At 46.2% G+C, this 144179-nt stretch overlaps 1 long non-coding RNA gene and 3 other non-coding genes across 4 annotated transcripts; 3 read left to right on the top strand and 1 right to left on the bottom strand.

Annotated features, from left to right (window-relative positions):
* Positions 1-14530: 14530 nt before the first annotated feature.
* On the top strand, positions 14531-14668 carry LOC114809331. Its single transcript, XR_003757118.1, has one exon. It is a non-coding gene; the product is annotated as a small nucleolar RNA SNORA7 (small nucleolar RNA).
* A 36566-nt stretch (positions 14669-51234) lies between these two features.
* LOC120639043 lies at positions 51235-113756 on the top strand. The gene is made up of 3 exons (XR_005661189.1): positions 51235-51359; positions 105289-105359; positions 113625-113756. It is a non-coding gene; the product is annotated as an uncharacterized LOC120639043 (long non-coding RNA).
* TRNAG-GCC lies at positions 90633-90702 on the bottom strand. Its single transcript has one exon. It is a non-coding gene; the product is annotated as a tRNA-Gly (tRNA).
* Positions 113757-135571: 21815 nt separating the features above from the next.
* LOC114809699 lies at positions 135572-135709 on the top strand. The gene has a single exon (XR_003757476.1). It is a non-coding gene; the product is annotated as a small nucleolar RNA SNORA7 (small nucleolar RNA).
* Positions 135710-144179: the final 8470 nt, after the last annotated feature.

The following is a 144179-nucleotide window of genomic DNA, read 5'->3' as shown; positions in this document are numbered from 1 at the left end:
CTTCGAACCCATGACCTCTGACTCCAAAGCCCATGCTCCACTGAGCCACGCTGCTTCTCTAATTATAAAGTTATAAATTATATAACTTCAGTCTATGGACTTCTGTTACGTAGAGGGATGGGACTGGTGCTATCACCCAAAATATTCAGAGTTTATGTGTTAAACTCTAGACCCAGAGAAGTTCCATCATTCAATCACATCCACTGAGCCTTTACCCTGCGCAGAGCACTACTAAGCACTTGGGAAAGTACGATACAACAATAAGCAGACACATTCCCTGCTCACATTGACCTAAGTGACTTGCCCAAGGTCACACAGCAGAAAAGTGGCAGAGCTGGGATTAGAAGCCAGGTCTTTCAGATTCCCAGGCCTTTGCTCTATCCAATAGGCCACGCTGCTCCTCTAAGGAGAAGCTGCTTCTTCTAGACTGTGAGCCCATTGTTGGGTAGGGATCGTCTCTGTTGCTGAACTGTACTTTCCAAGTGCTTAGTACAGTGTTCTACGCAAAGTAAGCGCTCAATAAATAAGATTGAATGAATGAATGGAGGATCTGACTGGGAGCCAGGAGATGCTCCATTTTTTTTAATTGTATCTGTTAAGGGTTTACTATGTGCCCGGCACTCTTCTAGGTGTTGGGGTAGATACATGATAATCGGGTTGGACACAGTCCGTGTCCCACGTGATGCTCACAGTCTTCATCCCCATTTTACAGATGAGGCAAATGAGGCCCAGAGAAATGAAGTGACTTTCCCAAGGTCAAACAGCAGACAAGTGGTAGAGCTGGGATTAGCACCCAGGTCTTCCTGATTCCCAGGCCTCCGGTTTCCTACCCAACCAGGCTTTGGGCTGGTATTTTCTGGGTAATTTCTGTCAGGTTTCGCATCGAGGGCCTGGGTTGGCATAGACTCTGGGTCCAATGCTAAGTGACAGGTTCCCTCGTTTCCTCTTTGGATTTTGGCATCACATGAGCTAGACTGAGCTCTCCCTTACGAGCTGAGTTGGGGAGATTGTTAAATGCCCTCATTTCCCTGTCAAACGGTCCTCAGAAATTCACAGCTCATTAGGACCTTCAGAGTAGTTAATAAACAAAGCTCGGCTTATTACCTAATTAAAATAGATCTCATTTCAGCACTTTATTACCCAGCATAAAGATTCTTATGCTGTGAGTTTATGTAAAAAATGGCTCGTCAGACTTCGCTTAATGACAGTTTTTACAGGGTAGATTTTTATGTAGCAAAAGGGAGGGAAATTAGAGGCAGTAAAGCCGTGAATCACTCACATGACTTGGTGTAAGTAACAGATCCCCTTCACTCAGTGCCTGGAAACAGGAGACTCAAAATGCCACATTGTCTCTCAAAGGCTGGATATTCAGATTTTTCCCTCTCCAGTTTAACCAGTTGATATTTCCATTTGGAAGACTCTAGGAACGGCAATTCGGGAATCTTTCCAGCCCTTTCCACAGCCACTTGAAAGAGCGGCTCGACACTGTGGAAAAATGTAAAGAGAATACACCTGGGAGTCTGATCATCAATCCGTCAGTCAATCAGTGGTATAAATTGAGCATCTACTGTGTGCAGAGCATTTGTACCAAGTACTGTACTAAATGCGTGGGAGAGTACAATACAACAGAGTTGGTGGACACTTTCCCTGCCCCCCACAAGCTTACAGTCTGGAGGAGGACCTGGATTCTAGCGCTCTCTCTGCCACTTGCCTGCTGTGGGAGCTTGGACAAGTCGCTTCGCTTTTCTGGCTTCAGTTTTCTTACTTGTAAAATGGGGGGTTAATATCTGTTCTCCCTTCCCTTTAGACTCTGTACTCTTAGCAGGGCCGGGACTGACCTATGTACACTGATTCTATCCAAGGGCTCAGTGCAATGCTTGGCACAAGGTATGTGTTCGACAAATACGACCATTACTATTATCATTAGCTAATTCTGCTGCAGATATCTCCGTCGCCCCAAAGTCCCTGCTCTTTTCCATCTAAGGGAAAGGGAATGTATTTTTGGATCCCACCAAGTTGTGCCCCCCCCATTTCAGGGGGGCCCCTCTCACCCATTAGGCAATGTCTTTTGGGAAGTGATTGGCCCCTTGTGTTAATGAGTTGCCTTTTGGGAGGCAAGACCAAGAGTGAATGGATTATTTCCCATCTTCTCTTTGTGCGCATCCGGTCTGTGGATAATTGCTCAACTCATCCAACACAGGCTAATGCTAGGCCACTGTTGAAATTCCTAGCCATCTATTTTCCAAAACTTCAGAACTGAGAACATCAGACCATAAGCAGCGCTCCCCAAATCAGTTTGAGGATTCTGCTTCCATCATGGGTACTTGGATGTTTGGAAGGACTGTGTATCAGTTGTCCTCTTGGAGACCCACCCTCACTGTGTTTTTTTTTTAACCACATACTGTTTTCCAAGCACAGTGCTAGGCTCCGAAGTAGATACGCTACAACTTGATTAGACAAAGACCCTGCCCCACATGGGGTTCCAGACCAAAGGCCGGGAGAGAACAAGGTATTTAATTCCCATTTACAGAAGAATAAATTGAGGCAGAGAGGGGTTACGTGACTTGCTCAAGGTCACACGGCAGGCAGCGTGGCTCAGTGGAAAGAGCACGGGCTTGGGAGTCAGAGGTCATGGGTTCGAATACCGGCTCTGCCACTTGTCAGCTGTGTGACTGTGAGCAAGTCACTTCACTTCTCTGTGCCTCAGTTACCTCATCTGTAAATGGGGATTAAGACTATGAGCCTCACGTGGGACAACCTGATTACCCTGTATCTACCCCAGCGCTTAGAACAGTGCTCTGCGCCTAGTAAGCGCTTAACAAAAACCAACATTATTATTATTATTAAGTGGTTGAGAGAGATAAGATCCCAGGCATCTTACACCAAGTCTTTGGCTCTATCCACCATCACCATCCTTTACTCCCCCTTCTCCATCCCTAACTTTCCCTCTAGTGACATAACATGGACTCTTCATGGATGGATCTATTTAGTTGCACAGCTTCCTGTAGAAATAGATTCCAGTTCTCATCTATGCTGGCTGATGAAATCTTTCCATCTGTTGGTCCATCAACCCTCAAACACCAATGGGGCTTCCCTTTCTGGTGAGTAAGATTTAGTGAAAAGTGATTCTGGGCCTATCATACCCACAACTTTCCAATTTTTCTGCCTCCACATTGAAATTCTGATTTCATCCCTCTACCCTCCTCAAGTCAAAATCGTCCTCTGGACTGTGAGCTTGTTGTGGGCAGGAATGTGTCTGTTTGTTGTTATATTGAACTTTCCCAAATGCTTTGCACAGAGTAAGTGCCCAATAAACATGATTGAATGAATATGACTATCTTTGCTCATGTCCAACTTTCCTCTGCCTAAGACACACACCACTCCTGTTTATTCATGGCTCAGATCAGTGGGGACTTGATAATACAATGATAATAATAATACAAGAATTATCCATATTGCAATTATCAATTGCAATAATAACTACATAATAATAATGACCAAAACAATAATAATCGATCAAAGATGTTTATTGAGCATTTAACTGTGTGCAGGGCACAGTACTAAGCACTTGGGAGAGTACAATACAACAAAGTTATTTTTAAGAGCTTACTCTGTGACAAGCACTGTTCTAAGTGCTGGGGAAATAACAAATTAATCAGGTTGGATACAGTCTCTGTCCCACATGGGGTTCACAGTTTAAGTGGCACTGCCGTCCCCAATTCACCTTGAGTTTAAGAAGAGGACTACTTGACCTCACTACACTTATGTTTCCAAGATTTAGCCTTGGACTATTATAGCAACCATAGGCTTTAACACTTTCTTTTCTCTTCCAAACCAGAATTCTTCTCCATCTTCTAAATTTGGAAGGAAAATCTAGTCTTGAAATACCCTAGCTTTGTGAGAGGACATAGGTCTGCGGAGTCAGAGGACTGAGTTCTAATTCCAGCTCTGCTACTTGTCTGCTGTGTGAACCTGGGCAACCTTTAACTTCTCTGTGCGGCAGTCTCCTCGTTTGTAAAACGTAACTGGAGAGATTGACACGACATATAGAAGGAAAAAAAGAAGAATAGTTAAATAGTAGAAGGTGGAAATCGGTGTATGCCAAAGCGCTCCAGGGGACTTGTTCTTCTTCACCTTTAGATTGTTAGCCCCTCGTGGGCTAAGGCCTGTGTCCAACCTGATTAAATTGAATTTTCCCCAGGTCTTGGAACAGTGCTTGATACAGTCATCATTTCTACTAAAAACAGTGTGGTCAACCCCACCTTCTCTATGAATTAGTTTCCCAACCTTCCTCCTGGAAGTCCCTCCCTTTTTAAATATCCTTGTCTTCAAAGTCTTCCTAAATAAGCTCCTCCTCCAAGAAGGCTTCCTCAATTCTTTTTTCTTCTCCCCAGATCCTATCCTCCCAATTTACACCTCAGCACCTATGAATTACCATAGCATTTATGCACTCACAGACACCTGGAGCACTTTTACATATATTGATTTACACACTCTACTATTTAACCACTATTTTGTTGTCCTATTCCTTTCTATTCTTTTTTTCCTTCTATCTGTGCATCATTTTGTGTCAATCTCTCCTCTTACGTTGTAAGCTCCTTAAGGGCAGAAATTTGGTCTCCCCAAGGGCATAGTACAGTGGTCTGCACACCATAGATTTTCAGCGTTTGGCACACAGAAGTGGTCAGTACATGCTGATGAATATCGGCTCCACCACATATTTGCTGTGTGACCTTGAGCAGTTCATTTCTCTGTGCCTCAGTTATCTGATTATCCAACCTGATTATCCAACCTGATTCTCTCGTATCTACCCCAGCGCTTAGAAGAGCGTTTGGCACATAGTAAGCGCTTAACAAATGCCACAATTATTGTTATTAACACAGTGCTCTGCACACAGTAAGCGCTTAGTAAATACCATTGATTGATTGATTATCGAACAGATGCTTCTCATGACTTCTTGGGGCACAGGAAGAGAAGCCCTGAAGCCCATTTTCAGTTTTGAGGGGAAAGCTATCAATTGTGGTATTTGTTAAATGCTTCATTCCATCATATTTATTGAGCACTTACTGTGTGCAGAGCACTGCACTGAATGCTTGGAATGTCAAGGAGTGTTCTAAGCCCTGGGGTAAGATACAAGGTAATCAGGAGGAACAGAGTCCCTGTACCACCCAGGCTCGCAGTCTTAATCTTTATTTTACAGACGAGGTACTGAGGCTCAGAGAAGTGAAGTGACTAGCCCAAGGTCACAAAGAAGACCAGTGGAGGAGCCAGGATTAGAACCCTGGTCCTTCTGATTCCCAGGCCCTTGCTCTATCCATTAGACGATGCTGCTCCATCCTACTTTTACTCCCCAGTGTCCAGAGGGCTCTCTCCAGTCTGCCTCTCTGGTGGATGGGAAATGGGCAACTTCATTCATTCAATAGTATTTATTGAGCGCTTACTATGTGCAGACAACTGTACTAAGCACTTGGACTGTACAATTCCATAACGGATAGAGACAATCCCTGCCCATTGATGGGCTCACAGTCTAATCGGGGGAGACAGACAGACAAAAACAATAGCAATAAATAGAGTCAAGGAGACGTACATCTCATTAACAAAATAAATAGGGTAATAAAAAATATATACAAATGAGCGGATGAGCACAGTGCTGGGGGGGGGGAGGGAGGGGAGAGGAGCAGAGGGAAAGGGGGGAAAGGAGGCTTAGCTGAGGCGAGGTGAAGGGGGGGTAGAGGGGGAGCAGAGGGAAAAGGGGGAGTTCAGTGTGGGAAGGCCTCTTGGAAGAGGTGAGCTCTCAGTAGGGCTTTGAAGAGGGGAAGAGAATTAGTTTGGCAGAGTGAGGAGGGAGGGCGTTCCAGGACAGCCGGAGGACGTGGCCCAGGTCGACGGCAGGATAGGTGAGAATGGGGGAAGGTGAGGAGGTGGGCAGCAGAGGAGCGGAGCGTGCGGGGTGGGCGGTAGTAAGAGAGAAGGGACTTGAGACCCGAACTAAGGACTGGCTTCTTTGATAGTTGCAATCGTTCCCCCAAGCCAACTCCTTTTCTCAGCCTTCCACCCGACTGAAATAATAGAGGAAAATCAGCGAAACCCATGATAATATGATGCTTATCAGATCAGGCACCGCCAAGTCCCCGTCTCCAGGAGGCCCGGCTATAAATCTAGCTTGGGGAAGAAACGCTAAGAGGCAAATCATTTTAGTTTCAGTCCTAGCATCCATGAGAAGCAGCGTGACCTAGTAGAAAGAACACGGGTCTGGGAACCAGAGAACCTGGGTTCTGATTCTGGCTCTGCCAATTGCTTGCTATGTGAACGGGAGTAAGTCACTTAAATTCTCTGGCCTCAGTTTCCTCAACTGTTAAATGGGGATTCGATATTTGTTCTCCCTCCTACTTTAGACAGTGAGGCCCTTGCAGGCCTACCTTCTACCTACCCCAGTGCTTAGAATGGGGTTTGGCACATAGTAAGCACTTAATGAATAGCATAAAAAAAATCATTTTCCCCATGTCAAGAAGAAGACAGTGACGTCCTCTGCCCTGACTTGGAAATGGACTATTTACTCCATTAGTGTATTTTTAATTACATTTAAAATTTTGAGCTAAAGTTTAATTATAAAGATGTGTTTTGCAGAGAAGAGAAAAGCCTCCTGCCTGTCTCGTTGCAGACGGAATGAGAAAAATGGAAGATCGGATCGATCTTTTTCTTTCAAATATCCACTCCCTACCCCCCGTGATTACATCAAACACTTTGGCTGAAACTCAAGAGCGGCTGGTAGATTTCAAACCGGTACATCTTCTTATTGGTGTCTTGGTTTCTCGCAGCCGATTGGATGCTCAAACATGCCACGGTGGTCTGTGGGCTGGGGGGCGCCGGGGATGGGGATGGGGAAATCGAAAGGGACGTAATTCCTGTTCATGTTCCTCTGATGCCTCTCCGTCTTGCTTTCCTCTTCATGCCCAACTCTCTGGAAGCAACGTAGTTGAAATTCAGCTACAGCGGTGTGCGGACTGCCAGATCTCATTTCCGAGCCCATCGGGGAGTTCATTAGTAGACGCCTTCTTCAGTTCAAAGATGACACTTGAGAGTTTTAAAACTCTCTATTTTACTAATTAGCGAGCCTACAAGGACTGTGTTAACCATCACACAAACCCTCCTCTTCCTTGATGTGGGCCTTTGCACGCACACGTTTCCAGTTCGAAGCATTCCAGTCCCAGCCGAGTTCAAGGACGAAAGAGCCACGCTTGGGCCCGTGTACAAATATTTCCCGAATCCACTTCTGCATCTCTTTTTAGGAAGTAGTATGATCGGCGTTCCCTTGGGATGTGAATTCCTCCGCAAGAGAGGATGTCCTCCTCTCAGTCTGCCCCGTCAGTCGATCAATCAGCCAGTGATATTAAGCGCTTACTGTTTGCAGACGCTGTACTCCCATTTGCTCGTATCCACCCCAGTGCTTAGGATAGTGCCTGGCACATAGTAACCGCTTAACAAATACCATTCTTCTTCTTTTTATTATTATTACTAAGCAGTTGGGACACTACAATACAATAGAGTTGGAGGGCGTGATCCTTGTCATCAGGGACCATAAAATCTACTTGGGTAGATAGACATTAAAATGCATTACAGGTAAGAAAAGCAGCAGAGTATAAGCAGATGGATGTAAGTGTCACGGGGCTGGAGGTGGGGTGAGTATCAGAGTGTTTAGGGATGACTCTCTGCTAAATGCATGTTGTTGTTGTTGTCATATGCTGTCAAGTTGTGTCCAACCCATAGCGACGTCATGGGCACAACTCTCCCAGAATGCCCCACCTCCACCTGCAATCATTTTGGTAGTGGATCCACGGAGGTTTCTTGATAAAAATACGGAAGCAGTTTACCATCGCCTCCTTCTGCGTAGGAAACTTGAGTCTCCGTCCTCGACTCTCTTCCATGCTTCTGTTGCCCGGCATGGGTGAGTCTCGACTTATGGCAGATTGCCTTCCACTTGCTAGCCATTGCCCAAGCTAGGAATGGAACGGATATGCCTCTGCTTGACTCTCCCTCCCATAGTCGGGACTGGTAGAGGACTGGAAGTTCTCCAGGTGTGACCTTGAGAGGGGGCTAAGTGTATAGGAAACTCAAAAGGAAGGAAAAAGAGGGGCATTGGATTGAGGCTGCTTCTTATTTTTTATGTTACTCGTTCATTCATTAATTCAATTGTATTTATTGAGTGCTTAATGTGTGCAGAGCACTATACTAAATGCTTAGAAGAGTTCAATACAACAATAAACAGACATTTTAAGCACTTACTCTATGCCACTGTATTAACCTCTGGGGTAGATACAAGATAAATGGGTTGGACATAGTGCCTTACTCCGTCCTACCTCACCTCATTTCTCTCCTTCTACAACCCAGCCCGCACACTTTGCTCCTCTGGTGCTAACCTTCCCTCTGTGCCTTCATCTCACCTGTCTCACCACCGACCCCTGGTCCATGTCCCGCTTCTGGCCTGGAATGCCCTCCCTCCTCTATTCTGACAAACAACCACTCTCCCTCGCTTCAAAGCCTTATTGTAGACACAATTCCTCCAAGAAGCCTTCCCAGTCTAAGTCCCACTTCTTCTCATCTCCCACTCCCTTCTGCATCCCCTGACTTGCTCCCTCTTTCCTCTCCATCCAAACTGCTACCTTGCTGGTACAAGCTCTCATAATATCCCGACTGGCTTACTGCATCGGCCTCCTCTCTGATCTCCCATCCTCCTGTCTCTCCCCCCTTCAGTCTATACTTCATTCTGCTGGCCAGATTATCTTTCTATTCATTCAATAGTATTTATTGAGCGCTATGTGCAGAGCACTGTACTAAGCGCTTGGAATGTACAATTCGGCACCAGAGATAATCCCTGCCCATTGATGGGCTTACAGTCTAATTGAATCTAATCGAGTGCTTCTACAGAAACACTCTGGGCATGTCACTCCCCTCCTAAAAAACCTCCAGTGGTTGCCTATCAACCTTCGCATGAAACAAAAACTCCTCACTCTTGGCTTCAAAGCTCTCCGTCACCTTGCCCCCTCCTACCTCAACTCCCTTCTCTCTTTCTACTGGCCACCCTGTACGCTCTGCTTCTCTGCTGTTCACCTCTTCATGGTCCCCCATTCGCGCCTGTCCCGCCGTCGACCCCTGGCCCACATCCTACCGTTGTCCCGGAACGGCCTCCCTCCTCACCTCCGCCAAACTAACTCTCTTCCCCTCTTCAAAGCCCTACTGAGAGCTCACCTCCTCCAGGAGGCCTTCCCACACTGAGCCCTCCCTTTCCCTCCACCACCCAACTCCCCCTACACCCTCCCTCTGCTCTACCCCCTTCCCCTCCCCACAGCACTTGTGTGTATTTGTATCTATTATTTATTACTCTATTTTATTAATGATGTGTATATATCTATGATTCTATTTATCTTGATGGTTATTGATGCCTGACTACTTGTTTTGCTTTGCTGTCTGTCTCCCCTTTTCAGACTATGAGCCAGTTGTTGGGCAGGGATTGTCTCTATCTGTTGCCCAATTGTACATTCCAAGCGCTTGGTACAGTGCTCTGCACACAGTAAGTGCTCGATGAATACGATTGCATAAATGAATGACCACCCCCCCCTTCCAACCCCAAAGCACTTATGTACGTATGTGTAATTTTATTTATTTCTATTGTTTTCTGTCTCCCCGACTCTAGACTGTGAGGTTGTTGTGGGCAGGGAATGTCACTGTTTATTGTTGTATTGTACTCTCCCAAGTGCTTAGTACAGTCCTCTGCACACAGTAAGCACTCTATGAATACAATTGAATGAATGAATGAATGAATGAATGAATGAATGGGCTCACAGTGCTAATCCTCATTTTCCAGATGAGGTAACTGAGGTACAGAGAAGTGAAATATATTCTTCAAGGGCTGGGAGCATGTACCTTATTGGAACTCTCCCAAGCACTCATTACAGTCCTCTGTACACAGTAGACTCCCAGTTAACTTAATCCAGCCAGGAGGCATGATTTCATTATATCTTTCGGCTTGGACATGATGGCAGAATCTAGCAGTGCAAATCTGTCTGAACACAGCACAACAAAGTGGTGAGGGAAGTCAATCAATCATCCAATCAACCAGTGGTATTTATTGAGCTTCTTTTATTTGAAGAGCACTGTACTAAGCGCTTGGGAGAGTACAATAGAATTAACAGACGTGTTCTCTGCCCATAATGAGATTACGATCTAGAAGAGGTTGGGAACGTGCAGATGGTATCCAATACAGTAAACACTAGTTGTAATATTAAGTCCGTTGTGCAGCGCACCATATTAAGCATTGGGGGGGGAGTAAAAAAATTAACAAAATTCAAAGATAGTTCCTCTTTCACAGGGGGTCACAGTCTAGGTGAGGGGAGGGCAGAGACTTAGAAAAGAGAAATAAATTAGAAATAAATTTCTCTGAGAAACAGTATGGCCTAGTGGATAGAGCATGGGCCTGGAAGTCACAGGGACCTGGGTTCTAATTCCGGATCCACCACTTTGCCTTGTGATCTTGGGCTAGTCATTCTCTGTTCTCATCTGTAAAATGGAGATTAAGACTCTAAGCCCCAAATGGGACATGGACAATATCCAACCTGTTTATCTTGTACCTACCCTAGTGCTTAGTACAGTGCCTGGAGAAGCAGCGTGGCTCAGTGGAAAGAGCATGGGCTTTGGAGTCAGGGCTCATGAGTTCGAATCCCAGCTCTGCCACTTGTCGGCTGTGTGACTGTGGGCAAGTCACTTAACTTCTCTGTGCCTCAGTTCCCTCATCTGTAAAATGGGGGTTAACACTGTGAGCCCCACGTGGGACAACCTGATTCCCCTATGTCTACCCCAGCGCTTAGAACAGTGCTCGGCACATAGTAAGCGCTTAACAAATACCAACATCATTATTATTATTAGTAGTAGTAAGGGCTTAACGAATACTTCTGAAAAAAGGACAGCTCGGAGAAGCCCTGACTGAAGGCCATGATTCTATTTTCTCCTGCCTTTGCCATGGGGACACCTGGCCAAATATCAGGCTTGCCAACTCCGTAGACCAAATTATTTCTGGAACCTAATCGATATTTCATTCTTTCTAAATATTATGCTATAAACATGTGCTGTGTATAGGCCATCCTGCTGAATACCTACTATGTGCAAAACACTGTACAGGATACCTGCTATTCTAATAATAATAAAAATAATAATGATAATAATAATAACCTTTGTGGTATTTTTATAGTGCTTACTATGTTCAAAGAACTGTTCTCATTATGAAAATATGTAGATAGGACACGTTCCTTGTCCTACATGGGGCTCACAGTCAAAGTAGGAGGGAGAACAGATTTTGAATCCTCCGTTTATAGATGAGGAAAATGAGGCCCAGAGAAGTTAAGTGATCTGCCTGAGGTCACACAGTTGGCAAGTGGTAGAGCCAAGAAAAGGATCCAGGTTGTCTGACTCCCAGGGCTGGGCTTTTTCCACCAGACTAAGGTAGACAAGAAGAGTTAAACGTCCAATTTTAAATTCACTGCTGCTTCTCTCTTCATTACATTACACAGTCAGTTCTCCTTGAAGTCTTAGAAAAGATCTCCTCATTAATACTTATGAGCATTATGGCCATGAGGTTAAAGCAAGGGCCTGGGAGACTTGAGGACCTGGGTTCTAATCCCTCCTCTGCCACTTGTCAGCTTGGGCAAGTCACTTCCCTTCTCTGTGCCTCAGTTACCTCATCTGAAAATAGGGATTAACACTGTGAGCCCATGTGACACAGAGACTGTGTCCAACCCAATTATCTTGTATCTACCCTAGAGTTTAGTACAGTTGCACATAGTAAGCGCTTAACAAATACCATAAAAAAAATCACATCACAGGGGCCTTGAACTAGTTGCCATTTTGCCACTGCCTTTTATGGGCTCTGCAAGTACCACAAAATATAGGTATATTATGGTATTTGTTTAGTGCTTACTATGTGCCAGACACTACACTAAGCGCTTGGGTGAGTACTAGATGGACAGGTTGGACACAATCCCTGTTCCACATGGTGCTCACACTCTTAATCCCCATTTTACAGATGAGGTGACTGAGATACAGAAAAGTTAAGTAACTTGCCCAAGGTCACATAGCAGACAGGTTGCAGAGCAGTGATTAAGACCCAGGTCCTTCGGATTCCTAAGCCCGTGCTCTGTCCACTAAGCCACACTGCTTCTCTGTCCTCCACTAACCAAGCTCTGGCTTCAAAAAGAAAACACTTCCCAAGAAAAAGCCCTTTCACTAGACTGTAAGCTCCTTGAGGACTCTACTTAATAATGTTGGTATTTGTTAGGCGCTTACTATGTGCAGAGCACCGTTCTAAGTGCGGGGTAGGTACAGAGTAATCAGGTTGTCCCACGTGAGGCTCACAGTCTTCATCCCCATTTTACAGATGAGGTAACTGAGGCCCAAAGAAGTGAAGTGACTTGCCCACAGTCACACAGCTGACGAGAGGCAGAGAAGGGATTTGAACCCATGACCTCTGACTCCCAAGCCCGTCTCTTTCCACTGAGCCACACTGCTTCTCTATTGCATCACATTCTCTCAAGTGTTTCATACAGGCTGTACATTCAGTAAACACACAAAAAAATCACCCCTTGATTGATGAATTCACTTAACCTCATTTGCGTGGTTCAGAATTCTCATTTGGCATATTCTTTCTTAATCCCACAAATCTTTCTGCTGCAGTTTAACCCCAGGGTCATCTGCATCAGTCAGTCAATCGTATTGAGTGCTTACTGCGTGCGGAGCACTGTATTAAGCGCTTGGGAGAGTACAATACAACAATAAACAGACACAATCCCGGCCCACAACGGCCTTACAGTCTAGATGCAGGGTGACGAACAGAGAAGCAGCGTGGCTCAGTGGAAAGAGCCCGGGCTTGAGAGCCAGAGTTCATGGGTTCGAATCCCGGCTCTGCCACTTGTCCACTGTGTGACTGTGGGCAAGTCACTTCGCTTCTCTGGGCCTCAGTTCCCTCATCTGTAAAATGGGCATTAAGACTGTGAGCCTCATGTGGGACAACCTGATTACTCTGTATCTGCCCCAGCGCTTAGAACAGTGCTCTGCACATAGTAAGCGCTTAACAAATACCAACATCATCATCATTATTATGAATAAATATATTACAGATAAGTATATAAGTTCCACGAGGCCGGGAGGGGGAAGAACAAAGGAAGCAAATCTGAGCGGCACAGAAGGAAGTGGGAGAAGAAGAAAGGCTTAGTCAGGGAAGGCCTCTTGGAGGAGATGTGTCAGTTCTAGGGAAGATTCTGTTTCACCCTCGAGCTTCAGTAGCTGCCTTTCTTCCTGGATTTGGGGAGCTAAAATTCCAAGCTTTGTAGCCCTCAATCATAGCATCTTTCTACTCTCAAAAGACACAAGGTACGGAAAGAAAATAAAATGATCAAAGCTGCATATCTTTGGAGCAGATCTTTGGGAGGCGGTCGACAACAAAAGGCCCGGCAGATCTGCTACTAGAGAAACTATGATTTACCTGGTCCGTGCCTTACGATTCTGGATCTCGCATCATGGGGAGACATAAAGGAGCTGACAGAGGTGGAGAGGAGGGCAACCAAGATGATCAAGGAAGTGGAGCGGCTGCCACAGGGAAACAAGCTGAGAAGCTCTGGATCCTTCGGCCTGGAAAGATGAGAGTAGAAAGATGCTATGATTGAGGGCTACAAAGCATAGAGTTTTTGCCCTTATTAATGGTATTTGTTAATCAGTCAGTGGTATTTATTGCGCCCCTACTAGATGCAAAGCAGTGTAATAAGCGCTTGGGAGAGTACAGTGCAATAGAATTAGCAGACACGTTCCCTGCCCAAAATGAGCATACAAGTGCTTACTATGTGCCAGGTACTCTGCTAAACTCTGGGATAGATACAAGTCCCTCAGATTGGACACAATCCCCATTCCATATGGGGCTTATAGAATAATCCCCATTTCATAGATGAGGTAACTGAGGCACAGAGAAGTTAACTGACTTGCAGAAGGACACACAGCAGACAAGTGGCAGAGCTGAGATTAGAACCCAGGTCCTTCTGACTCCCAGGTCTATACCCATTAGGTCACACTTCCGCAGCCCCTTGTCTTTCTGTTCCATCTCCTGTTACTCTCTTTCTCTTTCCCCTTCACCCCACCGTTCTTCTCACCTCTTTCTTTTTCCACCTCTTTCTGCATTTGTCTTCCACCTCTGTCTTTCCACCTCTCTCTCTCCATTTCTCTCTTTCCACCTCAGCCTCTCCACCTCTCTCTTTCTCTCTCTCTCTCCACATCTCTCTCTACCTCTCTCCACCTTTTTCTCTACCACCCTCCTCATGTCTCACTCTCTTCCTCTGCCTCTGTTTCTTCTAATGTCTTCCCCAACTCTTAGTTCAGTGCACTGCCCTCAGTACTACTATGGTCTACGATTCTGACACGCTTAATCTTTCCCTCCGGCTTTCTAATGACAATTAATAATTGTAGTATTTATTAAGCCACTCACTATGTGCTAAGCTCCCTTTCAGGATCTCAGCTGGAGAGTTTTCAGTCCTCTACCAGTCTCGGCTATGGGAGGGAGAATCGAGCAGAGGCCTGTCCAATCCATTCCTAGCTTGGCCAGTGGCTAGCGAGTGGAAGGCGATCTGCTACAAGTCCAAACTCGCCTGTGCCAGGCAGCGTGACATGGGAGAGAGTCGAGGGTGGAGACTCAATTTACTGCGCTGAAGAAGGCCGTGGTAAACCACTTCCCTATTTTTACCAAGAAAACTCTATGGAACTGCTACCAGAATGATTGCAGATGGAGATGGGGCGTTCTGGGAGAGGTGTAATCCATGGCATTCTTATGGGTCAGAGATGACTCGACAGCGTAAGACAAGACTCAGGAATACCACAGACTCAGCTTGGCTCAATGGAAAGAGCCCGGGCTTGGGAGTCAGAGGTCATGGGTTCAAATCCCGGCTCTGCCCCTTGTCAGCTGTGTGACAGTGGGCAAGTCACTTAACTTCTCTGTGCCTCAGTTACCTCATCTGTAAAATGGGGATTAACTGTGAGCCTCACGTGGAACAACCTGATTACCCTGTACCTACCCCAGCGCTTAGAACAGTGCTCTGCACACAGTAAGCGCTTAACAAATACCAACATTATTATTGTAAACTCCTTGAATGTAGGGATCGTGTCTACAATCTCTATTTTATTGGACTCTCCCACATGCTTAGTACAGTGCTCTATACTCAATAAGTGCTCAGTAAGTAGGATTGATTGACTGATTGAAATAACATGTTCGGCCTACCCCTTGGATAATAATGATAAAAATAACTGTAGTATTGTTAAGTGCTTCCTATGTGCCAGACACTGTATAATCGCCGGGTGGATACATGAAAATTCGATTGGACACCGTCCTTGTTCTATTTAAGGCTCACGGTCATAATCTCCATTTTATAGATAGCATAGGCGCAGTAAAGTGAAGTGACTTCCCAAGGTCACACGGCAGCAGACAAATAGTGGGGCCAGAATTAGAACCCAGGTCCTTCGGAATCTCAGGCCCATCTCTATCCACTAGGCCATGCTGCTTCTCACACCTGCTTCTCTTGGCTGAAGGAGGATCTTATGAGAATGTGACCTGAGCCTCTGAGTACCAAGGATGGGCTGTTCAGGGCAGTCAAGTCCTCACCTCTCTCCTCCTTCCCCAGCTCAGAATTCGGGGGACTGGAGTTGCTCTGAGCATGTTTGGGATGCAGCTGCTAATGGCAGCAGGAGGGCACCTTGGCTAGTTGGAGCAGCCCGGGAATTTTAGGTAGGATTGGTGGGAACGTTGCCCATGTTTCTGCACTTTGGAAGTCAGCTTGCCCAAGTGGAAAGCAGCCTGGAGTGAGAATCAGCAGGCCCTGGGTTTTACTATCAGTTCTGCCACTTAATAATAATAATGATGATGGTGATATTTAAGTGTTTACTATCTGCCAGCCACTGTACTAAGCGCTGGACCTCGGGCAAGTCATTTAACTTCTCTGGGCCTCGGTTTCCTCTCGGTTCTGTTCTCACTCCCCCTTAGACTGTGAACCTTGTGTAGTACTGGAATGGGTGCCTAACCTGATCATCTGGTATCTACTTTAGTGTTTAGAACCATGCCTGCACTAATCCTGGCTCCAACACGTCTGCTATTTGACTCTGGGCAACTCACTTCACTTTGTGCCTCAATGACCCCATCTGTAAAATGGGGATTGAGACTGTGAGCCCCACGTGGAACAAAGACGGCGTCCAACCTGATTTGCTTATATCCGCCCCAGAGCTTAGTATAGTGTTTGAAAGATAGTAAGTGCTTAACAGATACTACAATTATTATTATTATAATAAGTACTTAATAGATGCCATCATGGTCTCTCTTGGTCCCCAGTGGCTCCCGCTGCCATTTTAATAGTGCTGAAAGGCCCTTCGAGGCTGAAACAGGGAAAGAAAGAACAGGGTTGGGTGGTGAGTTGTTCCAGTAAGTTGTGTTGAGACACAACGAGGTGAGCAGTGTGTTTTAACTTTGTTAGATCTGCAGACCCATGTGGGTCAAGCACTGGATCTTATTGAGAAGCAGCGTGGTTTAGAGGATAGAGCCCAGGCCTGGGAGACAGAAGGTCATGGGTTCTAATCCCGGCTCCACCAGATGTCCGTTACGTGACTTTAGGCAAGTCACTTCACTTCTCTGGGCCTCAGTTCCCTCATCTGAAAAATGGGGATTAAGAGTGTGTGCCCTAGGTAGGTCAGGGACTGTGTCCAACCTAACTTGTATCTACGCTAACATTTAGTACAATGCTTGGCATGCAGTAAGTGCTTAACAAGTACCGTCATTTTTATGATTATTATTATTATCTGATTACCATGTATCTGCCACAGTGCATAGCACAATCAATTGCAGCATGGCCTAGTGGATAAAATATAGACCTGGGAGTCAGAAGGACCCGTGTTCTAATCCTGGCTCCATCACTTGCCTCCTATTTGACCTTGGACAAGACACTTTACTTGCCTGAGTCTCAGTTTCCTTGTCTGTTAAATGGAAATTAGGACTGTGAGCCCTGAGGGGGACAGAGACTGTGTCCAACCCGATTATCTTATATCTAGCTCAGTGCTTAGAACAGTGCCTTGCACATAGTCAGTGCTTAGCAAATACCATTAAAAAAAATCAATCATATTTATTCAGTGCTTACTGTTTGCAGAGCACCATACTAAGCGCTTGGAAAAGTACAATACAGCAATGAAAAGTGACATTCCCCGCCCACATCGAGCTCACACTCTAGAGACGTGTTCCCCAGACACGACAAGCTTAGAGACTAGAGGGGAGTTTACAATCTAGAAGGCAATGTTATGCGCATCCCGCTAGACCGTAAGCTCATTGTGGGCAGGGAATGTCTCTGCTTATTGTTGTATTGTACTCTCCCAAGTGCTCAGTATAGTGCTGTGCACACAGTAAACCCACAATAAAACCATAAGTATTATTATTACGAATGCTGTGTAATCCACGTATCTTGTCCTCCTCTAGAGCCCACCGAGCTCCAATTAAACCCTTTCAATTTTACCTCATCCTGAACCAGGAGACCTGTGTTTTATGCCTCAAGCATTTCTCCAGCAAGAAAATCCTAGCTTTTCTGAAGCTGAAGAGGCCCCATCAGACATACAATCTTTCCTGCAGCAGGACATCTTAGGCCCCATGGGCTAGTCCTGTTTTTTTTTATTGTATGCATTAAGCCTTTACTATATTCCAGGCTTTGCACTATGCACTAGGGTAGATATAAGCTAATCAGGTCAGACATAGTCCATGTCCCGCAAAGGGCTCACAGTCTTTATCCCCATTTTACAGATGAAGGAACTGAGGCACAGAGAAGTAAAGTGACGTACCCAAGGTCACACAACAGATAAGTGGCAGAGTGGGGGATTAGAACACAGGTCCTTCTGACTCCCAGGCCCGTGCTCTATCCCCTAAGCTACCCTGCTTCTGTCTACAAAGTCCCCCATGTGGTTGTGAGCAGGATTCGAGCAGTGGGGGGCATGCTTCGCTGTCACGACGGCCCCTATGACTTTGATTTATTTCTTCCCCTGTGGTGGCTCAGTGGAAAAAGCACAGGTATGAGCTGAAGGAGACTTGAGTCTTCATTCATTTATTCAATCCTATTTATTGAGCACTTACTGTGTGCAGAGCACTGTATTAAGCTCTTGGAAAGTGCAATTCAGCAATAAAGAGAGATCATCCCTGCCCACGATGGGCTTACAGTCTAGAAGAGGGGAGACGGACAGCAAAACAAGTAAACAGGCACTGATAGCATCAGTATAAATAAATAGAATTATAGATTTATACACATCAAATCAAGTAGACAGGTATTCATATAAATAAATGGAATTATAGATATGATCATATATACACAAGTGCTATGGGGTGGGGAGGGGGAATAGAGTGAAGAGAATGAGTTGGGGTGTTGGGGAATAGAGGGAGAGCTGAGAAAAAGTGGGCGGGGGTTCGTCCCATCCTGCTGTGTGAGGCCTCAGTTCACTCCTCAAAACGGGCACGATAAAACCCACCTCACCTGACCTCACCTGGATGCTGTGAGGCTAAAATGAGATGAGGCTTCGGAACAGTAAGAGCGCCAACCAAGCAGAGATGTTATTTTTAAGGTATCATTGGCCGTCTAGAGCTTTCCCTTCTTTCAAAGCACCTGCTGCTCCATTCTGGCAGCGAAAGACGTTTAGTGGATTTCCTGTCAGTCCCCTCCTTTCTTCGGATGCCGTGATTTTGTTGATTCCTTTTGGCACTTACTTCAGAGCTGCCGGGAGATCCCAGGTGAAAGATTCCGCGTAGAAGAGAGGGCCCGTCGGAGGGTCCCGCAAGCTGTTCGCGAGGGCCCAGCGCCGATGACATCTGCACCGGGGGGCAGATTCAGCAGCGTCGGAACAGATGGACGGGTGTTGGACCTGCCAGAGTCGCACATATGGTCCTTGACTCTAAACGTGGGGACCGGAAGGGGAGGGAGGGAGAGGAGGGGAGGGCGCTGAGCCAGCAACGTGCAAACCCCTCTCACTGCATATCGTCTTCTCACTCAGGTGGCATCGTTAAATCCAGGGCTCCACTGAGTTTGTTTCATTTATTCGGTGGCTAAACACATCGGAGGACTGTTTGGTCTTCATGTAGCACGTGGAAGCAAACCCCTTTGCATTTATGGATCCCCGAATCCTGAAGCGAGCCTGAAATGGTAATAATAATAATGATGATGATAACTCTGGTGTTTGTTAAGCGCTTACTCTGTGCCAGGCACTGTACTATGTGATGGGGGGGTTACAAGCAGGTCGGATTGGAAAGAGTCCCTGTCCCACCTGGGCTCACCGTCTTAATTCCCATTTGGCAGATGAGGTAATTGAGACACAGAGAAGTTAAGTGACTTGCCCAAGGTCATACAGTAGACAAGTGGAGCAGCAGAGAAGCAATGCGGCCTAGTGGATTGAGCTCTAAGTGGGACAGGGACAGCGTCCAACCCGATTAGATTATATCTACTCCAGCCCTAAGTACAGTGCCTGGCATATAGTAAGCGCTAAACTGATACAACAATTATTATTATTATTGTTATTATTATTAAGTGGAAGAGCTGATATTAGAACCCAGGTCCTTCTGACTTCCAGGCCGGTGCTGCTTCCCGTGACCTAATGGGTGTTTCCGAGAGCCTGGAGAGGGTTGACTGAGAAGACTGGGAAAGTCAAAAAATTTTGGCCTTACACAGAGAGGAATTGTCTCTAGGAAGTGTCCCAGGGCCCGGTGTTGGGTGTTCTTGGGAGAATAAAGACTTTAGCCTGACTGGCAAAAATGAAATAATTTTAAGGGAGTTGATTATTTTCTTCAGGAAAGTATTCATCTGGGAGTATCAGCAGGATTCAGTTGGTTTGACTTTATCCAAGGGAGAACATGTTGGTGCTGGGTCCCTGGGGGGATCTCTTTTTTTGTGGTATTTGTTGAGCACTTATTATGTGCTAGGCACTGTTCTACGTGCTGAGGTAGATGCTAGGTTGGACACAGTCCCTGTCCCACATGGGGCTCACTCTTCATCCCCATTTTACAGATGAGGTAATTGAGGCACAATGAAGTGAAGTGACTTGCCCAAGATCCCACAGCAGACAGGTGGCAGAGCCAGGACTCGAACCCAGGTCCTTCCGACGACCAGGCCTGTGTTCTATCCACTAGGCCATGCTGCTTCTTTCTCGGGGTGACGTCAAGTTGAGGTGAGGAGGGCAGAGTTAGGGGTGTTGAATGGAGGGTGTTGGATGGAGGTGGGGGGGCACTTCAGAAGGGTAACCAGCACACTGTTACTCCAAGCGTCCTGTGGACTCCGTTAGGCTCAGAATTCTGGGCCAGGTGAATTGTGGGACCGACCCGAAAATGTCATCGCTTACGGTCCTCTGCAGTGCTATCCTTTAGCAATCGGGGGAGTAAAGTTTTCTTTACAAAAATTAGCTTTACCCACCATAGAACCTGTTCTGCTAAAGAATGCTAACATCTATTTAATGGCAAGCGCTGCGGAAACCACAGAACCAACCCTCGAAAGCCCAGAAGATGTATTTTTGGGGTAGTTCCTTAGTAAATGAAGCCATAAGATGCCGCAACAGTATCCATTTCTGCCAATCACTGGTGGAAGAATGGCACATTTAGCATTTGGACTATAAAAGAAATGGACACAGACTATAAAGCTGGGAGATAGAGGAGCACAGAGATTCTGTATGGCAGGCAAAGTAATACCATCTTTACCAACAGATTTGTCTGAGTCTAAAGCTCTTTACCAGTAAGATATTTGACATATTTGCAGTCGAAAGAGCATTCCTTTACAGTTTGCAAGTTGTGAGTCCATAAACTGCTAATTTGGAATCTATATGTTGCCCCCCTCCAAAAAAAAAGCATCTATTATTATTACCACCTCTCTCTGCTCCTGGGATTTCAACAATTATCACTCCCACCTTTCATCCTCCTCTTTCCACCTCCCAATATGCATCTGTCAGTGATGCACTGATAGACAAGGAGGTAGGCAATAGAATCACAGACGGCACACGACCTTTGGGAGACTGTTGGACAGAATGAGACAGTGACATGACATGAGGCTTCAGACCAAACCTGAGGTGGTGTACGTTTGTGGGGCCTGGCAAGCTGGGCAGTCCCAGAGACATTAATCATTCCTGGGCAGTTTCATCACCATTACCTGCCTGCTGAACTCAACATTAAGTACTTAAGACAGCTTTGCTGGATGGGACTGGTGTGGGGGGAGGGATATTAATTAATGAATTAATTAATTCAATCTATTTATTGAGCACTTACTGTGTGCAGAGCACTGTACTAAGTGCTTGGAAAGTACAATATAGCAATAAAGAGAGACAATCCATGCCCACAATGGGCTCACAGTCTACAGTGGGGGAGGCAGACAACAATTCTAGTAAACAGGCATCAATATAAATAAATAGAATTATAGATATATACATATATACATAAGTGTTGGGGGGGGGAGGGGGAGACCAAAGGGAGCAAGTGAGGGTGACGTAGAATGGAGTGGGAGATGAAAAAGTGGGGCTTAGTCTGGGAAGGCCTCTTGGAGGAGGAGCACCTTCAGTAGGGCTTTAAAGGGGGGAAAGAGTGATTGTCTGGCAGATTTGAGGGGGGAGAGTCCAGGCCAGAGGTAGGACGTGGGCCAGGGGTCGGCGGCGAGACAGGCGAGATGGAGGCACAGTGAGAAGATTAGCACCAGAGGAGCAGAGTTTGCAGGTTGGGATGTAAAAGGGGAGAAGGGAGGTGAGGTAGGAGGGGGCAAGGGGATGGACAGCTTTAAAGCCAATGGTGAGGAGTTTTCGTTTGATAAGGAGGTGGATAGGCAACAACTGGGGGTTTTTGAAGAGGTGGGTGGCATGCCCTGAACGTTTTTGTAGAAAGATAATCCAGGCAGCGCAGTGAAGTATGGACCGGAGTGGAGAGTGGCAGAGGGTTGGGAGGTCAAAAAGGAGGCTGATGCAGTAATTTAGGAGGGTTAGAATGACTGACTGTAGTTCTTATCATTATCTTGATCATTATTAATAATGCCTGTGCCCCCCTCTAGATTGCAAGCTGCTTGTGGAAAGGGAATACGTCTGCCAACGAAGTTGTATTTCACTCTCCCAAGCCAATAGAACAGTGCTCTGCACACAAGCACTCAAAAAATATGATCAAATGATTGAATGGACTCTTCCAAGAACTTAGTAAAATACTCTGCCCACAGTAAGTGCTCAATATATAATATCAATGGATTGATTTGCTGTTTATTGGCATGTGAAAACCCAGCCACTTATATTACTGAAAAGAAGAAAAAAAATCAAAACTTTTCCTGAATTAAGGCCATTTTGCAACATATATAAATGAACACTTAGACCCTCCACAGAGGGCCCAGAATCGCAGAAGTCATGAATTTTAAGCAGGATTCTCTTTAAGATCGTCAGCCCCAGGATTCTGCCTGGGGCGGACTACATCTTGCTATTTTCTTGACCTCCAGCTTAGACCTGCCTCTCCGTCCTTTTTTCGAGCCCTCCCTCCCTCTCCTCCTCCTTCTCCTCCTCTTCTCCTGCTCCCCGTTTAGCACCTTCAATAAATGTCAGGCTTGGAAAGGCCTCCCCACCCCTGCCCCCAACCCTCAAAACCCAGCCAAGCTTCGGAAAAGGTCAACTTTCCTCAACCTGCTTTCTCCCCTTCCCCTATAATTCATCTCCCAGAAGCAGTGTCTTATGACAGCAAATGTTTCTCTTTCTCAGGAGGGAAAAACATGGACCATTCTTCCTTTAAAAATCTATCAGATTTCCAGAGAGCCTGTCTTATTCCCACCCCCCAGCCAGTAGATAGCCCGTGACATTTTAAATATCATCACGCATATTCTCAGGGAGATCGGGCTTCACGGGACGGCTCTCAGAAGGCAGACACCACCAGTTAGCAGTGGGCCCGGACCTTGCTTGCATACCAACGACGCAATTATGATGGGAATTGTTTGAGATGAAAATCTCCCCGTTTCGGGGCGCAATTGAGCGAGGAGCTCTTTAATTTGAAAAGTCTCACGTCATTTATTTGAGAGAGAGGTTTGTGCTGAAACAGAGACGGATGCACACAGTTTTATGGTATCCGTCACCGGAGGACGGAGGTAGCGAATCCGCTTTGGAAAAGACACTCCCGAGGCGATGATCTGAAGGCTGGGAGATCGATGGACTGCTGGGGAGTTTGGTAGTTGGGAGAAGCTCGAGGATGAAATTGGCGGCCTAGCCGGGTAGGTGTGATGTTGGTCTTGCCTCACGCAGAGGACGGAGGCTAAACTTATATGTGTCCATTCGTTCACTTAATATTTATTGAGCGCTTACTGCGTGTGGCTCTCCGGTGAACCGACACCTGATCATGGCAGGAGAGTTTGCGTACGCTGATGAAGCTTAGAGCTCTGCCATATAGGGCTGCTCATAAGCCGAAGCTTCAGACAAAATCGATTCACCTGTGCCGGGCAGCAGCAGCATGGGAAGGAGTCAAAGGCGGGTAATCAAGCGATCAATATGGTGATCAAAGAAAACAGCAGAGACTCAAGTTCTTGCTGCGTGGAAGAAGGCAATGGTAAATCACTTATGAATCTTTACCGAGAAAACTCTATGGATACACATCCCAGAACGACTTTATGACAGAAGATGAAATGTTTTGATGAGGGTGTGTCCATGGAGTCGCTATGGGTAGGAAACGACTCGATGGCATTTGAAGAACTATGGGCGGAGCACTGTACCAAGAGCTTGGGAGAGTACAGTATAAAAATAGACATATTCCCTGCCCACAACAATCTTACAGTCTTGGGGATGGTCCACAGGAGGAATTACTTTCATCCTCAGTGAGGAATTGGGGATTTGTTCCCACCTTCCCTTTCTCTAATTCGAGATAATAATATTGGTATTTGTTAAGCGCTTACTATGTGCAGAGCACTGTTCTAAGCGCTGGGGTAGATATGGGGTAATCAGGTTGTCCCACGTGGGGCTCACAGTCTTCATCCCCATTTTACAGATGAGGTAACTGAGGCACCGAGAAGTGAAGTGACTTGCCGACAGTCACACAGCGGACAAGTGGCAGAGTCGGGATTCAAACCCGTGACCTCTGACTCCCAAGCCCGTGCTCTTTCCGTTGAGCCACGCTGCTTCTCAGTATAATAATACTGTTGGTATTTGTTAAGCACTTACTATATGCCAAACACTATTCTAAGCATTGGGGTAGATACAAGGTGATCAGGTTGTCCCCCCGTAGGGCTCACAGTCTTTATCCCCATTTTACAGAGACACCCTGGCTTTAATATTATTATTATTAGTACTATTAGTATTACTAACAATAATAATAATACCTTCTCTCCCTACCTCAGGGAGAGAAATGAACTAATTAGGGCTGAAATGAACTAATTCATGTGAGATCACTTTAACAAATCAAGCCCTATTAAAATTTTAGAGAAGCAATGTGGCCTTGTGGATAGTGTACAGGCCTGATAGCAAGACTTGGGTTTTCATCCTGGCTCCGCCACTTATCTGCTTTGAAACCTTGGGCAAGTCACTCAGCTTCTCTATGCCTCAGTTAACATTAGTAAAACTGGGGATTTAAGACTGTGGGACATGTGGGACTGTGTCCAATCTGACTTGTTTGTATCCACTCGAGCGCTTTGTACAGTGGTTAGAATATAATAATAATGTCGGTATTTGTTAAGCGCTTACTATGTGCAGAGCACTGTTCTAAGCGCTGGGGTAGATACGGGGTCATCAGCTTGTCCCACGTGAGGCTCACGGTCTTCATCCCCATTTTCCAGATGAGGTAACTGAGGCACAGAGAAGTGAAGTGACTTGCCCACAGTCACACAGCTGCCAAGTGGCAGAGCTGGAATTTGAACCCATGACCTCTGACTCCCAAGCCTGGGCTCTTTCCACTGAGCCATGCTGCTTCTCTAATATGTAAGCGCTTAACAAATATCACAGTTATTATTACTATTATAAATGCTTACTGTGTACTGAGCATCGTGCTTAGCACTGGGGTAGATAACGTGATAATTAGATTGGGCGTAGTCCTTGTCCTGTAAGGGGCTCACAGTCTAAGTAGGAGAGGGAACTACCGATAAGTAGGAGAGGTAACCCTAATGTGGGAGAGGGACTGTGTCCAAACCGACGATCTTGTATTTATCTCAGGGGGACGCTATTTGGCACATAGTAAGAGCTTAAAAGACGCAATAATCATTAATAGTATTTATCATCGCCATTATTAGAGTTGGCACAGCAAACTTACAAATTAGAGGGGCAAGTCAGACATTTTTTGTTTAATGGTATTTGGTAAGGGCTTACGACGTGCCGGCAGATACAGGCTACAAGATAATCAGGTTGGACACGGTCCATCTTCCACATGGGGCTCATATTCTTAATTCCCATCAGGTTGGACACGGTCCATCTTCCACATGGGGCTCATACTCTTAATTCCCATTTTGGAGATGAGGAAACTGAGGCCCACAGAAGATAAATGACTTGCCCAAGGTCACGCAGCAGTGACCTTCGATTAATATTCATCTATTCAATTTTATTGTTATCGCTAGATTATATTAAAACAGGAATATAACTGAATCGTTTTCAGAGCACTGCTCTAAGTGCTTGAGAGAGTACAATGCAGCGGAATTGGTTGGCCGTTTTCCCTGCCCATAACAAGCTTACAGTCTAGGTGTGCTTGCAGTAGCTTCTGTCTTCCTCTCCAGAGAAATTGGGATTTCTGTGAGAATTAATTAAAAAAAAAATCACTGGACTCAGTGACTAGATCTAGCAATCAGCATCCTCTCACTCTTCTGGGTTGGTGGAGGGGGAGGGGAACAGATGGGAATAGAAACAATTAGCAGTATGGAAAAAAGAACTGTCACTACATTGCTAATACTAGCTAATTCATTCTCCACCTTTCCGATTAGCTACCGTCCCTCAGCAATCTTAGACTCTTCCCTGGTTACTGATTGCTTATTGATTGATTTACCCACCTGTATTCATTAATTTTATTCAGCCCCCCTTCCCCCTTTAGTTATGGTCTATTCTTCAATCCATGCTTAATGACCCCTTTGTGTGACTTCTTGAGGGCAGGGTTTATGTATAATAATAATAATATTTGAGGGATTTGTTAGGCCAGTTGCTGTGTTAGTTGCTGGGGTAAATAAAGTACAATCAGATCAGACACAGTCCCTATCCCACATAGGTCTCCCAATCTAAGGGGAAGAGGAAACAGATATTTAATGTCCATTTTACTGAGAAGAAATTTAAGGTATAGAGGGGTGGAGTGACTCGCCCAGGGTTACGCAGCAGGCAGGTGGTGGAGGTGGGATTAGAAACTGGGCATTCCGATTCTCAGTCCAGTGTTCTTTCTACCAGTCCTCCCTATTTTACAACTCTTTTTACTACCTCTGTCGGTCCCCAAGAGCCTATCCTTCCCTCATTGTGAAGGAAATGGACTTGCAGGTAGACCAGCGTATCGTACCTCTAAGCACCCTGGGTCTTTTAGTGATTGAATCCTGGGCTTGGTCGTCCTAGGTCTTCGCCTAGAAAGTCTTGCTCATGATCTAAAGTACTGTTATTTCTTCAGATTCTCTAACGGTGCGAGCATGACGAGCCATCCGCTGTCCTCTAGGCTGTCTTTTAGACTCTAAGCTCAATGTGGACAGAGAATGTGTCTGTTTATTGCAGTATTGTACTCTCCCAAGAGCTTAGTACAGTGATCTGCACACAGTAAGCGCTCAATAAATACGACCGACTGACTGACTAAGATCATCGCGGGCAGGGAGCTGTTCTAGTGTACTCTCCCAAGCGTTTAGTACAGTGCTCTGCACACAGTAAGCACTCATTCATTCGTTCATTCAATTGTATTTATTGAGCGCTTACTATGTGCAGAGCACTGTACTAAGCGCTCGGAATGAACAAGTCGGCAACAGATAGAGACGGTCCCTGCCGTTCGACGGGCTTACGGTCTGATCGGGGGAGACGGACAGACGAGAACGATGGCGATAAATAGAGTCGAGGGGAAGAACGTCTCGTAAAAACCGATGGCGACTAAATAGAATCGAGGCGATGTACATTTCATTAACAAAATAAATAGGGTGACGGAAATATATACAGTCGAGCGGACGAGTACGGTGCTGAGGGGATGGGAGGGGAGAGGGGGAGGAGCAGAGGGAAAAGGGGAAAAAGAGGGTTTAGCTGCGGAGAGGTGAAGGGGGGTGGCAGAGGGAGTAGAGGGAGAAGAGGAGCTCAGTCTGGGAAGGCCTCTCGGAGGAGGTGAGTTTTAAGTAGGGTTTTGAAGAGGGGAAGAGAATCAGTTTGGGGGAGGTGAGGAGGGAGGGCGTTCCGGGACCGCGGGAGGACGTGGCCCGGGGGTCGACGGCGGGATCAATCAATACATGCTATTGATTGATTGAATGGTGGAAAGTTAGGGTCGTAGAGAGGGTGTGTCTCGAAGAGAGTGACCAGCACGTGACTCTCCCAAGTATCCGGATGCCAGTGTTGAAGGCAGACACCTGGCCTGGGTTCACGAGTTATTGATCGATTGACCCGATAGAATTTCTTCTCAACTAGAGTTCATTTTCCATTGTTCTACTTCACGCTTTCTCCTTCGTGAGCAACCCCGCGATGTCTTGCAAAGCCCGATTTCCCAGGCCTCCCTCCAACATTTGCATTCGTTTGCATTCCATTAGAGATAAATATAGACTCACCTCCGAGCTGAGCCCCCAAGAATGATCAGGGCAAAGCCTCGCTCTCAGTTTCTTTCATGACCTTCCATCGCCCATCGCAGAGAAGCAGCGTGGCCCGGTGGAAAGAGCACGGGTCTGGGAGTCGGAGGACCTGGGTCCTTATCCCTGCTCTGCCACTTGTCTGCAGTGTGACTTTGGGCAAAGTCACTTGACTTCTCTGTGCCTCAGTTCCCTCATCTGCAAAACGGAGATTCGATACGTGTTCTCCCTCTTACTTAGACCGTGAGCCCCATGTGGGACCTGATTATCTTGTACCTGCCCCAGCTTTTAGAATAGTGTTTGATGTATCACAAGCGTTTAGTAATATTAGTAATAGTAATATTGCTATTTTTATTATTGTTATTACCTTGCTTCCTGACCTGCAGGCTTGGGGAGCCAAGAACCAATCACTTTTTGGAGAGTCTGAGTATCCCCCGAATTCCTCAGTACTTGGGTGGGGGTGATTCCAACTATAGAGAAGCAGTATGGCATAGTGGATAGAGCACAGGCTTGGGGATCAGAAGGTCATGGGTTCTAATTCTGACTTCACCACTTGTCACCTGTGTGACCTTGGGCAAGTCACTTTTCTTTATATGTAAAATGGGGATTGAGACTGGGAGCCTCCCCGTGGGACAGAGACTGCGTCCAACCTGATTTGCCTGTATCTGCCGCAATACTTAGTACGGTGCCTGGTACATAGTAAGTGCTTAACAAGTACCACAGTTATTATTATTATTATTTGCCAACATAGTGTATTTTTCCCTTTGGCCCCTGTTGGTGTGGGATTTTTTTAAAAAATGGTACCTGTTAAGCGCTTACTATGTACTAGGTACTTTTCAAAGTGCTGGGGTAGATATGAGATCAACAAGTTGGACACAGTGCATATTTCACATGGGTCTCATAGTCTTAATCCCCATTTTGTTGATGAAGGAACTGGGACAGAGAAGTTAATAATACCGATAATAATAATAACCGTACTTGTTAAGCATTTACTATGTGCCAAGCACGGTTCTAAGCACTGGAGTAGATACAAGTTAATCAGGTTGGATACAGTCCCCATCCCACAGTGGGCTCACACTCTTAATCCCCATTTTTTACAGATGAGGTAACTGAGGCATAGAGAAAATGAAGCGATCTGCCCAAGGTCACACAGCAGACAAGTAGTGGAGCTGAGATTAGAACCCATGACCTTCTGACTCCCAGGCTCTTGCTCTATCCACTACACCATGATTTGCCCAAGATCACACGGCAGACAAGTGGCAGAGCTGGGATTATCAATCAGTCATTTTTATTGAACACTTAATGTGTGCAGAGCACTGTACTAAACGATTAAAACCCAAGTCCTCTGACTCCCGGGCCCTTGCTGTCTCCACTATTTCTTACTGCTTTCTGACTCGGAGGAAGACCACCTGAATCTATTTCCCATCTGGATCTCCAGGAGATCAATCCCCCCTAATGAGTTCTATCTTGTTTTTGGATTCCTCTGATATCCCGTCGAAACTTTGACATTTACAGTCCCGGGCTGCCATTCCTTTGGCATTTTCCTCTGACATTTCCTCCTAGTTGGGCTCAGCATCTGCTCCAACACACTGTCGGCTGTAGACACCCCCTGCCCCACTCAGAATCCACGCCTGAGAGAAGTGCGGCTCAGAGCCTTTGACACTGGTGGCTTTGCACTCCTTGTTTGATGGGGAGAGGGGTTATCGCTGTATCAGTCTGCTTGCGTTCATTCTCTATCCGGAAGCTCTGCGGTCTCGCCTCAGTACAGCTGCTCCGGGTGGGAACAGGTGAGGAGAATGAGGGACCGCGGGATACCCAAACAGCTGCTCTGTGGAGAATTGAGATTGAGAAACCGAAAGTAAGGGGGATAGGGGAAGCGTTTTTTTTCCAGGACATGGTAAAACAAAGTCTCATGATAAAGCAATGTCACCTCCCAGCTAAGGAATGAGAGACAAAGAAGGCAAAAGGGAAAAAGAGTACCAGTCTCTGTGAACAACTAACATAGTAATGTAACATGAGAAGCAGCATCTATTTATTTGCTATTGTCTTAATGAGATGTTCATTCCCTTGAGTCTATTTATTGCTACTGTTCTCGTCTGTCCGTCTCCCCCGATTAGACCGTAAGCCCGTCTTAGGGCAGGGACCTTCTCTATCTGTTACCGATTTGTACATTCCAAGTGCTTAGTACAGTGGTCTGCACATAGTAAGTGCTCAATAAATACTACTGAATGAATGAATAGTGGAAAGAACACAGGCCCCGGAATCAGAGGGTCCGGTTCTAATTCCGGCTCTGCCACTTGTCTGCTGTTTGCCCTTGGACTAGTCGCTTTACTTCTCTGTGCCTCAAATTCGTCATCTAAAAAGGGGATTCACTGCCTATTCTCCCTTTTCCTTTGATTATGAGCCCCAAGTGGAACAGGGACTGTGTCTGACCCGTTTAACCTGAATCTACCCCAGCACTTAGAACAGTGATTGACTCATAAGTGAGGGCGAAACAAATATCATAATAACAATAACAACACAAAGAACAGATTTTTAGCTTGCACAGTGGGGCTTTTTTGTCTCACATTGGTCTTTTCAGCCACACAAACACACTCATAGGTGAACTTCACCGACAGTGGTGTCTTCTTCAGATATGGAGGACAACTCTGTGTGTGTGTGTGTGTGTGTTTTGATTTATGTCTGCTTATCTCAGTTGAAGGCAGGGATTGCTTTTTTAACTTCTTTTGCATGCTCCTCAAGAGCTTGGTACAACGTCCTAGCCTCAGTGGAGGTGCTCTGACCATGACCCAGAGGTGGGAGAGGCCTGGAGCCCACTGGTTTGATGGATTTCCACCAGAATCCACTCCTCTCATTGTTGGTGACTGTATGCACCTGTCTTGGAGCTGCTGACCACCTGGTCTTTCCAACAGGAAACTCTTCCCTGGGAAAGGGGTTCTCAACTTCGACATTACCAAATGCTCCGTCCACTGTGCTGACCTCTGGGAAGGGGCACCATCTGGCTGAGGCTTTGCTGAAGGTTTTGACCTGTGCCAAGTCTCTGTTTACGCAGCTGAGGGGCACTCGGTGTGTTGAATAGAACTCCTCGATCAGAGACGGCTGGGCCGGGGCCAGGCGTGACTTGCCCTCTTCCAGTGCGCTACGGATCCTCAGAGTAAACTTCAGGCCGCGGGGCATGTGCATCCCGAACTTGATTAGACTGTGCGCCCGTCAAAGGGCAGGGACTGTCTCTATCTGTTGCCGATTTGTACCTTCCAAGTGCTTAGTACAGTGCTCTGCACATGGTCAGCGCTCAATAAATACTATTGAATGAATGAATGAATGAACTTGATCCGTAGCAGCAAGGACCCTGTTTGAGACTCCAGGTTCAAGACAACTCTCCCAAGTCAGTCAGTCGTATTTATTGAGCACTAACTGTGTGCAGAGCACTGTACTGAGCGCTTGGGAGAGTATACTCTAACAGTATAGCAGACACAGTCCTCTCCCACAGTGAGCTTACAGTCGAGAGGGGGAGACAGACGTTAATATAAATAAAATAAATTCAGATATGTGCATGAGTGTTGTGGGGCTGGGAGGGGGGATGAATAAAGGGAGCAGGTCAAGGTGATACAGAAAGGAGTTGAAGAAAAGGAAAAGAGGACTCAGTCAGGGAAGGCCTCTCAGAGTATTTGAACTCTGGGGTCAGAGTGGTTGCAGAAGTCTCTGTTCCAGTGTGCTCTCCCAAGTGTTTATGACAGTGCTCTGCACACAGTAAGCTTTCAATAAATATCATTGGTGGATTGATTGATTTCTCTCTGGTCATTTCTGTGGGCACCAGATGGAGTGGCTGTTAGGGTACTCCGCAGCCAGGCGTTTCGATGTCCTGCGGGAAAATCGAACCTGGCTTTTTTACGATGAGTTTAAGCTGAAATATTTTTCGGCCGTGCAGGGCTGAAGACATCGCTGAGCTCGCAGTAGACAACCTGATTTCTCTCCCTCTCAGGGAGTGACAATACGAATCCCCATTAGGAGCAGTGATACAATGCAGGGGACTTTTATAATAGAGAGGAGGAAAAGAGATTCTGCCCTAATGTTAGTAAATCTATCACTCGTTTTGCCCTCAGGAAAAGGACTGTGACTGTAGGATGAATGCAGGCATGACTCTGCCCCATGCTGAAACATTACCCGGAGGATTTTGAGATTTGGTAACCGGAGAACCGTTTCTCCGTGTTTGGGGACAGAATGGAAATGTTTTTAAGAACTGAACTTTTTTTTTATGCTACTTGCCGAGCCCTACTATGTGCCAGGCACTTTACGAAGCACTGGGTTAGAAGCAGTGTGGTTTGATGGAAAGAGCACGGGCTTGGGAGTTAGAGGTCGTGGGTTCTAATCCCGCCTCTGCCACTTCGTTCAATAGTATTTATTTAGCGCTTACTGTGTGCAGAGCACTATACTAAGCGCTTGGAATGTACAATTCGGCAAGAGATAGAGACAATCCCTGCCCATTGATGGGCTCACAGTCCACACTTGTCAGCTGTGTGACTTTGGGCAAGTCACTTAATTTCTCTGTACCTCATTTACCTCATATGTAAAATGGGGATGAAGCTTTGAGCCCCATGTGGGACAACCTGATTACCTTGTATCTGCCCCAACACTTAGAACAGGGCTTGGCACATAGTAAGCACTTAACAAATACCATCATTATTAGTGTTATTATTATGTAAGGTTGCAGTCCCTGTTCTGCATGGGGCTCACAGTCTTAATCTCCATTTGACAGATGAGGTAACTGAGGTCCAGAGAAGTGAAGTGATTTGCCCAAGGTTACACGGTCCACAGGTGGTGGAGCCGGAATTAGAACCCAGGTCCTTCCCACTCCGAGGCCCGTGCCATATCCGCTAGGGTCACACTGCTTCCCTGTTGGATCCCGCCCGTTTCTGAGTGGCACAAACACGAGTGAATGGGATCCGAGCAGTCCACGGGGTAGCGGCGATATCTCTGGCAATGAATTACCTGGCCAAAAAGAGGACGCAGTTCTGCACCTGTGTGTTTTTCATTCATTCATTCAATAATATTTATTGAGCGCTTACTATGTGCAGAGCACTGTACTAAGCGCTTGGAATGGACAAATCGGTAACAGATAGAGACGGTCCCTGCCCTTTGACGGGCTCACGGTCTAATCGGGGGAGACGGACAGACAAGAACGATGGCAGTAAATAGAATCGAGGGGAAGAACATCTCATTAAAACAATAGCAAATAAATAGAATCAAGGTGATGCACATCTCTCTAATCTTGTAGTTGTATTCTGCCGTCAAATCAGGCAGCCGGTTGCTGGGGACGGTGACAGAGGGTTTAGTGAAGTGACACTTTTGAGGGGAGCAGCTGTCAATCAATTACAGTCCCTGGCCAATACGAAGATAATATGGGTAAACATTTCTCTGATTCTGTTGTCCCCCTCTAGGAACACAACGTACCAGTTGCCATGCGAACCTTCCTGAATCGGGACAGAATCCTCAATGGGGAGGAGGCTCGCTGTGCTCCCCGTTGACTTCAAGATTCTCATCTTTTTGGACCGGCTTCTCATGAGCCTCATCAACTGGGCTGAATCACAGTACGTCTTTGGATCGAAATGTCGTGATCTTGGTAGCATGGCAGGTTCAGGAGAACTGCTGGAGCAGCACCAAGTCCTCAAAGCACACAAAAGCTCTGTCTCTATTAGTAGCCCTGGGCCATACTAATGTTGGTATCTGTTAAGCGCTTACTATGTGCAGAGCACCGTTCTAAGCGCTGGGGGAGATACAGGGGAATCAGGTTGTCCCACGTGAGGCTCACTGTCTTCATCCCCATTTTACAGATGAGGTCACAGAGGCACAGAGAGGTGAAGTGACTTGCCCACAGTCACACAGCTGACAAGTGGCAGAGCCGGAATTCGAACCCATGGCCTCTGACTCCCAAGCCCGGGCTCTTTCCATTGTGCCACGCTGCCTCTCTTATGACAGGAGCTAAGCAAATCTGCCTGCCCCAAGAAGCTCAGCATGGCCTAATTTGATAGATCACGGGCCTGGGAGTCAGATGGACCTGGATTCTAGTCCTGGACCCACCATCTTTCTGCCATGTGACCTTGAGGAGGTCATTTAACTTCTCTGTGTCTCAGTTACCTCATCTGTAAAATGAGGGCTAAGACTGTGAGCCACTCTTCGCCCAAACTGGCAGTCAGTAGTTTAACGACCCAGTGAAACGCAGTCTCAAATAGTGAGGTGTGAAGAAGAGAAGCAGCTTGGCCTAGTGGATAAAGCGTGGACTTGGGAATCCGAAGGATCTAGGTTCCAATCCCGGCTCTGCTAATTGCCTGCTGTGTGGCTTTGGGTAAGTCATTTAACTTCTCTGCGCCTCAGCTACCTCACCTGTAAAGTGAGGATTAAGACTGTGAGCTCCATGTGGGATGTGGACGGTATCCAACCTGATTAGCTTATATCTACCTCAGCACTTAGTAGAGTGTCCGACACATAGTAAGTGCCAGAAGCACTTATTAGAAGCAGTGTGGCCTGATGGATAGAGCACGGGCGTGGGAGTCAGAAAGACCTGGGTTCTAATCCCAGCTAGGCCACTTGTCTGCTGCGTGACCTCGGGCAAGTCACCTAACTTCTCTGTGCCTCAGTTCCTTCATCTGGAAAATGGGGAAAAAGACTGTGAGCCCCATGTGGAACCCGGACTGGGTCCACTCTGATTATCTTGGATCTACCCTAGTGCTTAATACGGAGAAGCAGCATGGCTCAGTGGAAAGAGTACGGGATTGGGAGTCAGAGGTCATGGGTTCGAATCCTGGCTCTGCCCCTTGTCAGCTGTGTGACTGTGGACAAGTCACTTCACTTCTCTGGGCCTCAGTTCCCTCATCTGGAAAATGGGGATGAAGATTGTGAGCCTCACGTGGGACAACCTGATGACCCTGGATCTCCCCCAGTGCTTAGAACAGTGCTCTGCACATAGTAAGCGCTTAACAAATACCAACATTATCATTATTATTATTACAGTGCCCAGAACGTAATAAGAGCTTAACAAATGCCATTTAAAAAGTTCTTAAATATCATTTTTTTAAAAAGGAAAGAGAATGGTCTCATTAATAATTGCTTGTTAAGCATTTGCTATATGCCAAGGACCCTGCTTAACGCTAGGGTAGCTCCATGATAATCTGGTCAAACCCAATTCTCTTCCCAGATGGGACTCCCTATCTAAGTGGTTGGAGAACAGTCATTTAATTCCCCTTTTACAGAGGAGGAAACAGTAGCACAGAATTGCTGAAGCTTTGCAAACTTCAGGAGACAGAGAAAACTAGTTTAAACAGCAACAAATAAACCCATCAGTGCACGAAGGAAATATTTTTCCATGTGCACAGTGTGGAATGGGCTTTTCATCATGCATTGGTCCATGGATAACATCACATCCTCAAAACCGTCATCTTTAAAGTGTGCATACAGATCATTGTTCAGAGATGATGCTCCCGATGGTGAGAGCCTACCTGTCAAAAGGTCGTGGATTCTAATCCCGGCTCTTCCATTTGTCTGCTGGGTGGCCTTGGGCAAGTCACTTCACTTCTCTGGGCCTCAGTCACCTCATCTGTAAAATGGGGATTGAGACTGTGCAGGACAGGGACCGTGCCCAACCTGATTTGCTTGTATCCACCTCAGCACTTAGTACAGTGCCTGGCACAGAGTTAGTGCTTAACAAATGCCACAATTATTATCATCATCATTAGAACCCTGCACCGAACACTTATCGTGTGCTGAGCCCTGTACTGAGCACCTACTCTGTGCAGAGCCCTGCACTGAATGCTTAAACTGACTAGAATCCTGTTCTGGGTGCTTACTGTGTGCAGAGCTCTGTACTGAGCACCTATTGTGTGTAGAGCATTATGCTGTTTGCAAACTAAGGCTAGAGTTCTGTACTAAGTACTTGGGAAAAGAAAAAGCATAAGATGTGATCTGTGCCTTTCAGGAACTAGTATTTTAAGGAGGAAAACATTCAGACATATATAAATTGATGGATCTGTAATAGTTAAAAGAGTGTGACAGTAGGCAAAAATAATAAATCCGGGTGGAAAAATGAAAAACAAAGAAGCAAAACGGTAAATGCCGCAGAACACAGAATTGGTTGGTCTGAGGGTGGGAGCAGGAAGAGGCTTGATCGATTGCTTATATTTTAATTATGGAGGTAGACAAGCATCCTCTCTCCATCCCTTCCTCCCTCCCACCCCGCCTTCCCTCACAGGTACTGCAACAATCAATTGATCAATCATATTTTTTGAGTAATTACTGTGTGCAGAGCACTCTACTAAGCACTTGGAAGAGTACAATATAATAAAGTTGGTAGGCACGTTCCCTGCCCACAAAGAGTTCACAGTCTAGAGGGGAAGACAGACATTAATATAAATAAACCAATTACAGTTATGTACGTGGCTCAGTGGAAAGAACATGGGCTTGGGAGTCAGAGGTCATGGGTTCTAATCCTGGCTCCGCCACTTGTCAGCTGTGTGGCCTTGGGCAAGTCACTTAACTTCTCTGTGCCTCAGTTCCCTCATCTGTAAAATGGGGTTGAAATCTGTGAGCCCTACGTGGGACAACCTGATTACCTTGTATCTACCCCAGTGCTTAGAACAGTGCTCGGCACATAGCGCTTAACAAATACCAACATTATTAACATTATTCCATAAGAGCTGTGGGGCTGAGGGAGGGGTAGAGAAAAGGGAGCAAACCCAAATGCAAGGCTGACACAGAAGGGTGTGGGAGGAGATGAAATGGGCGTTTAGTACTGGTGGGATCTGGGGGGGGGGGTCAGTGGAGACAGACAAATGGGGATCCAGCTTCTTTACCTCCCTTCCTCACTGTGGGAACTCACTCCAAACACCTGCGGATAGGCTTTGTGGAAATGAATTAGAATTCTCCAGATCACTTGGGGGTGAACCAGAGGGCCTGTGGCCTGCCAGAGGGGGCTGTTTGAGCCCAAAAGAAATGATGAGGTGTTTGGGCCCAAAAGGAATGATGAGGATGACTGTGGTACTTAAGTGCTTACTAAGTATCAAGCACTGTTCTAAGTGCTGGGGTAGATGCAAGGTAATCTGGTTGGACAGAATCCCTGACCCAGATGGAGCTCACCGTCTAAATAGGAGAGAGGATTTAATCCCCATTTTACAGATGAGAAAACTGAGGCCCAGAGAAGTAGAGTGATATGCCCTAGGTCACCCAACAGATATGTGGCAGAGCTAGAATTAGAACTCAGATCATCTGACTCTCAGGCCCCTGCTCTTTCCTCTAGGCCCACTGCTTCTCTTGGAGAGACTGAAGGGATGTGAAATGGAAAAGTATGAGGTGCCTTCATTCATTCAATCATATTTATTGAGTGTTTATCATGTGCAAAGGACTGTACTAAGTGCATGGGAGAGAACGATATAACAATAAACAGACCCATTCCCTCCCTACAGCAGGCTTACAGTCTAGAGGGAGAGAGAGACATTAAAAGAAGTAAATAATCTATAGAAATGCACAAAAGTGCTATGGGAGTGGGAGAGGGGATGAATGAAGGGACCAAGTCAGGGCGATGCAGAAGGGAATGGGAGAAGAGGAGTGGGAGAAGAAGAAAAGAGGGCTAAGTAAGGGAAGCCCTCTTGGAGGAAATTTAAGGCTTTATAGTTGGGGAGCTGAGTTGGAATTTTGAGAAACCTTCTAGAGGAGGTATCCTGAAGGATCTTACCCCACTGACACTGTATTTCATGGTGGTTGTGGGGCAGTCAAGACCTTACCCCAGTACCAGGACGATGAGGAGCAAGATGGCCCCAGAGTGTGTCCTCTACTGCCTGAGATGGCGGGGAGAGAGAGGGGACCTCACTCTGTGCCCTCCAGTAGTCAGTGACTTAGATCTAACTCCCCTAAAACCAGATCGTCTCACAAAGGCCCCCGGTACATTGGTCCACCCGTTACCACAATAATCCAAGCACTTATCCTACCCCACCTTGATTCAGCCTCCTTGTTGATCTCCCTGCCTCCTGTCTCTCCCCACTCCAGGCCATATTTCATCCCGCCGCCCGGGTCATTTTTCTACAGAAATGTTCAGTCCATGTTTTTCGCATTCCTCAAGAACCTCCAGTCGTTGCCAATCCACGTCCACGTCAGACAGAAACTCCTCACCCCTCCTACCTCAACTTCCTGCTCTCCTACTACAAGTCAGGCCACACACTTCGCTTGTCTAATGCCAACCTATTCACTGTACCTTGATCACGTCTATCTCGCCACTGATCTCTCACCCATATCCTCCCTCTGGCCTGGAACACCTCCTTCTTCACTTCTGAGGGACAATAATTCTCCCCCCCTTCAAAGTCTTATTGAAGGCACATCTCCTCCGTCTTCCCTAACTAAGCCCTCGTTTCTTTATCTCCCGCTCCCTTCTGCTGGATTTGCTCCCTTTATTCACCCCTCCCTCGGCCCAAAAGCACTTTTGTACATATCCATAATTTATTTATATTTATTTATATATTTGTTTATATATTTATTTATATATTTATATTGAATTTATTTATTTATATCTCCCCTTCTAGACTGCATGCTTGATGTGGGCAGGAAGCATGTCTACCAACATTGTTATAGTGTTATATTGTACTCTTCCAAGCACTTAGCACAGCGCTCTACAGACAGCGCTTAATAAATACGATTGATGGATTGTGCTACTGTCAGAGTCTTGGTCTGAATGTGCCAAAAGAACAGCATTTCTTATGCTCTTAGGTGTCATTAAAGGCTAATAACTTGGATTTCACAATACTGATAGCGTTTTATTCTTCTATCATTCCCGCTCTTCCTATTTGCAGATGAAGAAACTGAGGCCTGGAGAGGCGTGAAAACTTTCTTCAGCAGGTGGGGCTGGGACTAGAACCCACTTTTCTGGCTCCTACACTCATACTTATTTTTTCTTTCAATGGTATTCATTAAGCATTTACTATGCTTTATTTGTTTTAAATGGTATTTGTTAAGCACTTACTATATTCCGGGCACCGAACTCAGCAGTGAGGTATATACAAGCTAAGGGTTGGACACAGTTCATGTCCCACGTGGGGCTCATAGTCTTAATCCCCATTTTCCAGGTGAGGTAACAGAGGCCCAGAGAAATGAAGTGATTTGCAGACAGTGGAGGAGCTGGAATTAGAACCCAGGTCCTTCTGACTTGCAGGCCCATGCTTTACCCATTAGATCACACTGCTTCCCTACTGGATGTGGCTTCCCCCTGTCCTAATGGCCCTCCGATCCCCTTTGAAGAAGTTCAGCCACAGCTCTCCTCTCCTGAGTAGAGTGGATGGGCAATCTGTAGCCCGAAACGTGAGGGACGCGATCTGGTCGGCCGCCCATTTGAGGCCAACCTGGTACCAGCAGCCAGGTGTCCTGGCAACGTGCCCTGCTTCTTCCCACCCCAGACTTTCTGTTAGCTTCAAACTGACCAAGCCTAAACCTCTCTGGTGAAACTCAATGAGCCCTGACCTATAGCAGAGGGAACGATCTCTGGCCCTATCGACGACCTTTGACCCGACCAGAATTTTTCATCCTGAACAAAGAGGAGCATCCAGATTTTCTTCCTATAATACTTCTGGATCAGCAAAGGACATTTTCACTAAACCATCTCGGCCCAATCTTTATTTTGTCATAACATACAAAAAGTCCCTTCACAGATCTCTACAGAACAATTGTCAAGGGAAACGTCGTTATGTGGAAACCCAGCCTGACAGCGAGGTGCTCAAGTCCCATTAAGGCGCCTTCATGATGGAACATATTTTAAAGGACCCGTCAGGTTTATCCACCCAGAGACGAAATAAATGAAAGATTCGGTGTTTTACCAGGGCAGAAGTGCCGGGTGTGTGTAATACATCTGTCTTTTGAGGAATTTCAGAAGTCATTTTTGTCTATTGATTTCATATCTCCCTTGCGCATTCCTCCAAATTAGTCTCTAACTGAGGTCCTGTTGATTGCCAAATTAAAATCCAGAAAGAAAGAGAAATAAATTTGTACACTGTTTACCCAGCAATCCATTCAACAGCGGACTGTAAGACATTATGACTTTAAGTAATGCGGCAGGATGCGGGTAACAAAGAATTTCGAGCAGGCTCTGGGGAAACTCATAATCATAAAGTCATCCTTCGACAAGGGTAATAAAAACACAGTTACAGTAAACAGACTCAGTCCTCGGGAATGTTGGATAAATCACCGCGAGAAGGATGGAAAGAGCAAAATGCAGTCACCGTGTGAAGAGGATGCGGAGAAATTATCTAACGATGAGGTCATAGAAATGTCACAGTCCCAGAATCAGTGCTCATAATCGCTTCTTTCACAAACTTTGTTTTCCCTCCAAGGGCAAAGAAGCTTGGCAAAAGTCAAAGGAAGCAGCATGGCCTAGTGGATAAAGCATGGGCCTGGGAACTGGAGGATCTGGTTCGATCTCTGACTCCCCCACACTGCCACGTGTCTTTGGACAAGTCAACTAACTTCTCTGGGCCTCAGTTTCCTCAACGGTAAAATGGGGTTTCAATGCCTGTTCTCCTGCTAATGCTTTTAAAGGGCAGAAGTCATGAGTCTTGCATTTCAGATCGTAGCGATGGCGTTTGTTCAGTGCTTTGTGTGTGTCAAGAGAAGCAACGTGGCTTAGTGGAAAGACCACGGGCTTGGGAATCGGAGGTGATGGGTTCTAATCCCACCTCTGTCACTTATCAGCTATGTGACTTTGGGCAAGTCCCTTAACTTCTCTGTTCCTCAGGTACCTCATCTGCAAGCAGCGTTGCTCAGTGGAAAGAGCACGGGCTTGGGAGTCAGAGATCACGGGCTCGAATCCGAGCTGTCATCTGTGTGACTTTGGGCAATTCTCTTAACCTCTCTGTCCCTCAGTTACCTCATCTGTAAAATGGGGATTAAGACTGTGAGCCCCACGTGGGACAACCTGATTACCTTGTATCCCCCTAGTGCTTAGAGCAGTGCTTGGCACTTACTAAGCGCTTAAAAAATACTATCATTATTATTACTATTATTAAAATGGGGATTAAGACTGAGCCCCAACTGGGACAATCTGATTAGATTGTATCTACCCCAGCGCTTAGAACAGAGCTTGGCAGATAGTGAGCGCTTAACAAATACCATCATTTTTATTATTATTATTATTATTATTAATAAGCACTGTTCAGAGTGCTGAGGTAGATACAAGTTAATCAGGTTGGACACAGTCCCTGTCCCACATGGGGCTCACAGTCAAAAGAGGAAGGGGAACAGGTATTCAATCTTCTTTTTTAAAATGAGAAAACTGAGGCACAAAGAAGTTAGACTTGACCTAAGTTATACGGCAGGTAAGTGGCATACCTGGATGAGAACCCAGGTCCTCCGATTCCCGGGACCAAACTCTTTCCACTGAGCTACGATTTCCAGAAAATGCAGCAAAATTCTCTCTACAAGTTGTCTCTCTAGTGCTGATTATAAAATGTCTAGCACAGTGTTGACTAGATGGCATTAGGGAGATTCCTAAAGTGAGTTACTGAACAGTGGCAATCTAAGACGGAGTTATCTCAAGAGGAGAAAGTTTTTTTCACTCATACTACAAAGGGTTTTAGATCCTTTGCAACAAGCTGGAAAATCAATCTCAGCATGTGGAATATTAACCCAATAAAATGCGAGGCTTCATTTTCCAAGCCGGTCCCAAAAGTTGAGAAATTAACCAGAGGTGTAAAAGACCTTGACTGTGATTTCATAACCATCAGTGTGAGCTGATAAGATTTGAGCAGAAGATGGGAAATGGAGTTGACATGTTAGGAAGAGGAGTTGAGGGATGCTGATTTAATAATACGGAACAGCCGACAGGTTTGAGCCACCTCTCTAATTGTCAACGTTTGGTGGAGGGATAGAAGGCATAATGATCTCTTTGCAAGAAAGGTGGTCTATAAATAAGAAGAAAGTATTGCTATATTGTCTGATTATTCAACTGGGGGGAAATGGAATCACCTCAACTTCCTTGCAAGAGAAGCACATTTTAGACTTTTTCCTCTTTAAGTGCAAAACCCAAAAACTTCATGGAGAATTTGAACAGTGGAACGGAATTCATTCTGTCATTGTAAGTTTGATTCCCTCCTCAGCTGTTTGACGAGACTGTGGAAGGGGGATTCCACTATTCCTGCTGACATTCAAACTTTCCAGACCAATTTGATCGGCGGTTATCATATCTAGGAGTCCAGGACACAGTCTGGGTCCTGTAGTTTGCTTATTGTTATATTGTACTCTCCCAAGTGCTTAGTAAAGTGCTTTGCACACAGTAAGCTCTCAATAAATACTATTGAATGAATGAAGGAGAGTGGCAAGTCTTAATAATTATGGTATTTGTTAAGTACTTACTATATGCCAAGCACTGTTCTAAACGCTGGAATTCGGATGGAGGGTTGTGTCCAACCTGATTCCATTGCATCTACCCCAGTGCTTAGTATAGCACTTGGTACATAGTAAGCTCTTTACAAATAACACCAGAATGATCCAGAATATTTTGAAGGCCTGCGAATGCTATGTAATTATAAGTTAAAAATAAATAAATTGTGGTATTTGTTAAGTGCTTACTATTTGCAAAGCACTGCTCTAAGTGCTGGGGGATTCAAGGTGATCAGGTTGTCCCACGTGGGGCTCCCAGTTTTAATCCCCATTTGACGGATGAGGTAACTGAGGCACAGAGAAGTTAAGTGACTCGCCCAAGGTCACACAGCTGACAAGCGGCGGAGCCGGGATTAGAACCCGTGACCTCTGACTCCCAAGCCTGAGGCTCCTTTCTCTAAAACCAGATCAGAGGCTAAGATGGAAACAGGCTTGAGCACATCCAGTGTGAACTAAGATGCACAAAAGGATGAGGTGTTCCTGTCCTGAAGTCAGTCAGTCAATCGTATTTATTGAGCACTTACCGTGTGCGGAGTACTGTACTGAGCACTTGGGAAGGTACAGTATCACAATAAACAGACACATTTCTGGCCCACAGTGACCTTACAGTCTAAAGCGGGAAGACAGAAGTTAATGGAAGTAAATAAATTACAGATATGTGCGTAAGTTTAACGGGGCTGGGACGGGGGATGCATAAAAGGCCAAGTCAGGGTGACGCAGAAGTGAGTGGGAGAAGAGGAAAGGAGGGCTTAGTCAGGGAAGGCCTCTGGGAGGAGACGGGCCTTCAGTAAGGTTTTGAAGGTGGAGAGAGTAATTGTCGGTAGAATATGAGGAGGGAAGTCTTTGTAGTCCATTTCTTGAGGAATAAATCGATTGATCGATCATTAAGCCCTGACTCTATGCAAAGCACACTGCTAAGTGCTTAGGAGAGTTACCTGAGAAGCAATGATACAGACCCTGCCCTAGAGGAGTTTGAAACTTAATGGAGCAGACAGGCAGATTGCAAAAATATATTCATAAATTATAATTCTAAATCATATAGTGTGAACAGGGGGAAGAACAAAGAAACAACTGACAATAGCTAGAGTATGGACGGATAGAAAAGCTGAATAAATAACAATATATTTATGGATTGTACATTCCAAGCACTTAGTACAGTGCCCTGCACACTGTAAGCGCTCAATAGATACGATTGAATTGAATGAATGAATGAATTTAACACTAACTTAGGCCGGAATCCGCTTTTCCTTTCTTCTAGCTGTAATTCATTTTAGAGTCTTTCTCCCAACACCCGCCTCTCAGGACTGCACCTGGAGAGTTTCCAGTCCTCTACCAGTCTCAGCTATGGGAGGGAGAGTCAAGCAGAGGCCTCTCCGTTCCATTCCTGGCTTGGCCGGTGGCTAGCTAGCGGGAGGCCACCTGCTACAAGTCAAAACTCACCCGTGCTGGGCAGCGGCGGCACGGGAGAGAGTCGAGGGCGGAGGCTCAGGTTTATGGAGAAGTGGCATGGCGTAGTGCATAAACTCAGGGCCTGGGAGTCAGAAGGTCATGGATTCTAGTCCGGGATCCCCTACATGTCTGCTGTGTGACTTTGTGCAAGTCACTTAACTTCTCTATGCCTCAGTTACCTCATCTGTAAAATGGGATTGAGACTGTAAACCCTACATGCTCCAGGGACTCTATCCAACCTGATTGGCTTGTATCCACCCCAGCGCTTAGTACAGTACCTGGCACATAGTAAGTGCTTAACTACAAATGCCATTGTTATTATTCTTACCGCGGGGAAGGAGCCGTCGGTAAACCACTTCCTTATTTTTACCAAGCGAACTCTCTGGATCCACTACCAGAACGATTGCGGATGAAAGCAGCGTGGCTCAGTGGAAAGAGCCCGGCCTTGGGAGTCAGAGGTCATGGGTTCGAATCCCTGCTCTGCCACTTGTCAGCTGTGTGACTTTGGGCAAGTCACTTAACTTCTCGGTGCCTCAGTTGCCTCAGCTGTAAAATGGGGATTAAGACTGTGAGCCTCACGTGGGGCAACCTGATTACCCTGTATCTCCCCCAGCGCTTAGAACGGCGCTCTGCACATAGTAAGCGCTTAACAAATACCAACATTATTATTATTATTATTATTATTATTATTAGATGTGGGGCGTTCTGGGAGAGATGTGTCCATGGAGTCGCTATGGATCGGAGACGACTCGACAGCTTAAGACAAGCCCCTGCATTAGAGAGTAAGTGTCTTGAGGGCAGGAACCCATGTTAATGAACAGGGGTGACCTCTAAGAAGAGGTGAGGAGGATTGGTAGAGAGGAAAGGACCTGCCAGATGCCCCAGATCCAATATTGACCCTCAGGTGAGCTGAGATGTGTCTCTCAGCACACTGGAAGCTTCTAAACTGAATTGAAGCGCTGAAGGACTCTCCATCCACGGTGGAGAAATGGGGTATCGTTCTCCAGGACCCTTGGGGTTAACGACAAGAAGTGGCTTAGTGGATAGAGCATGGGCCTGGGAGTCAGAAGAACCTGGTCTAACCCAGGCACCATCCCTCACCTGCTGTGTGACCCTGGGCAAGTCACTCTACGTTTCCGTGACTCATTTTCCTCATCCGCAAAAGGGGGAGTAATACTGTGAGCCCCACGTGGGACATGGATTGTGTCCAACTCGACTGATTTGTATCTACCTCAGGGTGTAATACACTGCCTAGCATGTTAAGTGCTGAACAAACAAACAAAAAGTCAAGGAACAGTGCTGCCTAGAAGCAGCATGGCATAGTGGATAGGCCAGAGGCCTGAGAGTCAGAAGGTCGTGGGTTCTAATCCCAGTTCTGCCACTTGTCTGCAGTGTGACCTTAGGTAAGTCACTTCACTTCTCTGGGCCTCAATTACCAGTACTATTATTATTATTGTTATTGTTATCATCATTATTATCAGAAATAGTATGGGCCTGGGAGTCAGAAGATCTGGTTTCTAAACCCAGCTTTGCCAGTTATCTACTTTGTGTGACCATGGGATAGGCACTTCTCTGTGCCTCTTTTTTCTCATCTGTAAAATGGGGATTCAATGTCTGTTTTCCCCCCTGTTAAACTGTGAACCCAAGGTGTGACAAGGACTGTGTCCAATCTGATTAATTTGTATCTATGCCAGTGCTTGGAAAGTGGTGGAGACATTGGAAAGGCTCATCATAAAGATAATAATTATAAAATTGTGATTACTATTACTATTACTACTAATAATACTCCAGTCTTAGCCTTTATGTCTAATGTCCCTATCAACCTTATCTTGTCATGGCACTCTTCCCTTGGTAGCATTTGCGTTGCTGAATTTGTGGGAGGGGTGTCATTTGGATTTCAGCATGCTCTCATTTTCCTGGCTAATTTCCCATAATAGCCTATGCCGTACCTCGTAAATTGTTTCTTCCATAATCCCCCGGGACGGCTGAACGCAAATTCAGTTTTATACCCTGGCGGACATATTAACAATAAATTAGGCAGCCTGTTGGCGTACTTTGGAAGATTTTTGGTTTCTGTAATTTTATCCTCTCCCTTTCTGCCCACGCTGGGTTGCTGTGGGTCAGTGATACAAATAGGTAAAGCTTCACCTCGCTTTCTGGGAATGATAAACACCCTGGGAAGTCTTATTGAAGGCCCATCTCCTCCAAGAAGCCTTCCCTGACTAAACCCTCATTTCCTCTTCTCCCACTCCCTCTGCATTGCTCTTACTTTCTCCTTCGTTCAACCTCCCGGTCATCCCCACGGCACGTATACATATATCTGGCTATATCTGTAATTTATTTATTTACTTATATTAATGTCTATCTCCCCCTCTAGACTGTGAGCAAACTGTGGGCAGGGAAAGTATCTGTTTGTTGTTATATTTTACTCCTCCAAGTGCTTAGAACTAATACTTTGTAAACAGTGAGCACTCAAAAATTCTGATTTGAATGAATGAATGAATGCTATTGCCATTACTACTAAAGCTACAACTACTAGTAAAAATATTGGGATTTATTAATTGATTAATCAATCAGTCCTAATTACTGAATGTTTACTGTGTAAACACTGTACCAACTGCTTTAGAGAGTACAATATAACAGAGTTAATAATACAAATACTAATAATAATTATGGTATTTGTTAAGCAATTACTATTCCCAGGCACTGTACTCAGCACTGGGGTGGATGCAAGCAAATCGGGTTGGACACAGTCCCTGTCCCATGTGGGGCTCATGGTCTTCATCCCCATATTACAGATGAGGGAACTGAGGCATGGAGAAGTGAAGTGACTTACCAAAGGTCACACACCAAAGTGGCAGTCAGGATTAGATCTCAACACATTCCCTACCCATAAGGATCTTACATTCTAGAGGAGTATAGAGATGATGATGAGGATGAGGATGATGATGATGGTATTTGTTTAGTGCTTACTATGTGTCGAGAACTGTTCTAAGCACTGGGGTAGATAAAAGCTAATCGGGTTGGACCGAGTCCCTGTCCCACATGGGGCACACAGTGTTAATCTCCATTTTACAGATGAGGGAATTGAGGCACAGAGAAGTTAAGTGACCTGCCCAAGGTCACACAGACAGGATTAGAACCCAGGTCCTTCTGACACCCAGGCCCATGATCTTTCCACTAGACCATGCTGCTTATAGTCTCGAGGATTATCAATTTCTTACCCTGAAAGAGGCACTGGGATAGGTACGAGATAATCAATTTGGGCACGGACCCTGTTACACATAGGGATCACATTTTCAGGAGGGATAGAGAAGGTTCTTCATTTTACAGATGAGGAAATTGAGGCATAGAGAAGTTGAATGATCCGAGCAAAGTCATTCAGCAACCCAGTGGTAGAGCCGGGATTAAAACCCCAGTCTCCCAAGAAGCTGTACGGCCCCGCGGAAAGAGCCCTGGCCTGGGAATCGAAGGACCTGCCTTCTAATTTACACTCCGCCCAGCTTGTCTGCTGTGTGACCTTGGGTAAGTCACTTAATTTCTCTTTGCCTCAGTTACCTCATCTGAAAAGTGGGGATTAAGACTGTGAGCCCCACGTGGGACAGGGACTGCGTTCAAACCTGATAATCCCGTGTCTGCCCCAGTGCTGAGTACGGTGCCTGGCACAGAGTAAGCACTTAACGAATAACTTTGACTCCCAGCCTTGTACTTTTATCCCTAGTTCATACCGGCTTACTACCATTATTACTATTATTACTAATAGTTTACTGCTAATACTATCGCTACTGATATTACGACTGCCACCACCAAAAATAGCCATCCTTCTAGCCCACTCAATCTCAAAATCCAACATGGTCCATGGTGACTTTCCCAGACAGTGTTAATGACGTGTCTTCGGACCGCAAAGGCAGACCTGAATTCGGCCTCACTTTATATGTATCTTTTATTGGTCTGATGACCCGTGGCGTGTCTGTGACGGGGGTAAACCACTAACCACTGAATTTCAGCCTGGGAAAGGGACTCCAGAGAGAAGCTGAGGTCATCCTTGGTTGCTCTGTCAGGAAATTCCCCCTTTCCTGCCTCTCTCTCTTTTTTGTTAATGGCATTTCATTCATTCAATAGTATTTACTGAGCGCTTACTATATACAGAGCACTGAATTAAGTGCTTGGAATGTACAATTCGGCAACAGATAGAGACAGTCCCTGCCCAGTGATGGGCTTAAAGTCTAATCGGGGGAAACAGACGGACAGAAACAATAGTAATAAATAGAATCAAGGGGATGTATGCCTCTCTAACAAAATAAATAGGGTAATAAATAATATATACAAATGAGCACAGTGCAGAGGGGAGGGGAAGGGGGGAGGGGGAGAAGCAGAGGGAAAGGGGGCTCAGCTGAGGGGAGGTGAAGGGAGAAGGGGGACGAGCAGAGGGTGGAGGGGGAGTAGAGGAAATAGGGGGTAGCTCAGTCTGGGAAGGCCTCTTGGAGGAGTTGAGCTCTCAGTAGGGCATTTGTTAAGCTCTTACTATGAGCCAGACCCTGTACTAAGCACTGGGGTAGATATAAGATAATTAGGTTGGACACGGTCCCTGTCCCACCTGGGACCCACAGTCTCAATCCCCATTTTACAGATGAGGGAACTGAGGAGCGGAGAAGTAAAATGAATTGCCCAAGGTCACACAGCAGACAAGTCCTCTCACTCCTAGGCCTATGCTCTTTCTACTGGCCCTGCTGCTGCAATTTGGCAAATACAGTTGGCCTGAGAGCCACGGGAACAAGCTTATTAAGAAGCAGCATGGCACAGTGGAGAGAACACAGGCCTGAGCGTCAGAAAGTCGTGGGTTGTAATCCCAGCTCTGCTTTGTGACCTTGTGCAAGTCACTTCACTTCTCTCTGCCTCAGTTACCTCATCTGTAAAATGGGGATTGAAACTGGGAGCCCCACGTGGGAGAGGGACTTTGTCCGATCCAATTTGCCTGTATCCATCCCAGAGCTTTCTACAGTGTGTGGCACATAGTAAGCACTTAACAAATACCATGATTATTATTATAATTATTAATAAAATCTTCAAAGGTTGAAAAAGTGAATGAGAAAATCAGAGTGGGGTTCTGGGACTGGAAGAGGAGAGGATTAATTGCAGTGGGAGTGGAAAGAGGAAAAAGAGATGCTAAGGGGAGAAGAGGGGAGGGTATGACCAGGGAATGGCATGCTTTCCTCGCTGGCAGTTGACTTTCCAAATCAAATACATTTCCACAAAAAAGTTCCTGATGGTAGGAAAAAGTTGCCAAAGTATTTTTCCAGCTACTGGGTAAAACCAAGAGATGGGTGTTACGTTCACACTCAAAATGAACCTTTTGTTGACTCTATAGACTGAAATAGGATTATTTCATACTAACCGCATTATGCTTTTGGAAATTTCCTCTGGGCATACACAATTCTTAAATAAAAAATTGAGAGCTTTAGTCTCTGTAGTTCCTAAAGCACCTAGTACAGTTCATTGCAGATTTGGCAGCCGGCATGGTGATCTGCTTCAAGTAGGTGTGCAGCGAAATGCTCTGCATACGGAACAGCACTCTGCACCCCGGAGGTTTCCAATGCAGTACTTCATACAGAGCAGTCTCCAGTACGTTATGCACATACCATGGCCAAGTGGATAGAGCACGGGTCTGGGAGTCAGAAAGTCATGGTTTCTAATCCCGGCTCCATCACTAGTCTGCTGTGTGACCTTGGAAAAGTCACTTAACTTCTCTGGGCCTCAGTTCCCTCCTGTGTAAAATGGGGATTAAGACTGTGAGCCCGATGTGGGACAGGGACTGTGTCCAACCTAATTATCTTGTATTTTCCTCAGAGCTTAGAACAGTGGTTGGCATCTAGTAAGTTCTTAACAAATACCGTAATTGTTATTATTATTATTAACTGCTCAGGATAGTGTTTTGCACAGATGAGGCACCCAAAAAAAGTATCTTTGGGAGATGTTAATTCCTTTGCCAGGGCAGACTCCACATCCTGTAATCTCCTTGCCCAGGGCCAAATTTCCTGCTTTCTCCTCTGTACCCACTTCCTATTCTCAAGCCCCATCCTGGCCCTGGCCATGTCCCTTTACCTATTTGTGCTGACCTTTAATTGAAACCACTCGAGAAGGGTCTGAGTCTGTTTAGTTTCAGCCAACCCCACATATCTGGAGAAGCAGCATGGCTCAGTGGAAAGCGCACGGGCTTTGGAGTCAGAGGTCATGGGTTCGAATCCCAGCTCTGCCACTTGTCAGCTGTGTGACTGTGGGCGAGTCACTTCACTTCTCTGTGCCTCAGTTACCTCATCTGTAAAATGGGGATTAAGACTGTGAGCCCCATGTGGGACAACCTGATTCCCCTGTGTCTACCCCAGTGCTCAGAACAGTGCTCGGCACATAGTAAGCGCTTAACAAATACCAACATTATTATTATTATTATATCTGCACGGCTTTAATCAGTAGTTTTGTCAGTGTCTTGCTTTAATCTTTGAACTATGGAGAATAGCAGCATGGCCTAGTGGATAAAGCACAAGTCTAAGAATCAGAAGGACCTGGGTTCTAATCCCAGCTCTGCCACTTGTCTGCTGTGTGACCTTGGGCAACTTCATTCATTCAGTTCATTCAATTGTATTTATTGAGTGCTTACTGTGTGCAGAGCACTGCACTAAGCACCTGGGAGAGAACAATACAACAGAACTGGTAGACACGGTCCCTGCCCGCAATGAGCTTTTTCTGTGCCTCACTTCCTTCACATGTCGAATGGGGATTACTACTGCGAGTCCCAAGTGGGACATGGACTATGTCAAACCTGACTAGTTTGTATCTACCCCAGCGCTTAGTACGGTCCCTGGAACAAAGTAAGTGCTTAACAAATATCGTAAAATGACAAAACCAAAAAGTGAAAAACTGTGTGATGCTTAATTCTTGACTGATCTCTTCCAGGGAGAACCTGCCAGTTCTCCATGTCCAAGAGGCATCAGCTGAATGACAGGAGGGTGTTTCACCCATCTGGGTTTTCCAAGTCGATCCTAGCTTGACTTTTTTATGGTACTTGTTAAATGCTCACTTTGTTAACGATAAAAATAATAATAATGAAAATATTTGATAAGGGCTTACTATGTGTCAGGCACTGTTCTAAGCACCGGGATAGATACAAGGTAATCAGATGGGACATAATGCTGTCCTACTTGGGGGCTCACAGTCTTAATCCCTATTTTACAGGTGAGGGAACTGAGGCCCAGAGAAGTGAATTGATTTGCCCAAGGTCACACAGCAGACAAGTGGCAGTCAGAATTAGAACCTAGGTCCTTCTGACTCCCAAGCCCAAGCTCTATCCACAAGTCCATGCTGCTTCACTTTGTTTAAAGCACTGTACAAAGTGATGGATTAGATCGAAGTTAATCAGGTGGGACATAGTCCCTATCCCGTATGGGGCTTTCAGTCTAAGTAGGAGAAAGTAGGATTTAATCTCCATTTTACAGATGAGGAAATTGAAATTAAGTGATTGGCCAACATCCCATGGCAGCCCACACCAGGTGAGTTGTTCTGGAAATTAAGAAGATCCACTTAGTGGCCAAAGCTGAGCAGGAAAGATTCTGGAGCCTTCCACCTAAGGGGCTCTTTTTGGGCAGCTGAAGTGTTTCCCTGCAGTTTGATCTGGATTTCAGGGAAAGCAGATGAAGAGAGGGATTGGAAGCAAACCATTCTTAAGAGGCTGTGAGTATCCCCTTTACTTGCTTCTGATGTTGGGCTTCTTCTGGGGCTATAGTCAGAACATGACCACATCATCTTTGGTCCAAGAGATCTGGTGGAGTCTTTAGAGTGGCTTCCCCTTGCACCTTGCTGTTCAAGATGTTCGTTTTCTGTTCTAGATACTGGTTTTCCCCCTCTTAGTTCCTATTATCTCCTCTTTGGTTGGGGAGAGGGTTCTGTCTTATGTTCGTATAGTGACTTCAGTTGCAGAGCTTTGAGTTTTTTTGGCATGATCAAAGGTTGGTTGTAATGGGGGAGGGAGAGTTGATTTTTACCCTTCCTTTTCCTCCCCTCCACAGAAAAGGAGAAGCAGTGAGGCCTGATAATAATAATAATGATGTTGGTATTTGTTAAGCACTTACTATGTGCAGAGCACTGTTCTAAGCGCTGCGGTAGATACAGGGTCATCAGGTTGTCTCATGTGAGGCTCACAGTTCATCCCCATTTTACAGATGAGGTAACTGAGGCACAGAGAAGTGAAGTGACGTGCCCACAGTCACAGTGTCTAGAAGAGGGGCCTGGGAGTTAGTAGGACCTGGGTTCTAATACTGGCTCTACCTCTTGTATGCTCTGGGACCTTGGGCAGATCACTTAACTTTTCTGTTCTTCATTTACCTTATCAGGACACTGAGGTTTAAGAGTGTGAGACCTGTGTAGGACAGGGATTTTGTCCAACCTGATTAGTTTGTATCTCTCTGAATGCAGTGCCTGGCAGATAGTGCTTAACAAATAACAAGAAAAAGGAAAAAAAATCAACTGAGTCGAGAGGCTTCTCCCAGTTCCTCCCATCACACAGAAAATTGGTATCGGTGGTTTCCAGGCACTTCAGCTGCCTCCCTTTTATCCTTCCCCTCTGTCCTCCCACTACATCCCAGCTCCCACCCCATCTACTACTTTATTTCTGGAACCCCTCCTCCTGCCCCATATGCCCACTCCTTGTCCCTGACCGATTGTAGCTCACCCTCTTTGCTCTACCACACCAAGCAGCATGACCTAGTACATGGGTCTGGGAGTCAGAAGGATCTGGGTTCTAATCCTGACTCCTCCACTTATCTGCTGGGTGACCTTGGGCAAGTTACTTCACTTCTCTGTGCCTCTTAGCTCATCTGTCAAGTAGAGATTAAGAACGTGAGCCCCGTGTGGGATAGGGATTGTGTTAAACCCAACTGGCTTGTAATAATGATGATGGTATTTGTTAAGCGCTTACTCTGTGCCAAGCACTGTTCTAAGAGCTGGGATAGATATAAGGTAATGAGGTTGTCCCACATGGGGCTCACATTCTTAATCCCCATTTTACAGATGAGGTAACTGAGGCACAGAAAAGTGAAGTGGTTTGCCCAAGGTCACACAGCTGACAAGTGGCGGAGCTGAGATTAGAACCCACAACCTCTGACTCCCAAGCCTGGGCTCTTTCCACCAAGCCACACTTTGGGATAGGGACTATGTCCAACCTGATTAACCTTTATCTAACCCATCGCTTAGTACAGTGCTTTAAACAAAGTGAAGCAGCATGGCCTTATGGATAGAGCATGGGCTTGGGAGTCAGAAGGACCTGGGTTCTAATCCTGATCCACCACTTGTCTGCTGTGACCTTGGGCAAATCATTTCACTTCTATGTGCCTCAGTTACCTCATCTGGGGTGAATATAAACAAATTGGGTTGGACGCAGTCCCTGTCTCACATAGGACATAGTGTTAATCCCCATTTTACACGAGATAACTGAGCCACAGAGTAGTGAAGTGACTTGTCCGTGGTCGCACAGCAGACAAGTTGCAGAGCCGGGATTAGAACGCAGGTCCTTCTGACTCCCAAGACTGTGCTCTATCCACTAGGCCACACTGCTTCTCTCCTCATTGGAGGCAGCGGGAAGACGCAGCTAGAGCCATGGCGGACAAACATCAGGGTCGTGGCCCCTCCCGCTAAATCACTGTAGCACCTAGGGATGTTACTCCAGTCGACAGGCCATTCTCCAGGACCCGTTTTCTCAGATTTGTCTGCAAGAGGGTAACTTGTCGATCTTGCAAGGGGTGGACACCTGCTTTTGGTAAATGGAAGCGTCTGGCTAATTTACGAGGAAGTGTTAGGGGGCGAGGGGGGATTGGGGTAGCAAGGGGTAGGCCCTCCTACACCAGTCGTGGTACAGAGCCGTTGCTATGAAAAGGAAGATTTCCTGGAGGAGTATCCAGAGGACTCCGGGATTTCGAGTTAGCCAGAATCTCAGGAATTGAAGTCTTGACAGAACACTCAGGATGCCTAAGTAGAATCTAAATGGCTTGGGATTATACAACTCTCTAGGCATGGGGATTTGCATCCCCGTACTGGCAAGTGACATTAACAAGCCAAACTTTTCCTGCCCTCCTTTAAGCTGGGCCTCTCTCAGTGGACGTGAGACATCTCCAACTTTCCCCATTTGCTGACATTTTCTGTTGGATCTGAAATCTGCTCAAGGGGAACCTTTCAATTTAACAGCTTGCTTTAGCAGATAAAATACTATCCCCTGATTCTTGGCCATAAAATACCTCCGGTGGAAGACATCATGAAAACTGACACAGGGGAGTACACTGGTCTTTAATTTTTCCCAGTGGCCTACGCAAGAATTTTTTTTACAATTGCCCAGAAAGACATCTTCAAGCCAATTTATCTCTGGCTCTCATGTTATGAGGATGGGAGAGAAGAGAGGAAAAAAAGAACAATTCAGTCTTAAGGATATCAAGGCCATCCTGGGGCAGTTGCTTGGCCCAACCATCTAGGACTTTGTCTCTATTGCACCAAGAGTGATTATGAACCACCTCTTCTCATCGTTAACACCAGCCAGCCAATACCTCTAACTCTCCCTTTTCTATCCCCGACTTTCCTTCCAGCGACATAATGTGGTCCTCTGTTCCGTAGATCTAACTGACCCGCTCTTGAACCTGTTCATGTTTTCCACTTCACAGCTTCTGTGGGACTATATCTCCTTCTCCATCGTCTGAGAGTTTCCATCTTTTTATCTGAAGCTACCACCTCAAAACTTCAATGGCTGCCCTCTTTAGAAAACCGTAGTCGTAAATCGAAGATAGATGAAAATGGATCTCTTAATTTCTTCACGATCGTTATGAAATATTGACAGAAATATTCAGTTTTTTTATGTATCACATCTGGGTAAATTACAATTGTTTTGGCAACTAATAAAAAACACAATAGCAACATTCTGAAATCGCTTCTTAACCTATTTTCAAAAAAGCACTTTCAAAGTTCTAATCTCATCTCTGCCCTTTGCTGGATGACCTTGGGCAAGTTACTTAACTTCTCTGTCCCTCAGATACCTCATCCTTAAAATGGTGATTTAGACCATGAGCCCCATGTGACACAGAGACTGTGTTCAACCTGATTAGCTTGTTTCTTACACAGCACTTATTATAGTGCCTGGCACATAAGTGCTTAACAAATACCATTAAAAAAAATAAGTTTTAAAGAAACTTCTTCAGAGAGTTGCTTTCTCCTAGCAAAACTTAGTTGTGTCTTTGCCCCTTAAAAACGGTCATTTCGAAATAATGATGTGTTCTTTCTACGAACATCATAAAGGCAACGTAGGATGAGGAGTTTGACCAGTACATTTAATTCATTCTTTGACTCAGTAGCACATTACTGGATGTGAGCTTTGGACAGAGTGATGAGTTGGATTCCTGGAGACTTAGAAATAAAAGTTATGATCCTGCCTTTGAGGAGATGATAGCTTTCTGGACGATGGTTGATGGAGAAGCACAGGGTGAGCCCAAGTGGTTAAACGAACCGATAGAAATAAATAGATCCGGCTCTGAAAATATCGAGATGGCTGAGTGGATACCACGACTTGTGGGGGAAATTAATCAGTTTACCACCGGTTCGAGGAGGAGCTCTACCTCCCCAAAGCCCCTATCTTGTGACGGTCGTGCCATCACCCTGAGACGCTTGCTCAGTGCTATCAATCCATTGGTGGTATTTACTGAGTGCTTACTGTGTGAAGAGTGCTGTTCTAAGCACTTTGGAGAGTACAATAAGACAAAGTTGGTGGACACGATCCCTGCAATCCAGGAATGACGACTCCCTTTTAAACTCAGTCAGTTGACTTATTGAGCATCTATTTTGGGCAGACCACTGAATTAAGCACTTGGGGGAGAACAATAGAGTACAATAGACCTGGTCTCTGCCCTCCTGGAGTTCATTCAATAGTATTTATTGAGCTCTTCCTATGTGCAGAGCACTGTACTTAGCGCTTGGAATGAATAGAATGAATGGAGGCAGTCAATTAAATTGGAGTTGCCAATTTAATGGGGAAGACAGACACTAATATAAATTGTACCTAGTCAGAAATGGTAGAGCACATAAATTAGCGGCCTCTCTGACTCTAGACTGTAAGTCTGTTGCGGGCAGGGAATGTGACTGCTTATTGCTCTATTCTCCCAAGTGTTTAGTACAGTGCTCTGCAAACTTGAAACGCTCACTAAATGACAATGAATTTATAGCGTGCTTACTATGTGCAGAGCACTATACTAATACTTGGGAGAGTACAGTACAATGTAGTTAGCAGACACATTCCCTACCCACAGAGAGCTTACAGTCCATATGTAAGTGGCATGGAGTTTGAGTACGGAAGTGACCAGGTGATGTCAAAGTGCTGATCTGGCTGCCCGATCCTTGATTTGCTGTTATTCTTTGTATCTAATGTCCAGAAGAGAATTAGACTGCAGGCAACTTTGGTGAAAGAAATGTGTGTTTAGTTGCTGCTGTTTTTCCTCAAATTACAACTAAATTACAATTAAGTTCGTTGTGGGCAGGGAACGTGTCTATCGACTCTTCCAAGCACTTAGTACAGTGCTCTGAACACGGTAAATGCTCAATAAATACCAGTGATAGATGGAATTACACTCTCTACCACCTTTCCTTTCTTTCATCCTCTTGCTAGCCCCCCGCTATCCTTCTAAGTGATGTGGAATGAACAGTTTTTCTCCAGTGCTGCCTGGAGTGCTTCAAATGCTAGGGGGTAGTAAAGACCCCTCAGGGGTCTTTTTCTCTGATCCTCCTACTCCCTCCCTCCTGCTCTACTCCCCTCCCCACCCCCCAACACTTGTGTATATATGTACATATTTATTATTCTGTTTTATTACTATGTATATATCTAAAATTCTATTTATCTGATGCTATTGATGCCCGTCTACTTGTTTTGTTGTCTGTCTCTCCCCTCCTAGACTCTGAGCCCATTGTGGAGTAGGGATTGTCTCTATCTGTTGCCGAATTGTACTTTCCAAGTGCTTAGTACAGTGCTCTGCACACAGTAAGCGCTCAATAAATACGACTGAATGAATGAATGCAACCCCAAGCCTGAGGAACTGAATCAAAATTAAGACGATCGTTCCCTGGAAGTGAATGCAGAGTCCTCCGGCCCATCTGTGTTTGGTAATCTGGGACTCTAAAGTGCAAATTCTTTAGTTTCTTTTATAGTCAATAAATAAATGGTATTTGAGTGCTTACTGAGTGCAAAGGCCCATATTAAGCGCTTGGGAGTGTATAAAAGAGTTGGTAGACACATTGCCTGCCCGTAGTGAGTTTACCGCCTAGAAGAGGAGACGGACATTAATTTAAATGAATAAATTACAGATATATACATAAGTGTTTAGGGGCTGGGGAGGGGGTGAATTAAGGGAGACAATCAAGGTGACATGGAGTGAGAGAAGAGGAAATGAGACCTTAGTTAAGAAAGGTTTGAGTGATACAGGAGTAAGGAATCCTGATTTATCCTTGGATCCCATGAAACAGGCTAATGCCAGGGGTTGTTAATAAAGAGGGAATATTTTTTGATTTCTGGCTTGCTGTACCTTTTCATCAGTTAAGCAGAACTGGAGGCAAATCTCTCTTTAGCAGGTATCCGGGTCTTCGGAGACCTTTCACAAGCTGAGTTCTCTAGTGGCCTCCTTGAAGTTGCTTGTATAAGCCCATTGTTTGATTGGATTCCTTCAGCCTCGGACCTTGGAGACCAGAATGCTTTTCCCTTTGGTTTACCCACCTCTCTTGTCAGACCTGTCGGTTTCTAATTCATGCGCCCTCCGAGAGAGGTGAGGATATGCACCCTGTTGACTTGGCTCATCGCTGACAGAACGGATGTGCTTTCCCCTTAGACTGTCTTCCGAGAACACACATTAAAATCTCTGGGCCGGGCAGTAGAGTTCTTTATACTCGATACATCGTCCCCTCGAAACAACACCAATTTTACTAAGCCTCTAGGCTTTGGATTTTTTTTTGTTGTTGTTTTGTTTGTTGGTTTCTAATCAAGTCCAAACAAGAATCCACCGATGTCGGCTAGTTTACTTGGCCTTTCACTTTCTATTTTAACACGCTCAGAAGCAAAGGCTGTGGAAGGGAGCTGTGTTGTAGGTCCCTGGACACAAGTTAGATGGATTATTCTGTGGAGTAGAAAACAGAATCAAAAAAGGCCAATGCAATTTCAGAGAGACTGACAGACTGTTGAGACAAGTCAGACCCTAACACGTTGAAGGTCTTCACTTACGAGATTTAGATTTTTTGAGGGAAGGAGTCATATCTATCATAACTCTATTGTAGTTACCCAAGCCCTTAATAGAGTGCTCTATTTATTGTCTTGTCTTATGCTGTCAGGCCATTTTCAACCCATAGTGACTCCATGGACACATTTGTTCATTCAATTGTATTTATTGAGCACTTACTGTGTGCAGAGCACTGTACTTTGTGCTTGGGGGAGTATAATACAACAATAAAGAGAGAGAATCCCTGTCCACAATGGGCTAACAGTCTAGTGGAGGGAGACAGACTTGTAAACAAGTTAGATTTATAGATATATACATATATGCTATAAGTTCTGTGGACCTGGGAAAGGCAGGGACGAGCCAAGGGAGAGAGTTGAGGTAACATGGAAGGGAGGGGGAGCTGAGGAAGAGGGGGTTTAGTCTGGGAAAACCTCTTGGAAGAGGGGCACCTTCAGTAGGACTTTGAAGAGGGGGCGAAAAGTAATCACTTTTGGCGGATTTGCGGGAGAAAAGTAATCACTTTTGGCAGATTTGCTTTTGTTTTGTGTGATCGGTGGATTTGAGTTTGGAGGACATTCCAGGCCAGAGGTAGGATGTGAGCCAGAGGTAAGCAGCAAGACAGGAGAGATGGAGACAGTGAAAAGGTTTGCACCAGAGGAGTGGAGTATGCAGGCTGGGATGCAGGAGAGAAGGGAGGTAAGGTAAGAAGGGGCAAGGTGATGGAGACCTATGAAGCTAATACGGGAGCTTTCGTTTGATACCGAGGCTGATAGGCAACCACTGGAGATTTTTGAGGAGTGAGGTGACATGCCCTGACTGTTTCTATAGAAAGGTAATCTGGGCAGCGGAGTGAAGTATGGACTGAAGTGGGGAGGGACAGGGGGTTGGGAGGTCAGAAAGGAGGCTGATGCAGTAATCCAGTCGGGTTTAGGATGAGTGATTGTACCTATGTGATAGCGGTTTGGATGGAGAGGAAAGGGCAGGTCTTGGCGATGTTGTGAAGGTGAGACCGACGGGTTTTGATGATGGATTGGATGTGTGGGGTGAATAAGAGAACGGAGTCAAGGATGACACCAAGGTTGCGGGCTTGTGAGACGAGAAGGATGGTTGTGCCTTCCCCAGTGATGGGAAAGTCAGAGAGGGGTCAGGGTTTGGGAGGGAAGATAAGAAGCTCTGTCTTGGAAATGTTGAGTTTGAGATGGTGGGAGGACATCCAAGTAGCTATGTCCTGAAGGCAGGAGGAGATGTGAGCCTGGAGGGAGGGAGAGAGAACAGGGGATTAGACTCCCCGATTAGACTGTGCGCCCGTCAAAGGGCAGGGACTGTCTCTATCTGTTACTGATTTGTACATTCCAAGTGCTCAGTACAGTGGTCTGCACATAGTAAGCGCTCAATAAATACTATTGAATGAATAAATGAATGGGAGGAGATGGAGATTTGGGGAGGAGATATAGATTTGAAATGGAATGGATGGGCCTTTGCTTGACTCTCCCTCCAGGGGCTGAGACTGGTAGAGTACTGGAACCTCTCCAGGTGCAACCCTAAGAGGGGATTCTATCTAAAGTAGGTACTAAATAAGCAAAATTGATTGAAGGCCGATGTAGTGTTCTACCTCCTCTGTGGCTAAAAGAAGCCATGTGACCTAGTGGAAAGTAATAATAAAGATGGTATTTGTTAAGCGCTTACTATATGCAAGGCGCTGTACTAAGCGCTCAGGTAGATACAAGCTCTCTGAGTTGGTTACAGTCCTAGTTCCACATGGAGCTCACAGTCTTCATCCCTATTTTACAGATCAGGGAACTGAGACACAGAGAAGTGCGGTGGCTTCCCCAAGGTCACACAGCAGTCAAGTGGAGGAGCTAGGATTAGAACCCAGGTCCCTTCTGACTCCCAGGCCTGTGCTCTATCTACTAGGCCATACACTGACCTAGGAGTCACCGGTCTAGGTTCTAATCCTGGCTCTGCCACTTACCTGTTGGGGGACTTTGGGCATATCACTTAAGTTCTCTGTGCCTCAGTTTCTTCATCTGTAAAATGGGGATAAAATACTTGTTCTCCCTCCTATTTAGACTGTGATCCCCATGTGGGACAGGGACTGTATCCAGCCCGATTATCTTTTACGTTACCCAGTGTTTAGCAAGATGTTTAGCACATAATAAGTGCTTCAGAAATACCATTATTATTATTTTTAGAACTAGGCCTACCACAGAAGAGACATCCAATTGATCATGTTTATTGAGCACTTACTGTATGCAGAGCACTGTACTAAATGCTTGGGTGAGTACAGTATCACAGAGTTGGGAGACATGTTCCCTGCCCACAGTGAGGCCCTAGGGTGATCACTACAGTGCTCTGCACACAGTAAGCACTCAATAAGTACGTATGAATGAATAATGATACTTATGAATGCCAGGCCGTCCTTCGCTGATCCAGAAAAAGTAGAAATTCATTGCTTTACACTGGGTATGTGCAGCATAATGCAGTTGGTACCACAGTAGCACTATACAGAGCCTTTGCGGAAAGCTGTAGACGCTGAAGGAAATCTCCCGAGAGTCCCTGTGACCTATGACCTTGGTCCACAGCTGTCTCAGTCCACACCGGGGTCCTGGTGAACGCAGAAGCCATTTGTAATAATTGTGGTAATAATAATGATGGTATTCATTAAACATTTACTATGTGTCAGACACCGTTCTAAAGGCTGGGGTAGATACAAGGAAATCAGGTTGTACACAGCTCCTGTCCCACATGGGGCTCACAGTCTTAAACCCCATTTTACATATGGGGTAACTGAGGCCCAGAGAAGTGAAGCGACTCGCCCAAGGTCACAGCAGACAAGTGGCAGAGCCGGGATTAGAACCCATGAACTTCCGACTCCCCGGCCGATGCCTTATCCGCTACGCCATGCTGCTTCTCTGATATTTAACGCTCACTATGTGCCGGGCACTGTATTAAGCGCTGGGGTAGATTCAGTGTAGGTAGGTCAGTCCCTGCACCAATTGTTAGCACAATGCATTGCACCAAGTAGGAGCTCAAGAAGTAATAATAAAAGATTAATAATAAAATAATTGTGGTACTTGGTTAGGCACTGTGTGCCAGGCACTCTACTGAGCACTGGGGTGGATACAAGCAAATTAGGAGGGTCAGCGTCCCTTGTCCCACTTGGGGTTCACAGTCTCAATCCCCATTTTACAGACGAGATAACTGAGGTCCAGAGAAGTGAAGTAGCTTTCCAAAAGTCATAGAGCAGACGAGTGGCAGGGCAGTGATTAGAACCCAGGTCCTTCTGACTCCCGTCCTGTGCTCTATCCACTGGTCATGCTGCTTCTGAGCTACAGGTCTCAGTAGCAGAAGCGAAGGATGAGGGAGCAGGGGGCTTAAAAGACTTTTATCATACAGAAAGGATCCAAGTGCTCTATCAGGACCAAAGTAGCTGAAAATCAGGTTATCGGGAGAAAATCGCACCAGCGTCCACACGACCAGCTCCTGGGGCAGTTTCCACATTGCCATCGCCAAACCACATTCACATCAGCTCACCGGCACAGTGGTCCTGGAGCGTGGTCAGCTCCCCGGCGTTGAGCCGAGACTCGCCGCGACGCCACTCTGCTGAGCTGAACGTGAGAAGGACGGTTGGCGGCAGGATATCCAAACAGTTCCTGAAAGCAGGAGTTCACAAGCTCTTAGGGCAGAAGAAATGATTCCAAGACCCAGTATATCACAGTTTCAAAAAATGATAATAATGTTGGTGTTTGTTAAGCACTTACTATGTGCAGAGCACTGTTCTAAGCGCTGGGGGAGATCCAGGGTCATCAGGTGGTCCCACGTGAGGCTCACAGTCTTAATCCCCATTTTACAGATGAGGGAACTGAAGCACAGAGAAGTGAAGTGACTTCCCCACAGTCACTCAGCTGACAAGTGGCCGAGTTGGGATTCGAACCTGTGACCTCTTTGCCACTGAGCCACGCTGCTTCTCTAGCCACGATCCAAAAATGAGACCTGTGGCGTACTGGCTGGCAGTAGTGTAGAGTTGACAAACATCTGGATGCTAAGAGGTGGGTTCAAAAACCAAGACGGGTCCACTGGTTTTCACAAGCAACTACTAAGTGTACTAAGCGTTGGGGGAGTGGGGTTTAGAGGTGGGGGGGGGGGTGGGAGGAGAACAACAGCAGCAAAGCACACTAAAGGATGAACTCATTACAGCTACAAAAACTCCTTGAGGGCAGGCACTCTGACTACTATCTCACTGTATTCTCTTGGAAAGGTTTAGTACAGTGCTTTGTACCCGGTAAGCACTCATTCACCCATTCAACCAATCGTACTTAGAATAATGTTGGTATTTAAGCGCTTACTACGTGCAGAGCACTGCTCTAAGCGCTGGGGTGGATACAGGGTAATCGGGTTGTCCCACGCGGGGCTCACAGTCTTCATCCCCATTTTCCAGGTGAGGTAACCGAGGCCCAGAGAAGTGAAGTGACTTGCCCACAGTCACACAGCTGACAACCCCAGGCTCTTTCCACTGAGCCACGCTGCTTCCCGCACTTATTGAGTGCGTACTGTGTACAAAGCACTGTACTAAGTGGTTGATCTATACAGGCACACGGTGAAGAAGGGGGCAGGGGTGGGTGGGAGATTGTCTCGTGTTGATTTTTGTCAACTATTTCTAATATTTATGGATATGAGAAGCAGAGTGGCTTAGTGGGTAGAGCACGGGCCTGGGAGTCAGAAGGACAAGGGTTCTAATCCCGGCTCTGCCACGTGTCTGCTGCGGGGCCTGGGCGAGTCACTTTACTTCTCTGGGCCTCAATTACCTCACCTGTAAAATGGGGATGAAGAGTGTGAGCCCCATGTGGGACAGGAACTGGGTCCAACCAATCTACCTCAGTGCTTGGCACATAGTAAGTGCTTAACGAATACCATAATCATTTATTAAGTGCTTGGCACATAGCACTTAAGTACCATCATCATCATCATTATTATTATAAACGCCACTGGAAGATTTAGTTTATACAATCATCTTTAAAATGGGAACCAGTTGGATATTATCTGTCTAATGTTTTACACAATATTATAGACACTATAGAGTATGTCTATTGTACTCTCCCAAATGCGTGGTACAGTGCTCTGCACACAGTAAGTGCCCAATAAATTTGATTTTAATTGATTACTATATAGAGCCAAATAATGACCATTAATGTTGCTCACATTGAATCCTGGTTATCTCTGATTATGGGGACTGGGGAGGCTTGTATTCCTTTGGCCCTGATAGAGTCCACCAAGGGACTCACTGTGGGCAGGAATGTTTCTGTTACATTACGTATCGTACCTTCCCAAGTGCTCAGGACGGGGCTTTGCACACAGTGCTTGATAAATATGATTGAATGAATGAACTCCTCATATGGCAGCTGGATGTTTCACAGCCTAAAATTCCTTTCTTGCCAAGCTTGTCTGGCCAAATCCAGTGATGGTGACACTCTCATTACTCATTTTTCTATCAGCACAAAGCTACTACATTGATAGGTCAAAGAGAAGGCAGTACTTTGCTCCCAGCTGGTGGTTTCATGACCCTGCTTTGGGAGTTTGGCTCCTCGAGCACTGTGATCTTCTCAGAGATGACCTAGTTTCCCTGGCAAAGTTTTTACGGTCCGTCATTATCCATTCAGTCATTCATTGTCATCTTTATTGAGCATTTATTGTGCGGAGAGCACTGTATTAAGCACTTGGGAAGTACAAGTCAGCTGCAAATAGAGGCAACCCCTGCCCACCACGGGCTCACAGTCCAGAAGGGGGAAGGTAGACATCAAAACAAGTAAAAAGGCATCAGTAGCATCGATTATAAGTAGGATTATAGATATATACACCATTAATAAAAATAAATGGAATTATAATTATTAATATGTACATATATAAACAGGTGCTGAGGGGGAGGGGGTAGGTACACTTTGTAGCCGCTCTTCAGGTTCAATCATTCTAAGATGGAGAGTTTCCTCGACCTCTGAACCTTAGTGCTGGAAAGGTTGGGGGGTGGAGGATTGCTCTCCGATCTACCTCACGTTGGAAATGAAATACCTCAGTGTGAATGGGCGACATGGTCTCGGGCAATGTTGACTGTTTTAGAGAGTGCCAGAAAGTTGTCATTTGTGACATCTTCCGCTAACACACAAAATGACAACGGGCAAGTCAATTATATACTCGTAGATCACTTCCACATTAGGAGAGAACTCTGAGTTCAGGAGGTCAGATTAACCCACATTTCTAATTCAGACACTGATGGCAATTGTAATGAAGCCTAATTAACACGGCTACAGGATCAGGAAGCCTTGCCAGTGACGGTGAGTGGGGTTTGTTTTATACTCCAAAAATCTGAGGAGTCTTCGTGATTGTCCACTCTATATCCATTTTTTTTAAATAGTATTTGTTAAGTGCTTCCATGTGCCAGGCACTAGGATAGATACAGATAACCATGATGGACAGAGTCCATGTCTCATATGGAGCTCACAGTCTTAATCCCCATTTTACAATTAAGGTAACTGAGGCACAGAGTAGTTAAACGACTTTCCCAAGGTCTCCCACCATACCATGATAATAATTTTGATATTTAAGTGTTATATGCCAAGCACTGTACTAAGCACTGGGGTAGATACAAGATCATCAGGCCCTATGCTGGGGCTCCAGTACGAGGGACAACAGATATTGAATCCCCATTTTGTGGATGAGGGAACTGAAGCACAGAGAAGCTAAGTGACTTGCCTAGGGCCACCCAGCAAGTTAGAGAGCAGGGATTAGAACCCAGATCCTCTGGTTTCCAGGCCCATGCTCTTTTCATTAGGCCACCCTGCTTCCATTCCTGTGGTCCCAGGCCTCACCGGGCTCCGCCTCAACTGGAGCGAAACTGAAGAAAGTGGATCCGCTCCCTCCGATGAATCGCAGAGTGGGGAGACTGGGCTTGCTGCACCTGCTTACACACTTCAGGTATTAAATCTGAATCTGTTACCCCACTGAGCTCCACGATAAGTAGTGACTCTGGAGCTGCTCACACAGGGCATCATCAAGGGAGACCATTAGTAAAAGCTCAACTTGTCCCCCCTAGTTTTCTTCCCTTCAAGTCACTTCACTTCTCTGTGCCTCAGTTACCTCAACTATAAATGGGGATTAAGATTGTGAGCCCCATTTGGGAGAGGGACTGTGTCCAACCTGAATACTTTGTATCTACCCCAGCACTTAAAACAGAGGGCTTAACACTTAGTAAACTCTTAACAAAAAACGTTAGTGTTATTACTTTTACTGGGGGGTCTTGGTTTGCAGCTGGCAGGTTCTTTCCTCTGAATCACAGATCTGGAGATTAACTGGGCAAATGGTAACTGTTTGCCAGGGGCTGTCTCCCATTCCGGTTTAAATTGTAAGCTGACACACTGAAATACCTCCAAGAAAATGAATTTGGGTTGCAGGGGGCCAGAGGTTACCTGTTAACTGGCCAGACCCCTTATATCAGCTGCTCAGAGTTTCAAAGGAAACTCAGCCAAGCCAGATCATCTTGAAAGATGGGGAGGGAGGGATTAAAACTGGGCCATGTGTTATGAGGCCTTAAGGGCAGTAGTGATAACAGTATTTAATAAGCACCTCACGTACGCAACATACTGTACAAAGTGCTGGGCCAAAAAAGCATGGGTGAGAGTCAGATATAGTCCTTGACACTGGGGTCTCTGAAATGGGGTGGGAGGAGGGCTCCCAATCTAAGAGAAAAGAGGTGCCAGAAGACCAGTGACAAAAGGGAAATTTGAAAACCCAAAATATGAGATGGGAACGATGAGAAATACAAAAAGAACAGTAGATTGTTAGACCTTAGACTGTAAATTCATTACGGGTAGGGAACGTGTCCGCTAATTCTATTGTAATGTACTCCCCCCAAGCAAATTGGAAAGTGCTCTGCACAGAGTAAGTCCCCAATGTCATTGATTGATAGAGTGCTGTCCCTCGATCGGCAGAGTTTCGGGCTTCCCGAGGCTCGGCCCGATGCTCAAGAAGTAAAATTGTAACAGGAGAAACACTGTCAGATCTTAATCGTGTCTACCAACTCCGTTGTATCTTCCCAAGTGCTTGGTATAGAGCTCTGCACATAGTAAATGCACGTTAAATACTACTGACTTTATTCAACGACACAGTGGTGGAATATGTAAACAAAGTGTCTAAAGATTAGTGGAAAAAGCCCGGGATGGAACCAGGAGAGCTGGTTTCTGATAGGTGCAGGAAAGAGCATAGAGCTGGGAGTTGAGAGATCCTCAGTCCTAATCGTAGCTCTGCCACTTGTCTGTTGTGTGACCTTGGGCAAGTCTCACAATTTCTCTGTGCCTCAGTTACCTCATTTATCCCTCTCTAGTCCGTGAGCTCACTGTGGGTAGGGAATGTGTTTATCTGTTATATTGTACCAAGTGCTTAGAGCAGTGCCTTACACACAGTAAACACTCAATAAATATTGAATGAATGAATGGGATTCAAGACCTGTCCTCCCTCCTATGTAGATTGTGAATCCTTGTGTTGGGACAAGAGCTGGGTCCGACATGATTATCTTGTATCTTCCCCAGCTCTTCGAGCAGTCTTTAACAAATACCACACTTATGATGATGATGATGATGATGATGATTAATCCCTGCTAAGCCATTATACGTCCGCATGACTGGACAAGTCAGCCACTCTGTGCTGCAGTTTTACCTCATCTGTCAAATGGGGATAAAACACCTTCTCGTCCTCTCAGACTGTGAGAATGGATTCTTTCTGATTATCTTATATCTACCCCAAGTGATTAATAAATACAGTAATTATTATTACTATGTACTGTTAATCTTGCTGAGTGTCTTCAAAAACTATCTGGCCTGCAAAATTAATATTGGTTCTTATTCCCACCTGTGTGATCTCTCTTAGTGCTTAGTACAATGCTCTTGTTTGTTTAGTTTATGGTTAAGTGATTACTACGTGTTGAATGCCGTTCCAAGCTCTAGAGGAAGAACAACTTGATCGGGCTGACACAGTCCCTGTCCCACATGGAGCTCACAGTCTAACTAGGAGGGGGACCGGATAATCATCATTTTATGGTTGAGGAAACTGAGGCTCAGAGAAGTAAAGTGACTTGCCCAAGGTCATGCAGCAAGCAACTGGCAGAGCCAGGATTAGGATCCAAGTCTTCCTACTCCCAGGCCCGTGCTCTTTCCACTAGGCCTGCTTCTCTGCACTCTTTATAAATACTATTACTGCTTCTAATACGACCAACGCTGACATGTTCCACCTGCCCCAGCCTCCTTCCTGCAAAAATTAATGGCCAAGTGGGCAGATTGGATCACTGGAGGGGAAAGTTGGGATGGAGAGAGGAAGGTTAAAGCATGCTGGTCGTCACTAACCAAGGTGGGTAACCAGGGACAACCATCTTGAGGTCCTTCCAAGTGTTTATCGGAGACAGAGTTGTAAAAAGGATGCAATTTAAGACTGGCCCGGCAGTGACTTTGCAGGTTGTCTTAAATTCTTATGTTCATCCACTGCTTCTCGCATGAAATTCCCACTATTTCTAGGCTGAAAGATCCTGTTAGATATCCTTCTGGCTTCTCATATGCCCAGGCACCCATTATAACTAAGTCAGATGAGAAGAGGAAGGAGAAGCAGAGGGCTTTCCGTACATGTCAATTATTATTATTTTCAGATCCTATATCCTTAACATGGTGCTTCCTCTTATGAACTTCCCTTTTGGGTAGACATTCGTGAGAGACTTTCGATCATAAGAAATCCAATTTGGGGGGGGGATTTTGGTGCAGTAACATTCTCAGTAATAGCTCGTAAAGTGTCGGTCACATAACTGGGAACCAACGCAAGCAGAAAGAAGTTCAGCACCTATTAGGTAGAATAGGTCAAGGAACTGACTATTATTATAACATTTCTCCTGGGACCATGATTTACTCTTTTTTTCCAAGTGTTTGCTAAAGGGCTTCCTCGTGGATCTTGTGGGAATGGAATTTCAGGCCTAATGTTATGTTTCGATGGATGCTGAATTGGGGCAAGGCTACATATTCTTGGGGGAGTGTTTTTATGGAGTAAAATGAGATTGTTTATATTAAATCAGAAAGCTGCTGGATTTGGACCTTTCTAACTCAAATTGCAACCGATGCTTTTATCTTCACTAATCAGGCATTTCAAGAGGAAAAATAACCCCTCAAAACACCCACCTGGTGATCCAGGAAAATATGGGATTGGGGACCTTAATCATCTAAAAATTCAAAATGAAGACTCAACACTGTTGAAACAGTACCATCATTATAGTACTGTGTTGTATCTCAAGTGCTCAGTACAGTGCTCGGCACACAGTGAGTACCCAATAAATGCCACTGATCGATTGAGCACAGTGAAAACCGTATGGATACACAGAAAATTCTATGGATAAACATACCAGAATTAAGCACTTAATACAGTGCTCCGCACACAGTAAGTGCTCAATACAGAAGAGGCATGGTTTAGTGGAAAGAGCACGGTCTTGGGAGTCAGAGGTTACGGGTTCTAATCCCGACTCTGCCACTTGTCAGCTGTGTGACCTGAGGCAAGTCACAACTTCTCTGGGCCTCAGTTACCTCATCTGTAAAATGGGGATTAAGACTGTGAGCCCCACATGGGACAACCTGATTACCTTGTATCTACCCCAGCGCTTAGAACAGTGTTTGGTACATAGTAAGCGCTTATCAAATACCATCATTAGCATTAGTATTAGTATTAATAAATACAATCGAATGATTCTGTGGTAGAAGGTGGGACGTTCTATAGAGCATGTGTCTATGAGTCGCTATTGAATGGAAATGACTCCATGGCATTTGAAGATGATGGAAAATGCCAATTGCCTTCTATATACTTGGCAGTGTGCTGAACTTAAAATCAAATGTGCTTTAAGCAAGTATTTAAGCATTTTGATTATTTCTCCCTCAGTTAAGTTGGAGTAGAAGGACCATTTCAGGCTCCTAGCTCCTTTCTTCTCTGTAGTTCGGGGGAAATGTTGAAGATGAGTGCTTTTCTGTCCTGAGAGGTTTAAATGATCTGGTCTAACTCCTCTGAGACTCTCCGCACAGATCTTAAGGGAGAGCTTGACAAGTTAGTTTTCTTTAAAAGGGAACATTTCTGGGAATGATGGAAGCTCCTTCCCTCTCCAACACTTTTATGTTCAAATTCGATAAGCAAGAATGCTTTCAAACCTGCAAACCATCGCCCAGTGAACATGGGGGCCTCTGATGTCTAAGCTCCCGTCCGGAAAGGTCAAGAAAACGTTCCCCGTGTGGATTTTTATCATCTCTCAAGGGGCCGTGTAACTTCAAACCCACATCGGATCTCAAATGGCTTTACAAGTTCATCAAATACGAGCATTTCAAAACGGGCCCATTAAGGCCCGTTATTGCGGTAATAGATCAAGGGATTGTCTGCCATTAGTTGATCACTAAGATTAATATCTCCATACGCCCTTTGCAGAAAACCCATCAAAGTTCCTTCGCTTTGGGAGCGGGGGATCATTAATATCACTATTCATATTGCTTTTTCCCTCTCTCTTCTGCTCCGGGGGGTTTTAACAAAGGGGATTCTCACTCGGGTTGAGGTTTTATAGGGGTGGGGAAAAGGAAAGAGTCACTTAATTACTTCTTCACACGGCTGGCTATTGAAAGCAACTGGCTTTTAAGCAACTTGGGATATCCATTAAATCTAGGCAGGTTTGCTCATGCTCAAGGTTGGTCTCATCCTGAACCCTGGCCCTATTCTGGTCTGAGTGCGAGGGTGATGCTGGGGTCCCTTTTTCTTAGCTACAAAGACAAGAATGTTTGAGTATATGTTTGAATCCATTTGGGAAATGCCTTGATTCCTAGTATTAATCTCATCTCGCCTAGTAGCACCCTGGTGCTAAATGTGGCCATCCCATAGCAGGTTTTAGACCACCTGACCGAGAGGGATCGGCCCATTGGGCGATCCAGTCTAAGACTCTACTTCTGACAGGCGCACCAGGATGCTTGGAGCAATTGTTTGATGACTGCCCTCCACCCCCGTCCTGGATTTTTAAAATGCTATTTAAGACCTTATTATGTGCCAGGTACTGTACTAAACACCGGGGTACCCACAAGCTAATCATGTTGGATGTAGTCCAAGTCCCACATAGTGCTCTCAATCTTAATCGCCATTGCAGATGAGGGAACTGAGGCGCAGACAAGTGAAGTAGCTTTCCCAAGGTCACCTCGCAGATGAGGGGTGTAACTGGGATTGGAACTCAGATAATAACGGTATTTGTTAAGCGCTTACTATGTGCCAAGCACTTTTCTAAGCACTGGGGGAGATACAAGATAATCAGTTTGTCCCACATGGGGCTCACAGTCTTAATTCCCATTTTACCGATGAGGTAACTGAGGCGTAAAGAGGTTAAGTGACTGGTCCAGAGATCTTTCTGACTCCCAGGCTCTTTCCATTAGGCCATGGTGGATCTGCTTTGGAATAGCCCTAGAGCTGTGACAAAGAAATCCACAGTGCAGCGTTCCAGAAAGAAATTAGCCACTCCCTGAAAGGGACATATATTTACCGGCTGCTCTGGTAACTTCCTCTTGGCTGGCCTTGGGCTGAACTATAGGTGGTATGACAGGCTCTGCCTGGGGAGATGGTATGAAAATATCTTGCCCATGGAACATAGCTGGCCCTCAGAGGCTGAAGAGGCGGAGGAAGAATTGATCAATCAGTGGTATTTATTGAGTGCCGAGCACTGTACTAAGTACTTAGGAGAGTACAATACAATAGAGTTGGCAGGCACAATTCCTTCCCTCGAGGAACTTAAAAACGGCAGAGGAAACGTGCTTCCAACTCTTAAAGTGTTCTCTCCCAAATTCTTAGTACAATTCTCTGCATGCCGTAAGCACTCAATAAATATGATTGATTGGAAAGCGACTAACAGGGAGCCTGTCCCGGCACTGGAATTTCAGAGGCTCCATTCAAAGCAGGAAAGCGTGGCTCAGTGGAAAGAGCCTGGGCTTCGGAGTCAGGGGTCATGGGTTCGACTCCCGGCTCTGCCACTTGTCAGCTGTGTGACTGTGGGCGAGTCACTTGACTTCTCTGTGCCTCAGTGACCTCATCTGTAAAATGGGGATTAACTGTGAGCCTCATGTGGGGCATCCTGATTACTCTGTATCTCCCTCAGCGCTTAGAACAGTGCTCTGCACATAGTAAGCACTTAACAAATACCAACATTATTATTATTATTATTATTGAACCAGTGTGGAAGAGACAGGTTACAAACTTGAGTGAGTTGTGAAGGGATTTGGACAGATCTGCATTGTTTGAATGGTCCATCACTAGCAATGAGGCTGGGTAAGTCAATTCATTTTTCTGGACCTCAGATACCTCATCTGTAAAATGAGGATTAAATCCTGTTCCCTCCTTCTTAGACTGTGAGGCCCCATGTTGGCCAGGGACTGTGTCCAACCTGATTACCTAGTAGCTACCCCAGATCTTTGAGCAGTGCACGAATCATAGTAGATGCTGAATAAATGCCATTACATCATCCGGAAATAGTCCAGTGTCCTTTTATTTGATTTGAGCTTCACTTGGTCTTCTCTCTAATACTTTCTCCAAATGACATTCAGGGGAGTCTGGCTGTCATTATTCAATTTTCCTCTCCCTCCCTTCTCCCCCAAGGCCCACAGTTGTGTGTTACAAAATGGCCCTGAAGACCAGGGACCAGAGTCCTGCATTCAGAGCGTTCAAGTCCCATTCTGAAGCTTCTTTTCGTCATCCTATCTGCTCACTAAACCTTAGATGACAAGAAATTTACTTACTCTATTTCTAAAGTTCTTCTTCTGAACTCAACCTTTATCTTTAGAAGTCAGGAGTGCAGCTGGGCAAATTCTCCAGAGTGGGACTATTTTTCCTTTGGTGGAGCAGTAGGTGACCAGTCAAACAACCAGTGGTATTTATTGAACTCTCATGTGCAGAGTACTATATTAAGCACTTGGGAGAGTATAATGAAACAGAATTAGCAGATAACGTTCCCTGTCAGTAATGAGCTTTTAGTCTAGAAGACTACCCTAACTCTGCTCATTGTCTGCATCATAGGTGAAAGTATATTATCCATAAGTGTCATTAGTTCAGATCAGTGGAAATTCATTAAATCGAATGTAGGAGCAAATCAATCATTTTATTATTAGTATATTATGTTCTTACTCTTTATCGAGCACTGTTTTAAGTACTGGGCACTGTTCATTCAATTGTATTGAGCACTTACTGTGTGGAGAGCACTCTACTACATGCTTGGAAGAGTACAGTATAACAATAAGCAGTCACATTTGCTGCCCACAGTGAGCTTAGAGTCTGTACGGGGGAGACAGAAATTAATATAAAGAAATTACGGACGTATAAGCAAGCGCTGTGGGGCTGGGAGGGGGGATGGACAAGGAGAGCAAGTCAGAGTGATGCAGGAGGGAGTGGGAGAAGAGAAAAGGGGGTGCTCAGTTAGGGCAGGCCTCTTGGAGGAGATAGATGTGCCTTCAGTAAGACTTTGAATCGGGGGAGGGTAATTGTCAGCTGGATTTGAGGAGGGAGAGCTTTCCAGGCCACAGGGAAAGCTGTGGGTGAGGGGTCAGTGGGGAGATAGATGAGATCGAGGCACGGCGAGTAAGTTAGCATTAGAGGAGTGAAGTGGGCGGGTTGGGTAGTAGTAGGAGAGCAGTAATAAATCAATTAATCAACAGTAGGCCCTGAAAACTTATCCCTGTAAGACTGCTTCAGAAGTTAGTCAATCAATGAATTCATCCTATTTAGCTCTTACTGTGTGCAGAGCACTGTCCTAATGCTTGGGAGCACAATATAACAGAGAGGTTAGGCCCATTCTCTGCCCCCAGTGAGCTGACAGTCTAGAAGATAAGTTTACAGAACATGGTCCCTTGTCTGTAAAGAGCTTGCAATCTAATTGAGGAGACAGGCAGACAGAAATTACTGATAAATAGTGGGAGCAGGAAAAAGCGAGCCAGATTTTGATTTCCCAAAGATTTAATAGGAGACTTATCTGAACTAGCCTCAGTGCCGAAAGCTGATGTTTGGGCATCCGCTGGAATTGCATGTCTTAATTATGTCTGTAATTAATCTTACTCAGCCAGGCCCTCCAGAAAACAAATATTTAGCTAGTGTTTGTTGTTGTTTGCTGGGCAGCTGTACCATTTCTGGAAGGAAGAAAGCTTTCAGAAAGGCTAGACACTCGATACATGACCGCTCATTTTGCTGGGAACATAATTTTCCTCTCACATCAGGGGAGTTCCTCCTTGCCTCCCCCACCAAACTGTAAGCTCCTTGTGGACAAGGAATCGTGTCTACCCACTCTGCTGTATTATACTTTCCCTAGAGCACAGACTTGGGAGTCAGAGGTCATGGGTTCTGATCCTTGCTCCGCCACTTGTCAGCTATGTGACTTTGGGTGAGTCACTTAACTTCTCTATGCCTCAGTTACCTCATCTGTAAAATGGGGATTAAGACTGTGAGCCCCACGCGGGACAGCCTGATTACCTTGTATCTACCCCAGCTCTTAGAACAGTGCTTGGCACACAGTAAGAGCTCAATATTATTGTTACTGCTTAGTATGTTGCTCTGCACACAGTAAGCGTCCAATACTTACCATTGCTTGCTTGCTTGACTGCTTTCAGTTCCTCGCTATTTCTGATCTAGTCTTTTCAATTCCTTTTAGTCTGAGCTATCGTTCTAGTTGGATCAAGCCACATGGTGAAGTGGTCTCTCAAGTTGCAGTCTAAGAATCACTCAGGGTAGAAGTCAGCAAGTGTTGGAGGGTGTGAGCCGAGTATAACAGATGGTTCCTCTCTCCTCCATTTTTGTGTGATGACGGGGAAGAAGGATGGATTGAAGCACTGGAGGTGTTTCCCGCTTTCCTTTTCCTTTTTCCAAAAGCAAATTGCTGATATGGCAAGGTACAGGGCAGTTTGGATTCCAGGTTGAATAAAACCAGTTTGTCCTGTTGCATTTGACTCTGAAACTCCTCCACACTAGTCTCCCAAAGAGATGCTTAACCTTCAGAGATCAATTGAACAATTACATTAATCGGGCCCTTACGTGCAAGACATTGTACTAAGCGCTTGGGAGAGTACAACAGATTTAGACACTTTCCCTGCCCATAACAAGTTTACAGTCTAGAGGGGGAGACGGACAGTAATATGAATAAATTTATAATATATAATTTCAAGATATGAACATAGATGTTGTGGGTTTGAGGGTCACAGATTCAAGTATATAGAAGACTCAGAAGGTAGAGGAAACCTGGGAGAGGAAGACTTAACCGGGAAAGACCTTCTGGAGAAGATGTCATCTTAACGACGCTTTGAAGGAGGAGGAAAGTGGTGGTCTCACATATATGGAGGGGGAGGGAATTCCAGTCTAGGGGGAGGATGTGGGGAAGGAGTCAGCAGCAAGATAGACGAGATTGTGTCACAGAGAGTACGCTGGCGCTAGAGGAGTGGAGTGTGAGGGCTGGGCCGTAGTAGATTAAGGTAGGATGGGGTAAGGTGATCGAGTGCTTAAAGCTTAAAGTAAATGGTAAGAAGTTTCTGCTAGATATGGAAATGGATGGATGGCCATTGGAGGTTATTAAACATCTCCTGAGAAGCTTGTAAGACTTAAATTTGGGAGGGAAACCGAAATCTATGTTAATATATTATTTTCATAGTAGTCAGCACTTACTGTGTGCTAAGTACTATGCTGAGCCCTAGGATAGATACAAGACAAGCGGACAGGACATAGGCCCTGTTTCACATGGGGCCCACAGTCTGAGAACAAGGGAGAGCAGAGATCTTAACCTAATTTTACACATGAGAAAAATGAGGTACAGAATGGTTAATTGACTTGGGAAGGGAATATGTCTGTTTACGGTTATATCGTACTCTCCCAAGTGATCAGTTATAGTGCTTTGCACACAGTAAGTGCTCAATAAATATGATTGGATGAATGAATGAATGAATGACTTGCCCAGGGTCACATAGCAAACAAGCAGCCCAGTTGATAGTAGAACTCAAGTTTCCTGTTACTAGCCCCTTGCTCTTTGCACTAGACCTTAAAGCAGTGAACTGCAAAATGAAGCTGGAGGGAAAGCTGTCCAGATGCGCTCTCTCTCTCTCTTGTCATCTTTTTCCTTGACTCTATTCTTCCCCCTGACTCTATTTACTCTATTGCCATTGTTCTTGTCTGTCCATCTCCCCCGATTAGACCGTAAGCCCGTCAAACGGCAGGGACTGTCAATATCTGTTGCCGACTTGCTCATCCCAAGCGCTTAGTACAGTGCTCTGCACATAGTAAGCGCTCAATAAATACTATTGAATGAATCTTTTTCCTCTCTCTCTTCTCCAGGATCACAGATAGAAAAGCCACGTGGTAGGGATTTTTTTGACTGAATATCTATTTCTCATTCATTCAGTAGTATTTATTGAGCGCTTACTATGTGCAGAGCACTGTATTATGTGCTTGGAATGTACAATTCGGCAACAGAGACAATCCCTGCCCAGTGATGGGCTCACAGTCTAATGGTGGGGGCGGGGGGGGGATAGTTTGTTAATTCTCCTTTCCCCAATCAGGTGGCTGGGTGAATGATGTAGACGGTAGCATCCAGCACCCTTTGGTCTTCAACACTGTACAGTCTGTTTGGGGATGCTCAAAGTGAATACAGAGATATTTTGCTCTGTGGTACTAGATTGCACACTTATCCAAACTAGCCATCTTATAGCATGTACTATAAGACGTATATGTTAGGGAAGCAGCATGGCTCAGTGGAAAGACCCCGGGCTTTGGAGTCAGAGGTCACGGGTTCGAATCCCGGCTCTGCCACTTGTCAGCTGTGTGACTGTGGGCGAGTCACTTTGCATCTCTGTGCCTCAGTTACCTCATCTGTAAAATGGGGATTAACTGTGAGCCTCATGTGGGACAATCTGATTACCCTGTATCTACCCCAGCGCTTAGAACAGTGCTCTGCACATAGTAAGCGCTTAACAAATACCAACATTATTATGTACTGTGGGTATGAGGGTTGGGTGAGAGTGTTATATGTTATATATGTTATATGTCACTGAAAAATGTAAGTATATTATACTTGTAAGTATATAAATATGGCTTACTATATGCCAGACACTGTACTAAATGCTGGGATGAAACGAGCAAATTGGGGTGGAGACAGTCCCTGTCCTACTTGGGGCTCCCAGTCTCAGTCCCCATTTTGCAGATGAGGTAACTGAGGCCCAGGGAAGTGACTTGCCCAGAATCACGCAGCAGCCAAGTGGCGGAGCCAGGAATAGAAACCAGGTCCTCCATCTCCCAGGGCTGTACTCTTTCCACTAGGCCATTGCTGCTGCACTTTACCTCATCTGTAAAGTGGGGATTAAAAGTGTAAGCTCCATGTGGGACAGGGACTGTATCCAACCTAGTTTTCTTTCATTCTTTCGATCTTATTTACTGAGTGCTTACTGTGTGCAGAGCACTGTACTAAGTGCTTGCGGGAGTACAATGCAAAAATAAATAGGCACATTCTCTTCCCACGATGAGGTTATAGTCTAGAGGGCGGGGAGACAGACATTAATATGAATATATAAACTACGGATATGTACATGGGTGCTGTGAGGTTGGGAGGGGTGAAGAACAAAGGGAGCAAGTCAGGGAGATGCAGAAGGGAGTGGGAGAGGAGGAAAGGGACACTTAGGGAAGGCCTCTTGGAGGAGATGTGCCTTCAGTAAGGCTTTGAAGGCGGGGTTGGGAGAGTAATTGATGGATTTGAGAAAGGACAGCATTCCAGGTCAGTGTCAGGATGTGGGTGAGTGGTCAGCAGTAAGAAGGTTAGTATTAGAACAATAATAATAATAATAATGTTGGCGTTTGTTAAGCGCTTACTATGTGCAGAGCACTGTTCTAAGCGCTGGGGGAGAGACAGGGTAATCGGGTTGTCCCACGTGAGGCTCACAGTTAATCCCCATTTTACAGATGAGGGAACTGAGGCACAGAGAAGTGAAGTGACTTGCCCACAGTCACACAGCTGACGAGTGAGAGTGAAGTGTGTGGGCCGGGTTGGAGTAGGAGAGCAGTGGGGTGAGGTAGGGGGCAAGGTGATTAAGTGCTTCTAAGCCAATGGCGAGGAGTTTGGACTTGGATGGGAAACAACTGGAGATCAAATCTTGATATACTGTGGGAAAAATGAGAAAGTCATGGAGGGGGCAGGAGGAGTGAGGGGCTGGAGAGGAACTGGGGAGATTTTAGGCAAACCCCGCTTGATGGTTTTAATCTTATCAAATGTAGGGTCAGGTCATTGGGAAAAGACATAGAGGGTGGGGAGACAGGGAGTTTAAGGAGGGAGTTAAATGTCTGAAACAGCTGCAAAAGGCAGTGGGATGGGAGTCAGTAAGGATGGAAAAGTACCGTTGGCAGAGGAGATGTCAGAATTGAAGCAGGTAGGAATGAATTTGAGGTGATCAAGGTCATCAAGGTGTCTGGATTCCTGCCAGTAGTGCTCCACAGCTCATGCACAGGAGCGCAGGAAGCATTCTGTGGAGGTGAGCCAGGGTGGTGGGTTAGTGGTACAAGATCAGCAGAGGACAGGGGAGCAAGGGAGCTGAGGTCAGTGGAGAGGGTGGTGTTGAGGATAGAGATTTGTGTCAAGAGAAAGGGTATGGAGAACAAATGGGGCACGATGAATTTAGAGAATTAGAGAGGGTCAAAAGATCCGAGGTGTCTGTGGGAGAACAGGACAGATTCGTGGGAAGGCCGTGTGTGGCTGAGAAGCTGGGGAGGAAAATGTGATCGGGTAGAAGAATTGAACTGGGGACAGTAGTGACTGTACAATGACTGGAGATGACGAGATTCCAGCACCAGAAAACTGGTTGGCAACAAAGCCCTCATTCATGGTGTCTGGATTAACGGGATTGTGAGACGGTCAGCAGGGACTGTCTATTGTTGTATCGTACTCTCCCACGTTCTTAGTACAGTGCTGTGCACACAGCCCCCAGTAAATATGGTTGACTATTTAAACAGTTCTTTCTTCTGGGATTTAGAAAGGCTATCACTTCCCTGGGGATCGACCCACAAACCTCTCTACTAGGCAGAGATGCCAACCTGACCTCAGCTTGTCTGGGAAATGCTCCTTTGGGGAGAGATTGGGGCCCCATTGCTCTTCCTCTGGTGTCACCAGATGGCATGCTGGACTGGGCCAGACCCACAGGGAAAATTGCTTCCCCCTCTCAGACTCCAAATCATATCTCCAAAGCTCTCAATCTCTTATCAATTGGGAGCTGTGACTGGCTAGGAGCTGGACAAATATCCATCCCTGTATTGCCTGTTGTAAAAAGCAAATACAAAGAGAAACTCCTCCCCATTGGCTTTAAAGCAGTCAGTCACCTTGTCCCCTTCTACTTCACCTCACTACTCTACTACTATAACCCAGCCCACACACTTTGTTCCTCTAATGCTAACCTTCTCGCTGTACCTTATTGTCATCTATCTTGCTTCCGACTTCTTGCCCTCATCCTACCTCTGGCCTGGAACGCCTTCCCTCCTCATATCTGACTGATAATTATTCCACCCTCCCCCCCCCCCCCAACCCGCTTCACAGGCTTATTGAAGGCACATCTCCTCCAAGAGGGCTTCCCTGACTAAGCCATCTTTTCTTTTTCTTCAATTCCCTTCTGCACTGCCCTAATTTGCTCCATTTATTCATCCCTGCTCCCAGCCCCACAGCACTAATGTACATATCTTTAATTTATTCATTTATATTAATGTTCGCCTCCCCGTCTAGACTGTGAGCTCACTGTGATAAGGGGATATGTCTGTTATATTGTACTCTCCCAAATGCTTAATACAGTGCTCTGCACAAGTAATCACTCAATAAATACGATTGACAAGGAAAGAGGGAGAAAGAATACCCAACAGGAATCCAAGTAGTGGATGTTTTTGCCTTCAGTGATAAAATATGCTGGGCTCTTTGCCTTCCCGGTGTTTCTTTAAGCCTATTTTATTTAGAATGATCCTTTTTTTCCATCTGGTAGAGTTTCCCCATAAAAAATAATGATGGAAAAGTATTGTTGGGCAGAGGAGACGTCAGAATTGAAGCAGGTGAGGATGTATTTGAGATGGATTTCTGCCAGCAGAGCTCCACACTCATGCATAGGAGTGGAGGAAGCGTTCTTTGGAGGTAATCCAGTTTGTGGATTAGTATTTCGAGATCACTGGAGGGCAGTGCTGAGGGTGGTGTTTTGTGGGTCAAGAGAAATTATTATTATTACTATCTTTATTGTATTAAGTACTCACCATGTGTCAAGCACTGTTTTAAGCACTGGGGTAGACTCTAGTTGATCGGGTTTGACGAAAGCCCTGTCCCACATGGGGCTCACAGACTAAATCCCTCTTTTTCACGGGTAATCTCTAGGGTAGGTAGCTTATTGTTTTCTATAATAATAATTCTGGTATTTGTTAAACTCTATGTGGCAGGCACTGTGCTAAGCTCTGGGGTGGATACAAGCAACTTAGGTTGGACACAATCCCTGTCCAACATGGGGCTCTCAGTCTCAATCCTCATTTTACAGATGAGGTAATTGAGACCCAGAGAAGTGAAATGACTTGCCCAAGGTCCCAGAGCAGACAATCGGAGGAGCCAGGATTAGAACACATCACCTTCCGACTCCGGGGCCCAAGCTCTTTGCACTAAGCCATGCTGCTTTTTAAAAATGATCTCGTGGCCTGAACCCTCTTACCCAGAAATAAGGAGGTCGGTATGCAAATTTTAGAGAAATATTCATTCATCCAATTGTATTTGAGTGTTTACAGCACTGTAATAAACAATTGGAAAGTACAATTCAGCAACAGAGAGAGACAATCCCTGCCGCAACGGGCTCACGGTTTAGAAGGGGGGAGACAGCAAAACAAGTAAACAGGCATCAATATAAATTGAAATATAGAGATATACACATCAAAACAAGTAAGCAGGCATTAATTTAAATAAATAGAATTATAGCTATGTGTATATATATATATACACAAGTGCTGTGGGGCGGGGAGGGAGGGTGCGTCTCTGGGCCAAAAGGATGTTGAATTGATTCAGCCAGTAGGAAGCAACAACCTGCCCACCCGCAAAAATAACCTCTGTTACAGGGGAGATCTTTGCACTCTAAAGTCAGTGTCCATGGGGTGGAGTAATTGATCTAGAAAGTGAATTCTCATCAACCTACTTCAATACAACCAATTCCGTTCCAAAAGTGACCATGAGCTAAAGTCTCCACTGGACTTTGAATCTCTCAGAAACCCCTACAGCGGTAGCGTTGACCGTTAAAGACCCGAACCTGTTAGAAAGCAAACCAAGATCGGGGATGGATTTAGGGGGTAGAAAATTAAATGTTCGGGACTTAACCCCAGATGAATTTCACTGGAGAGGCCACCTGGCCTAGTGGAGAGACCCTAGACCTGGTTCTAATCCCGGCTCTGCCCCCTTCTTGCTGGATTATCATGGGTGAATTCATTCAATAGTATTTATTGAGCACTTACTAGGTGCAGAGCACTGTACTAAGCGCTTGGAATGTACAATTCGAATCACATAAATGCTCTGTGTCTCAGTTTCCTCCTCCATAAAATGGGGATAAGCTACCTGGTTTTCCTCTCTCTTGGACTGTGAGCCCCATGTGGAACAGGGACTGTGTCTGATCGGATTGTCTCGTAACTACACCGCTACTCAGAATAGTAAAAGCTTAAAAAAATACCAGAAAAAATGTCTGTTTTTCTCCATGTCCCACCCTTGGAAGCCAGGTGAGTGACTTGACTGGCCCAGACAGGGGAGATAGGCTGCCTCCCCAGTCAGGAAACCAGTCCCGGGAAAAGAAATTCTGGCCAAGCGCTAGGTTCCTCGGGAAGCTGAAACGGGCATGAAAAATGCTTTGGTACGAAAAGCTCATTAATATTTGATTACGGTTTCTAACCCGGCCCATTAGCACCGTCATAATGCTCGCCATGATAAGCAACACCGCGGTTCACTACTGAGAGGACTCTGGGTCTCATTATTTCCGAGAACAGTGATGAATCACTCATATTCATTTGGCGGGCGTCTAGCCTTAGGCCAATTAGCCCTCTCCAAATAGCAGAAACATTTATCCTTCAAAACAGAGCATGACTGGGGCCTGGCAGTCCTTGCTATTAGTCCCAAAGCCACAGGCGGTTTTGCAAATCATTCCTTGGTCAGGGCCTGGGGGTGGGAGGAGACTTATGGTATAGTGGATAGAGCACGGGCCCGGGACTCAGAAGGTCGTGGGTTCCACTCCCGCCTCCTCCACTTTTCTGCTGTTGACCTTCGGCAAGTCACCTCACTTCTCTGGGCCTCGGTCACCTCATCTGTAAAATGGGGGTTGAGACTGTGAGCCCCATAGAGGAAAGAGGCTATGTCTCATCCAATTTGTTTATATCCACTCCAGAGCTTAGTGCAGAGCTTGGTACAAAGTAAACACTTAACAATTACTACAGTTGTTATTATTATTAGGGATTTGTGGCAAATAACGATAGTCATGACTGTGGTATTTGTAAAGCGCTTACTACGTGCCAAGCGCTGTACTAAGCAGTGGGGTTGGATACATCGTAATCAGGGCAGGCACAGTCCCTGTCCCGCATCGGACTCACAGTTTAAGTGGGAGGTAGAATAGGTATTTCATCCCCGTTTTACAGGTGGAAAAAACTGAGGCCCAGAGAAATGGCGTGTCTTGCCCAAAGTCACACAGCAATTGATCAGTTTGTTGTCTGTCTCCCCCGTCTAGACTGTGAGCCTGTTGTTGGGCAGGGATCGTCTCTATCTGTTGCCGACTTGTACATTCGAAACGCTTAGTACAGTGTTCTGCACATAGTAAGCGTTCAAGAAATACGATTGAATGAATCAGTGGTTATTGTGTGCGGAGCTTGGGAGAGTACAATAGAACAGAGCTGATAGACACCTTCCCCTGCCCACAAAAAGCTTACAGCCTAGAGGGGGAGAGCAAGTGGCAGAGCTGGGATTAGAACCCAGGTCCTCTGACTCCTTTGCCCGTGTTTCTTTTTTTTTCCATTAGGTCACCCTTCTTCGCAAAGGAGGTTAGCTCTAGAGTAGCCAAGAAACAAAATGTAGTGGAACAGGAAAAGGTAGAAGGCGGCAGATAGATGAGAGGGAGTTGTACGGTGGAGAGCCTCATTGGGGAAATGAGGGAGCTAGAGAGGCTCCTTTATCCCCAGATGTGGTGATTTTTTTGTATTCCCCTACCTGATATCGAGAAGCAGCCTGGCTCAGTGGAAAGAGCCCGGGCTTGGGAGTCAGAGGTCATGGGTTCGAATCCCGGCTCTGCCACTTGTCAGCTGTGTGACTGTGGGCAAGTCACTTAGCTTCTCTGTGCCTCTGTTACCTCATCTGTAAAATGGGGATTAACTGTGGGCCTCACATGGGACAACCTGATTACCCTGTATCTGTCGCAGCACTTAGAACAGTGCTCTGCACATAGTAAGCGCTTAACAAATACCAACTTTATTATTATTATTACCTACCTGCCCTGTTAGAAAATCCATCTGGCTTGCAAAAGGCCCATTCTCTGGATTCACAGAGGTGAGTCCTGCCTGGGGGACTGAGCGGTTTTAGAAAACAGCCTGTGTTAGAGCTGAACTTTACTGTGTTACTCTTCTACTCCATATAATAATTTTAATAATAATTATGATATCCATTAAGCGCTTACTTTGTGCCGGGGCGCTGGGGTGGATACAGACAAGTCGGGTTGGACACAGTCCCTGCTCCCTGTGGGGCTCACGGTCTCAGTCCCTATTTTACAGATGAGGGAACTGAGGCACAGAGAAGTGAAGTGACTGGCCTCTGGCTAACTCTGCTGTGGGCCAGAGGTGGTGACTGAATCAATGTTCTTATGCCTTTCCCCAAAGCTCAGTATTGGAGAAATGTACAGACTACAGGAATTGGAGTGGAGTATGCACTGGAAAAAATTTCTGGCTTATAAAAATGTGGAACAAGAGTTGGGTGTCATCAGTGTACACAACCTAATAATTAAACACAAGGCCATCTCCAACCTACTGATCATATTGTTCAGCCAATTTATATTAATGTCTGTTTTCCTCTCTTGACTGTAAGCTCAGGGTGGGCAGGGAGCGTGTCTGTGATATTGTTGCATTGTACTCTCTCAAGCAGTTAGTACAGTGCTCTGCACACAGTAAGTGCTCAAAAAATACAATTGACTGACTCCACTGAGAATGTCCTTTTATTTATTCTGAATCGAGCCTCTCCCTCCCAGAAGCAGCATGGCATAGTGGATAGAGCACAGGCTTGGGGGTCAGAAGGTCGTGGGTTCTCATCCCGGCTCTGCCACTTATCTGCTGCGTGACCTTGGGCAAGTCGCTTTGCTTCTCTGTGCCTCAGTTACCTCATCTGTTAAATGGAGATAGAGAATGTGAGCGCCCCGGGGACAGGGACTGTGTTCAACCGGATCTGAGCCCATTGTGGGCAGGGATTGTCTCTCTTTGTTGCTGAATTGTATTTTCCAAGTGCTTAGTATAGTGCTCTACCCACATTAAGTGCTCAATAAATACGACTGAATGACAGATGCTTGTATCCACCCCAGAGCTTAGTCCAGTGCCCGGCACACATTAAGCTCTAACAAATACCACAGTTATCATCATTGTCATTTAAACTCCTCCTTCAAACCCCTCTCCCCACCCGCTGAAGGTCTCACCCTGTCTGCCATCCCCTCAGGCACCTCGGCTTTCGTGGAGTTGCCTGTTCGTTATTTGTAATTGATTTCTCCACCTGGTTTATTATTCCTATCGACTCGTACTTTTAACTACAGCATATATGCCAATTTATATTGGCTTGTCTCTTCCAGGAGTCTGTGAACTCGGTCTGTGTCCCAGTAGGTGTACGTTGGCATGGATATGAGGCTACCAGTGGCCCCCAACTCAAACCACTGGCCCTGGGGGCAGGCTCTCAATCCCCAAGTTCATGTCACTGTATCAAGATGTTGATCCGTCTGTTATCATGGGAAAGTGCATCATCATGTCCTTAAGGGTATGATTCGCACCTCATATCTGGTGGGTTCCTCAAGGACCTCATGTAGTGTTACAATAATAATAAAAGTAATAATACATGGTATTTGTTAAATACTTACTATGTGCCAGGCACTTTACTAAGTGCTGGGATAAATAAAAGCTCTCTAGGGGTGTTAAAGCCCACTGCTCTACAGTATCACTGTTGGTGAACAGCAAACACGGATTTCACCAGTCAAGAGGTGAACAGATTACTTTATTACCACATAATGAATCCTGTTTTTCCTTTAATTGTAAATTTAAGATGGGGATTCACCAATAGTGTTTGCATTTTAGCATCTGTTCTTTTCCCCTAGTCCTTTCTCTACTTTTGAGTGAAGGTTGTGAATAATTAAGCTGAGTTTTGAAAATTAGGGCAGCAGCATAGCAGAGGGAGGGAGTCTAGGGAACACAAATGCAGGCATGCTAATGGGACAGATTTTTCAGAGCTTGATGTGGATAAAGAATGATGGAATCAATCAATTGGTAGTATTTATTGAGTGCTTCCTGTGTAGAAGAATAAAGGAACGTAGTTTTCATAATATGGATATTAATTTCTTGGATAGTGAAACTTATGTAGTACACTGTAGCTCTGCCAAGGAATGCTGCTTCAGATCAAGCAGATCTTGTGGCAATCCTGTTATCAGAAGATCATTATAATTGCAAAGGGAATCAATAGCTGCTATTTAAAATTTGTTTTCTAGAAAATGACCTGAAGTGGTTGCAAGTTGGTGAGGGGGTAATGACTACTGGTAGGTGTCAGATAAAATGGAAGAGAAAATGTGAAAAACAAATAGTTCACTTTAAGTTTTATTGGGTTACAGCTTATTTTGAGCTTTATAAGACTTTTTTCATCTTCCCCCACCTCCTTGAATGTCACCCAGTGTGATAAGTCATGTAGGATTTCACATTTTAACTATCATCTTCTGAGCCTATTTTCCATGGAAACAATGACTGACACAACCCCATTTTTTGACAACTTGTGGGGTGGGGAGAGAGTCTGCAGGAACACAACTACAGTGTTGTTGGAGAAATAACTTTTCAGGAATCCCAAGAGGATGCTTTTGGGTTCATAGTTTCTTCTGGGGTGGAACTCCAACTGCTCTAGAAGTTTAGAAATTTAAATGAGGAGACTGGCCATGGTGAGAGAGAAGAATTCCAGGACCGAAAATCAGAAAATCATTTGCCAAAATCCTCAGGGCAGAAAGATCCCATTTAGTCCCTATATTTCATGTTTGAATCAAGGACCCTTGAATTCTCTCATCCTTTTCCTGTCCTCTTCCGGCTGGTTTGTCCACGAATACCTGTTCCCGGGAAAACCTATTACAAAGTGAAGAGGAATGCAAAGAAGAGTTTTAGATTGCTGTTCAGATTTCTCTCTGCCTTTGCTTGAGCCAGGGTCTGGTGCTGAATTTTCAAGGTAGCTTGGATTCAGCTATGAATGAGTACCTAGTATGTACAGAGCACTGTACTGGGTGCCTACTGGGTAAGGAGCATTGTATCATATACATTACCGTGTGTAGAGCAAGGTACTGGGAGTCTACTGTAAACCCCCCAAGGAGAAAAACTTTGGCTTTAAAATCTGGAGCCCGGGGTGTTAGATGGGATCCTACCTGCTGGGGCTATGTCATGATTGGTAAAATTTTCTAACTGAAGATAATTCATAACAATTGTGGTATTTGTGAAACATGTACTGTGTGCCAAGCTGTTCTAAGCACTGGGGTGGATACAAGTAAATCAGATTGGACTCAGTCCCTCTCCCACATGGGGCTCACAGAGTCAATCCTCATTTTACAGATAAAGTAACGGAGGCAAAGAGAAGTTGACTTGCCCGACGACGTACAGCAGACAAGTAAAAGAGCCGGGATTAGAATCCATGACCGTCTGACTCCCAGGCTTCTGCTCTATTCAGTAAGCCATGCGGTCACAGACTGTCTCCGTCCCAAACAGGGCTCACAGTCTAAGTAGGATAGAACAGGTATTGAATCCCCATTTTATGAATGAGGTAACTGAGGCATAGAGAAGTGAGGAGACTTGCCCTAGGTCACCCAGAAGACTCATGGCAGAGCTGGGATTAGAACCCATGACCTTCTAACTCCCGAACCCGTGCTCTTTCCACTGAGCCACACTGCACCCATAGCATCAGCGAACTGGAGGGTCGCGGTGAGAATCTGGAAAAATAATTGGCTCATGTGGGCTGCGAAATCCACAGTGGCTACCAAGACAATGGTCTGCTGGATCATGGTGCTTCAGCCCGTACTAGCAGTATGTTACAATCACTTCCTCATCCAAAGGTTTGCATTAAACAAGCTTTGGTGCTCTTAGCCTTGAGCTATAGCCCTGTCTGTCTACTCTCTTGATACTCTCTGTCCTCAAGAGAGAATATGACTTGTGGAAAGGAGAGGATGAGGATGATACCGAGCTAGTCTCTCTCACTGTAATCATTCCTTTTTAAAAAAAAAAAAATGGAACCTGTTATAATAATAATGTTGGTATTCGTTAAGCGCCTACTATGTACAGAGCACTGTTCTAAGCGCTGGGGTAGATACAGGGTCATCAGGTTGTCCCACGTGAGGCTCACAGTTAATCCCCATTTTACAGATGAGGAAACTGAGACCCAGAGAAGTGAAGTGACTTGCCCACAGTCACACAGCTGACCAATGGCACAGTCAAGATTCAAACCCATGACCTCTGACTCCCAAGCCCGGGCTCTTTCCACTGAGCCACGTACTTAATATGTGCCAGATGCTGCACTAAGTGTTGATAATTAGATTAGACACAGTCCCTGTCCCACTTGGGGTTCACAGTCTAAGTTTAATCTCCATTTTACAGATGAGGTAACTGAGACCAGAGAAGTTAAGTAACTTGCTCAGGGTCATACAGTAGACCGGTGGTGGAGCAGAGATTAGAACCCGGGGCCTCTGACTCCCAAGCCCACGCACGTTCTTCTAGACCTTAATAACGCTGTGCAGATTGTCACCCTGAAGTCTAAGGACTGAGGTTCAACCATCATTTCTGATGGGAGAATCTACCTCTGAGGGCAGAACACTGTAATGATTGCCTACTCTCTTCAGAACGCTATACTGGACACCTTCGGGTGACAGAGCATTGTATTGGGTACTTACTGTGCTGAACTGGATATTTGGGAAGCAGATAGAAGTAGTAGAAGATATATTCCTTGTCTATGAGAAGCTCACAGTCCAGTCAATAAGTCCATCAGTGCTATTTTTTGAGAACTTACTATGCACTATAGAGAGTACAATAACCGGTAGACATGTTCTCTGCCCACAGTGAGCTTAAAATTTAATGTGTTTGAACCCACAGTAATCTTCTCCAAAACCTAATGATAATTGTGGAATATTTTAGGCACTTACTATTTGTCCAGCACTGTGCTAAGTGCTGGACTGGATACAAGATAATTAGGTCCCACGTGAAGCTCACAGGGTAAGTAGAGGAATAATGTTGGTATTTGTTAAGCGCTTACTAGGTGCCGAGCACTGTTCTAAGCGCTGGGGGAGAAACAGGGTAATCAGGTTGTCCCACGTGGGGCTCACACACTTTTAATCCCCATTTTACAGATGAGGGAACTGAGGCACAGATGTTAAGTGACGTGCCCACAGTCACGCAGCTGACAAGTGGCAGAGCCGGGAGTCGACTCATGACCTCTGACTCCGAAGCCCAGGCTCTTTCCACTGAGCCATGCTGCTTCTCAAGAACAAGTAATGAATCCCCATTTTGCAGATGAGGTAACTGAGGTCCAGAGAAGATGTGACTTGCCCAAGGTCAGACAGCGAGTAAGTGGCACGCTTGTAAAACTAGCATACATGGCCTGATAGTGCCGGCTCTTGACGTTTTTCTTGAAGCGATGGAGAAGCATCTTAGCTGATTCAGATGGGCAATTCTCTCATTTATCATAAAATATATTTTTCTAATTATCCCACTTTCTTTTCCCCACCCTTCCTGGCCTATTAGAAGATGATCTTTCTTAACCTGCTGCTAAGTCTTTCCTTGAAATATCATTATTCACTGTAAAAACATTAACATCTCCCCCCCTTTTGCTTCCTCATCCCTGACCACGTTGACTGATCGGCTGTAGATTAAGAAACTATATTTAATCAGTTCGTTTGCATTTCATTTCCGGTAGGTTGAAGGAGACAGATGCTTAAATAAACGACTTCTTAAGATGGTTGCTTAAGTGGTTTCCTCTCTTCTCCTTCCCCCCCAGCTTTCCTGCTGTGGCAACAAGTATCTTATTAAATTACGGTTTAAAGTGGATGCTTAAAGTGGCTTTTTTTTTTTTTTTTTGGCCTCTTGAGCTACAAAGCTGGTAAAGAGTTAGTGACACGTTAAGGCGGTTGCTATATTTAGTGATCGTATTTTGTTCTTTTCATTGATGCCGAAGATGCGGGGTGGAGATCGAAGCCGTGACTGGGGTAGAAAATGCTTGGCGTGGCTCGATCCTTGATCCTGCTCCTCCGTCCCAGTAGATTGGAGGGCCCAGCTGTCACTGCTTTCATTAGGGTGAAAACTGTTTCTGCATTTAATTTTCCCTAAGCAATAGCTCTGGGATTGGTGGGGGAGGTGGGCAGGGTCACCATCTGTCTCAGGTGGTCACTAGGAAGAAGAAAGCAAGTGTACCCCTTCCTTTTTCACCCATTGGCTTCTTGATTTGTTTAGCGGTATTTACTGAGTGCCGACCTTGAGTGGGGACATGTATTGGTTGCCTATTTGCGTGAGAGGCAATGTATGCTGGAGAGTTTGCATGTGCCAGGAAAATACTGGAAAGGAAAATGTGAAGTTATAGCCCACCCTTTTTTCTATCTGTAATATCTATCTATAATATCTACAATATCTATAATATCTACAAGTCTATCACAGTAATCATTCATTCAATCGTATTTATCGAGCACTTACTGTGTGCAAAGCACCGAATTAAGCGCTTAACGCCACAGGTTTCCATCTGTGATCTCCTTGCTACATAATCCATATATAGAGAAGCTACATAGAGAAGCAGTGTGGCTCAGTGGAAAGAGCCCGGGCTTGGGAGTCAGAAGTCGTGGGTTCTAATCCCGGCTCTGGCCCTTGTCAGCTGTGGGACTTGGGGCAAGTCACTTAACTTCTCTGTGCTCAATTACCTCAACTGTAAAATGGGGATTACGAATGTGAGCCCCACGAGGGACACCCCGATTACCTTGTATCTCCCCCAGCGCTTAGAACAGTGCTTGGCACATAGTAAGGGCTTAACAAATGCCATCATCATTATTATAATCCGGGGCTTTTTACTAAGACTCGGTAACAGACGTCTACAGTAATAACAATAGTAATAATAATAATAGTACTTAGCAGTGGAAATAGATACGAGATAATCAGGTTGGACCCTATCCCTGTCCCACATGGGACTCACAGTCTAGAAGAGAGAAAGAACGAGGGATTGAATCCCCATTTCATAGATGGGGATGCTGAGGCACAGTGATGTTAACTGACTTGCTGACATAACACAGCAGTTATAGTGTTGGTATTTGTTAAGCGCTTACTCTGTGCAGAGCACTGTTCTAAGCGCTGGGGTAGATACGGGGTGATCAGGTTGTCCCCCGTGAGGCTCACGGGCTTCATCCCCATTTTACAGATGAGGTAACTGAGGCCCCGAGAAGTGAAGTGACTGGCCCAGAGTCACCCAGCTGCCAAGCGGCAGAGCCGGGATTCGAGCCCATGACCTCTGACTCCCAAGCCGGGGCTTTTTCCACTGAGCCACGCTGCTTCTCTAAGTTATGTGCCAAGTGATTCACAGCTCTGCCTCAGGAGGGGTGGGATTCATGATATTATGTTGAGGAATCTCGACCAGTGAGACAGCAGGATAACCATCACACACCGGGCAGGGAGCGTGTCTTGTTTATTATTGTATTGTACTCTCCCCAGCGCTTAGTACAGTGCTCTGTACAGAGTAAGGGTTCAGTAAATACAACTGACTGGCGAGTGCTTTTGTCGAAGGCAGAGAGCTCCAGTCTAGTGCTGTGCAGCCTGTAGAAACTCAGTAGAGTGCTTGGCAAACAGTGGACACCCAGAACTCTACTTTCCAGAAAGGTTCTCAGTATAGAACTCCCACTACAATGCTATGCAAGTGCTTGGGACAGTATAATAGAGGAAAAACATATAATAATAAGGAATAATTATGGTATTTAAGTGCTTACTGTGTGCCAGGTACTGTACTAAGCGTTGGGGTGGGGTACAAGCAGATTTGGTTGGACACAGTCCCTGTCCCACCTGGGGCTCACAGTCTCAATCCCCATTTTACAGATGAGGTCACTGAGGCCCACAGAAGTGAAGTAACCTGCCCAAGGTCACCCAGCAGACAGGTATATTATTATTATTTGTGGTAGTTGTTAAGCGCTTACTATGTGCAAAGCACTGTTCTAAGCGCTGGGGGATACAAGGTGATCAGGTTGTCCCACGTGGGGCTCACCGTTTTTTAATCCCCATTTGACAGATGAGGGAACTGAGGTACAGGGAAGTTAAGTGGCTTGCCCGAGGTCACACAGCTGACTAGCGGCGGAGCCGGGATTAGAACCCGTGACCTCTGACTCCCAAGCCCGCTCTCTTTCCGCTGAGCCACGCCGCTTAAAGGCTTCGATGCATTGGCCGGGAATCGAACCCAGGCCTCCCGCGTGGCAGGCGAGAGTCCTACCACTGAACCACCGACCTTCTGACTCCCGGGCCCGTGCTCTATCTCTTACGCCATGTGGCTTCTCATGATACCTGCCCTTGTGAAACTCACATTTTGATGGGAGTGATTTTTTTTTTTCTAATGGTATTTAAGCAGTTTGTTAGCCAGCTGTTGTACTAAGCACTGGAGTAGGTACAAGCCAATCTGGTCAGACACAGTCCGTATCCCACATGGGGCTCACCGTCTTAATCCCCTCTTTTAAGATGAGGTAACTGAGACCCAGAGAAGCGACTCACCCAAGGTCACCTAGCAAGCAAAGACAGAGGTTGGATTAGAACCCAGGTCCTTCCGATTCTCAGGTCCCTTCTCTGTCCACAGGAAGTGCTCGATAAACACGCTTGAGAAATCAGGCTTCCAGGCTCCCTGCCACCCTTCTTCTCGCCCATCTGCCCTCTCCCCTCGCTACTTTCCTGCCTATACTCTGCACTCCTTCGGAGCTCCCCTTGCTGAACTTTATGCTCTCTGTGTCCCACTTGATTGGCTTATAATAATGGTCCTTGAGCACTTACTGTGTGCCCAGTACTGTACTGAGTGCTCGGGTGGATACAAGCAAATAGGGTTAGACGTAGTCCCTGTCCCTGGTAGGGTTCACAGTCTCAATCCCCATTTTACAGATGAGGTAACGGAGGCACGGAGAGCGAAGGGACTTGCGTGGCTCGGTGGAAAGAGCCCGGGCTTGGGAGTCGGAGGTCGTGGGTTCGATCCCCGGCCCTGCCACGGGTCAGCTGCGTGACTGTGGGCAAGTCACTTCACTTTTCTGGGCCTCAGTTACCTCATCTGTAAAATGGGGATTAACTGTGAGCCCCACGTGGGACAACCTGATTACCCTGTATCCACCCCAGCGCTTAGAACGGTGCTCGGCACATAGTAAACGCTTAACAGATAGCAACGTTATTATTATTGCCCAAGGTCTCACAGGAGGCAAGTGGCAAAGCTGGGATTAGAACCCATGACCATCTGACTCCCAGCTCCAAGCCCTATCCACTACGCCGTGCTGCTTCTGGGCTTGCATCTACCTCAGCATGGGTTCGAATCCCGGCTCTGCCACTTGTCAGCTGTGTGACTGCGGGCGAGTCACTTGACTTCTCTGGGCCTCAGGTACCTCATCTGTAAAATGGGGATTAACTGTGAGCCTCACGTGGGACCACCTGATGACCCTGTATCTACCCCAGCGCTTAGAACAGTGCTCGGCGCATAGTAAGCGCTTAACAAATACCAACATTATTGTTATTAGTAGTAAGTACTTAACAGATGCCATTAAAAAAATCAGAGTTGGCAGACAAGTTCCCTGCTCTCTCAGAACCTCCAGTCTAGAGCACTCAGTAGACACTCAATACAGTGTTTTAGGCAATACTGTGTTCAGTCCATTCTGATGATGATGGTGGTGGATGAATGATGATGTTGATATTTGTTAAGCGCCTACTGTGTGCAGAGCATTGTTCTAAGCGCTGGGATAGATACAGGGTAATCAGGTTGTCCCACGTGAGGCTCACAGTCTTCATCCCCATTTTGCAGATGAGGTCACTGAGGCCCAGTGAAGTGACTCGCCCGCAGTCACACAGCTGACAAGTGGCAGAGCTGGGTTACGAACCCATGACCTCTGACTCCCAAGCCCGGGCTCTTTGCACTGAGCCACGCTGCTTCTCTAATGAAATGGATGAAAGGTCTAAGCGTATTTAATGGTTTCAAGTCTCACCATTCATTCATTCAATAGTATTTATTGAGCGCTTACTATGTGCAGAGCACTGTACTAAGCGCTTGGGATGAACAAGTCGGCAACAGATAGAGACGGTCCCTGCCGTTTGACGGGCTTACAGTCTAATCGGGGGAGACGGACAGACGAGAACAATGGCACTAAACAGCGTCAAGGGGAAGAACATCTCGTAAAAACCGATGGCAACTAAATAGAATCGAGGCGATGTACAATTCATTAACAAAATAAATAGGGTAACGAAAATATATACAGTTGAGCGGACGGGTACGGTGCCGTGGGGATGGGAAGGGAGAGGTGGAGGAGCAGAGGGAAAAGGGGAAAATGAGGCTTTAGCTGCGGAGAGGTAAAGGGGGGATGGCAGAGGGAGTAGAGGGGGAAGAGGAGCTCAGTCTGGGAAGGCCTCTTGGAGGAGGTGATTTTTAAGTAAGGTTTCGAAGAGGGAAAGAGAATCAGTTTGGCGGAGGTGAGGAGGGAGGGCGTTCCGGGACCGCGGGAGGACGTGACCCGGGGGTCGACGGCGGGATGGGCGAGACCGAGGGACGGCGAGGAGGTGGGCGGCGGAGGAGCGGAGCGTGCGGGGTGGGCGGTAGAAAGAGAGAAGGGAGGAGAGGTAGGAAGGGGCAAGGTGATGGAGAGCCTCGAAGCCTAGAGTGAGGAGTTTTTGTTTGGAGCGGAAGTCGATAGGCAACCACTGGAGTTGTTTAAGAAGGGGAGTGACATGCCCAGATCGTTTCTGCGGGAAGATGAGCCGGGCAGCGGAGTGAAGAATAGACCGGAGCGGGGCGAGAGAGGAGGAAGGGAGGTCAGAGAGAAGGCCGACACAGTAGTCTAGCCGGGATATAACGAGAGCCCGTAATAGTAAGGTAGCCGTTTGGGTGGAGAGGAAAGGGCGGATCTTGGCGATATCGTAGAGGTGAAACCGGCAGGTCTCGGTAACGGATAGGATGTGTGGGGTGAACGAGAGGGACGAGTCAAGGATGACACCGAGATCGCGGGCCTGAGAGACGGGAAGGATGGTCGTGCCATCCACGGTGACGGAGAAGTCTGGGAGCGGACCGGGCTTGGGAGGGAAGATGAGGAGCTCAGTCTCGCTCATGTTGAGTTTTAGGTGGCGGGCCGACATCCAGGTGGAGACGTCCCGGAGGCGGGAGGAGATGCGAGCCCGAAGGGAGGGGGAGAGGACAGGGGCGGAGATGTAGATCTGCGTGTCATCTGCGTAGAGATGGTAGTCGAAGCCGTGAGAGCGGATGAGTTCACCGAGGGAGTGAGTGTAAATGGAGAACGGAAGAGGGCCGAGAACTGACCCTTGAGGAACTCCAACAGTTAAAGGATGGGGGGGGGAGGAGGCTCCAGCGTAGGAGACCGAGAATGATCGGCCAGAGAGGTAAGAGGAGAACCGGGAGAGGACAGAGTCCGTGAAGCCAAGGTGAGATAAGGTATGGAGGAGGAGGGGATGGTCGACGGTGTCAAAGGCAGCAGAGAGGTCAAGGAGGATCAGAATGGAGTAGGAGCCATTGGATTTGGCAAGAAGGAGGTCACGGGTGACCTTAGAGAGAGCAGTCTCGGTAGAGTGGAGGGGACGGAAGCCAGATCGGAGGGGGTCTAGGAGAGAATGGGAGTTAAGGAATTCTAGGCATCGATTGTAGACGACTCGTTCTAGGATTTTGGAAAGGAAGGGTAGTAGGGAGATAGGACGATAACTGGAGGGGGAAGTGGGGTCGAGAGCGGGTTTTTTTAGGATGGGGGAGCCGTGGGCGTGTTTGAAGGCAGAGGGGAAGGAGCCCTTGGAGATTGAGTGGTTAAAAATAGAAGTTAAGGAAGGGAGGAGGGCAGGGGCGATGGTTTTAAGAAGGTGAGAGGGAATGGGGTCCGAGGCGCAGGTGGAGGGGGTGGCACTTGCGAGGAGGGAGGAGATCTCCTCTGAGGATACTGCAGGGAAGGATGGGAAAGTAGGGGAGGGGGTTGTTGGGGGGGAGGGGAGAGGGGAGGGATTGATCACCAATCAAAATGCTAAACATCCCAGAATCGGAATCCCTTGATTTCCACCGTGTCCTGATTCCTCGGGATTGTGACCGTCTGTCTCCACCCACCAGTGTTACCGCGACCTTCTCCCCCCCCCCCCCGCCCCCCCCCCCGGCAGGTACTTTGTCCTGTTCCTCAGTAGGTGAACAGGAGACCTGGAGGTGTTCGGAGGTGAACAGGAGGTCTCAGTGGCCACAGAAAAGAGGAAAAAAGGAAAAAAAATGTGGCAAATTGGATCGGGGCAGGAGAAGGGGCAAAGTAATCTCAAGCGGTGAATTAGGTCAGAGTGGGGAAGCATGGCCTAGTGGAAAGAGCACGGGCCTGGGTTCCAATCCCAGCTCTGCCACTTACCTGCCGTGTGACCCTGGGCAAGTCACTTTGCTTCTCTGTGCCTCTGTTCCCTCATCAGCATAATGGGGACTCGATCCCGATGTCCCTCCGGCTTAGAACGTGAGCCCCATGCGGGACCTGATTATCTTGTCTCTGACGCAGTGCTTAGTGCAGTGCTTGACACATAGTCAACGCTTAGCAAATATCACTGTTGTTATTATTACTTTTACTATTACCGTGGGAAGGATAGCCAGCTTGTGAGCGTGCCTTTGTGTGTGAAGGTATGTCGGTGCATCGGTGTAGGTCTGCGTGCATTTCAGGGTTGTATACGTGCCCGTGTGTGTATATTTGGATGGGTGGGTGTGAAGGAAGTACCAATTATGGAGGGAAAGGAAAATGAGAGCTGTTGGGTTTGGGGAGAAAGACGACTCTGTAGTTAGCGCCGAGAGTGACGGCGCTTGAAGGCCTCTGCTATCTGTTCGGTTGTTCACTCACCCCCTTCGGTAAGGACTGGAATGATCTTAATTCACTGTATTGAATGGTAATTAATGTAATTCAAAATAGAAAAATATCACTTCAGGACTATTTATTCAATAAAATGTGTTCCCATAGAAACGGCTGAAAAAAAGATTTAATTAATTCAGGCTTTCCTTGCCAACAAGGAATCGGTGTGGCAGTTTGTGTTTAATATCTTGATATCTCTATTCCAGCAAAGCTTTGGGAAAATCAATAAGTAATGAAGTGCGTGGTATTTCCTTTTTTCCTGACACATCTGTTACGAGGAGGAGGAAATCGGCAGGCCAGCGGGTGCTCGGGCCGTGGCCCCGATTGGATGGAATGAGTGCCTGTGGGGAAGTTAGAGTCCAGGGCAGAGAGTGACTGTTGGGAAGATCAGGGAGACTAAGGAGGCTGGGAAACAGCACAGTTTCTCTGGAACTTCCTCCACCACTCATGCTTTATTAATAGTAGTAATGATAAAAATAGTGGTATTTAAGTGCTTATGTGCCAGGCTCTGTACTAAGCACTGGGATGGATTCGAACAAATCAGGTAGGACGCAGTCACTGTCCCACGTGGGCCTGCCAGCCTCAATCCCCCTTTTCCAGATGAGATAACTGAGGCTGAGAAAAGTGAAGTGATTTACCCCAAGGTCACACAGCAGATAGGTGGCAGAGCTGGGATCAGAACCCATGACCTTCTGATTCCCAGGCCCATGCTCTATCCACTAGGTCATTCTGCCCCTCTCTAAATTGTCATTTTCAAAGAACAGTCCATGAGCCACCAAACCTGGCTAATGACCATTCCAACTTACAAGCTTGTTCTCTAGACTATAAGCTCTCTGTGGTCAGGGAATGCTTAACTCTCCCAAACGCTTAGTACAGCGCTTTGCACATAGTACTCAATACAACTGATTGAGTGCTAATTCTGTCGAATTCTCCCAAGCGCTCAGTACAGTGCTCCGTACATAGTAAGCGATCCGTTAATACGATTGAGTGGCAAAGATGCCGCAGGCAGCGTTCACCAATCCGGATGATCACCTGGGAGGGAACCCCATAGTTGTGCTTGGCTACAAGAAGAAGATGAGGAAAGGGAGAGAGACCAAAAGGCAGGTTTGGGATAGGTGAGGAGTGTCTCAGCTAAAATTCTTTGCTTTTTCCTCCCTTTTAGACAACTACCCATAACATGTGTGCACAACAAGATCTATGGTAATTTAAAGTTATTTATCGTTCGATGGGACTCACCGAGTGCTTGCTATGTGCAGAGCACCGTACTAAACAGATAATAATAATGTTGGCATTTGTTAAGCGCTTACTATGTGCCAAGCCCTGTTCTAAGCGCTGGGATAGAATCAGGGTAATCAGGTTGTCCCACTTGGGGTGCACAGACTTAATCCTCGGTTTCCAGATGAGGTAACTGAGGCACCGAGAAGTCAAGTGACTTGCCCAGAGTCACACAGCTGACAGGTGGCAGGGCCGGGATTGGAACCCATGACCTCTGACTCCTAAGCCCGGGCTCTTTCCACTGAGCCACGACAGTACGACAGAATTAGCCGACGTGTTCCCTCCCCGTAACGAGCTTATTTATCTATCCGATCCTACCATTCTCCTGAAGTCAACTACTGTAGCATTATTCTTATTCCTCTGTGACCTAGTGGAAAGAGCACTGGCCTCAGAGGCACAGAATCTGGCTTCTAGGTCAGCCTCTGAAACTTGCCGCTGTGGGACCTCGGAGAATTCGCTTCATTGCTCTCTGCTTCAGTTTTCTCATCTGCAAATTGAGGATTTAATACTTTTTTTCCTCTCTCTCTCCTTTAGTCTTTGAGACCTATGTGAGGGAGGGACTGTATTCAACCTGATTATCTCGTTATCCACTCCAGCGTTTAGCACAGTGTTTGGCACACAGTAAGCATTTAACAAATAACATTATTGCTACTGTTCATGTGTTGTGCTTTCTCGGCCTTCCTCGTTGGATTGCAAGCTCTTTGAAGGCAGAGACTGTATTGTCTATTTTTGAAGTACTGCGTTTTGTATACAGGTAACCGATCAATCAGTGGTATTTATTGAGCACCTACTGTGTGCAGTACTCTGCGCGGCGCTCTGCTCACTATAGACACAATTAATACCATTGATTGGGGTCTTACTAATAAGCAAACTTTTGGTTTGTTGGTGTTCCGAGGGTGGGACTTGAGAGGGCATTTTTTTTCTTGTTTTCTAGGATATTACATATTATAGGGCTTGAGAAGAACAGCAGATGCTCTTTGAATTTATAACTGTCAATTTAATCCACCTTGTTTTCCCCAGTAGACTGAAAGCTTCTTAAAGACAGAAACTAGTTTTTTGCTTCTTTTGTATATTCAGATGCCTTAGGTTGGAAAAATAATACCGGTTTCTCAATATCACTTCCCTAGAAGTTGACTTAGAAAAACTGTTCAAATCTTCCTACGTTAATCCAAATGCATTGGTCCTAAAATGAAAGGCTCAGAGCGTCCCCTGGCTTGCACTATCAATCACTCGATCAAATGTTTAAGCACTTAACTATTAATAGAGCACTGTCTCGGGTGATTGGGAGAGAATGAACGAATAAGGGACACAGTTGCTGTCCTCAAGAATCTTGCATTCAACGAGGGAAAGACCCAATTCATTTGAAACTATTTGGAAGAGAAAAAAGCAATGCTAAGGCAGCTGTTACTGGAACTACGGAAGGTAAAATAAATAAGCGTGAGTTAGTACTTTGAGAGTGTGTGTAAATACTAAAGGTAAGAGAGAAACATTAAGTGGTAAATGCTTGTGGGCAGGAAACGTAATAAACAATGATAATAACTGCAGTATTTATAAAGGACTTACTACGTGTCAGACAGTACTAAATGCTGAGGTAGATACAAGATATTCGGGTCCCACATTCCAAGTAGGAGACGGAACAAGTAGGGACTCCCCACTTTGAATATGAGGAAACTGAGGCACAAAGTAGTGACTTGTCTACTGTGTGACCTCTGACAAGTGGCAGACCCGGAATTAGAACCCAGGTCCTCGGATTCCCAGACTCCGGCTCGTTCCACTAGGACACGTGGCTTCTCTCTCCAGCCTTCAGTACAGTGCTCTGTACCCAGTAAGCATTCAGTAAATACCATTGATTAATTGACTGGTAACCGAACAGTAGTATTTGCGGAGCACTTACTGTGTGCAGAGCACAGTACCAAGCACTTGGACACTGTACTAAATGGAAAAGATGGCTTTCGGTTGGTTAACACTGGTAAGTGGAGCTGGAGCTTAACATCCAGAGAAATCAGAACGTTGGAAATTGAGCAACTCTTTTGCTGGGGTGTTTAGAGTTTTGACTGGCGCAACTCGAAATCATTAAGAGCCAGGAATGCCACCTGCTTAGATTCATTCATTCATTAACTCATATTTATTGAGCACTTATTGTGTGCAGAGCACTGTGCTATGTGCTTGGAAAGTACAATTCAGCAACAAATGGAGACAATCCCTGCCCACAACAAGCTCCCAGTTTAGAAGTGGGGGAAGGGGGGGATGGGACAGGCATAAAAACAAATCCCATTCCTACCACTTGTCTGCTGCTGTGCGATCTTGGATAAGTTACTTCATTTCTCTGGGCCTCAGTTACCTAATCTGTAAAATGGGCATTAAGACTGTGAGCCCCATGTGGGACAGGGACTGTCAGACATCCATCTCATCCTGGATTCTGCCATCATTATCCTTGGCCTCTTCATCCTCTTCCTCTTTATCCTTGCCTTCCTCCTCCTCCTCCTCCTCCTCCTTCATCAATAGAATTGACCGAGCGCTGTATTTGCTGACTACCAAACACTGTATTGAGAGCCTACAGAGTTCTCAAGACTGGAAGCTTCTTGTGAGAGGTATCTGTGAGGAAAAGCTGGAGAGAACTGTGTAGTGAAACTAAGATTGGTAGAGATATACCTTCTAGACTTTAAGCTCGTTGCGGCCAGGGAATGTGCCCACAACACATTTTCCAAGCATTTAGCACAGTGCTCGGCACACAGTAAGTGCTCAATAAATATGATTTAATAAGTCTCATTGATTGATTTAGGAGGAGGGAGTGTCAGCAAAAGTTGAGGGTAGCCGGTTGGCTAAGAAGGAGCTTATTAGACTGAAATAAAGCTGTTTCTCTAAAAGCATGAAGCCAGCTTTTTGTGCAAAATATTTAAGAACAGAAGACCCCAAGTAAAGTGATGGCTGGGTCAGCTCCATGCTCCATCCAATCCATCGATCAGTTGTATTTATTGAGCGCTTATGGTGTGCAGAGCACTAAGTAACAGTCCAGGATGGTCTCTGACAGCAGCGTTAGGAAACTCTGAGGAACCGTGTGCTGGTCATCCTCCTGGACACCCCCCCCTCAGGGTTAGAAATGGACCATCAGGCCCGCAAGAAAGGATCCAGCCAACTGGTGCACGTTTGAGTGGAGTGAGCGATCCCCGGGTGGCTAGCGGACAAGGCCACGCCTGCGTCGGGGTGAACGGCTCCCTCTGTGAGTCCCGACAGATTGAGCCGGACAGTCTCCGAAACCACCAGTATCATCCATGGAGTTAACATAGCTTGATCCCTGGAAGATGACGCACCTCTTTCAAGAAAGCGAGGCTTTTCCCTGATCTTTCCTCTCTTCGGTTCCACGGCCAAACAATGTGGGTGCTGTTGAAGAACTAAATGTACCTGCTTCAAGTGTTTAATGCGGGTTTCTCACGCCAGCCTCCTGCTTGTAGCATTATTCAGCACGAGCTCCTTTCATTGTTAGTTTAGACTTTAAAAGCTTTTCATGATATTGCACTCAAATAGCATTCTTTATTATGAAGGAAACCGCGACAACTTTGTTCTTATTTTCTCCCTCTGTGAATTTCCGAGACTCCAAGACCTCACCGATCTCTTACTACAACCCAGCCTGCACACTCCACTCCTCTAGAGCTAGCTAACTCACTGTGCCTCAGTCTCATTCATTTATTCATTCATTCAATAGTATTTATTGAGTGCTTACTATGTGCAGAGCACTGTACTAAGCGCTTGGAGTGTACAATTTGGCAACAGAGACGATCCCTGCCCATCGGTGGGCTTACAGTCTGGTCTATCTTTCCACTGGTCCCGTTCCCACATCCTTCCCCTAGCCTGGAACTCCCTCCCCCTCCACATACCCATCCACTAATCTCCCCACCTTTATGAAGTGACTTGCTTAAGGCCGCGCAGCAGACAACTGGCAGAGCCAGCATTAGAACCCATGATCTTCTGACTCCCAGACCCGTGCTCTATCTGCTACGCGGTGTTCCTTCAATAACAGTAAACAGACAGTTGAGGATTTGAGAGCACAGAGAAGTTTAAAGTGACTTGCCCAAGGTCACATAAAGTTCTCTGTGATCAGTGACACCAAAGGCGGAAGAAAGAAACCACGATGGCATCTCCTTTAGCTGGTGGAAGTTGCCCCAAGGCATTCGTTACCAGAGGAAGGACTCAGGAGTGGAAAAGATGAAAATCTGCAGGGACTCCAGTTCCCTCCCCAGGCTACGGTGTTTGATCCCCCTTGACCTTCCAGATATAGACAGTGGTCCCTTTCGGTCCATCTTACATGCACCATCTTACCTCTTGATTTTGAACCTGCCTCCCTTATTGAACCTTATAGACAGTAAGCTCGTCGTGGACAGCAAGTTACATTGTGGACAACGTTTATATTGTACTCTCCCAAGCGATCAGCGCAGTGCTTTGCACTCAGTAAGTGCTCAATGAATACCACTGATTGTTTGATTGCCCCCCCTGCCCCGACATGGCACTGAGGGATTTGGTAAGCAACAATCCTCTCTTGCCCTGTCCTCACACTTCTATCTTGCTGAAGTGAATATCTTCTCAGTCCGTCCTCACAAACAGGACAGGAAAACTGATCCACAATTATATTTACGGGCAGCCTTTGCAGAGAGTTACTGAGAAGGGAAAATCCCCTTCGTTGTGCTCTGTCTACCTGTGATTTCAAGAATCTCCTGTGGACATGAATATTTTGGGGAAGCGGAAGGAGGTGAAGTTGCTATTAGAATGGATAAAGCAAGGGTCTGGGAGTAAGAAAGTCTTGGGTTCTAATCTTGGCTCTGCCACTTATTTGCTGTGTGGTCTTGGGCACTTTACTTCTCTGTGCCTCAGTTACCTCATCTGTAAAATGGGGACTAAGACTGTTAGCCCTTTGTGGGACAGGGACTGTGTCCAACCTGATTCGCTTGTATCTACCCCATTGCTCAGTATATGCCTGGCACATAGTAAGTGCTTAACAAATACCATAATTATTGTTATTATTTACTATGTGTCAAGGCCTGTTATAAACACTGGGGCAGGTATGAGTTATTCAGATCAGACACTGTCCCTGTCCCACAGCGGGATCACCATCGGAGATAGATCCTGATGAAGCTATTTTCATAGTCTCATGATGGCAGGCCATCGGATTGAAATTCTGGGGCAGAATTTCTGAGGAATGGGGGAATTCCAGGTGCCACCATGAGTGGATGGGATTAATGGCGAGGCAGAGTCGTTCTTAATCATTCATTCATTCATTGAGATTTATTGAACGCTGTGTGCAAAGCACTGTATTAAGCGCTTTGAAGAGTACAATACAACAGCAGACTCATTCCCTGCCCACAGTGAGTTCACAGTGCCCATCATCCTCTAGGAACAGTCGACTTCCCCCTGGTCCGATCACCAGGCAGACATGAGCAGCCCAAGTCTGGATTCCCCATTCAGGTGATTCCCGGATGGAAAAATTCAGAACAGAATAAACCTCACCTTCCCTCTGAGAATGACACGACTGCCGCTCAATCCAGCAGGCCCCCAAAGAAGAGAGACAGCATATGAGGAAAGGCGTCAGTAGAGCTGATTGGAGCGCGGTCCAGTGTTCCGCTCATGCTAATGATAATGGCGAGAGGTGAAAAGGAACTTCCAGAGAGAAGAAGAGCATGTTCAATTTCCGATGTTCATTCATTCAATAGTATTTATTGAGCGTTTACTATGTGCAGAGCACTGTACTAAGCGCTTGGAATGTACAAATCGGCAACAGATAGAGACAGTCCCTGCCCACTGACGGGCTCACAGTCTAATCGGGGGAGACGGACAGACAAGAACAATAGCAATAAATAGAATCAAGGGAATGTAGACACAGTGCTCTCTGCTTTTACTAAATGAATTATGTTTCCGGCCAGATCTTGCATTAGGTTTTTTGAAATCAAGCCCGGATGATGAAATGTATCAATCGGGAGGTATTTTATTTACTCTTCAATTTTTTTTTTTTATGTCTCATCTTGGGAGAGTCAGTCTGCTTCAGCCCCCTGACTTCGCTCTATAAGTCACTGGTGGTTCAGAGATGTCTCTGCTTCTCTGAGAGCAGCCTGGATTGGCAGACAGTGAGTATCTGTTGGAATTATGTTAGTCAGTGGGATTTATTGCGTGCTTACTGGGTGACGAGTGCTTTACTAAGTGCTTGGGAAAGTACAACAGAGTTTAATCAATTGTATTTATTAAGCACTTTGTGCAGAAAACTGTACTGAAGTACATGGGAAGGTACGATACAGAAGAGTTAAATCAATCGATCATATTTACTGAGTGTTTACTGTCTGCAGAGCGGTGTACGAAATGCATGGGAAAGTACAAGAGAATTCAGTCCATCCTATTTATTAAGGGCTTACTGTGTGCAGCAAATTCATTCAATTGTATTTATTGAACACTTACTGTGTGCAGAGCGCTGTACTAAGCTCTTGGAAAGTACAGTTCAGAAACAAATGGAGGAAATCCCTTCCCAACAATGGGCGCTCAGTCTAGAAGTACTAAGTACTTGGACAGTACTTTACAACAGAGTTGATCAAGCAGTCATACCGTGTGCAGAACACCGTATTAAACGCTTGGGAGAGGACAATCCAACAGAGTTGATAGACATGGTCCCGGCCCGCACTGTGCTTACAGTCTAGAGGGTTGTGTCATCTCCGCTGTCCTGATAGCATCAGAACAGAATCTACCAGGTCTCTGGAGATTTCTGCCTCTGAGTGGAAATGAAGAGGAGAGCTTGAGATGTCCAGGTCCTCAACAGATGCATTGCTCGATCAGTGATATTTATTGAGGTCCTATTGTGCAGAGCACTGTACTAAGCACTTGGGAGAGGACAATGCAAGAGTTGGTGGACATATTTCCTGCCCATAATGAGCTTGAAGTCTAAAGGCTCAAGTTGACAATGGTAATGAATCTCCTCACCTCAAATAATAAAAAAATGTGGTATTTTAGTGCTTACTTTGTGCCAGACACGGTACTAAGTACTGGGGTGGATACAAGACGGTAAGCCTGGTGTGGGCAGGGATTGTCTCTCTCTGTTGCTGAATTGTACTTCAGTAAGCACTCAGTACGACTGAATGAAAGGAAATGATCCCTGTCGTGCATGGGGCTCACAGCCTTAATCCTCATTTTGCAGATGAGGTAACTGAGGCACAGAGAAGTGCCTGTCCCTGTCCAAATATGGGGGCAGGGAAGATAGTGCCTTAAAATAATGATGGCATTTGTTAAGCGCTGTCCCTGGAAATGCACTTTTCCTCCACCAGCCTTCATGCCTCATTGTTGGACAAACTCATTGTAGTTCATTCATTCAATAGTATTTATCGAGCGCTTACTATGTGCAGAGCACTGTACTAAGCGCTTGGAATGGACAAGTAGGCAACAGATAGAGACGGTCCCTGCCGTTTGACGGGCTTACGGTCTAATCGGGGGAGACGGACAAGAACAATAGCAATAAATAGAGTCAAGGGGAAGAACATCTCGTAAAGACAATGGCAACTAAATAGAATCAAGGCGATGTACATTTCATTAACAAAATAAATAAGGTAATGTAGTTGTAGTTGTAGTTGATGATTGTGGTATTTGTTAAGCGCTTACCATATGCACTGTGGGGTAGACACGAGGTAATCAGGTTGGACACACTCCCTGCCCTACATGGGGCTCACAGTCTAATCCCCATTTTACAGATTAGATAACTGAAGCCCAGGGAAGTGACTTGCTCGGGATCGCAGAGCATATATGTAGCGGAGCTGGGATTAGAACCCAGGTCCTCTGATTTACAGGCCGACGTCTTTCCCACTAGGCCACGCTGTTTCTCCCACTAGGTCACGCTGACTCTTTAATTCTTGCCTATTTGTTCATTCAGAGACAGCAAGGATGTTGTAGGTTCTCATGACTAGAAGTGCGCAAGGCCGGAGAGGTTGTGACTTTGAAAACTCCAGAATTCTTCTTCTTGCCTCATCCCAGTCACTCAGAATTTCACTATCGGCTTTCACTGGGAGCAGAGCTGCTTCTGTTTTAATAATAATAACAATAGCTAAGGTATTTGTAAAGCGCTTTCTATGTGCCGAGTAATGGTCTAAATGCCGGGATAGGAACAAGGTAATCAAATCGGACACAGTCCCTATCGCACATGGGGATCACAGTCCTAATCCCCCTTTTACGGCTGAAGGAACTGAGGCACAGAGGAGTTAAGTGACTTGTCCAAGGTCACACAGCAGACACGTGGCCAAGCTGGGAGTAGAACCCACATCCTCTGATTTCCATGCCCGTGCTCTTGCCACTAGGTCATTCTGCCGTTTTCACTAAGGCTAGAGCTGAGAAGGGAAGTTTGACTTTGGACAGGCCTTCTGTCCCTGAGACGTGACCTTGAAAGTGTTTGACATCCGAAGATATCAGCCGTAACTTTTTTTTTTTTAAATCAGTCAGGCAGCCCCATCTTCCCACAGGTTCCGCTTGGCTTTGAATTTCCAAATCAAAATATTTTTAAGAGTATTTTTTTTTTCCTCTGACCGGAATCCTGCAACCTTCAAAAGTACAAATATTGTCAAAAAGAGAAGAACAAAAAAGTGGTTCATTCTGCTCTTCTCCACTCTTCTAAACCAACAAAAACAAGCTCTGGAACTTCCACAGAGAATTGTTCTGACTGCTCTTTTTTATGCAAATAAAAGTCGCTGACATTCTCTGCAGATCCAGGAGTGGTGCCGAAGGGACTGTCTGGGGCTCTCTTCTTCGATTAGAGAGAGAAGACGGAAAAATAGGTAAGTAACGTCAGGAGACCCGGAAACCATCCAGCCCCATCCAACCGGGTGGATCAATCAATCATTGATTCATTCATTCAAATATATTTATTGAGTGCTTACTGTGTTTAGAGCACTGTATAAAGTGCTTGGGAGAGTGCAATATAACAATAAACAGACGTTACTGCCCACACCGAGTTTATAGATCAATCAACCATATTATTGAGCGCTTTCTGTGTGCAAAGCACTGTACTAACCTCTTGGGTGAGTACAATACACCCACATAAGAGTTGGTAGCCACAATCTCTGCCCATAGTAATAATGTCGGTATTTGTTAAGTGCTTACCCTGTGCAGAGCACTGTTCTAAGCGCTGGGGTGGATACAGGGTAATCAGATTGTCCTACGTGAGGCTCTCAGTCTTCATCCCCATTTTACAGATGAGGCAACTGAGGCACAGAGAAGTTAAGTGACTTGGCCACAGTCACACAGCTGACAAGTAGCAGAGCCGGGGTTCGAACCCACGACCTCCCAAGTGCGGCTCTTTCCGCTGAGCCACGCTGCTTCGTAATGAGCTTGCGGTCTAGAGGGGGAGACAGACGTTCATAAAATTGAATAAATTATGGATATATGCATAAATGCTGTGGGGCTGCGGGAGGGGTAAATAAAGGGAGCAAATCATGGTGACATAGAAGGGAGTGGGAGAAGAGGAAATGAGGGCTTATTCAGGGAAGGCCTCTTGGACAAAACTCTATCCTTACTGAAGGCACGTCTCCTCCATGTCCCCTTGTTCCTACCTATGGAAGCCCTTGGAAAATGGACTGGGGCCCATTCATTCGATCGTATTTATCGAGCGCTTACTATGTGCAGAGCACTGGACTGAGCGCTAGGCCCAGGTTGCTACCCCACAGTTCTCTGTCACCTCTAGAGGATGCTGTGTCCCGCTGAAAGAAACAAACATCACTTTTATGAATTCCATTCTTCTGCCCTCGCTGGGCCGTATCCACCTATTGAACTCGGCTGAGAGAGCCAGTAGATTGTGAGCTCCCTCCGGTCAGAGAACGTTTCTGCCAACTCTGTTGTACTGTGCTCTCCCAACCACTTAGTTCAGTGTTCTGCCCGCTAACCACTCAATAAGTGGTTGATTGAAAGCCTCCTGATGAATCGGTGTGTGCAGAGCACTGAACTAAACGATTGACCAGGACGAATCCTATGTACCGGGGGCCCCCCGGACCGCCCGGCTCACGTTAGACATAGGAAAGTACAAGGAGATTGTAAGTTAAAGCTCTAGACTGTAAGCTTATTGTGGGCCGGGTATGCGTATGTTGCTATACTGCACTCTTCCAAGTGCTTAGTACAGTGTTCTGCACATATTAAGGGCTCAAGAAATACAGTTGAATGAATAAATCAGTGGGATGGTGCTAACTGCCCTGAGTGACCTCCAGCCGCACTTGGTTCCCCAGAGGTGGGACTCTTCCCACCCTTGATGAATAGGTTTCGGCATGGGACGGTAAACTGAGGAAATCCACAGTTGATTTCCTTTCTCCCTTCAGCTGCCTGGGCCCTTGCTGATTCCCTGATGATTTTCTCTGTAAGAAGGTGGGGAAATTTCACAGTTAGGATTGGGGGATTTCTGCTCCCAGAATGTATTGTCTCGCCCAAGCCACACATACAAGGTGTGTCACTGACCTCAGAAGCAGGAGACTCTGCATCTTTGAGATGAATGGTAGCTGGAGCATTACTCCTGAGATGACCATGTTTGTCTGTTTTTCCTTCTCAACTGTAATCCCGTTGTGGGCAGGGAATACATTTGTTATACTCAAGCTTTTAGTACAGTGCTCTGCACACAGTAAATCCTCGATGAATACGATTGTTTAGCTTTCATTACCAAAGGAGCCCTTGGATCCCATCACGTGGTTGAAGGGGAGCTGGCCCACCTGGAGACTCTGTGGGATCATCTTGGGGCAAGGTGCACGTTGACTCGGCCTAGTTCTCGTTTTCCCCTGGGATGGATGAAGTGGGGCAGGGAAGGGAGCAACTGGACATGGCTCTAGGGGATGAACTGTCCTGCACTTGAGAAGCAGCATGGTGTGGTGGCTAGAGCCCGGGCCTGGGAGTCAGAAGGTCATGGGTTCCAATCCCGGCTCCACCACTTGTCTGCTGTGTGACCTTGGGCAAGTCACTTCATTTCTCTGGGCCTCAGTTACCTCATCTGTTAAATGGGGATTGTGACTGTGAGTCCCACGTGGGACAGGGACTGTGTCCAACTGGATGTGCTTGTATTCATCCCAGTGCTTGGTATAGTGTCTGGCACATAATAAGCCCTTCACAGATAATAATAATGTTGGTATTTGTTAAGCGCTTACTATGTGCCAAGCACTGTTCTAAGCGCTGGGGTAGATACAGGGTAATCAGGTTGTCCTACGTGAGGCTCACGGTCTTCATCCCCATTTTACAGATGAGGTAACTGAGGCCCAGAGAAGTGAAGTGACTTGCCCACAGTCACATAGCTGACCAGTGGCAGAAGCAGGATTCGAAACCATGACCTCTGACTCCCAAGCCCGGGCTCCTCTTTCCACCGGGCCACGCTGCTTCTTCATCATCCTGGTGTTCCCTGCCTCCCTCTCACCCCTCCACTCCTCACTTCTGCACCCTCAGACTTTCCTGTTAATCACAATTTATTTATCCTACTGGGATGATTGTTTATACAGTCATTTAGGCATTCAGTGATTTCTGCAATTTATTTATCGCTATTAATATCTGCTTCCCCCTCTAGACTGTAAACTCTTTGTGGACAAGGATCATGTCTACTAATGCTACTGTATTCTCCTACGACCGTAGCACAGGGTTCGGCATAGAGTAGGTTCTAAACAAATGCCGTCGATTAACTGACTGACTGATTCTACTCAACTACAGTAATCTTGATCTATCCACGGATTCAGCGGGAAAGATACCATCATAACTAAATATTATAGTGCTCATATGTCCAGCATTAGTGGACATAGTGGAATAATTGTTGTATTTTATAAATGCTTTGTGCTAAGAACTGGGGTAAATGCATGATAATCAGGTCATACCCAGTCCCTGTCCCCTGTCCCTCATGGGGCTTACAGTCTAAGTAGGAAGAAGAACAAGTTTTGAATCTCCATTTCACAGATCAAGAAACCGAGGCCCAGAAAAGTTAAGTGACTTGCCAAGATCAATCAGCAGGCAATAGGCAAAGGTGGGATTAGAACCTCTCTCTCCCCCAAGTCTGTGCTCTTTCCACGAGGCCACACTCTACATCTTTGCTACGCATAGCTATTTGACCCTAACGAATACCGTTTGTTTTCACAACACAAAAAGCCACATAGTTCTGAATGGTATACTACAGCGGAGCTAGGGAGCATAGCAGCATCATTCTACTAACTCCAAGGCCTTTGAAAGTTTCCTCTATGACCTTGCTGGCGTCATATGGACTTGTCTTGATTCAGAGCGGTGGGAGCTTGGGACTACGGGTTGGCCATCAGTTTACTAGGGGAATGTGTGGGCCGAACAGTTGAGCAACCGCACAACCATTTCCGTCTTTTATGAGATCTAGTTGCATCCACTTGTAGATGGTGTTATGCATGGTCAGGAGTTAGTCTTTCCCTAATCGCTATCTCCCCGTGCGGGGTACTTGTCCGATTATTGCATCGCGGTGTCTGTCCGCGGTAGAAAACAGGCACGTTAGTGGGTTGAGCCCACAGCACGCTCAAGTAAATTGGTTAATAGAGGTTATCGAAATGCTTTTTGATGACAGTCATTTTAGGCTGAGGCGACAGAAGGAAAGAACAGAGTTGCAGTGATTTGCTTCTCGATGATTTCACGGGTCGGTCCTTCATGGCCCAACTAGTCTCCATTAGAGGAGCGGCAGCTGAAATTCGAAAAGGCAAACGAACCCCACCGTAAAATAATTGTCGCTATTGCTCTGGCTCGCTGTTCAATGAGTCGGTGGTATCGACTGAGTGTTTACTGTGTGCACTGTACCTCGATCTCGTCTATCTCGCTGCTGACCTCTAGCCCACGTCCTGCCTCTGGCCTGGAACGCTCTCCCTCTTCGTACCCAGGAGACAATTACTCTCCTTCAAAGCTTTATTGAATTCACATCTCCAAGGAGGCCTTCCCTGACCGAGCTCTTACTTCTTTTCCCGCTCTCTTCTGCATCACCCTGATTTGACCCCTTTATTCATCCCTCCTTCAACCTCACAGCAGTTATGTACCTATCCTTAATTCATTTATTTATATAACTATCTCTCTCCCCTTCCAGACTGTGAGTTTGTTGTGGAAAGGGAACGTGTCTTCCAACTCTGTTATATCGTATTCTCCCAATCGGTTAGTACAGTGCTCTGCGCACAGTAAGTGCTCAATAAATACAATCGATCGTCATGCAGGACGCTGTACTGAGTGCTTCATCAGCACTCCAGTTTTCGAAAGGTCCCTGACGCCCTGTAGGTGAAATACAGAGTCACTTGTCTTGCCCCGGAGTCATTTGGAACCCAAGTTAGCAAAATGACTGGAAACCCTCTACAGGGTTGAGTTGGTCAGATGTTTGCCAGAAACTGGAACACGATGGAATCGGTCCCCTGAGACTTCTCGATGCGGGCAGGGAATGCGTACTCTCCCGAGCATTCAGTACGGTCCTCTGCACACAGTATGTGCTCAAGGAATACCACTGTCTGACTGACTGACTGACTGACTCCTGCTCTGTAGTTGAGCAGTTAGGAGAGTGAGGGTTCATTCCTCTTCTTCCTTCCCACCCGGTCTCCCCACCACTGTTGACTGTGCCCCAGTGCCTCATAGACCAAACTGAATCTTTAAAATGCCAAACGGCTAGTTTCTTACAAAATGATAAAATTGGAGGCAACCTTCCCTAAAATAAATGACTGTCTCTGTCCCTTGACATTTGTCAGCACCTCATTCCGGGAATCTGCCTTTGGGAGTTAACGGAAGATGGAAGAGTTTTGCCGCTTTTCTGTTAATGGAATAAAAGGCCCGTCAGTTATGTCTTTGATAAATCTATCCCCGTTCGGCTATCTCTCTAGACATCTCAATCTTCAGGGCATTGGGTCTTGAAATGGAATCAGGTGTCTGTGGATTCAGCAAACATCTGTGGGTTGGGGGAGGGAGATAGACTTTTCACGGCCCCTCAGTAGCGCTGGGGGTGAGCGTGGCCGGATTATGACAAATCCCGGCCTCTCCTCCGGCTTCCTGTCAGAGATACAATAGGCAGCGATTGATGGGAATCACCGGGCCAAGGGCCTCAAAGTGATAGTATCTAGTTTCTGACACTATCTCAGATTTCTGGGGATTTTTGTTGAGAAATGGGTATCCTTTGAGGAAAGGGCTGTTGTGACTGTGGTCTCTGTGTCCTTTTAGCCTGTCTGCGGATTGTAGATGAAAAGCTTCCTCTTTCCCCGTGTTTTTAATGTGCTTTGGACGTCGTCTAGAGCAGGGGTTAGAAATGTCAGGAAGGAGGAAACTCTTGGATCATATGTGAATCTTCTTGTTCCCCACAAGGAAATGGGCCTGTTTATTAATAATAATAATAATAATAATAATGTTGTTCTTTAAGTGCTTACTATGTGCCGAGCACTGTTCTAAGCGAGACAGGGTAATCAGGCTGTCCCATGTGGGGCTCAGTCTTAATCCCCATTTTACAGATGAGGTAACTGAGGCACTGAGAAGTGAAGTGAGTTGCCCAAAGTCACACAGCTGACAAGTGCCGGGGCTGGGATTAGAACCCACGACCTCTGACTCCAAAGCCTGTGCTCTTTCCACTAAGCCAAGCTGTTTCGTATGCTCCCAAGCACTTAGTACAGTGCTCCGCACATAGTAAGGGCTCAATAAATATGAATGAGTGAATAAATATGATTGAAGGAACAAATGAGAATGAGTTCCTGAGCATCGATGTCCACCTTGTGGGGGTGAGTACTACTATGAGTTGGGAACCGTGAGGGCATCGCGGTAGTTTCACCCCTACTATTTTGCGGGGAGGAAGTAACAGGCCCGCCCCGGCCCTCTGAGTCAGAATGGGGCTGAGGTGGACCAAGATGGTGGCTCCACTTCTTGTTCTCTTCCGGTAGGGGCCGGTGGGGTGCCCGCTGTTCTCACTGGACTTGAGGGCAGGCTTGGAGAAGTGCTTACCCCGACTGATCGCCCCATGTCCCTGCTATTGACATAGTGCTGAGGTGGATGGGCCAATTTGGGCAGGAGAAGGGACAACTGACCGCCCACAGGTGCTGGGGCAAGGGGACAAGAGCATCCCTCAGGCCGGGCCCCTTGGACATTGGAGAGGGAGATTCATCCACTACAAGGGTCAGGTGTGGAACAGCTAAGTCATGACAATGGCAGCAGGAGGAAGAGAAGGGCAGAAAGTGAGGCATCTCCCTTAGCAGGCTCGGGTTTTAATAATAATAATAATGATATTTGTTAAGTGCTTATTACATGGCCAACACTGTACTAAGCACAGGGTGGATGCAAGTGAATCAAGGTGGATGCAGTCCCTAACCCAGTTGGAGCTCACAGTCTCAATCCCCATTTTACAGATGAGTTAACTGAAGCCCAGAGAAGTGAAGTGACTTGCTCAAGGTCCCATAGTAGACAAGTGGTGGAGCCGGGTTTAGAACCCATGACCTTCTGACTCTCAAGCCCATGTTCTGTCCATTAGTACATGCTGCTTTAAACTTATAGCGTCCAATCTCCCCCCTTTCCCGGAAGAAAAGAACCTGGGACAAGCGTATCTGTCTCTCTTCTCTCTCTTTCCCCTCCCTTTCTCTCTTTTTGTCTTTCCTCTTCTCCTTGCCCCTCCTCCTCTCCCTCCTTTTTCTCTCCTAATGCTTTTTCTATCGCTGTCATATTACAAAGAGACAGTGGGCAGACAGTATTGCCTTTAAATTCTTCTTTATTTTATAATTTCACCTCCACAATCAAGGAGACTTTGTTAATGTATTTCAAATTGTATTATTGTCCTCCTCCTAGCAAGAACTACCTTCTAAATTTCATTTAGTTAGGCCCTTCTGCACAGAACAGTTGCCAACTGCTGTCCTAGAGCATCATGAGTCTTCTGTTAAGTAGAAGAAGCGGTGTTGCCCAGTGTACAGAGCACGGGCCTGAGAGTCAGAAGGACCTGGGTTCTAATCCCAGCTCTGCCACTTGTCTGCTGTATGATCTTAGGCAAATCACTTCAACTCTCGGAGCCTCATTTATCTCATCTGCAAAATGGGGATCCAATACCTCGTTTCCCTCCACCTTAGACTGTGAGCTCCATGTAGGTCAGGGACCACGTCTGATATGATTAACTTGTATCTACTGCAGTGCTTGGCACATAGAAAAAGCTTAATAAGTACCAACGATAGTTATTATTAGACATAGTCTCCCAAGCACCCAGTGAAGTCTAGCGTTCTGCACTCAGAAAGCAACAATACAGGTCTCCACACATAGGTGCTTAATTAATAGAGTTGATGATGATTTTAATAATGGGCCCCAGAGAGTAAGAGGAAGGATTTTTGTACTCTGACCTGTTCGGTGGGATTTTTAAGTATTTTATAACACACGGTTTTCCTAGGTATGGCTTAAGTCTGTGGGGAAGGCACAGGGCTGCCTAGAGGAAAAGGACAGAAGAAGAGAGAGAGAAAGAGAAGAGAAAAAGTGAAAAGAAAAAGAGAGAGGAAAGAAAAAGAGAGAGAAAAGAAAGAGAGGAAAAAAAAGTGTGTGCTTGTGTGTAAAAATACAGAGGTTACTCCATCTTACCTAGCCAGGTTTTATAGCAAAACAGGTATCATCAAATCCCTGACGATTTGACTTCAGGTGGGCATGGAGTATCAGTTGATGACACCAAAGTATCTACTTTAAATGTAAACGGCAAGAAGAGTCATCAATTTTAAATTATGGAGATATAATGCTTTGCTTGTCAAACTAAAACAATACGGATTGCTTGTCAGAGGCTCTGGGTAGCTTCCCTGACTTACAGCTTAGGAAAAAAAAAAACAAGCCACAAAACCAGGAAGATTATCTATTGCCACCATGCACGGCTATTTTACAGACATATCAAAGCTTAATGGAACAAATTAAGTCATAATGCACGGTTAACAAAACAGATAAAAACCAGAATTTCCTCTAAGTGTAATGTAGATTCTTTAATTAGATTGTAATTATTTTGTGCACCTGCCTTTGATTTAGAACCAAACTCAAACTGGCAGACCATGTGATTTCATTTTCAAATGGGTTAAGTAATAGATTGTTTTTCTCTCCTAAATCCTTCTTCAAAGGTTTCGTGGATCTGTGAACACGGAGATCCGCAGATCCTGCCGCGATACGAGGAGCAGATACTTCAGTGGGGTAGAAAATAAGCAGACCAAAGATGACGGAAAGACCGGGACTTGTACTCGGGGATCACACCCAGTAAACTGTGACCCAAAAGCACTTCTCTCCTTTGTTTTTTATGGTATTTGTTAAGCACTTACTATGCGCCAGGCATTGTACTAAACCCTGGGAGAGATCCAAGCTAATCAGGTTGGACACAGTCCCTGCCCAAATGGGGCTCACCGTCTTAACCCCCCATTTACAGATGACATAACTGAGGCACAGAGAAATGAATGCCTGAGGTTACATAGACGAGTGGGGGAGCCAGGATTAGAACCCAGGTCTTCTGACTCCCGCCGTGCTCTATCCCCTAGGCCATGCTGCTTCTCTATTAAAGCTAGGAATGACGTTAGGCCTTCCTGAATACTCACCCTTCCCAGCCTTCCTGAATACTCACCCTTCCCAGAGGCCTTCCCGAACTCACTTTCAGCACCCTAGGTTATGTTATCACAACCACCAACTTTAGCACTTGTATTTATTTTTATTATAATGGTGCTTGTTAAGTGCTTACCATCTGTCAAGAACGCTTCTAAGTGCTGAGGTGGACACAGTCCCTAACCCACGTGGGACTCACAGGAAGACTGGGTATTGAATCTCAATTTTACAGTTGAGGAAACTGATACACAGAGAAGTAAAGCAAAGGCCTCATAGCAACCAATTGGCAGAGCTGGGGTTAGAACCCAGGTCCTTTGATTCCTGGGCTTGTGCTCATTCTATTTATCTGTGAATTGAGGTATTTTCCCCATTTCCTCTTTCTCCCGTATTCTTGCTAAAAACAGTTCTAATTGTGGGCCCTTTTGTTCACACTATACGTATGCATTTCGTGTCCACTGGTCACCATTGTATCATTAGCTTCTCGAGGGCAGAAACTGGTTTTTTTTTTTGCTTGTGGTGAACTTATTCCAGTGCTCAGTTCAGTGCTCTGGACACAGAGGTTCAGTTTAGCCCTCTGTACACATTTCAGTAATGTGACGAGGTGAGAGGAGTTCATTAGAGAAGGCTGGTTTGGGGAGGAGGGAAGGGGGGATTTTATAAGAACAGTGAATGTGGGCAGAGCTTTTTCTATCAAATGAAGGGGAAGAAGCTATTCCAGGGAGTAAGAATAGTAGCCGAGCTGTTATTTCGCTGTGGACAGAGATCGTATTTACCAGCCCTTGTCATATTGTACTCACCCAACCGCTTAGTCCAGTGGAAAGAGCACGGGCTTGGGAGCCAGAGGTCATGGGTTCAAATGCCGGCGCTGCCACCTGTCAGCTGTGTGACTGTGGGCAAGTCACTTAACTTCTCTGTGCCTCAGTTGCCTCATCTGTAGAATGGGGATTAAGACTGTGAGCCTCATGTGGGACATCCTGATTACCTTGTATCTACCCCAGCGCTTAGAACAGTGCTTGGCACATAGTAAGCGCTTAAATACCAACATTATTATTATTATTACAGTGCTCTGCACACAGTAAGTCCTCAGTGAATATGATTGATAGATTGAGGGCGGGAATGGAGGTGGGAGTTTGGAAAGTGAGGAAGGGAAGCTTGTTGCGGTCAGGGAACGTGTCTACCAACTCTGTTGAATCGTCCTCTCCCAAGTGCTTAGTTCAGTGCTCCGAACACAGTAAGTGCTCAATAAATAACAGTGATGATGCTAAAAAGAGAAATAAAGAGGATGAGCTGGGGAGAGGCGGGTAAAGAGAGAAGGTCCAAAGGATGGGGAGGCTTGCTGGAGTGTCTCATAGTCGACAGAGTCAATCACATCATCTTGGACAGTGGACAGCTATATATACTTTCAGATAACTGACCGAATGAAGTGTCACCACCTCAGCAGTTTCTTGAGGGAAAAAGCCATTTCCTGAGGGCATTCGCTTGTAAATGAAGAGAAATCGAGGAGGCATCTCGATACCTGTCCTCCAAGGGGCGTGGAAGATAAGAGAGCGGCTTGAATTCCAGGCAGATGAAATCCATCCACTTGGTCCACTTCAGACTTTCCTCTAGCAAACATTACCTCCTGGGGAAGGGCTCTGGGGCAAGGACAACAAAAAAACATAAAGAATATTTCAGTGTTTCATCACAGTTCACAGGCGTCAAGTGCTCATTTATTCACAAAAGAGTAAAGCCCACCTTTGATGCCGACACGTCTTTCTCTCCCTTGTAGCTGGAGAACCAGATCAACCTACCCAGCACTCGGTGGACACTGCTGCTTATTGCGCTCTCGGGATTTCAGAACCATTTTCACATCTCATTTCCTGAACAGATGAAAAGGAAAATTAATTTAGGAGCAAAACAACGTAAAAGGAGGCAAGTTTCGCCTTTATTTCTTATTCTAAAAGTCAGTCTTAAGGAAAGCAAAACAAATCCCCTGCCAGATAAAGCTTTACCATTTTAATATCGTTCATTATTTTAATATCATTCATCCATTCATTCATTGTGTGCTTGGGAGAATACCGTACAACAATAGACAGACACATTCCCTGCCCACAGTGAGCTTACAATTTAGAGCGGGGGAGACAGACATGAATAGAAATAAATTACAGATCTGTACATAAGTGCTGAGGGGCTGGCAGAGGAGAAGAAGAAAGGGAGTAAGTCAGGGTGATTCAGAAGGGAGTGGGAGAAGAGGAAAGGAGGGGCCTTAATCAGGGAAGGCCTCCTGGAGGAAATGTGCCTTTGGTAAGGCTTTGAAAAGGTGGAGATTAATTGAAGCATCAATCCCCAGTCATCCAAAAACCAGGCCAGAAGCAATAGATTCTTTTCCTGAAATTGTGAATTTCTGAGAGCATCTAATCTGTAATTATAACTACACTTGAACTTCATATAATTATATTTTAGCTACTTCCTATATTATGATTGAGCTACCTCCTTATGAGCCCTTCGTACACAACCCGTAAATAACTTCTGATGGTCTGTTTCCGCTTTGTGAGCTCCATGAAGGCAGAGATCGTGAGCCTTGCTTTGCTGGTACTCTCCCAAGAGCTCTGTGAAATGCTTCGTACTCAATAGGAATTCAGTGAATGCCATTGATTGATCGCTATAAGGAAGTTAACGCGGCAAACCCATGATGGGGTTTGTAATTTGTAATTTCTTTATAAAGTGCATTTTTATAATACAGCCCCCTGCCCCCAGTAGAAGACTGCCCCACTGCCCCAAATCCTGATGTGAAAAGGACAGAAATCAGACAAACGAGAGGAAATTTTTGTAATTGGAGGCATAGGTGCCACATTTATGGAGAGGATTAGCCCATGGATTTTTGAGCTGGACCATGATGTAATTGTTCCAGGTCTCTTCAAATTATTCCAATTGGACCGAAAAGGCACAAAAGCACAGAAACAAAAGACACAAAAAGCAGCATGGCCTAATGGAGAGCGCACGGGCCTGGGAGTCAGACTTGGCTTCTAATTCTGGCTCTGTCACTTGTCTGCTGCGTGACCTTAGGCAAATCATTTCACTTCTCTGTGCCTCAGTTATCTCATCTGTAAAATAGAGATTAAGACTGTGAGCCCCATGTCGGACAGAGACTGTGTCCCAACTGATTTGCTTAAATCCACCCCAGTGCTTAGTAAGTGCTTGTTGTATAGTGAACCCTTAACAAGTATCACAATTATTATCACAACATGGTGACTCTGGCCTGTTAGCCCATTAATGTCTGCCTCCTCCTGGTCTCACCCCTCCTTAAAATACCTGCTCCACTTCCATCCCCTCCATTTTGATGTCCTCAGCTTCTACTTTTAACACCAGCCTCGCGTCACCTCGGCTCATGTCATCCAGTCTGTGGGCTCAGGGCAGCAGCTGTGATTTCAGGGACTGTTCATTCATTTGATCGTATTTATTGAGCGCTTACTGTGTGCAGAACGCTGAACTGAGCACTTGGGAGAGTACAATGTAACAATCAACAGACACATTCTCTGCCCACACCAAGCTTGCCGTTTAGAGGGTAGGTTACTGGGATGGGTACGTAGAGGCTCTGGCGAAAGCAGGAGGTGATGGTCCCTTTGGAAAAATACTCCAGGTTCTGCACACTTTGGCCTTTTGTGTAACTTTTCTTGTGAAATAGGGTGGCCACTAATGCCACTCTTGTACACTGGGGCATGCATGTGACATCATGTGTGCTACAATAATAAGAATTGTGATATATAAGTGCTTTCTGTGTTCCAGACACTGTACTAAGTGCTGGGGTACATACAAGTAAATCGGGTTGAACACAGTCCCTGCCAAACATGGGGCTCACAATCTTAATCCCCATTTTATAGATGAGGTAACTGCGGCACAGAGAAGTGAAATGACTTGCCCGCACTCACATCGATTAGACCGTGAGCCCGTCACTGGGCAGGGATTGTCTCTATCTGTTATCGAATTGTACATTCCAAGTGCTTAATACGGTGCTCTGCACATAGTAAGCGCTCAATAAATATTATTGAATGAATGAATGAATGGCAAGCAAGTGGAGGAGTAGGGATTAGAACCCATGACCTTCTGATTCCCAGGCCCCTGTTCTATCCACTACGCCATGGTGCTATGATGGGCACACAAAGCAGAGTGATCAGGAAAAGCAGTGTGGCCTAATAGATATTGGACAGGTGTGTGAGTCAGGAGGATCTGTGTCCTGATCCCTGCTCCGCCACATGCCTTCTGTGTGACCTTGGACAGGTCATTTCACTTTTCTGTGCCTCTGTTCCCTTATCTGTAAAGTGGGGATTGAAACTGTGAGCCCCATGTGGGACAGGGACCGTGTCCAAACCAATTTCCTTGTATCTACCCCAGTGCTTAGTTTGGTACCTAGCTCTTAGTAAGTGCTTAACGAAGACCATGATTATTATGTAGCCGCCATTTTGTGGAGGTATGTGGGTTTTCTGGTATGTAGAGGATTTGTCTGGACAGCCACTGCATTCTTCTCCCAGGCCAATGGGAGGACTGGCACCACATTCAATCTGATTCACTTGCATCTACCCCAGCGCTTGGTCCAAAGCTTGGCATATAATAAGTGCTAAACAAATACTGCATTGATAACTATTATTATGGGAAGCAGCATGACGTAGTGGGTAGAGCACAGGCTCGGGAGTCAGAAGGACATGGGTTCTAATGCCGGCTCCAGCACTTGTCTTCTGTGTGACTTTGGGTAAGTCACTTCACTTCTCTATACCTCAGTTCCCTCATCTGTAAAATGGGGATTGAGACTGGAGCCCTCCGTGGGACGGGAAGGTGTCCAACCCGATTTGCTTGTCTCCACTCCAGGGCTTAGTACAGTGCCCGGCACATAGTAAGTGCTTAACAAATACCAAAATTACTAATAACAATTATATTTTTAGAGAGGTTTGGTGCCAGAAGTAACAAAAAGAGCTCCAAACATGTAAAAAAAAGGTACACTTCCCTATTGGAACCAGACAGGGGGCAGACCAGCTGGGAACTGGACAACTAGGCATGCTCCAATCAATCATTCGATCAGTGGTATTTATTGAGCACTTACTGTGTGCAGAGCACTGTATCAAGAACTTGGGGAGTACAATAGACCAGAGCTGGTACACGTGAGCTCTGTCACAGTGAGCTCCAGAGAAGACATTGCTCCGAGAATAGCATGCGAGTCCCACCAATGGGGAACCGGTGACGTGGTTCACCTGGATCCTATTTTCCTTTTCTGAAAGTGACTAATTTTGGTCTCCCGTTCCCCGGAGCGAACCGAGGGTTCACCCTCAGAGAACGGCAGGCGTTCATTCAGTCTCCCTGGGCCTGACAAGTGTCTGAAGGGGACAGAGCCTGTGTGGATCACTATAGCAGCAGTGGCATCAGGTGGGGGTGAGCGAGTCACCATGGGGAAAGGGCAGGGAGGGTTTCTTTGGACCATAAATTCTGTCTGGGATCCAGTGTGGGTCATGGGCAGTTGTGCTTCTCCCTGGACAGGTTGTCGGAACAAGCAGGCCCGTGATGCTGGACTTGTGCTTTCCTCTCCCGAGCGTCAGGGTGGAAGATCTTGGCTGTAGTGCTGCCATGTTGATAAAAGCCTGATGGAGATGTTCCCACTGATGGGATTCTCCAGTGACACTGAGGTTCTTTACTTACGTTAGATCATCCCCTGGCCTTCCAGGCAGCCATCGCCCGGCCCTAGAACCCATTTCTGGCTCCAGGTTTGTAGGGGAGACAAAACGTTCTTCAGTTATATCTCTATGAGGAGCAGCAAGCACAGGCCCGGGTGACCGAAAGATCTGAGTTTTAATTCCAGCTCTGCCATTTGTCTGATGGGTGACCTTGGACAAGTCACTCTGCTTCTCTGTGCCTCGGTTACCTCACCTATCCACTGGGGATTAAGACTGTGAGCCCCAAGTGGGACATGGACTATGTATCTACCCCCAGAGCTTAGTAGAGTGCCTGGCACTGTGCTATTTAGCAAATACCACAGTTATGATTATTATTACTATTTCACATTTGGTTCTTTCTCATCACCATCAGACCTGAGCAAATCCATTGCCTGCCTTCCCTTCTAGACTGTAAGCTCATAATGGGCATGACATGTTTCTGTTATATTGTTGTGTTGTACTCTCCCAAGAGCTTATAACTGCTCTGCACACAGTAAGCGTTCAGTAAATACTATCCATCGACCGTTGGATTACTACTGGGTGCGGAGGTCTGTCCTCAAGGTCTTCCATTTTGAAGAGTGTTGTACTAAGAGTCTTCTGCGTGCAGAAGCGCTATACCCGATGCTTTCCATGGGTAGGGGGATAGTACTGAGCGCCTTCTTTGTACAAGGCTCCTTCCATGTAGGGGAGTGCTGTAGCACTCATTCAGTTGTATTTATTGAGCACTTCTTGTGTGAAGAGCACTGTACTAAGCGCTTGCTAGAACACAGCACAACAATAAACAGACATGTTCCCTGCCCACAACGAGCTTACAGTCTGGGGGTGGCGGAGGCAGAGAGACGTTAATACAAGTAAAGAAATTACAGATATGTACTTAAGTACTGTGGGGCTGGGTGGGGAGAAGGAAAGAGGGCGGAGGTCAGGGTGATGCAGAATGGAGTGGGAGATGAGGAAAAGTGGGGCTTATTCTGGGAAGGCCTCTTGGAGGAGATGTGCCTTCAATAAGGCTTTGAAATGGGGGAGAGTAACTGTCTGTTGGGTTTGAGGAGGAAGGACTTTCCAGGCAAAAGGCAGAATGTGGGTGAGGGACTGGCGATGAGAGAGGTGAGATCTAGCTGGAGTGAGAAGGTTAGCACTAGAGGAGTGAAGTGTGTGGGGTGGTTTGTAGTAGGAGAGTCACGAGGTGAGGTAGGTGGGGGCAAGGTGATGGACTGCTTTAAAGTTAATGGGGAGAATTTTTTGTTTGATGCACGGGTGAAAGGGCAAGCACTGGAGTTTTTTGAGGGATAGGGTGATATATCCTGAGCATTTCTATAGAAAAATGACCTGGTGAGCAGAGTGAATTGGAGTAGGGAGAGGCAGGAGGCTGAGAGGTCAGCAAGGAGGCTGAGGTAATAATCTAGGCAGGGTAGGATGAGTAATTGTATTAACGTGGTAGCAGTTTGAATGGAGAGGAAGGGATGGATTTTAGCAATTTTATGAAGGTGAGACCGACAGGATTTAATAATAATAATAATGTTGGCATTTGTTAAGCGCTTACTGTGTGCAGAGCACTGTTCTAAGCGCTGGGGTAGAGACAGGGTAATCAGGTTGTCCCACGTGAGGCTCGCAGTCTTCATCCCCATTTCACAGATGAGGAAACTGAGGCACAGAGAAGTGAAGTGACTTGCCCACAGTCGAACAGCTGACGAGTGGCGGAGCGGAGATTCGAACCCATGACCTCTGACTCCCAAGCCCGTGTTCTTTCCACCGAGCCACGGATTTAGCGATGGATTGACTATTTGGGTGGAATGAGAGAGAGGAGTCAAGGATGAGGCTAAGGTTACAGGCTCGTGAGACAGGAAGGATAGCGATGCCGTCTACAGTGATGGGAAAGTGAGGGGGAGGACAGGGTTTGGGTGGGAAGATGAGGAGTTCTGTTTTGGACATGTTAGGCCCGAGGTGAAAGGAGGACGTCCAAGCGGGGACGTCTTGAAGGCAACGGAAAATGCGAGACTGCGGAGAGGGAGGGGGATCAGGGCTGGAAATGGAGATTTGAGTATCATCCCCATAGAGGGGGTAGTTGAAGCCATGGGAGCGAATGACTTCTCCAAGGGAGTTGGTGTAGGTGGAGAATAGAAGGGCATCCGGAACTGAACCTTGAGGGATACCAGGTACCTTCCATGTACAGCCACACTTTACTAGGTACCTTCCATACGCAGGTGTGCTGAACTGAGCACCTTGGAAAGTCAATCATTGGCATTACTGAAACCTTCCTGGGTGCAGGACCCTGTACGAAACTCTCGCGAGAGTACATTAGTTTAGAGTCGGTAGATACGATTCTTGCCCACATTAAGCATACGGGCCAGAGGGGGAGTCAGACGGTAAAATAATCCCGGCTCCGCCACTGATCAGCTGTGTGACTTTGGGCAAATCACTTAACTTCTCTGTGCCTCAGTTCCCTCATCTGTAAAATGGGGATTAAGACTGGGAGCCTCACGTGGGACAACCTGATTTCCCTGTATCTCCCCCAGCGCTTAGAACAGTGCTCTGCACATAGTAAGTGCTTAACAAATACCAACATTATTATTAGTAGTAGTAAAATATAGTACTCATAGCCTCCTTTGGCATTTAGGATCGTATCACACATATCCCACCTCTGCCTCTTGTCAGCTGTGTGACTGTGGGCAAGTCACTTTGCTTCTCTGTGCCTCAGTTACCTCATCTGTAAAATGGGGATTAAGACTGTGAGCCTCATGTGGGACAACCTGATTGCCCTGTATACTCCCGCGCTCAGAACAGTGCTCTGCACATAGTAAGCGCTTAACAAATACCAACATTATTATTAAAATGAATTGTGGATGGCTACGTATACAAGTGCGGTAAAAGATGCAATTTCCATCCTTGGAAGGGCACGGTCGATGAGAAGACGGTAGTCGTAAATTGTCTGATACACTATATTTAACAGGGAATGACTACACATTTGATAGACAGAAGTGAATAAATAACTAAAACGGATTTAAACGCACAAGTGTTGAGGCTGATGTCATGTGAGATAATTTGCCACGTTGTGAGTAAATTTGGTAGAATCAGACTGAATCCTTTTGAAACGAGTCTTCACTGCATCAAGTTCAAGTATATTTAGAATTGTATTAATTCCCCAAATCGCCAAACATTTTCCATCTGGTTACATTTCAGCACAGTAAAGAGCTCAGAAAACTCGCAGGTTCTCGGTGTATTTTAATGGTAGTAGAAGAAATAGTGTTAAGTGCTTATTCTGTGCAGAGCACTGTACTAAACACTAGAGGAGAGTATACAGGTGAGAATTAGACAGTGTCTGGATGTATAAATAGAAGTGCTGTAACCGAATTGCAGGCCGTGGCACTTTCCATGACAAATTTAGCCAGTTAACTCATAAATCACTTCATTTTATCTTAGAAATTATTTTTCTCTATTCACCTGGATATAATCCCCTCAAGAACCAGACTATTTTCATTTGTGGATATTCTATTGTCTGATCTCTCTGCGGGGGTGGTCTTTAAAAACGGGTCTGGAGCCGTAATAGCGTTTCGTGCAACCATGAAACACGTTCCTCCTCCAGAGAGTGCTGTCAGAATAACCGGACCCGGTGTTTTGTCAAGTTCTTGGAGTCCCCAGAGCCTGAACTTCATACAACCGGAATGAAGTCGGATTGAAGACTGGAAGTGAACCCTGGTCTCTGGGCTATCCGGGGCGGCCCGAGTCTCTGGGGGCCGATTCCGTTCCGTCTTGAGTTTCTGGGGCCGAGCCTTCCGGCTAGGAAACACGGGACCACTGGCTGACCAGCCAACCATCTGCCTGTTTTGCAACAAGCTTACTCAAATTTCTCTCTCCACGTGGCACTGGTTGGGGCTGAGGTCACCTTGCAGAATAGAACCGGTTTCGTGACGAACTTGATTGTCTCTAGCCAGATTCATTTGAGAGGTGGGGGGATGGCATCTTCCTTGGGGAGGAGAGGCTGAATTCGGTCAGGCCAAATGGGAGGGTTGTTAGTTCTCACTAGCCCTAGGAAGCATTGACCACCCCCAGGACGATCCAGAGTAGTCGATTTAAGATCCACCAGTCGTATTTATTCAGTGTTTACTCTGTGCAGAGCACTGTACCGAGTGTTTGGTAGAGTACGATATAACAGAGTCGGTAGACATGTTCCCTGCCCACCTTGAGCTCAACAAATGCCGTAGATGATGAAAAAATGGGCTTTGGGTGCAAGGGGGTAAGTGATGTTCTTTCCAAAGCATTCACTTTCATAGATACCTCCCCAAACCCTACTGCCCTCTCAGGTTGGCATCTGGAGAATTTCCAGTACTCTACCAGTCTCAGCTATGGGACGGAAAGTCAAGCAGAGGCATTTTTTTAGCTTGGGCAGTGGCTAGTGAGTGGAAGACAATTTGCTACAAGTCAAAACTCACCTGCTCTGGGCAGCAGCAGTTTGGGAGAGAGCCGAGGGTGGAGTCTCAAATTTACTGCACGAGAGAAGGCAATGGTAAACCACTTCCCTATTTTTACAAACACAACTCTACGGAAGCATTACCGGAACGACTGCAGATGGAGAGTGGGGTGTGTGAGAGACATGGGTCCGTGGAGTTGCTATGGGTCGGAAATGACTCAACGGCATAAGACAAGACGAACCTTGCTATATCATCTACTATCAGAGAAGCAGCGGGGCCTGGTGGAGAGAACCCAGGCCTGGGAGTTGGGAAACCTTAGTTCTAATCTCAGCTCTGCCACTTGCCTGATGGATGACCTTGGGTAAGTCACTTAAGTGTTCTGTGACTCACTTTCCTCATCTGTAGAATGGGGATTAAATACCCGTTCTTCCTCCCCCTTAGACTGTAAGCCCCATGTGGGGCAGGGTGCTGACAGTGTTTAGTACATAATAAGCACTTGACAGATGCCATCATCATCAGTAAGTGAAGAGCACTGTGCTGAGCACTGGTGATGGACAGAACAGACCGCTTCCTCCATGAGGAGTACCGTCCCAGGTGTTTGGGAACACACAATGAAAGACCCAGTCCCTGCCCTTGAGGAACTTCCACTCTAATAATAATAAATAATGTTGGTATTTGTTAAGCGCTTACTACGTGCAGAGCACTGTTCCAAGCACTGGGGTAGATACAGGGTCATCAGGTTGTCCCACGTGAGACTCACGGTCTTCGCCCCCATTTTACGGATGAGGTAACGGAGGCACAGAGAAGTGAAGTGACTTGCCCACAGTCGCGCAGCTAAGTGGCGGAGCTGGGATTCGAACCCATGACCTCTGACTCCCAAGCCCGGGATCTTTCCACTGAGCCACACTGCTTCTCTTGACCGGTGGACTGCTTATAAAGACAGGTGGACATCCATTGTAGATAATACAGTGAGAATGAAAGTCAAAACATAGATGGAGCCGCTACCTTGGCGGTTAGACATCTCTCCACCTCTTTCCAATCGGGTGACTTTTCTCTCCAAACCATTCTGGAGTGTGCCCTTTAACTCCTTTATTGTATTGGCTGCCTGCAAGGCTGAAAATAGATTGCTTTTAAAATACGGTCCTTAAATTCCTTTCTTCTTTCCCCTTCCCACACCTGAGGAATGCGTCTGAGGGCCATTTTTCATCCCTAATGACATTTCTCCATCAGAAATCCATACACCCAGCATGCCAAAAGAGAGTACAGCTTTTATGGAGACGAATTAATATGACACTATAAAAAATGTGGAACGGTCACACCGCTACCAATATTTCTGTCCACCTGCCCTCCAGGGAAAACCAGGCTACTTTGGGAATTGCCTAGGAACGAAACCTCTGGGAGATGGATTAATGAGACCCCAGTTTTCTGACCCTGATTATCATCTAGGCTACCTGGGGAGACCAATTAAATTTTTTTTTTGAACTCCTGAAGCTTCTAACTGAACCTCGCTGGCCTCAGTCCTCTAGGTCCCCTAAAACATGTCCAACAAACCTCCAAGTAATTTCCAACACCCCAAGTCACATCAACCCGTGGCTTATGGGGGCCATTTCATTTTTTTCTGCAATGGGGCTCAGGGTTGGTGGAGAGTTTCTGAGAGCTGTGAATATAATTGATTGGTCAGTCAGTCAGTCAATGGAATTTATTGAGTGCTTACTGTGTGGTGAGCACTGTACGAAGCACTTAGGAGAGTAAAAATAATATAATTGACACATTTCCTGTCCACAGTGAGCTTACATTCTAGCCAGTCCCTTTGAGTACTCACCATGTCCTGGTTAAGTGATTTGTCTTATTTTTGAAGGTATTCCACCTCTCTTCTGTTTCCAAAGTTAGATCTCAAGTCTCCACTATGCCTTGCCCCCAAGTCACAGTTTCCCAGTGCTCCTCTCCCAATCTCCTCTTCCTAACTGGGCATCAGACACTTCTTTCTCTACAGAATCCTGAATTCCTCCCTTGGCCACAGAAATAATAATAATAATAATAATGATGGTATTAAGTGCTTACTAGGTGCCTAGCACTGCTCTAAGCACCGAGATGGATATAAAGTAATCAGGTTGTTCCACATGGGGCTCCCCGTCTTAATCCCCATTTTACAGATAGCGCCTAGTACAGTGCCCTGCACATAGTAAGCGCTCAATAAATACTATTGAATGAATGAATGAGGTACAGAGAAGTGAAGCGATTTGCCCAAGGTCACACAGCGGGCAAATGGTGGAGCCGGGATAGGAACCCACGTTCTCTGACTCCCGAGCCCGTGCTCTTGCTACTAGGCCGTGTGGTTTTTCGGCCCGTTACTGAGGCATTATGGGCAGGAAACGTGTCTATCGACTTTCTCGTACTCTCCCAAGCGCTTAATATGCTTATCTGAACACAGTAAGCACTCAATAAATACCACCGATTGGTTGACATGGAGTGTGAATTCACTGAGGGATCAGAGTCTGATTTTGGTTTTTGCCAGTTCAGCGCAATGTATTCCTGCCCGTGCCCTAGCCACACAGCCTCCCGAAAAATTCCCCGAGGAGGTCACCCAGACTCGGAATAATCTTCTAAGAGCCAGATGCGGGTGCTTGGAGGCTTGACCCATTGCACGAGCCTCAGAAAATGAAGAGCTTGGGCAATCTTCTCCTGAGTCTCTGAGTTGACCTTCCCAGGTGAGTCTGATTCACTGCGAACTTCACGAGGACGCTTTGAAAAAAGGGTTAGTCCCGCCTGTCTTAGAGCACGTTTTTTCTTTCCTTTTTCCTTTGTTGACTGACCCCTTCGGGGTTGAATATGGTGAGCCCTTTATTCTAATAATACAAATAATGCAGCACCAATCATTTATGCTTCACATGATGCTCGTCACTCTGCTCCGTGGCCAGAGGAGACCCTTTATCAGGGCTAGTGCAAATTAAACCGGGGAGTTATGGCCTTCAATGAATCCTGTTGGTCTTTAGTTCGAGGCTTCCGCTTTATTGAGCTCATTGCTTATAGCTATTCCATAAGTCACGGCGCCTTGCTTAATAACAGGTGCTCAGCCGGGACATTAATGCGCTCGGTTGAACTTCCTCTTGGAAGGATTTCCCCGGATACAGTGTGACCAATGGGGAGCGTTGAAAATGAGCAAATGCTTCAGTCTAGTGAAGGCGTGAAACGGGTTCAAGATCTTACGGTGGATAATGATGAGGTCTGATTCACAATAAGCAGATGGCTGAGATCAATGGGTCCTCATAGCTCTATTTTTTATGGTAATTGTTAAGCGCTTACTATGTGTCTGGTACTGTATCGAGCACTGGGGTAGAGAAAAGCTAATTAGGTTGGACACCGTTCAAGGTCCCACATGGGACTCAGTCTTCATCCCCATTTTACAGAAGAGGTAACTGAGGCACAGAGAAGTTAAGGGGTTTGCCCAAGGTCACACAGCAGGCCAGTGGCAGAGCCGGGGTTAGAATTGAGTTCCTCTGACTGTCGGGCCCATGCTCTATCCATTAGCAGCGTGGCTCAGTGGCAAGAGCCTGGGCTTCGGAGTCAGAGGTCATGAGTTCGACTCCCGGCTCTGCCACTCGTCAGCTGTGTGACTGTGGGCAAGTCACTTCACTTCTCTGTGCCTCAGTTACCTCACCTGTAAAATGGGGATTGTCTGTGAGCCTCACGAGGGACAACCTGATGACCCTGTATCTCCCCCAGCGCTTAGAACAGTGCTCTGCACATAGTAAGCGCTTAACAAATTCCATCATCATCATTATTATTATTATTAGTCCATGCCACTTCTCTATACCGTGGTATATCAAATCACCGACACCAGAAACAAAAGGAGCAAACTGCAGTGGCTCAACATAGGTGATTTTTTTTCCCCCTCTCTAAAGGGGAAATAGTTTCCCTGATGATTCAGAGAAATCCCAAGTGAAACAGAGAGGGCATTGAAACCATTGGAAGTCATTCACACGAATTCTGGGTGATCACTGGGACTGTTCAATCATCTAAACAATCAACCGAATTTTTAGGGGATAGAATAAGAGGCAGAGATGGGTGATTGCTTTTGAACATGATTTGGATCATTTTCCCATCCCAACCTTCTGTATAGACTACACACACACACACACAAAAAAGGTCTTTAGTCCTCGGAGGTAAAACAGAAGTCATAGTTATATTGAACCTCCTCAAGGGAGGGCAGTGGAGACAGAGTGGCTTGGGATGATTTTGTCCAGATGAACTGAAAGTAACCCCCTCCGCACCCACTCAATCAATAATATTTATTAAGCACTTACCGCGTATAGAGCACTGTACTTGAGAGTACAGTACAGTTAGTAGACACGATCTTTTTCCACGGAGAGCTAATCTGTCCACGGAAAAGCAGCGTGGCCTAGTGGAAAGAGTACAGTCCTGTAAGTTAAAGGAAGCGGGTTCTAATCCTGACTGCCACGTGTCTGCAGTGTGACCTTGGGCAAGCGACTTCACTTCTCTGGGCCTCAGTTACCTCACCTGTAAAATGGAGATTAAGACTGTGAGCCCCATGTGGGACGGGGACTATGTCCCACCTGACTACCTTGTATTTACCCCAGTGCTTTGAACAGCGCTAGGCACAGAGTAAGCATTTAACAAATGCCATAATAATAATTAATAATTATCTTTTCCCTATCTTTCCCCTCCTCTCTACCTGCCTGCTTGGGGCCATGTTAACACATTCGCTCATAGCCCTGGACAGTGAGGTTTATGAGCCTGCCGTAGACACCCCCAAGACACCCGCTGTTCTGTTCAAGCCCTTGGACCCTGGGCTCATCCTAACCTTACCCCAAGGGGCTAGGTTCCTTCAGTTTGAAACACTATATACTAATCGCCTTAGGTCTACTGTCTCCTCTGCTAGACTGTGAGCTCCTTAAGGGCTGGCGTCTTTCTCTCATCACTTTTATTTCTCCCTCAAGAATCTGGTCCAGTGCTCTGCATGCAGTAGGTGCCCAATACGGGGCTTTTCACAGCATAAATACCAACAACAGTCTCTGAACACCATAAGGACTTAGTAGAGTGTTTATATGTATATAACCAGGGTCAGGTAGAGTGTTTTGCAAGTGGTAGGTGCCCATTATGGTACTTTCTCCTCTCAACAGGCATCCAGGACGGGATTTTCCAGTTAAGCGCCCAAGTCAGTGCTCAGAACACAGTAGGCATCCAGGATTCTGCGCACTGTAGACATCTTGTACAATGGCCTGCACTGAGTAGATGCCTAGTCCACTGCTGTCTATTCAATAGGAGCCTAGTGATGGGATTGGCAAAGGGGTACCCTGTATTCTGGCTGAGGGTGATTAGCAAATAGGTGCCCCATATTTTGGGGGAGGAGGCTGGTTGGAAGGGGTGTCTTGTATTCTGGGAGAGGGGAGGTTAAAAAGGAGTGTTCCTATATTCTGGGGGAGGGCAATTATTAGTAATAATAAGAAGAAGAGGAAGAACTGTGGTGTTTAAGCACTTACTATGTGCCCAGCACTGTACTAAGCACTGGGGTGGATACAAGCAAATTGGGTTGCACACAGTCCCTGTCCCACGTGAGACTCACGGTCTCAATGTCTATTTTCCAGATGAGGTAACTGAGGCCCAGAGAAGTGAAGTGACTTGCCCGAGGTGACACAGCAGTCAGGTGGCAGAGCCAGGGTTAGAATCCACGCTGTTCTGCCTTCCAAGCCTGCGCTCTATCCACTAGGCCGTGCTGCTCCTGTATTATGGGGGAGAGGGATTATAATGGGGTGTCCCGTGTTCTCCAGAGCCACGGTGGCCACCCTAAAAAAAAGGACCCCCATAGTTACTGCATGAGAGAACCTATCTCGTTCTGCTCAAAGCCCTGTTTACTTTCTTCTGCCTCAGGCATCTTCCTTCCTTGGGGAATTTCAACACTATTTTGGTCGATGTTTTCCACCCAAAGGTGCTGCCCTGCCATCTTGCTCTCCTTGCCTCAGGGCACTCTGGGAGATGTAGCTTTGCCTAGTGTATAGAGCACGGGCCTGGGAGTCAGAAGGACCTGGGTTCTAATCCCATCCCTGTCACTTGTCTGCTGCTTGACCTTGGGCAAGGTACTTCACTTCTCTGGGCTTCAGTTACTTCATCCATAAAATGAAGATGAAGACTGTGAGCCCTTAGTCGGACAGGGACCGTGTCCAATCCGATTAGCTTGTGTCTACTCCAGCTCTTAGAACATAGGAAGCGCTTGACAAATATCATAATTATTATTAGTTAGAGGGACTAGTGGCTTTCCTGGCTAGGCATGGTTCAACAAGGCCCTGAGATTGGGGATGGTCAGGAAAACGTTTCCCCTTGACTTCTGAATATACCAAAAGGTGTGAACAGTGCATCCCGGCCCCTCCTTCCCCACGCTCAGACCATTCCTACGATCGGAAACGCAGAGACCGTGGTTGGTATCTCCAAATGGGAAAACGATTGAGCCCCTTCTCGGCGGGTGGCCCTAAAGCAACGAGGAGTATTGACTTTCCAGTCCTTCAACTTTCAATGCAAAATGCGCAACCCGTTCTGGGCCTTGGCAGGAAAACCTCCCAAATCTCTCCGAGGGGGCCCCAAGCTCCCTCTGTCTACTCAAGTTCTGGTACCTGGCCATTCCATAGAGCGAGCTCTTCGGCTCCTCCTCACAGCACCCTCCCCGACCAATCTCAGAGATAATTCTACTTGGCAAAGTGGGAGAAATCAGGCTGTAAACCTTTTTATGGTGCCTAGTCACTTAAGAACATGAGAGCATTAGCAAAGGCATCCGGGATCTGTGCCGTGTTGCGTCCGGCCCAGACTCTACCTTCTACAGCAGCATCAGGACGTGTGTTAGAAACATGTCAGAGAAGCAGCATGGCATAGTGGATAAGGGGCACAGGCCTGGGAGTCAGAAGGACCTGGGTTCTAATCCCCGTTCTGCCTTGTCTGCTGTGTGACCCTGGGCAAGTCCCTTCACTTCTCTGCGCCTCATTTGCCTCATCTGTAAAATGGAGATTGAGACTGTGAGCCTCACGTGGGATAGGGACTGTGTCCTACCCGATATGCTTGTATCCACCCCAGATTTTGGTACAGTGCTTAGAGCACGGTGAAAACTTAACAAATACCATAGTTATCATTATTATTATTAGTATGTGCTGGCTGTCCTCGTGGACATGCACCCTCATGGACAGAGTTAAAATAACAAACACCCTAACTTCCACTCCAGCTCCTCCATCTGGGTGTAGGGTCTTCTGTTGTACTGATATAAAGCAGCATTGCCTAGTGAAAAGAACCGGAGTCTTGAAGTCAGAGTCCTGGGCTCTAATCCCTTCTCTGCCACATATCTGGGCGAGTCGCTTAACCTCTCTGTGCCTCAGTTGCCTCATCTATAAAATGGGGGTGAAATCCTACTCCCTCCTACTTAGAGAAGCAGTGTTGCCTAGTGGATAAAGTAGGGGCCTGGGAGTCAGAAGGACCGGGGTTCTAATCCTGGCTCTGCCTCGTCTGCTCTGTGACGTTGGGCAAGTTGCTTCACCTCTTTGGGTCTCAGTTACCTCATCTGTAAGATGGGGATTAAGAGAGTGAGCTCTATGTTGGCCAGGGACTATGTCCGACATAATAATAATGACGGTGTTTATTCGGTGCTCACTGTGTGCCAAGTTCTGGGGGAGATACAAGGTCTTCAGGTTGTCCCACATGGGACTCACAGTCTTAATCCTCATTTTACAGATGAGGTAACTGAGGCACAGAGAAGTTAAGTGGCTTGCCCAGAGTCACCCAGGTGGCTAGTGGCGGAGCCGGTATTAGAACCCATGACCTCTGACTTTCAAGCCCTTGCTGTTTCCACTAAGCCATACTGCTCCTTGTATCCACCCCTGTGCTTAATTCAGTGCTTGCCTGACACATAGTAAATATTTAACACATACCATAGTATTTTTTTCTATGTGCTCCAAGGGGCACAGTGACTTTGTCCAACCTGATTAATTTATATCTACCCCAGGGATTAATTTATATCTACCCCAGCATTTAGAACAGGGCTTGCCACATGGTAAGTGCTTAAGTACCATAATTACTATATCATTCTCAGGACTCTTAACACCCAACTTTTCCCTTTCGTATCGCTTACCATCCCCTCTAGAATGGACGTCCCCCCCATGAATTCATCCATCTCCTTTTTGAGTCTGCTGCTGATTCCCATTGCACAGCTTCTTGTGGGAACACATTCCCACTTCCCTTCCCCGACAGCGGCCGAAGACGTGTTTCCTCGTTTGGTTTGAATCTTCCATCCTCGAGCTCCATTCCCAGCTCTGTCACCTGTCAGCTGTGTGACTGTGGGCAAGTCACTTAACTTCTCTGTGCCTCAGTTACCTCATCTGTAAAATGGGGATTAACTGTGAGCCTCACATGGGACAACCTGATGACCCTGTATCTCCCCCAGCGCTTAGAACAGTGCTCTGCACCTAGTAAGCGCTTAACAAATACCAACATTATTATTATTCTCATGTTGTGTGGTTTGGGGAGCAATAATTCAACGTTTGCCTTGTCCACATCCTTCAGGCTTTGTAAACTTCCATCACTGCTTGTTATTTTTTGCAGTCTGTCCTCTCACGTGGGTTCAGATTCATTAACCTGCTGTATGACCTTGGACAAGTCACTAGCTTTCTCTGGGCCTCAGTTTCCTCATCTATAAAAGCAGGATCTGACTGATCTGACTCTATCAAACAGGATGGCATATTGGAAAGAGCACGGGCTTAGGAGTCAGAGGACATGGGTTCTAATCTTGGCCCCCCCCATTTGTCTGCTTTGTGACCTTGGTCAAGCTATTTAACTTCTCTGTACTTCAGTTAAATCATCTGTAAAATGGGGATTAGGACTGTGTCCCACGTGGGGACAACTTGGTTACCTTTTATCTACCCCAGTGCTTAGAAGAGTGCTTGGCACGTAGTAAGAGCTTAATAAATATCGTAATTATTATTATTATTATTACCCCAGCCCTGAACACAGTGTTTGGCACATAGTGAGTACTTAACATATACCACAGTTACTATTCATCCAAATTCTACTGATCAGGCAATGCCTTTGTAAGGAGGCTTTCCAAGGGATTTAATAATAATAACAGTAATAATAGTAATAATAATTGTGGTATTTGTGATGCTAGGATGGATACAAGCAAATCGAGTTGGACACAGTTCCCGTCCCATGTGGGGCTCACAGTCTCAATCCCCATTTTACAGATGAGGCAACCGAGGCCCAGAGAAGTGAAGTGACCCAAGGTCACACAACAGCCAAGTGACAGAGCTGTGATTAGGACCCGTGACCTTCTGATTCCCAGGCCTGGGCTCTATCCACTACACCATGCTGCTTCTCCATGAATTCTGCTAAGAGGGACTGGGATAGTTGGATATTTAACTTTACCAGACAACTCTAATGCAGTTCGACTTGGATCACGATTAGACGTTCTTATGCTGAATACCGTGGGACTAAAATGGTGCCGTGGCAAAGCTGCCAGAGGGAAAGTAAGGATGGAGAGAGGAGAGTTGGGAAGGGTGTTGGAAGGTCCATGCCTAAACCATGAAGGAGGGTGTCCAAGAGGACACCTAGCTTATGCTTTGTCCCAGCATCCCCGTGTCCCTGCCGGGGATGGAGTCTTGGAGAGGGTGGACATTAGAGGAGGGCCAGTTTGACAGTGCTCAGAGTCTAATGGTGTTGTTGGATACAGGCGAACCCCATAATCCCCAAATACAGCTGGAATATGTTCTTCAAAAATTTGACCGTGTCAGTCATTTGATGATTTTTTTTTTTTTCAGTCAATCAGTGGTGTCTATTGAACACTTACTGTGTTCAGAGATGTGCACTGAGCACTGGCGAGAGTACAGTACAGCAGAGTTGGTAGACATTTTCCCTGCCCACAACAAGCTTAAAGTTTAGAGGCTCATGAATGGGCTTGCTTTTCCTGTAGTCTTCCATGCAATTTATTAGGTCCTGTTCAAGAACCAGCCCCAACATGATCAGTAAATTGACATTAGCCCATCAATCCCTCCTGAATCATTATCATCAGTGACATTTATGGAGAGCTCACTGTGTGCAGAGCATTGTACTACTAATTATAATAATGTTGGTATTTGTTAAGCGCTTACTATGTGCAGAGCACTGTTCTAAGCGCTGGGGTAGATACAGGGGAATCAGGTTGTCCCATGTCTCAGTCTTCATCCCCATTTTACCGATGAGGAAACTGAGGCACAGAGAAGTGAAGTGACTTGCCCAGTCACAGCTGACAGGTGGCAGAGCCGGGATTCGAACCTATGACCTCTGACTCCCAAGCCCGTGCTCTTTCCACTGAGCCACGCTGCTTCCCTGCTAAGCGCTTGGGAGAATATAACAGCTTGTAGACACGTTCCCTCCCGGCAACAAGCTTACAGTCAGGAGGAGGAGCCGTTAATGTAAATATCTATGCTCCTGAACCTTTCCTCTCCCATGTTTCCAGGGGATTTCCTTCTCCCGTACCCTAAACTCGGCCCTGACTCCGTAGAACCCCCTGCATTTCACATTATGGAACTTTTTAAAAATTTGGTTCACAGCTAAAGTTGTTGCCTCTGTGGTGTCCCACTGCCATTCTCTGCCCCAGCTTTGGGGAGAGTCGTGGCCACGATAGCATCGCTCGTGTTCTTACGCGGATGCCCAAATAAAACATTCGTAAATATTTCCCATCTCTGGCTACTCGACGGACTCTAAGCTCCCCGTATGCGGGGAACACGTCTACGGACTTGGTTATACTGTACTTAATGCAGCACACAGTAAGCGATCAACAGATAGAGCCGATTGACTGCTGACGAGGAAGGTGTAAGCGTCAATCATCATCATCTATTTGAGAGACCTGAGTGCCTTCCTGCGTACTTACCGCTCAATAAATACTTCTTTTTTTCCGCTACCTGGGTTCTAGCCCCATTCCGTCCCGTAGCTGGTGCGTGTGAGCAAAGACCGCACGGGAACTTCCCAGTCGTGCAGCTCCTCCTGCTTCTTACTTGTTCGTCGCACTCCAGGCCCAAGTGGGACTGTGAGTGACAGGGGCGAGAGAGTGTAAGTGGATCCGAGCCGGCCACTGGCAGTATAATAAATCCCTCCCTGCGGGTCTTCAGTTGTCCCGGAGTTGTAGGACCGAGACACATTCATCGATCCTGAAGGGAGACTCCATCCATCATTTCTGTGCTTCATCGGTCTTTTCGGCCACATCCACGCCTGCGAATAGGATTGCGTCAGCATGTGTGTGAATTTTAGTGTTTTTTTTGTGTGCGTCCTCTTATTTTCTCATCTGCCCCGTCCCCTTCAGACTGTAAACTCCTCGCCATGATAATGAACCACAGTTATTTTTATTATTGTTTCTGTTATTTTATTATTACCCTCTCAGGGTCACACCTGGAGAGTTTCCAGTACTCTACCAGTTTGGGCTATTGGAGGGAGTGTGAAGCAGAGGCCTGTCCATTCCATTCCTAGCTTGGCCAGTGGCTGGCGAGTGGAAGGCAACCTGCTACAGGTCAAAACTCACCCGTGCTGGGCAGCAGCGGCACGGGAGAGAGTCGAGGGCGGAGACTCGTGTTTACTGCGCGGAGGAGGCAACGGTAAACCGCTTCCGGATTTTTACCAAGAAAATTGTGTGGGTCCACTACCGGAAGGATTGCAGATGGAGAGCGGGACGTTCTGGGAAAGATGCGTCCGTGGTATCGCCATGAGTCAGAAACGACTTGACGGCATTAGACAAGACAAATTTAATTATCATCATCATTATCAAGGGCTAGAACCGTGTCTTCATTGTATTTTGTCATTCTCCTCCATCTTTCAGCCATCTCCTATCCACAGGGTCACATTTGACTCGTAGTAAGTGTTTAACACACACTACTATTAATTATTAGTGGGGCTTCAGTTCTAAGCAGCATGGCTTAGTAGATAGAGCATGGGCTTGGAAGTCAGAAGGACCTGGGTTCTAATCCCATCTCTGCCGATTGTCCGCTGTGGGACCTTAGGTCACTTCACTTCTTTGGGTCTCAGTTATTTCATCTGTAAAATGAGGATGAAGATCGTGGGCCCCACGTGGGACAGGAACTGTGTCCCACCTGATCACCTTAGTGCTTAGTACAGTACCTGGCACATAGTAAATGCTTCATAAATACCATTGTAAAAATCTGGCTCTGACCCTTGTCTGCTGAATGTCCTTGGGCAAGTCATTTCACTTCTCTATGTCTTGGTTCCCTCATCTGGAAAATGGGGATGAAGACTGCGGGCCCCGTGTGGGACATGGACCGTCTCCAACCTGATTAGCTTGTATCTACCCCGGGGCTTAGTACAGTGCTTGGCACATAGTAAGCGCTTCATAAATACCATTAAAAAGAAAAATTGGGGTCTGACAGACACCAGGCCCCTCAAACGTGCCGGGACTGGGAAGCCTGCCTGGATAACGTCCAGGATCGTGGCTCCTGTTTCAGTGTCTCTGACTGTCCTCCCCGGGAAGCCGGCTCTCCAGCCGTAACCCTGGAGAGAGTTGTCAGGGAATTGATGAGTCCCCAGATTTAGATTCTTCATGCTTAGGAAGATGGTTTGCTCTGAGAGGTTGGAACGAATTGTTAAAATGAAGCGGGGGATTATTTGTAGATTTCAATTACCTAAGCTGTCCCCGCATCCTATTACTAGTGGATAATTGCCTTAGCTGTGGAAACAGAATTACAGCTAATCCATTTCCCCCATCATTTTACCGACGGAGCAGGGCTCGGTTTAGAATTCAACCTTCCGATTCTCTGACTGGCCAGTTGAGTAGTTCTCCACACACGCCAGCGTGTCTACCCGGTGGAAACTCTGTGAAAACCAAGGAAAAAGGCTGGCATTAGATTGGATCATGAACAGTGAGCTTTAGCCTGAAGTGAGAGGCCTGGTTTTTTTAATGGTATTTGTTAAGCTCTTACTGTGTGCTGTACTAAATGCTGGCGTAGTGTAGACGTGACCTAGTGGATAGAGTATGGAGCTGGGAGTGAGCAAAACTGGGTTCTCAATCCCAGCTTTGCCACCTGTCTGCTTTGTGACCTTGGGCAAGACACTAATTTCTCTGTGCCTCAGTTATCTCATCCATAAAGTGGGGATTAAGGGTGTGAGTCCCATGTGGGACAGGGAAGGTGCCAGACCCGTTTAGCTTGTATCTGCCCTGGTGCTTAGAACAGTACTCGACCCATAGTAAACGCTTAACAAATACCATCATCATCGTACATCATAGCAGCGTGGCTCAGTGGAAAGAGCCTGGGCTTTGGAGTCGGAGGTCATGAGTTCGAATTCCGACTCTGCCACTTGTCAGCTGTGTGACTGTGGGCGAGTCACTTAACTTCTCTGTGCCTCAATTCCCTCATCTGGAAAATGGGGATGAAGACTGTGAGCCCCACGTGGGACAACCTGATTCCCTTGTGTCTACCCCAGCGCTTAGAACAGTGCTCTGCACATAGTAAGCGCTTAACAAATACCAACATTTATTTATTTATTTATTTATTATTTATCATACAAGCCAATCAGATTGTAAACAGTCCACATCCCCCATGGGAGCTCACGGTCTTGATCTCCATTTTACTTATGAGGGAAAACTGAGGCACAGAGAAGAGAAGTGATCTGCCCAAGGTCCTGCAACGGACGAGTGGCGGAGCTGAGATTAGAACGCAAGTCCTTCTGGCTTCCAGGCCCATGCTATATCCACTAGACCCTGCTCCTTCTCAGCTTCTGGGTTTGCAGCTTTACCCGTGTCTCACATCGACAACTTCTTGCCCATTCCAGACTACCGATCCAGTCTCAGGAAGCCCCCTTGTAAAATTCTTCTCACATGGTGGGTTTTCTTCCGCGTCCCCTTTTTCGCAGTTCTGTTGGGTGTGACCTGAGATGGATGACCTGGCAAAATCAAAGACCGGGACGCTCCTGGAGCCACGCACTCTTAGATCAATCAGCCAGTCAATCACTGGGTGTGCAAAGCCCTGTACTAAGAACTTGGGAAAGTTCAATACAATAGAGTGAGTAGATACTAGGCCCTGCCCACCAGCCAATGACTCTGTCTCTGGCAGAGGCACCAGGGCACTTTGAAGAGCTTTCCTGGTTGCCCTCCTGAACTCTCAACCTTGTGGTTTCGGATGGACCATCGCAACAGCCCTATGCTTTCCCTCTTCATCTTCAACTTTAACCTCCAGTGACCCAACATAGACCATTCCTCCATTAATTTGTCTAAACTCTGAACAAACACACACAAGCACACGCGTGCGCACACACACACACACACACACACACTCCTCTCTTCTCTCTTTCTCTCTCCTCTCTCTCTCCTCTCCTCTCTCTTTCTCTCTCTCTCCTCTCCCCCTCCTCTCTTCTCCTCTCTTCTCTCCTCTCTCTTCTCTCCTCTCTCTTCTCTCCTCTCTCTTCTCCCTCTCTCCTCTCTCCTCCTCTCTTCTCCTCTCCTCCTCTCTTCTCCTCTCCCTCCTCCTCTCTTTTCCTCTTCTCTCTCCTCCTCTCTCCTCTCTTCTCCTCTTTCTCCCCCTCTCTTCTCCTCTCCTCTCTCTTCCTCTCTCCTCTCCTATTTCCTCTCCTCTCTTCTCCTCTCTCCTCTTCTCTCTCTTTCTCATCAGTAGTACTTAGCAATCAGGGGTATTTATTGAGTGCTGATTGTGTGCAGTGTGCAGTTGTCCAACTTTCCCTCCAGTGACCAACACAGTCCATTCCTCCATGAATTTGTCTAAACTCTGCCTTCACACACTAGCAACCCCCCCCCCCCCACCCAACACACACAAGTACAAACGAGCACACATCACTCTCATTCAGTGGTATTTATCAATCAATGGCATTTATTGTGCACTTACCATATGCAGAGCACTGTACTAAGCACTTGGGAGAGCACAACAGAGCTGGTAGACACATTCCCAGCCTACAATGAGTTTACAGTCTCCCTCCTTTTAGCACATCATGAGCAATCCATACAGCCCAGGAATCTTTCTCCAACAGTAGTGGTTATTATTACATAATAATAATAATGTTGGTATTTGTTAAGCACTTACTATGTGCAGAGCACTGTTCTAAGCGCTGGGGTAGATACAGGGTAATCAGGTCGTTCCATGTGAGGCTCACAGTTAATCCCCATTTTACAGATGAGGTAACTGAGGCACAGAGAAGTGAAGTGACTCGCCCACAGTCACACAGCTGACAAGTGGCAGAGCCGGGAGTCGAACCCACGACCCCCGACTCCGCAGCCCAGGCTCTTTCCACTGAGCCACGCTGCAATAATACTTGTAAAATGGGGATTAAGACTGTGAGCCTCATGTGGTGCAGGGACTGTGTCCGTCCTGATTAGCTTATCTCTACCCCAGTGCTTAGAAAGTGCTTGACATAGTAAACACTTAATAAATGCCATACTTATTATTATTGATAAGTACTTACTTTGTGCCAAACACTGTTCTAAGCACTGGGATAGATACAAGTTAATCAGGTTGGACACAGCCACTGTCCCACGTAGCGGCTCACAGTCTTAATCCCCATTTTACAGATGAGGTCACTGAGGCCCTGAGAAGTTAAGTGACTTGCCCAAGGTCTCACAGCAGACACATGGCAGAACTGAGATTAGAACCCAGGTCCTCTCACTACCCAGTCTGTGTTTTTTCCCAGTTGGCCATGCTGTGCTGCTTCTCTAACCCTCTGATGGCTTCCCTCTGCAACTCCCACTCTTGGCTAGGAATGTACCATCCATATTTCCAGTCAATCAGTCAATCCATGGTATTTATTGAGTGCTTACTGGGGACAGAGCACTATTCTAAGCACTTGGGAGAATGCAATAATCGATCAGTCATATTTATTGAATGCCCACTGTGTTCAGAGCACTGTACTTAGCACTTAGCAGAGTACAGTACAACAGCGTTGGTAGACAAATTCCCTGCCCACGACGAGCTTACAGTCGAGAGGGGGAGAAATGCGTTAATATAAACTATGGCTATGTAGATGAGTGCTGTGGGGCTGAGGGGAGGGGTGAATAAAGGATGCAAATCCAAGTGCGAGGTCAATGCAGAAGGGAGTGGGAGGAGAGGAAATAAGGCCTTAGCCAGGGAAGGCAATTCATTACAGTATAGTCGGAGGACAGAATCCCTTTCTTACAAGCTAATTCTCACTTCTCCGTCTTAAACTTACCTTCCAGTGACCCAGCATGAACCGGTTCTCCACCAGTCAGGCCACTTATGTAAACTCCCCTTGAACTTTGATTCTCCCCAGCTTCTCTTTCCCTTCTTCTAGGCCCGTCTCTCTCCGTTTCTATCTCTGTGGAGCTGGGTGTGTCCCGTCTCAGATCAGAAGCGGAAGTAACCAAGACCAAACCCCTGGCCTATGCAGTCCCAGATGCTGTCGGCAACGGGGATGGCAGGACATTCAGAGGAATGGTGAGAAGATTCCTCACCCGGACGTCCATAAACACACATGCTTCTCCCACCGCTCCTCATCGTCCACCTGTTCTGAAGCAGAATGGCTGTCTGTGCTTTGGGTAGGGATGTTGTTCTTCCTCGGGAAGACAAAGAAAAAACACACGGCAACACTTGTCAGTAGTCTCCGAGGCCTTGCTTCCTCAAAAATGTTTTCAAAAACAAAGCACTTAGATGAGTTTGAGCGTATGTGTGTTTCATAACGGTAAGGCTTTGAGGAGAAGCCATTCCCTCTGATTACATGAGCCCTCTGACGTGTCCATAAGGGACCTTTCTGAGTTCAGTGACTGTTCTCCGGCTGTGTACTTAATGTGTTTAGTAGAGTGCTCTGATGTGTTTGTCTATGTAATAAAAATCACTATAAAAATGTGCGCTGCTATAATAGCTCTATGGCAAGACATTTTTGCCAGGGAGATAAACGACTTCTAAATGTCGTTACGTGATTAAGCAACAAGGCACAACAGGTTATATTATACTTGGATGTTCTCTGGTAGGTGTTGAAATTACCTTTCCACTTCAGATCCGGGAGTATCTCCCTGAGATTACATGACAACTTTATGGTTGGGGAAAAAAAAAGAATAAATGAAGTCATTACGTAAATATATATATATTTTTTCCCCTTGGTAGATTTAAGTACCTTCCTTCACCCAGTGTGTAGTCATTAAGGTCTAATGCACTTTTTGGAGAAAATATTTCCTATGGATTCCCAAGCTCCTGACTGGGATCGGAAAACTTGGTTAAATTCATCTTATTTGAATTTTATTTCTGTCTTGACATATCAGAGAAGCAATCTCCTGCAACTCAGATTTCCAAGGGGAAGCTAAATCAGCCAACGAGAACAGCTGGGTGGATTGTAACAGCATCTTTTTTGCCTGCGGACAGTGTGGGTCCTCAATCAATCAATCTCTCCATCAGGGCAATGGACTGTGCTAAGCACTCGGGAAAGTACAACACAACAGAGGTTTTGTTCTGGACTGCAAGCTCATCCTCTAGGCTGTGAGCTCGTTATGGGCAGGGAATATGTCTGTTAATTGTTATATTGTACTCTCCCAAGCACTTAATACAGTGCTCTGCACCCAGTAAGTGCTCAATAAATAGGATTAGATGAATGATTGACTGTTTGCTTTTCAATAGTATTTGTTAAGTACTTTCTATGTGTGAGGCACTGGGGTAGATACTAGGTAATAAACTGGACACAGTCCATGTCCCTTATGGGGCTCGTAGTCTTAATTACAGTGTCAATCTCCATTTTATAGATGAGGTGAATGAGGCACGGAGAAGTTAAGTGACTTGCCCAAAGTCACACAGCAGACTGCGCTGTGCTTGAAACATAGTAAGTACTTAGTAAATAGGATTATTATTATTATTACTGCTTGTTTTCCCAGGTGCATCTCTCTATAGATGTTTTAGAATGAGATCCTTTTGGGAGTTCAACTTGGTTCAGTGGCCTGGACTCGTTATTCTCGTTCCAAAATTCCAGGATATTCCAGTCCTTTTTTTTTAATGGTATTTTTTCAGCTCTCACTATGATCCAGGCACTGTTTTAATAATACTGTTGGTGTTCGTTAAGCGCTTACTATGTGCAGAGCACTGTTCTAAGCGCCGGGGTAGATACAGGGTAATCGGGTTGTCCCACGTGAGGCTCACAGTTAATCCCCATTTTAGAGATGAGGTAACTGAGGCACAGAGAAGTTATGTGACGCCCACGGTCACACAGCTGACAAGGGGCAGAGCTGGGATTCGAACCCATGACCTCTGACTCCCAAGCCCGGGCTCTTTCCACTGAGCCACGCTGCTTCTCTGTTTTAGTTGCTGGGGTAGATATGAAGTAATCAGGTTGGACACAGTCCTTGTCCCTCATGAGGTACACAGTCTCAATCCCCATTTTGCAGATGAGTAACTGAGGCCCAGAGAAGTGGGCACAGTGGACAAGTGGTGGTGATGGGATTAGAACCCAGGTCCTTCTGACAGATGATCATTTGATTCCTTAGCCCTCTGCCCCCTTCGCCGAGTTTGCATTGCATTAGGGCTACATTTAAGCCGGCGGCTGCGTTCTTTGTGTCATCTCTTCTTTCAGCTCCTGGTGGGAAAAACAGATTTCCCCGCCGGAACCCACGTCATAGAGAAGCAGAGTGGGCTCGTATATGGAGTCCGTGCCTGGAAGTCAAAAGGATCTGGGTTCTGATCTTGGCTCCACCACATTCATTAATTCATTCAATCAATTATGGTGATGGTGATATTTGTTAAGTGCATACTATGTGCCAAGGACTGTTTTAAGCTCAGGGGTGGATACCAGGTAATCAGGTTGTCCCACGTGGGGCTCACGGTTTTAATCCCCATTTTACAGATGAGGTCACTGAAGCACTGAGAAGTTAAGTGACGTACCCAAAGTCAATCATATTTATAAAGCACTTACTGTGTGCAAAGCACTGTACTAAATACTTGGGAGAGTACAACAACAAAAAAGACACATTCCTGCCCACAATAATAATAATGTTGGTATTTGTTAAGCACTCACTATGTGCAGAGCACTGTTGTAAGCGCTGGGGTAGATACAGGGGAATCAGGTTGTCCCACGTGGGGCTCACAGTCTTAATCCCCATTTTACAGATGAGGTAACTGAGGCCCAGAGAAGTGAAGTGACGTGCCCACAGTCACACAGCTGACAAGTGGCAGAGCCAGGATTCAAACCCATGACCTCTGACTCCAAAGCCCGTGCTCTTTCTACTGAGCCACGCTGCTTCTCACAATGAGCTCGCAGTCCAGAGATGTCTACTGAGTGACCTTGAGCAAGTCACTTCACTTCTCTGGGCCTCAGTTACCTGTTCTGTAAAATGGGGATTAAGACTGTGAGCTCTTTGGGGGATAGGGACTTTGCCCACCTGCTGCCCTTGTATGCCAGTCAGTCAATTGTATTTATTGAGCGCTTACTGCATACGGATCACTGTACCAAGCACTTGGGAGACTACAATACAATAATAAGCAAACACATTCCCTGACCACAGTGAGTTTACACTCTAGAGGGGGAGACAGACATTAATAGAAATAAATGGCAGATCTGAACAAAAGTGCTGTGGGACTGGGAGGGGAATGAATAAAGGGAGCAAGTCAGGGTGATGCAGAAGGGAATGAATGAAAGGGAAAGGAGGGCTTAGTCAGGGAAGACCTCTTGGAAGAGATGAGCCTTCAAGAAAACCTTTACAAGGGGAAGAGTGCTTAGTTCAGTGCCTGGCACAGAAGAAGCACTTAACAAATACCATAAAAAAATTGATGACGCTATTGATTAATCTATGGTGTTTACTGAACACGTGTGCAGGACAAGTGCTTAGTACAGTGCTTTGCACCCAGTAAACGCTCAATAAATAGGTTTGAACGAATGAACACTATAATGAGGTCTTGGGAGAGTACAGTCTACTGGGCTGTGGCCTCATTCTTTTAGACTGTAAGCTCCTTGTGGCCAGGGATCATGCCTACCAACTCTATTGTATTGTGCTTGCCCAAGCCCTTAGGAGAGTCATTCCTTCATTCAGTAGTAT

The sequence above is a fragment of the Ornithorhynchus anatinus genome, chromosome 2 (genome assembly GCF_004115215.2).
Source record: "Ornithorhynchus anatinus isolate Pmale09 chromosome 2, mOrnAna1.pri.v4, whole genome shotgun sequence".
Classification (NCBI taxonomy): Eukaryota; Metazoa; Chordata; class Mammalia; order Monotremata; family Ornithorhynchidae; genus Ornithorhynchus; species Ornithorhynchus anatinus.
Note: the sequence above shows the minus strand (reverse complement) of the source record. Positions and strands in the feature narration are given on the sequence as shown.